Source organism: Pongo abelii, chromosome 21, assembly GCF_028885655.2.
Source record: "Pongo abelii isolate AG06213 chromosome 21, NHGRI_mPonAbe1-v2.0_pri, whole genome shotgun sequence".
NCBI lineage: Eukaryota > Metazoa > Chordata > Mammalia > Primates > Hominidae > Pongo > Pongo abelii.
Genome location: NC_072006.2, coordinates 50811914 through 50935657, shown reverse-complemented (window position 1 = coordinate 50935657; position 123744 = coordinate 50811914). Strand labels below are relative to the sequence as shown.

Genomic DNA, 123744 nt, shown 5'->3' with positions numbered 1-123744 from the left:
AAGCTTTTAGCAGCCTGAAACCATGGTTTTTAGTTTCTGTCTCTAGTGATGAGTGGAAAAGAGGGATGAGGAAGGGGCTTTACTGGCCCAACCAGAAACAGAAACTAAGAACCCATGACTGTATTCTCTCCCTTGGACACCTCTGTGAGAACACAGCAAACTAAACATAGGAGAAACTCTTTGGGATCTAAGGCTATGCAGAGAGCTTAACCCAATAATCCAAAGGAAAAATTTGATAAATTTAACTACATCGAAATTAGAAATGTTTGCTTGGTGATATATAGTTAAGAAGCTGAAAAGACAAGCCACAGACGGGGAGAAATATTTGCAAACAACATAACTGACAAAGGACTGACATCTAGAATTTGCACAGAACTTTCAAAACTCAACTGTAAAAAACCAAATAATACAAGCAGAAAACAGGCAAATGACAGGAAAAGACAGTTCACCAAAGAGGATATAGAGATGGTAAATTGGCATGTGAAAAGATGTTAAACATCACTAGCCATTAGGGAAATATAAATTAAAACCACAATGAGCTATTAGTACATCCCTGTCAGAATGGTTAAAATAAAATAAAGTGACAACACCAAATGTTGGCAAAGATGTGGAGAAACTGGATGATTCATACATTGTTGATGGAAGTGCAAAGGAGTACAATCACTTTGGAAGACAGGTTGACAGTGTCTTAAAAAGCTAAGCATTGCAAATACTGGGCAACCCAGCAGTTGCACTCCTGTATGGTTACCTGAGAATAAACAGAAGTGAATAGAAGTGACTCACCCACCTTAAAAAAAAATAAGAATAACGGCTGGGCGTGGTGACTCACACCTGTAATCCCAGAACTTTGGGAGACCGAGGAGGGCGGATCATGAGGCCAGGAGTTCGAGACCAGCCTGGCCAAAATGGTGAAACCCCATCTCTACTAAAAATACAAAAAAAAAAAAAAAAAAAAATTAGCCGGACATGGTGGCACACACCTGTAATCCCAGCTACTCAGGAGAATTGCTTGAACCCGGGAGGCAGAGATTGCAGTGATCCGAGATCACTCCACTGCTCCCCAGCCCAGCCTGGGTTACAGAGTAAGACTACATCTCAAAAAAAAAAAAAAAAAAAAAAAAAAAAACCCAAAAGAAGAATAACTCATCAGCAGCAATAACTCTCATTGAGCACCTGCTCTGCCAGACACTGAGCTAATCACATGACGTGTGTTATCTCATTTAAACTTCCTAACAACCTTCTTGTCTGGTGTAGACTATTTTTAAAAATTGAACTTTTAAGTTCAGGGGTACACGTGCAGGTTTGTTGTATAGGTAAATTTGTGTCATGGGGATTTGTTGTACAGATTATTTCGTCATCCAGGTATTAAGCCTAGTGCTCATTAGTTATTTTTCCTGATCCTGTCTCCTCCCACCCTCCAGCTTCCCATAGGCTTCCGTGTCAGTTGTTCCCCTCTGTGTGTCCATGTGTTCTCATCATTTAGCTCCCGCTTATAAGTGAAAACATGCAGCATTTGGTTTCCTGTTCCTGTGTTAGTTTGCTAAGGATAATGGCCTCCAGCTCCATCCATGTTCCCGCAAAAAACATGATGTCCTTCTTTTTTGTGACTGCATAGTATTCCATGGTGTAGACTATTATTATCACCACTCCACTTTCAGGCTCAGAGGCTGTTGTTCAAGGCCACGCAGTGAGTAAGTGGCAGTGCCAGGATTTGAACCCGGGTAATAGGAGTACGCGCCTTAATCCTCGCCTCGTCATCCTCAGCCATCTCACAGGCGAGTAAACAGAGGCGAGGAGAGGATAAGCCAGCTGCCCCAGGCCACATTGCTGGGAAGCCAAGATGCTGAGGCCCAAGGCCACACTGCCCTGCGGCTGGGGTCCCGTTTGCTAGTTCTAGTGCCTAACTTTCTCCAATGTTCCCGGGCCTCTTTCACCCGGTTCCAGGGGCGCAGGCACCACCCTTTTCCTCCAGGAGGAGCAGGGAGAGGGCGGGTTCCCCAGCGCAGTCCCCTCCCCGACCCTCCCCCAGGCTTTAAGCCGGCGCCGGGGCCAGGCGGGGCAGTCCCGGGCCGGCCAGTACCGCCGGGCGATCGCGCTGATGGCGGCGCTGGCGGCAGCGGCCAAGAAGGTGTGGAGCGCGCGGCGGCTGCTGGTGCTGCTGTTCACGCCGCTCGCGCTGCTGCCGGTGGTCTTCGCCCTCCCGCCCAAGGTAACGCCTCCTCCGCCTGTGCGCTCGCTCCCGGTCAGCCACAGGCGGGATCCTCTTCTCCCAAGCCTCCAAGTTGGGAGACCGCTGAGGTCCCAGTGTAGACAGGCTCCACCAGACCCCCTCGCCTTCCCTCCCTTGCACCTGCCGCGGACCGCTGTGAACGCTCCTAACGCCTCTTCCCTCTTCCCAGCTGCTCCTTAGAGCTTGAGTCCCACCCTGCCTTCTGGATCTCACTTCCATGGGAATAATTTCGTTTCGTTTCAGTGACAGGTTCTTGCCGGTCACCCAGGCTGGAGTGCGGTGGTGTGATCATAGCTCACTGCAGCCTCCAACTCCTGGACTCAAGCGATCCTCCTTCCGCAGCCTCCCTAGTGGCTAGAACTAGAGGTGCATGCCCAGCTAATTTTTTTTAATAGAGATAGGGTCTCACTATGTTGTCCAGGCTGGTCTCGAACTCCTGGACTCAAGCAATTCTCCCACCTTGGTCTCCCATATACTGGGATTACAGACGTGAACCACTGTGCCTAGCAGAATTCTTTCTTTCCTGAGCTCTAATTCTGTGCTTGGTGCTGTGTTGCACATTTCACTTGACAGTCACAATGAACACTTACTGGGTGCCAAGCTGTGTGACCTGGAGCAAGTCACTTAACCTCTCTGAACTTCAGTTTACTCATGTGTAAAAATGGGAGAAATGATAGTGCCCACCCATAGGGCAGCGATGAACATCAATGAGGCAATATATGTTAATCTCTTATATATAATCTCGTACAGAATAAATGCCCAATAAGCAGTGGCTGGTCTTTTTCTGCACCAGGTCCTTATGTGATGAGGACGGTAAGATTCATGAGTGCTTACTAGGGGTGAGGATTTGCCTTTTGTGTATCACTTTATTTAATCATTTCAACGTGTCTCAGAGGGGAAAGATTATTTGACCCATTTTCCAGGAGAGAAAACCAAGGCTCAGAGAGAGAAAGTGACTTGCTCAGAGTCACACAGCAAGTGACTGTGTGGGTATTCAGTCCCCGGCTTGTCAGAATCCAGAACCCTAGCTGTTTTCAGTCTCCCCAAGGAAGTAACCCCTATAAGATCAAAGGCCGCAGGTGGAGTTCAGGAGTCATAACTGAAATCAACACTAGTGGGGGCTGGAAGGAGATGGTACCACAGGTCCCTTTTGGGTTCTTCACCTGTGCCCAGCCCAGCCAGGGCATCATGAGAGGGCACTGGGTTTGTAAGACAAGGCTTCTACCTCCAGGAAGTTGCTTCACCATCTCTCAGTGAGATATGATATGTTCACAAAAATAAAAGTAAAGAGGAGGTATAATTTAGTCGTGCATTACCCAGCACCGATCAGCTGAGACCAGGGAGGTTCTCCTGGAGGAAGGAGCCCTCCGTGGGCACATGGAGTAAGAAGGTGACACCAGGTGGTTCCAAGGAGACCCAGGGCTAACACACAGCAGTTCATTAGTGTGGAATTATCCAAGCTATTAGACTTTCTCGACGTGGAAGAGAAAAACACAATAAATGATAGAAGAAGGATGAGGTCACCTTTGCAAAACCCAGCCCACCCCAGGCCACTTTCTGACCTGTGGATCTTAAGATCTTGGACCAATCTCCTTTCCTCTTTGGGTTTTGCTTCCCTGTAAACTGGAGCGATTACACCGCTAGCTTCTGGGATTGATGTGAGAGGTTGAGTAAGGCTTTGTGAAACACGTTTGGTGGAAGTGTGGGTGGCTAAGCCTTGACTGATTGCTGTCTGCGAGGCCATAGGCAGAGCTCTCCAGCAAGAAGAGACAAAACACAAGGTCTCTATTCTCAGTAGGGGTCCCAACAGCTTCTCTCTGCTCTGTTCTCTAGCAAGAGCATGAACCCAGGAGCAGATCCAAAGGTTATGGGGCCTGGAGCATATACTATTTGAGGGGGTCTCTTTAAGAAAATGAATACAGATTTACAAATACAAGATTCGGTACAAGGCTTGGGAGAGGCTCTGAAGCTTGAGCTTCACAAAGGATCCTCTTCCTATCTGAACTCCAACATGCACAACTGAATGAAAGGCAGGGAGAGATAACAGGGAGAGCCCCTGGGATGTAACCCCTTATGATGGTGCTAAGCCTAACGAAGAAGGTGTTTTATTGAGTGCTTAGCTCTTACCATGTGCTAGGGGCCATGCTAGGAGCTTGTCAGGCTTGTCCCATGTAACGCCCACAACAACCAGAGAGGTAGCTGTTATTTGCATCCCTATTTGACAGGTGAAGAAACGGAAGCTCAACGGGGTTAAGTGACTTGCCTAAGGTCACACAGCTGCTGCAAAGCCAGAATACAGAGTCTGTACTCCTTTGTGTGCATGTGTGTGTGTGTGTATGTGTGTGTGTGTGTATGTATGTGTCTGTGTGTATGTGTGTGTGTGTGTGTGTGAGAGAGAGAGAGAGAGATAGGGTCTTGCTCTGTCACACAGGCTGGAGTGCAGTGGCATGATCTTGGCTCACTGCAACCTCCACCTCCCAGGCTTAAGCCATCCTCCTGCCTCAGCCTCCCAAGTAGCTGGGACGACCAGCTCCTGTCACCACACCTGGCTAATTTTTATATTTTTAGTAGAGACGGGGTTTCACTATGTCACCCAGGCTGGTCTCAAACTCCTAGACTCAAGTGATCCACCAGCCTCAGCCTCCCAAAGCGCTGGGATTACAGGCAAGAGTCTGTACTTCTTTCTAACTGCTGTGCCTTACATGCTCTTCTTAGTTATAATTCAATACAAACCACTCCTTTGTTCCCTACAGTTCCCTTGTGGGGACCCTTTATATGGCTCTAGATGTCACTGCCTCTTTAAGTGGTTGATGAACCAGGGCCTCCTCCCAGGAGGCAGGTCTGGCCCTTTGGAGGACCTTCGCCTCCCTCAAAATCTCTATTGGCATACCTGAAGCCCCCTCTCCCATATAACAATATTTATATGATTATCATTATTAGATTCTCTGACATTAAGAACAGACGTGTTTCTCAATTTCATATACAATGCGAATAAAAAGTATCCTTAGAAAACATCACCATCTTTATTGATCTAAGACACACATTTAATCCATTTCCCATTTAGAAAAAAAAAAAAGTGCAGCTCACTGCCAGTGCAGTATTCTCGGTGCAAAACGGGACATGGGTTAAAGCAAGCACAGCAGGTTTGTTATGCACACGGAGCTTCAAGACAATTCTGGTCATCTTCACCAGTCACTCCCTGTGAGAGCTTCCCCAAACAGAGGCTGGTGGACTAACTTCAAAACATGCTTGCTGGGCAATTCAAGACAGGCATACTCAGTATCCACTCCAACGTCAGATTGCCCCTTCTTAGCCTCTTCCACATGGATATTCTGGCGCCACGAATGCAGGTTGTATTGTACACACGGGTCACTAACAACTTGCGAAACTGCAGATTTCACATCAGGAAAGAAGTTGGAGATGCTCGGTTATTTGTCATTTACCAGACAGTGTGGAGTAGGAGACAACCCTTCTTTGGGGCCTGGGTTTCCAGCTTGATGACATCTCCTATCCACTGCTGCTTTGCTGTTCTAGGAGTCTGTGCAGTCGAGAGGGTTGGTCCTCATGCACCTGTCCCTGGTGACTGATCAGCTTGTCTTTGGGGAGGCTGGAGTCAATCTGCAGAGCAGAGCTGGAAGGAACAATTCTTACATTATGTCCTCTGGCTCAGAAATGCTGTCAGCAGGGATGAAAAGGAGTGGGATGAGCTCTGGAATGCATGGCTGCCACTTCCAGCACCACTGGAGATCCTAGCTCTTGCTATGAAGAGTGCTGGGGGCTCAGGAAGTTGGGATGCTACCCCAGGGACTACATCAATATTGTCCAAGAATGGCCATCCTGCGAGTTAGAGGTTTGGGGAGTGATTTTAGCTAGCGGGCACAGATGGGACTGTTATTAATAAAACAGGCTTGCAAATAAGCTCCAGCCCCACTTGTTTGCATAGAAGCCTTACCCCGTTTCCTGCCTTATGCCCCCTGAGAGCAAATTAAATGACACTGACCACATATCCAAGAGGAGTTCTTAACACTGGGGACTCACAGGTGCCTCTAAAGATGCTCTGAGAAGGAAGAGTTTGGGGATGCTCTTGGCAAGGCTGCTACAGAGTGTTGTGCAAGCTGTGCACTGCACAAGGTACTTGAGGAGGCAAGTGAGGCTGAACCAGCCTGCATTCCACATGCCAAGCTGTGCACCCTGGTGCAGAGCTGGATCCACCTGAGGAAGGGCCTTTTTTTCTAATTTGCACAAAGTTGTCACATTGTCCAACAGCAGACTTGCTCTGGGGTAGAGATCTTTGGCGGGGGATGGTAGTACACCTGTAAGGTCAGAGGCCCCCTTTCTTGCATTTGCCTAATTGTGGGCAGGTAGATGACCAGGAAGATGGTCCTTTCATTCCCAGTTTTGAGGCTTTGGAATCAGAACTGCATTCGCATTCCACATACTTGCTGGGCAAGTCATTTTGTATTTCTGGCCTTAGTTTCTTCATTTATAACAAAGCCATAATATTATACTCTTCCCCAGTTATTTTCTGGCCTCAGTGAGTTAATACATTGTGTCTGTACTATAAATTCTTAGTTTTTTATTTAATGCTGAAAATATGTTTTAGTTCTCCCATTTTGCAGATGATGAAACTGAGGCTCAGAGAAGTTAAATAATGGAGAGAACATGGGCTTTAGAGTTGAGAAGACCTGGATTTGTGTCTTGGCTCTGAAACCATGAAAGAGGGGAGCTTGGGCTGGAGACCTTGAATTTCTGAGCCTGAGTCTCATTTGTGAAGTGAGGAGGACTCACACCCTCTCGTTCTGTTACGAGAATTAGGGGAAGATACAGGAGGTGTCCAGAGCAGTGCCCAGCATATAGTGGGAGTTTATAATTACAGCAATAGCCACACATTTTCTCACATTTACAAAATGCTGTTTTACATGCATCTCAAATTTCAGCTCATTTACTCTTCACATCAGATGTAGGAAGTTCAAACAATAATTATCCCCATTTTTAGAGATGAGCAAAGTGAGGCACAGAGAGGTTAAATTCCCGAGGTCACACAGCTACTAAACACTACTTCGGTCACTCCTCCTCCTCCTCTCTTGGTCCTGGATTTTGGAAGTGAGAGTGGCCAGGAAGTGAGAGAGGGCCTTGAGTTTTCCCCAACAGAGGTTTTCCAGAAAAAAACTGCAAGTCCAGCTCTGTGGATTGAGCACCTTCTCTGGCCAGACACTGCCTGCTGATTTTACCTTCTATCATCTCATTTGAGCCTCAGGGAGCTCAGACAGGGAGTTTTCCCACATGCAGCCCAGAATGGAGTGAACCTGGTTTGGTTTCCATCATCCAAATACCACTCACATCATTTTTGCCAGAGTCCCTTACCACTCAATATTATTTACTTAATTACATTCCTGTTATTCTTTTTACATTAATGTCTTACTGCCCTCTCCTTTTAAAAAAACTTAAATGCAATGACTTTAAAAGGAGATTTTATGTGGGTATCATGTATGGAAAACCAGGATCATCATTGATGATTAGGAAAAGAAAACTAGCAATAGATAGGTAAATATTTAACGCTGATTAATACTGGGTACATACTGCCTGCTTGAAGCTGTGGGCCTGCGATCTGCCCCCTCTTTGTGGCAAGGGGAGGGATATCATCAAGTGAGGCATTAAAGACAAACTAGTACCAAACTGAGACTTTGTTTTGGAAATAATGAGAAGGAAAGAAGGATTAGAAGGGAGGTAACCTCATTGTTCCACCCAAAGTCTTCTGGAGTTGGCTTTTTATGCTTCAAGAAATATTGGACCCATAGCCTGGAAGCGTGTCTTGTCTGGGGATGCTGAGGTTGACTGACAGCCCCAGATCCTCAATTTCCTCATCTGTACATGGATGGCCTTCTTGCCACCATGAAGCTTTGTGAGCTGTTAAGTAAAGGAAATCTCTGGCATGTGGCTGGCTGAACAGTGACCCACCAAAGATGTTGGTGTCCTAATCCCCTGAACCAGTGAATGTTACTTTCTATGGAAAAAAGGGACTTTGCAGGTGTGATTAGGTAAAGGATTTTGAAACAGGGAGATTATTGTGCAGTATCCAGGTGGACCTGATGTAATCCCCAAGGGGCTTTCTGAGGGGCAGGCAGGAGAAGTTGAAGTCGGAAGGTAATAGGATGATGGAAGCAGAGGGAGAAAAAGCAATGTGATGTGGGGCTGTGAGCTGAGGAATGCAGGTGACCTCCAGAAGCTGGAACAGGCAAGGCATGGATTCTCTCTCCTGGAGCTTCCAGGAGGAACCAGCCTGGCCAACACCTTGACTTTAGCCTAGTGAAAATGATTTCAGAATTCTGGCCTCCAAAACTCTAAAAGAATACATTTGTGTTTCTTAAGGCACTCCATTTGGGGTCATTTGTTACAGCAGCAAGAAAAGATGAATACATGGCAAAACCACCCCACCAGACTGGTTCTCCCAGGAGTGGCTGGGAAGTTTAGCCCCATGTCTCTCTCTGAATTTTGATGCATCAATTGCCCATAATTCCCAGATGGGTCTCATCATGTGGGCCCCGTGTTCCTGGGATGCAAACCCTGGTGTTCAGGAGAGAGCCTGGCTTGGTCAAAAAGGTTCCAGGCTTTGGATTCATTTGGATACGAATTCATCTCTGGCCTCTGCCCTGATGAGCGGTGTGATGCAGGAAGAGTGTCTTCACCTCTCTGAACCCAGTTCCCCAGCTGAAAAATGGAAATGTCCACAGTCCTTTCTTCACAGGATTTTACAATGAATAAATAAGTTCATACATGCAAAATGTGTGTCTCAGAGGACATGTAAATTTTATTTTATTTTTTGGCAATTTAACCTTTACACATGCTTTTCTGGGTGGGATCTTTGAAATTGATTTGGAAAAAAAAATGGGAGATGTTGGTAGCATTTGGTGCAAAGGACTATGTTGAAATGGTCAGTCCCGTGCCTCAGTTTTCTCATCTGGAGATTGGGTCTAATCATAGTTCAACCTCATACTGTTGTGGGGAGGAAATGGGTTCATATGTTTGAGGCACTTACTGGAGTGCTGGCTTATAGTTAGCACTCAGTAACTGTCAGCTATTAATATTACAGTTGCCATCATAACATTTCAGAACTGGTGATCATTCTAGTTTAACCCCCACAAAAAGGAAACTGAGGCCCAGAAAAGGAAGTGAATTTTCCAAAGGCTTCAGTGAGGGACAGGGTGGGGATGAGCACTTCCATCCCCCTCTCCAGGGAGAACCCTGTCTCAGGCATCGGTCATCAGTGTTTTTATTTTAATTAATTAATTATTTTTGAGACAGGGTCTTTCTCTGTTGCCCAGGCTGGTGTGCAGTGGCATGATCCCGGCTCACTACGACTTCTGCCTCCTGGGCTGAAGCGATCCTCTCACATCAGTCTCCCAAGTGGCTGGGACTACAAGCACACATCACCGTGCCTGGCTAATTTTTGTATTTTTTGTAGAGATGGAGTCATGCCACTCAACTGGTCTCAAACTCCTGGGCTCAAGCTACCCGCCCCTCTCAGCCTCCTAAAATTCTGGGATTACAGGCACGAGCAACTGTATCTGGCTTCATCAATGTTTTATGCTAAAGACATTTCATTTAATCTCTTGACGGCTAACTTCTAGATGACAGGTGAGGGGGGTCAGAGGTCAAGTTCACTTATTTCTATTCAGATCATAGCTAGCTCTCAACAAAGGTTAAGGACAGCTCATGTTTACTGCGTGTTTATTAGGAGTTCTGGTCCCCGTTTCCTTGCTGATCCCATCCTCCAACCCCACTCCACCTCTCACACCCTCTGCTCCCACCACTCTGGCTTTCTTACTCTTTAAATATCCCAAGCTTGCTCTCACCCCAGGACCTTTGCACTTGCAGCTCCCTCGTTCTGAACCTCTGTTCTCCCAGATGTCCACAAGTCTTGCTCCTTCCCTTCATTGATCTCCGTTCAGATCTTACCTCCGAAAAGGCCGTCCCTGCCCCTATCTTTAGACCCTATCTAAAATAGAAAATGAAAAATCCTTTACACTCCATTCTGCCTTATTTTTCTTCATGGTCTTTATCACTACCTGGCAATGTACTATGTATTTAATTACGTATCTGCTGGTGCATTATCTACATTAACCCCCTTCCCCCCTCCCCACCCATGGGGTATAAGCTCACAAGGGCAGGGATTTTTTATTTTTTTTGTCCTGCTCACCGTTGTATCTTTGGTGCCAGCCCAGTGCCTGGCACATAGTAGGCGCTCATAAGTATTTGTCGAATAAGTGAAAGAAAGAATGCCAGTTGTGTTGCTAAGTTCTTGGGATGCATTTTCTCATTAATCCTCACCATGACCCCAAGAAGGAGCTACTACGATTCTCTCCATTTGCCCAATGAAGAGTCCACATGCAGACAGGAGGAGCCCCCTGCCCACATTAGGCTGGCGGATGGCGGCAGATGGTTCCCAGGCTGACTTCCAAACTCCTGCTGTCACCTATCTCCCCTGGCGCTTTGCCTTCTGCAGAAAGTTGCTGACCCTGGACACTCTGGGAATAATCAGAGGCTAATTCGAGAGCCAGGTGGGCAATCCAGGGACAGGGACAGGCTGTGACTCACCATAAAGCTCTGGGGTCAGGCTGACAAGCTGGGAAGGCTTCTTGTCTCTGGCTGGCTTTGCGCTTGGACTGGACGTGGTGAGATGAAGAGAGGAAGGAAGGGTGCTCCTGGGGAATGGGAAGCGCAAGGGGCCAGGAGCAGGAAGAGTCCTGAGCAGGCGGAGAGGGCAAGGAGTCATCTTCCCAACTCTAGATGCGGACTTCCAGTGCACAGCGACCCAGGAGGGCAGAAACTGGCAAAAGCAACCATAGACTGAGCACCTACTGAGCGCCAGGTGTTATGCTGGGTATTTCACATGCATTGCAGCCAATGCTTAGAACATCCAGACAAGGGAGGCCTATGAGGAGGCAACCGAGGGTCAGCACAGTGCAGTGTTGTAGCCCAAGGTCCCCAGCTGGTGAGTAGAATTTAAAATGACACCCACGCTCACAGCTGTGGCCCCAGGGCCCTGTGTCATCCAGCTCCTGCCCACCTGTCCCCTTGTGTCTGTTTTAATGGTAATGGAATTTGTTTTATTCGGGTATGATAAACACACAGACACAGAAATCAGCATCATCAAAGAAGTTTTTATACTCACACGGCCCTAGAAGCAGGAGGCATACCATGCCACACAGGGCCACACAGGGGAGCAGCAGGGTCCATTGGGAGGCAGAGGGAATAAGAGGAAACGTGGGCATGAGCCTTTACTGTGGGCAATATGTTCGGGCAAGGCAGGGCGGGCAGGTTTAGGATTGGCTAGTTAGTTTGAATCATTTCAGTGGCTCTGGGGCATAGGGGCTTCCCCTAGTTGTCTTGTACCTGGCTCTGGGATGATTAGGGCAGGTGGATTCATGTGAGATCCCTCAAAAAGAGGTGGTAGGGAGTATGGGGTCTCGATTAGTTGTTTCACATATGAAGGAATGCTTGCAGGCTAGTAGTTTATTCTTTCTAGGAATTTGCTAGCCCTGGGAAGGGGCAGTCCCTCCAGGGTCTCAGAGCCTCAAATACAGAAATTAGAAAATCTGATTTTACAACTTCCCATGCCCTTCTCTTTTCTCACTGTGCCCCAGCCTCATGTGCCTTCTTTTGGTTCTTCAAAGCTGCCAAGCTTGCTCCTGCCTCAGGCCCTTTGCACTTGCTTCCCTGGACCATTCTTGCCCCAGATCTTTCACAGCTGGGTGCTTCTGGTCATTTAGGTCTCGGCTCCAATGGTCCCTCCTCCTAGGAGTCCTCCTTGATTACTGCTTCTCAAGCACACCTGCCCTCTTCATCCCACAAATCATTCTCTAAAACAGCCTTCTGTTTTATTCGTTCATGACATTCATCCTGATCTGAAATGATCATTTCTTTGTCTAGCATCTGCCTCTCCCCCTTGGCTGTGAGTGACCCAAGAGCAGGTTTATGCTTATGGTGTACTCTACGGCAGCCCTGTACCCAGAGTAGTGCCTGACACATAGTAGGTGCTCAGTAAAAAAATTATTCATTCCATGAATTTGGATTTGAACACAAGTTCTGGTTTCAGAATCTGTACAGGGTCTAAAACCCCAGACTGCTTCCCGGTTTGCGTAACGTTTGAGTGGGAATCAGGGTTTCCAGCCCTTTCTATTTTGAGCCGGGAAGACTGAGGCCCAGAAGGGGGCTGGAGAGACTTTGCTAACCTCTCCCAGCCTAGTGGACCCAGATCCCTCATCTGTGCCCCTCCATGCTCTCCCTACCCGGTTTGACCCATTGCCCCATCCCTCAAGTGGGCACGTAGACCCGCTGACCCCAGAACAATTCCTCTGAGGTCCAGCCAACTTTCCACTTTCCCGGAGCTCCTGCCAGGTGTGTAAACAGGCTGGCGTGACTTCCAGTGATGCAGCAGGGAGCAAGATCGTGTTTCCTGACCCAACTCAACAGGACAATGCTCTCTGGACTGATGAGCAGAATTCTCTGACACCGCCAGACCTTGAAGACACGAAGTCAGCACCCTAGCTAGGGGCAGACCTGGCCCGGGCCTGGAACAAGTCAGACACGTGTGTCCAAACTGCTCTCTTCAGCTGAGATGCACCGGGGACTTGGGAAGAGCCACATGAGGTCACACCGCTTCCCGGCAAGTCATTTCCCTCCCCTGAGCCTCAATTTATTCATCTGCAAAGTGGGCATAATGATACTCACCTGCTGGGAAGGCTCAGAGGTGCTGACACACAGTAGGTGCTTAATAAAGGATTGCTGCTGTTGCTATTATCTGAAGAGAGTCCAGGCTCTCTGCTCTTTCTGTTTGTCCTTGAAATTCACATGAAGAGGGACAGCCATGGGAAGGTGCCTGTGGTGCTGGTGGGAGCACCCATAGGCAGAACACAACAGTGAGCCCCGGCTAGAAAAAGACCTTGGAGCAGAGCTGGGGAGGCCAGCAAGCCCCTGCCCTGCCGGCCAACCTGGTGAAGTCCCTTCCCCACCATTTTAGCTCTACTCTCTTGCGGGACCTTACCAGCCCTCTGCGCAGAGAGAGGACTTTGATTTCCACTGTACTCAGCTCCCCTACAGGAAAGTGACGATACCTGGGAGGCTGTAGGATGTGACTTCAGCTTTGCTGATGTCCTGGGCCACATCACTTGCCTTATTCTTGCACTCTCCTCTGTCCCCCGAGGAGACTTCAAAAAAGCCACAGCCAGCACCTCTCTAGCATCTACTAAGTGCCAGGCATGGTTCTAAGCACTCATGATATGCTTGTGAGCTTTTTTATGTTCATTGTGGCTCTGTGGGCTCATGTGTTATTATCCACGTTTGCAGATGAAGAAACTGAGGCACCGAGTGGTTCTGTCACTTGCCCGAGCTCCCACAGCTGGGAAGTGGCCGCGGTAAGATTCAAACCTCACCATTCTGGCTCCAGAGTCTGTGTTCTCAGCCATGCAGTATGACCCAGAGGTGATGGACCCATTTTACAGATGAGAAAGTTGAGGCTCAGAGAGATTAAGCCATTTACCCAGCAGCATCTCATAGCCATTGACAAAGTAGTGGGGTTGGCACTTGAGCCTAGGTCTGCCTTGTTGAAAACCCACAGTCTTTTGTGGTTCAGTGGAGGCCATCAGGGAAGGGGGCGATTGTGCTGGATGGGGAAGGTGGGACATCAAGACAGGCTTCCCAGAGGACAGTGACATCATCCAGACACGGGAGTGGGAGTTTGGAAATCTCAGGGGGCTTTCTGAAGATTGGAGTTTATGGAGACAAGAACTAACACAAGTGATCAGGCAGTGGGGGGAGGAGCTTGGGTTCGGCTGCTTGGTTCTAACCCTGGCTTCTTTTTTTTTTTTTTTTTTTTTTTTGAGACAGAGTCTCGCTCTGTTGCCCAGGCTGGAGAGCAGTGGCACGATCTCAGCTCACTGCAACCTCCGCCTCCCAGATTTAAGCAATTCTCCTGCCTCAGCCTCCCGAGTAGCTGGGATTACAGGCACCCGCCACCACGCCAGGCTAATTTTTGTATTTTTAGTAGACACGGGTTTCATCATGTTGGCCAGGCTGGTCTCGAACTCTTGACCTCAGGTGATCCGCGTCCCCCTCCCCCGCCCTTAACCTCCCAAAGTGCTAGGATTACAGGCGTGGGCCACCATGCCTGGCCCCAGTCCTGGCTTTTTAACCAACTGTGTGACCTTGGGCCAGTTACTTAACCTCTTCGTGCTTCAGTTTCTTCATCTGTGAAATGGGTATGATAATAATAGACGATGCTTGTAGAGAGCTAAAAAAACGTTGACTACCTTCAGGGACAAAGCACCTACTGTGTCTCAGGCCTTAGACGATATGCTTTAAATCAGTGAGTCTTCCAGCAAATTTGCTCCCAGGAGACATGTGGCAATGTCTGGAGGCAATTTTGATTCTCACAGTGAGAGTAGGGTGCTACTGGCAGCTGATGGGTAGAGGCTAGGGATGCTGCTAAACACCCTCCCATGCACAGGACAGCCCCCCACAGAGAATCCTCAGACCCCAAATGTCCGCAGTGCCAAGGCTGAGAACCCCTGCCCCAAATGCATTAGTTCCTTTGATCCCTCTGACACGCGGAGGCAGGCATGGTCCAGAGTCCCATTTTGCTGATGAGGAAACTGAGGCCTAAAGAGGGGCATGCTAGCCTGTGAGCACACAGCCTGGAGGCAGAGGGCCTGGCAGGAAGGAGAGGATTTGGAAATTCAGGGCATTCCAGGCACAAGAAAGGCACTCCTGCCCTCAGGGCCTCTCAGAGGCCAGCTCCAGGCTTCACTGGACAGAGCTGACAGCCCCTCTGTCCGCAGCAGTCAGGACAGCCGCCTTTTCCTTGCTAGGGAAATAACAAAAGAGGCCCTTGTTCGCCGCCGCCCACAGCCCCGCTTCTGCCCTGGGTTTTACCATGCCTCCTGCACCTTTCTCTCTTGACAAGCTGAAAGTGCTGGCTCTGGGGGCCTAGGGGTGAGGGGCAGAGCAAAGGAACATTCTTCCAGCTCCTCTTATTAACCAATACCTGCCCCAGCCTGTGGCCCTGCTCAGACTTCTCTGGAAAGGGCTGGAACCAGTCAGCAAAACTGCTCATGGTGCCTGAGTTGGGCATTTTATACCGTAGAGTGCCCAACCGCAGGTGTGGGCTGCTCACTGGGCAGCCAGTCCTGCTCTGCCAGTGTCTGAGACCAGAATCATGGGACATCCAGGCCTGGGGAGTCCTGCCGAGGCCCGGCTCTCACCTTTCTTTGGGGTTGATAGGGGAGACTGGGGCCTGTTCCGAGAGGACATTCTCACCCCCACTAAACCAGACATCAACCGCTTCCTGCTCCTGACTTTTTTCTTGCTATGGAACCTGTACTTCTCCAGACCCTGGCTTTCCCTTCCTGGAGAAGGAGCCTGCCTCACCTGGGGTGGTATGTCCCCCTGAATCACCTCCTGGGGGATGGAGGAGGAGAGACAGCACCATGAGAGCATGAACCCTAGCACCAGCCTTCCTGGACTCCAGCTTTGCTCTCCCACTTCCTGGCTGTGTGACCTTGGGCAAGTTACTTAGCCTCTCTGTGCCTCAGTCTCCTCCTCTGTAAAATGAAAATACTGACTGGGCCTACTTCATAGGAATGTTGTGATGATAGGTTCATATGCCCAGAGTACTTAGGGGTGTACCTGGCCCAGAACAGATGCTAGGTCAATGTTTGCTATTGTCAGTGGTAGTCGTAGTGGTATTGTTTGCCTTACAAATGAGCTCTTGGCCCTGGGGTCTGGAAGGGCATTATAGGGGATGAGGTTTGTTCTTGAATCCTCTTGACCTCCTCCCTTTACTCACTGTGTGGGTTCTTGGGTTCTCTGAGCCTCCATTTCCTCCCGTATAAAATGGAATAAAGCTCATCTCCCAGGGGCTGCTGGGAAGATTAACTGAGATAATGCTTATTCAGAGAAAAATCTCAGTGAGAGTTCCCTTGTCATTCTTATTCTTGGCCAAAATCCCGAAGTCCCAGATGCCTGAGAAGTGAGGGACTGTGAGCAGTGGAGGCGCATTGTCAAAAGGGGCTTGGAAACAGGCCGGGCCTTTCCAGCAGGGCCGGCTTCCCCCAGGACCAGCTTCCCCTTCACTTACTGGTTTCCCAACTGTGCCTCCTCCCAGGATGCCTGGGGCAGGACCAGCTGGACCCAGGTGGAGCTGGGAAGATGGTAAACAAGAGAATTGAAAATGTCAGGCCGGGCGCAGTGGCTCATGCCTGTAATCCTAGCACTTTGGGAGGCTGAGGTGGGCAGATCACGAGGTCAGGAGGTCAAGACCATCCTGGTCAACATGGTGAAATCTCGTCTCTACTAAAAATACAAAAATTAGCCGGGTGTGGTGGCGGGCGCCTGTAATCCCAGCTACTCAGGAGGCTGAGGCAGGAGAATCACTGGAACCCAGGAGGCGGAGGCTGCAGTGAGCTGAGATCGCGCCAGTGCACTCCAGCCTAGGTGACAGAGTCTGTCTCAAAAAAAAAAAAAGAAAAAACAAAATGTCAAGGGTGGGGCAGAGCCCAGGGCCCAAGAAGCAGTGGGAGCACAGAATGTGGGCTCGGATGATCCAGGACAGAGCCAAGTTTGGCCAAGAACTTCCCTGCAGGTGAAAGCCAGGCACTTCCATTGCCAGCCTCGGTTTTCTCATCTGTCCCACGGGCCCTCGGTTTTCTCATCTGTCCCACAGGCCCACCAGCCTCATGGGGCTGTGATGAGGAGCCAGGGAAACCAGGTGCTTTGTAAACCAAAAAAGTGCCCTCCAAATACTTAGAGGTTAATAGAGACCTTGTCCATCTTGTCCACCAATGCACAACAGGTGCTTAATCCACGTGTCCTGAATGATTATGGAATCAAAAGGGTTATTTCCTCAGTGTTCCCTGTGTGCCAGGTGCTACCCACAAGTGACTAATACAATCAGTCAAAAAAATTTCAATTGAGTACCTGCTAGGTACCAGCTACTGTTCTAGGGGGACATGGCAGACAGTCACAGTGAACCAGTCAAATCCTTTCAGCTATGCAGCTGACATTCTAGCGAGGGATAAATAAGCAAGATCTATAGTATTGTTGGCAGAAAGGGGTCCCAGTGCAGACCCCAAGAGAGGGTCCTCGGATCTTGTGCGAGTAAGGATTCGGGGTGAGTCCACAGAGTAAAGTGAATTTATTAGAGAAGTGAAAAAAGAATGGCTACTCCATAGGCAGAGCAGTGGCATGGGCTGCTCAACTGAGCATACTTGTGGTTATTTCTCAATCATCTACTAAACAAGGGGTGGATTATTCATGAGTTTTCTGGGAAATGGGTGGCAAGTTCCTGGAACTGAGGGTTCCTCCCCTTTGTAGACCATATAGGGTAACTTCTGGATGCTGCCACGGCATTGATAAACGGTCATGGCACTGGTGGGAGTGTCTTTTAGCATGCCATTGCATTAGAATTAGCATATAATGAGCAGTGAGGAAAACTAGAGGTCACTTTCCTTGCCATCTTGGTTTTGGCCAGCTTCTTTGCTGCATCCTGTTTCATGAGTTGGATCTTTGTGACCTGTATCTTGTGAAACCAGTCCTGCTGACCTCCTATCTCATTCTGTGACTTAGGCTGCCTAACCTCCTGGGAATGCAGCCCAGCAGGTCTCAGCCTCATTATCCCCAGCTCGTGTTCAAGATGGAGTCGCTCTGGTTCAAACGCCTCTGACAGTAGGTCCCATGATAACTGTTATGGAGAACAAAAGCAGGGTAGGGAGGGAGTTGGGGATGAGAGTAGTGCGATTGTAGAGTCCGGAAGGTGTCCTGGAAAAGGGAGCATTGAACACATACCGAAAGGAGGTGACATTTGAGCAAAGACCTGAAGAAGGTGAAGGAGCAAGCCCTGAGCATCTATAAAGGAAGAGCGTTCCAGGCATAGGGAACAACAAGTGCAAAAGTCCCTTTGCATGGACCAGGGTGTGCTTCTTGGCCTCGGTAGAGGGTTTCTCTTGGGTTCCCTCTCATCTAACCAGGCTGGGTCCTTTCCCTGGGCCTGCCGTGTGTGCTTCAAATTCCTTTCCCTTTGGGGCCCATATATATGTGGTACCTGGAATCATTACCTTTATCTCCAAATAATAGACCCAAAGTGGTTTACAGATCATTGGGAATAACCTTCTAACATTAAGAAGGGTGGGAGCGTGGCAAGTGTCCAAGAAACAGCAAGTGGTCTTCCTTGGTCCTCATAATAGCCTTTTCCAGGAGACTGATCCTTGGTCCCCTGGTCACAGAAAAACTAAACTGAAGAGCCCAGATGGGATTTAAAGGCTCATCCCACCCCAGTGCCTTCGGGCAGGGTTTCACTTCACCTGGACAAAGGCCTCCCATTAGCACCAGCTGCAAAGGTGTGGGAGAGGATGACAGGGTTTAAAGGGACATAGAGGGGCCCTGAGGGGAGCTTTTGGTGCACCCCACCATGCCGCTCCATGATGGGAGATGAAGGAACCAGCTGAACAGTTGGGAAGACTGAGGCAAAGAGAGAGGACGGAGCTGCCCAAGGTCACACCATGAATCAGCTTATTTTCTCAGAACAACGTGTTCTACCCTCCTCAGGCTGAGTGAGGCCACCAGGAGCTCCTGCGTCCAGGGCACACCCCCACAACCACCCTCCTGTCTGGCTCGTGAATGATTAGTGAGGCCTGGGCAGCCACAGGGTGTGAGCCTCTGCAGGAACGCTTTTAATGAATGGCTCCAAGAACTTGAACTTGTCACAACATCCACTAATGAGTCCAGGGGTCTAACAGAGTCCACTCTAGGGGAGGGGTGGGGGGCGGGGCTCAGGCATCTCCTGGGGCAAGTTGGCTGCCCTTTCTGTTTCCCCCATTGAGTCTTGTGCCCAGATGGACACAGGTGGCCCCTAGCTGCTTTCTCAGAATGTTTTGGGGCATGGGACAAGGTAAGAGGGAGCTTCGGTTGGCAACCAGAAGCAAGACTTCTGGGTGGCCTCAACTACCTCCATCTGCATCACCTCTGGATTAATCCTCCACACCTCAGTCTCTCCCTCTGGAAAGTGGGCACACGAAAATCAGTTCTGCTCACCCTCAAGACTGAATTAGCCCCCAGAGAGGATGTGAAAATGCCTATCAAGTACCTTCTGTTGAGTGCCTGTCCTTTCATTTCCTCTACTAGAACCTACCAGAGCCTGGGAAGAGCTGAAGACACAACTACTGTAAAGGGCTTTAATCAGCACCCACACATAGTAAGTGCTCAGTAAATACTGGCTGCTCCCTTCACTATAATCTTCATCACTGAGCCGTAGGGATAGGGCCCATAAGATCAGGACTAGGGCCCTGGGCTAGACCACCATGCTAGGATCGTGGCTCCATCCCTTGCTAGATGTACACACATGGGCAGAAAAGTTGCCAAACCTCTGTGTGCTTTATCATTTCTAAACAGGGTCATTGGGACACACAGGCGAGCTAATGCACCCCAAAAAGCATGGCTTGGTGCCTAAGCATAGAAAGCCCTCAATCGGTAGTTGCTTTGTTCTTCTTGTCTATGGTTTGCATTGAGGCAGAGGGCCTTGAGCAAGTCACTTGAGCTCTCGGAGCTACAATAAACCAAGCCACCCATAAACAGTAGTTGTTGCTGCCTCTCGGGGCAGTGGGTAGAGTTTAACAAGGGAATTGCAGAACAGTGCCTGGCATGTAGTAAGGGCTCAACACGTAGAGCTATCTCGGATAGCAGTGGTATGGTACTGAGGCCATGAGGGAGAGTAGCCCCAGAGGCTGGGGGAGAAATGCCCGTATTGCAGGGCTGTCAAAGCACAGCCATGTCCACCTGCCTTTTGATCTCCCCTGGGCATTCTCTGAGAATGGCCTAATATGCATCCGAAATTACGGATGGAGACAGGGAGGCTCCAAAAAGCCAATGAGTCAGCCTGAAGCTGGTGGCTTGTAAGTGGTGGAGCTGAGATTGCACCCAAGCTATGTGACTCCTAGTGGCCTTGTTCCCCTGATCCTTCACCTGCCTGATTTAACCTCCTCCTTCCAAGTGGAGGTCTCATGCCAATGTGCTTCTTGGCCTTGGCAGAGAGGGTTTCTCTTGGGTTCTGTCTCTTCTTTCCAGGTTGGGTCCTTTCCCTGGGCCTGCTGTGTGTGCTCCAAATTTCTTTCTCTTTGGGGTCCGTATATATGTGGCAACTGGAGTTGTTACCTTCAGCCCCAAATGGTAGACTTGAAGTGGCTTATGGATCATTGGGATGAACCTTCTAACATAAAGACGGCAAGGAATGTAACAAAATAACAGCTGCCAGTAGTAGGTAACATTAAATATGTAAATCTCCAGATAGATACATAGGTAGATAGATAGATGATAGATAGATAGATAGATAGATAGATAGATAGATAGATAGATAGATCTGGGTGGATAGATAAAGAGCTATCTATCTATCTATCTATCTATCATCTATCTATTGAAAGAGAGAAAGGGAGAGAGGAAGGAAGGGAGAGACAGAGTGAGAGGAAGAAAGAGAGAGAGAGAGACAGAGATTACTCTGGGCTATACGTTGCACCCAGCCTTTTACCTACATGAACTTATTTAATCCTTCCAACAATAACTCTACGAGGTTGAAATTCTTATCATCATTATTATCATCACCCTCATTTTACAGAAAACCAAGGAACAAAGTTAAGTCATCTGCTCTGGAAGCTATAGACGCAGGATTGGAACCCAGGCACTCTGGCACTGGATGCCAAACTCATAACCCATAGGCTTCTCTGCTTCTTGGCAGCAGGTCCGGATTTCAACCCCCAGCTCCCAGCTCCCTGTCCGTGGCTCTTTCCCCTGATCCTGGCAGCTTTTTTTGTTTGTTTGTTTCTTGGGGGCTGGCCTTCTTCCAGGCAATGTCCCACCATGGTGATTCTGTGAGGCCGTCGTTCCCATATTATCCATGAGTGAACTGATGCTCGGAGTGGGGAAGTGACACCAGTCCTGAGTGCCTGAGCCAAGATGCTTCAAACCCTATGTAGCTCCAGAGGGTCTGGCACTTTGCAGGCTCAGTCTTGGGTGACGGGATACCATGAGGTTTAAGGCTTGGCTTCTGCCTTGTTGGAGTGCAAAGTTCAGCACTTCATAGCCCCAGCCCTGGACACTCCTGAGGAGTGGGACCTTCGTAGGCAGCAGGAGGGCACTGCTGTGGGCAGCTGGCCTCAGTCCTGTCCCCAGAGTGTGGGCCAGCCAGCTCTCTGCCTGGCACGGAGCTACCAGTATCTGCCAAGAGCCTGGTCACTGCCCAGTGCCCTGACAAAAATGCCAGCTGCAGCCCAGCAGGGAGCTGGGGCAGGGGGAAGGGGACAGTGGTGGTGGAGACAGTGTCCTGAAAACTCCTGCCCCAAGGTCCTGGAGAACAGACCATTTCTCTTTCTTTCCTTTCCTACACAAAGAGGGCAAGTTGGGGGGCAGTAGGAAAAAAGTTGCCTTGTGCATGCCTGGAAATCATTCCCCAGCTCAAAAATTAACCACCTGACACGGCATTTTTTTCTCTCTCTCTCCCCACCCCGCTCTCACCCCTGCGCGTTTTGCTTGCAGGCTTTAATCCCTGTGGTCATGTATTGGCTAAGCCTGAGAAGCTGGGATTTCTTTGGTAGGGGGATTATAAGGCTTCCTATAAGAAAGCCAGACCTTGGAGAGTATGTCTGGGTTGGATGGGTGTGAGCAGGGCTGAGTTGAGGACCAAGGCTAGGACTAGGGTGGCCACATGAGGCATTTGGAGAGCAAGATTGAAGGAGGAGCTCACTCAGGGTCACACACGTGAGCCTCGCCCACATGGCAGCCCTGCTCCCAACTCCTGCTGCATGATAAAGCCCAGGGCACAATGGTCTTTCAATGAACTAAGAGAAAGCATGGCCTTAACTTGCACAGTCTACCTCTGACTCACTGTGTGACCTCAGAGAAGCCACTTTTCTTCTCGGGACAACCATTTCATCCATTGTATATACTAGAAGTTAGATTAGACCAGGGTTTCTCCACTTTGTCCAGCACTGTGGACATTGACCCTATTGGAACAAATAATTCTTTATTGTAGGGGGCTGTTCTGGACACTGCAGGATGTTTAGCAGCATCCCTGTCCTGTACTCACTACATGCCAGGAGCACCCTCCACCAGTCATGAGAATAAAACATGTCCCCTGGGGGACAAAATCACCCCCTGTCAAGAACCACTGGATTAAATGATCTCAGCTTCATTCTGACTCTCATATTTTAAGTACAATATTTTTGAAGCCCAGCTTTATGAAATTGATCTAATTGTATTATTAATAATAATGTTATTTAATACAACATAACAATATATCATATGTATTGAGCTACTGTACGTACCAATCACTGGGTCAGTGGTTACCTTGTATTAATAACCATCTCTCCAGGGGAGATGCTATGATCATATGTCTGCAGCACACAAGAAAACTGAAGGTGAAGAGAGTTAACAGGCCCAGGATCAACAGCTAGAATGTGGAAGAATTGGGTCTTGAATTCAGGCTCCTTTGATTCCAAATCCCATATTGTTTCAACTGTGCATATTTGTTGTAGAAAGATTAGAAAATACAGATATGCAAAAGAAAACAGCACTTTCTGATCACAGAATTACTAGGTGGGAGGCACTTATGGTTTAAGTTAGTAGAACAAAGACTTTTTTACTCCATTCACCTTTCTGAAGCAGTCTGAAAACAACCACAAAAGCAACAAAAGGAGAAGAAGAGCAACAAAAGGAAAGACCACAATCCCATCTCGCTAGCATACGAAGAAGAGCTGACAATGGCAGGAAACTTTGACCAAACTGCAGAGGGAAATCAAGAGTGGCGCATGCTTCTGCACATCGTGGGCAGGACGAGGAGTTCTCCTGAAGTGTTTTTGAACTCTGACACTTCCTAATACTGGGAAAGCCTGTTTTGAACTCTGACACTTCCTAATACTGGGAAAGCCTGGAGCATGCATGTGGGAGAAGGGAGAGTTCCTGAGATGTATGTGACAGTACAGCATTCAGATGAACTGATTGAGGAGGCTCCAAGACCCTTGTCAAGAAGCGGGATGTTGGAATGGCACGTGGGAGAGAGATTGTGGATAGTGATCATCTGTATGGCTGTAAAGGTTCTAGTTTTCTCTCTCGGTCAGTCAAACAGACATAAATGCTAAAGAGACACCAAAGAACTGTGACCTTCTTGGGTCTTCACATTGAGTAATGGGCTCCCCCTTGCTTAGAGGAGAGGCATGTTCTGGGTCCATGTTGGTGAGAAAGCATTCTGAGATAGTCAACAGAGCCAATGCTTAGATACCTGTGGGCCAGCCCCTTTCCCCACACTTTCCTCCAGCAAAGAACCGGTCTTAAAAGAATGACCACAATTCTGTAATGAGTAGTCAACATGAGATCTGCCAAAAAGAGAGCATGAGAAATAAAAAAGGGAAGAAACATAAAATAGAAAGGGGAAAAACAGAATAAATACTAGAAGATTTGTGTTACAAAGTGGGAGAAACTATCGGATAGATATTTTTCTGTGAAATATATTTTAAAAATTGCCTGCCTAAAACAAATCTCAAAATAAGAAACAAAAGGGCAAAGAAGAGAGATTAAGAAGCAGAAGGGGGTGAAAAATCAGCACTCAGGAAGTAAGTGGAAGAGAAAAATAAAGCTATTCTCTTATAAATGCTGTATCAGAGCAAAATGGGGCAATATTAAAAACATAATCAAAGACATGATATACAGGCTAAAAAAGATTGAACAAAATGAAGTGGAAAAGAAAAGTAAGAAAGGATGGATGAAAAACAATCAGTATGGAAGACAAAGGAAATCCAACATCAGCATAATTGGTGTTCCTGAAGAAGAAAATAAAATGGAAAACAATATTGGAATCTTTAATAGAAGAACATTTCTCCAAAACTAAAACATATGCAGGTTGAAAGAGCTTACTGTCTTCCAGAAAAAGCTTATGGACACTCATCAACACCAAGACAAATTGTGGTAACATTAGTGGACTTGAAGCTTAATTAAAAAACCTTATGGATATCCAGGCAAAAAATTCAAGTGAGCTATAAGGGGTGGGAGAAATCAGGCTGGACTCAAATTTCTGCAATAATTAAATATCTACTAATTCTCAGAGAAAGAACATGTAACCCAATAATTTTACAGATATATCACTTTTGTATTCAAAGGATGCCTTCTTTTTAAAAATATATGCATATTTGTTGTTGAAGTTTGGAAAATACAGCATATAAGAAAGAAATCCAAATTTATTCATAATTTCATCCCTAAGATAGAAATGTCAATCACACACTTCAAAATGCTTTCACAGACATTTGTCCTAATGGAATCCTCTGTGATGTAGACATCCCAATATTATTATTCCCAATTATAAGATGAACAAATTTAGGCTCAGAGTGTTCAGTGATTTGCTGCAAGAATTCAGCAGCAAAACCACCTATGCCCAGGCTTCCTGGCCCTTGGGCCTGAGTTCTCTAGAACAGCTCTGTCCTATAAAACTTTCTGTGATGATGGAGATGTTCCATATCTGCTCTGTCCAGAATGGTAGACCCTAGTCCCATGTGGTTGTTGAGCACTTGAAATGTGGCTAGTGTTACTAAGAAACTGGAATTTTAAATTTCGTTTGATTTTAATGAACTTGATCTTAAATTCCACATGTGGCCCAGGGCTCCACTGTTTAGACAGGCCAGCACTAGCGAGTTCCTTGGCATTCTTTCCCCTTCAAAGGCAGCTGACCACTTTCCATTTCAGCCATGCTCCCAACCTCATCCATATCAAGTTCACCCAGAATCTGGTCTCTGGGGTCAGCCTTGATCATTAGGACTGGGCTTCTTCCCTGTGGCACCTGTCTTCTCCAGGTGCAGACTCCGTTAGGCGTTGTTGTCAGTTCCTTCAGCCCTAGAGATTTTAGCTGAGTCCCACTGGCTTCTGACGGCAGAGGGAGTAGGCTGGGAGCTGAGCAATGTTTTACCCGAAGCTGCTACTCCTTCTTCCCTGGGCCCGCTCAGCAAGATTCTCCCTCCCAAAATGGAGCCTCTGGATGGAAACAAGTGGCAAGAAAGCAAACTGCTCACCCTGGCTTGACCCAGAAAATGAGTCTGCAAAATCAGACACCTCTCCCAACCTCTTAACTCCAGAAGTTAAAATTGAAAGGAGCAGTGCCTCGGGATCATGTGGCCCCCCACCCCTTCCTACCTGAATCTGCCCTTGAAGACCCAAGGGAAGCCTCTATTTTGCAAACACGCAGAATGAACCTCAGTGTGGCCACATGGCTGGTGTGAGTTCATGAAACAGGAGGCCCAGAGGCAGAGGTTGACCAGAGCTGCTGTTGGGTGGAGTAAAATCATGGATCCACCTGGACTCCCCTCTATGGTTCCACTATTTCAAACGGACCAGGGCTGGAAGTGATGAGATCTACTCTTAGGCTCTGCATGGTCCTGAAGACACCACACCTCCTCTCCAGACCTCAGTTTATATCTGTAAAATGGGGATTTTAAAATGGAGCAGGGGTTTTCAGTACAGAGTCCAGTGATCCCTACTAATCCGTCAACATCTTGACATTACATTCAGTATTGCGTATGTGTGGGCACATATACAATATGTGAGTTTTTCATTAATTACTGCAGGGGTCCATCCTTCTACCAATTCAAATCACTTAGATGAGAGGTCATAAACTGGTGACTATGGGTTGAATACCACCTGCAGATGTAGTTTTGTTTTTTTTTAAATTGGCCCACAGTTTCCTTTTAATGAGCCAATCTTTTAAAACTGAGATTTCACATAGAAGCAAAATTTCAAGCTTCTCTTGAAATCAGGAGGGCTGGCATCACGGGACCCACATTCCTGCATCACAACAATCAGAGGAGCTGAGCAGCAGTTGTCCTCGTGGTAGGGGGGGCCCCTGTGTTCCCCACTTCACCACAGTCCCCGCCCCTCCCTATTGCACTCATGACACTGAAGTCCAGTGCCAGCTGTAAGTTACCGTTAAGCTTGGGCACTTTTGTCTCCTGCTAAAATAATAGTTTTCTGTATCCACAGCACTATTGGAAGTGCAAATCAGACTTGAGAAAACGTGACTTTTCTTACACCAGCCCACATTACTCATTAAATTGTCCCCTGCATATGAGTTTGAAATGCCTGACTTTATATCATTTATTCATTCTTTTAACAAATACCTGTCGAGGCACTGAGGATAGAGGCGAACAAAGACAAAAAAGGCCCTGTTTGCATGATGCTCATGGTCTGCAGGGAGGAGAGAGATAATAAGTGAATGAACAAAAAATAAACTTCAACTAGTGATAAGTGGCTCCACAAGAATGGAGCCAGATAATGTGCAGCAGACCACAATGAGCAGTGTGATCAGAGATGGACTCCCTGGAGGGGAGACCTTTGAAGTGAGGGCTGAACCACAAGGAGCCAGCCAGCCAGAGATAGAAGAGGGGGGTGGGGTCAAGAGGGCCAGGCAGAGGGAACAGCAGGTGCAAAGACCTGGATGGGCGAAAAGTCCTGGCCTGCTTGTTCTGACAGCCCACCACTTAGCATTTGACAGGCCTCAGTGCTCTAGTCCCTGCCTCCAAGTCCCCTGGGAGATTTTTGCTCTCTGGAAGTTAGTTTTGTTCTTAAGTCCTGGAAGAGTGGGAAGGTGGGGGGATGAGGGGCAGCAGCACTTCTTACTAATTCTCCACCAGATGTCTGGCATACAGCTGGCAAATCTGAATCCATTTGCCCACAGGAAGCTCAGCTGAGGCAGGGCAGGCATTTGGGGTCACTCTGGCTCTGCTCCAGTCCCTCTCCAGCAAGGTAATAAAACACACTCTAGACCCACTTGCTGCCAAAACCCCAAGTGGGCGGAGGATTGACTTCCCAACTCCCGCCATTTCCCTTGGGTCACCTCTCCAGCTGACATGTGCTGTATCTGGAGTCATTCCTTCACAGAGGGCTGAGTCGACATCCTGACAGGAGCATCCAGAGAGAGAGGAGAAAGAGGGAGGGAGAGAAAGGGAGGGGGAGTGAGAGAGGAAGAAGAGAGAGGGAGGAGGAGAGAGAGAAAGGGATGAGGAGGGAGAGAGAGAAAGGGAGGAGAGAGAGGAAGGAAAGAGAAAAGGAGGGGGAGGGAGAGAGAGGAAGGACAGAGGGAGTGGGAGGAAGGAGGGAGGGAGAGGAGAGAAAAAGAAGGGCGGGGAGAGAGAGAGAGAGAGAGAGAGAATACATCTTTGAAAGCAACCCTTGCAGCCAGAATTTAAACAACAACTTTCCTCCCATTTATGTCAAGTACAGAATGAATACATCGCACAGAAGGACTCACAGGATGTCACCTCCAAAGCAGATGTATTCTAGTGTTCACAACAACTTTTTCCATAATAGCCCCAAACTGGAAATAATCCAAATGTCCACCAGCAGGAAAATGTACAAATAAATTCCCATCTATTCACAGAATGGAATACTACTCAGCAGCAAAAAAGAATAGGCTACTGATAGACACAACTGCATGGAGGAATCTCACAGACATCATGCTGAGCAAAACAGCCAGACACACTTCAAGCTCATTCTTGTTGGTAAAATTAAAATTAAAAAACAGCCAGAGACAGAAGTACATCCTGCATGATTCCATTATATCCCAGAACAGGCAAAAACCAATCTATAGTGATAGAAATCGCAGCACTGTTTTGGAGAGGATGTGGGAATTGACCTGAAAGGGGCATGTAGGAACTTTCTGGGGAGATGTAAATGCCCTATATCTTGATTGGGATGGTGGCTATATGAATATGACTATTTGTCAGAACTTTTATTTTATGTAAATTATAGCTCAATGAGCTATTTTTTTAAAGCCGTGTTTATTTTTCTCTCCAGCTAGTGCTCTAAAATATTTTCAGTGGGGGAAGTTCTTTTCCTATTACTTGGACAAAAACCCCTGCAGACACATGCCTTTTCCTATCACTCTTGAGATGTAATTAAAATCCTCCAATTACTTTAATACACAAACATGGTCTCAATTCAGAAATTAGAATGGTCAGTTCCAGGTGATCATCAAAACGTGGAACTTGATTTGAAGTGAAATCCTTTCCCCTCCCCTTCCTGGGGGCTCTACAGGCTGGAAGCTGGGAGAGAAAGAGGAAAGAGAGATCATTGTCTCCTGAGTTCCCCTTTACGGTTTCACTTCTTCCTTATCTTCTTAAGCAAGGTTTGTGACAGCCACAGTGAAAGAAGCCAGGGGGCAGGAAGAGGCAAGGAGCCTGGCAGGTGCATGACTCCTGCCCCTCAGCTTCCCTTTACAGCAGACACTTCTCTTTTGAGCATTACAGGGTCGGGAGACTAGAGGATCTCCCCCTTCTCAGAACACTTCACAGCCCTTCCCTTGGTTTTTTTTCCCTGGCTGCTCCCCCTCTAGTTCCTGGTTTCCTATATATGGGAACTCCCTCAGGGGTCCTATATCACTTAGAAGCGGACCTCTTAGGCAGGATTTTAAAGAGGACCTGGGCTGAAATTCTCACTTCATAACAACATCTGGTCTTTAGAAATACTTGGGCTTTCCCTCCTCACATCTTTGGAATGTTGGTCCAGCTAGGATTGAGGGATAAAACACAGGGTGCTAAGTTCACTTTGAATTTCAGATGAACAAGGAGTCATTTTTGAACTATAAGTATATCCCAAATAGTGCATGGGATATACTTATGCTAAACAATTATTTGCTGCTATCCATCCTAATACTGATTGGTTATTTGGGAATAGCTTGTCTAGCTCTCCCCATCTCCCCCTTGTGTAATAGCATAATGCTATGAGCAGCTGGCCTTGTGTCTACCCAGCAGGCTGTCCACTACTTTCATCTCTGTGACTCTGGTCAGGTTACTTATTCGCTCTGTGCTTCAGTTGCATTATCTGCTAAATGGAGATAATCATGGAACCTCCTTCATAGGGCTGTTGTGACAATCACAATTAAACTGAGATAATACACAGGTACAGTTTTTTGGGCAGTGTCTGCCACATAGCAAATTCTCAGTAGGTATTGACTGTTATTAGTATTATTATGGTGATAGTGATTATTGTTGCTATTGCATGAAAAGAGGAAGAACTAGAGCCTCCAGATAGGTTATTTTCTGGAGAAAGGAGCCATAACTAAAAGGATGGGGTTCCTGTGAATGAGGAATTGGGAAGGAACAGGATGGTTATTATTAGCATGCCTTGTGGGAGACAGTGAGGCAGAGATGGGGAGTGATGGAGGGGCAGAGATGGCAAGGACAAGCCAGGAAGCTTGAGAGGGGTTCTCTTGGCCTAGGACTGAGAGAGATTTTCAGGCATGCTACAGAATAGAGAGGATGTAGGTATTTGACAAGAACACCCATGGATTGTGCAGAAATACGTAGTGATAAAGAGAAAACTCTGGTCAGACCACCTATGTTCAAATCCTGACTGCCTCAGCAGCTATGGGCAAGTTACCTGACTTTTCCTCTCTGCCTCCGTTGTCCCATCAGTAAAACACAGCTAATAATATCTGCCTCAAAGGATTGTTGTGAAATAAAATGAGTTCATAAATGCAATTACTTGGAAATTAATTGCTTGCTAATTAATTGCCAGCAATCGTTATACTTTGAGTCCCTTAAATGTTTAGAAGAGAAGAGTTTAAAAATTAGAATTCCTGTTCAGACTATGCAGTTTGTAAGCTGCAACACTACCCTGGGACTGAATTACCTGGGACACAGCGTTATATGCATGACCCAAATCGACATCTTTTTATAATTTCCCCCAAAACAGAGGGGGAAAGTAATAGTACCTTCCTGAATCCAGGTGTGTCGGTGTATGCCTGTCATCCCAGCTACTTGGGAGACTGAGATGGGAGGTTCACTTGAGCCCAGGAATTCAAGACCAGCCTGGGCAACATAGTGAGACCTTGGTTCAAAAAAAAAAAAAAAAAAAAAAAAAATAGAAAGAAAGAGAGAAAAGAAAGGAAAAGAAAATATTGTTAGGGGCATTACATGAGTTAATACATAGAAGACGCCTGAAACTTAGAGAATACTCAAAAAATGTTGGTGGTTGTGATTGTCATTATACTGTAGTTATTCTTCTGCATAGAGATGTGGAGCTGCATAGAAAAGGAAACTCTCACCAGAGCTCCTCAGAATTGAAATTTTCCAGGTGACTGCATGTCACTGTTCTCAACCATTATATTCCATTTTTTTTTCTTTTAATGCCCTTGTCAGGATCACCCAGGTAACAGGGTTATCCTGTCCTCATAAAATGAATTGGGAAGTGTTCCCTTTTTCTCTGCTCTCTGAAAGAGTTTGTGCAAGATGGTATTATTTATTCCTTCAATGTTTGGTAGAATTACCATTGAAGCCAGAAGGGCTTGGAGCTTTTTTTGTGGGGAGGTTTTTAATGATTGATTCAGTTTCTTCAATAGACACTGAAATATTCAGCTTTTTAATTTCTTTTTCTGATAGTTGAGAAAGGTATGTTTTTATCAGGAAGTTTCTGTGGTTACTTGAAATCATCAAAGTTATTGGTAAAAAGTTGTTCAAACTATCCCTTTTGTATCCCTTTGATATTGTAAGATCTGAGTCATGTCTTTTTAAAATTCTTGTCATCTATTAAGTTCTGACCTTAGAGTGTCCCTAGCAGGGAAGCTATATTGCCTTCTTAAATTTGTAACTTTGGTGCCATTCATGAGTATCAGACACACACACACACACACACACACACCCCACACCAATTCCTGTTGAGTTAGAGGAGCAAATTTGCAAGGATCCCCTCCTGCTCCAGAAATCTGCCCTCATATTTTAAAGTACAATAGGCAAATAAATGCTCAAGTGCCTGCTGGAAAAAGGCGAGGCTCTGACCTTAGGAATCTGCAAAAGCTTTTATTCTCTGAGATTTAGTTTAAATAGCTCTTCCTAAGAGAAGTGTTCCCTATCTTTCTTTGTCCTCTAAGTTAAGTTAATTACTTTCCCCTAGGTGTCCCTAGCTTACTGAGAACCACATGTTGGTCCCATTGTAGTTATTTGAGCCGGCATCCACCTGCCTGATCCCTAGACTCTGAGATCCTCAAGGGCAGATGTTCACTTACTCATCTCTACCTCCTGAACTTCCAGCATGGTGGCCAGCAAAGAGTCAGGGTCACAATCTATTTATTCTTTCACTCATTCCACACTCCCTGAAACCAACTCCGTCAATGTGTTGGGGACTGTGCCAAGTGCTGGGGACACAGAAGTGAACAAGACAAAAGCAACGGGGTCCCTCTTTTCAGGGAACTTTCTTAGTAGTCGAGGAGACAGAGTTAATAAATCATTTTGAATGGATGAACCTTTGCAGGTTACAATTTGGCAGCATTTACCACCCTATTTTCCATGGAGCATAAGTTGTGGAGGATTTTAAGAAATATTTCACTCTGTGGTCAAATGTATTTTGGAAACTTTGGGCTAGATAAGGTCAAATAAATATGTATACTACATGATTTGTCAGCTCTTTCAGTGTACCAATTATGAATTTTTAGCAGAGTGGTAGGGAGAACAGTTCCTGAAAAACTTATTTGGTTTTAGAACTATTTCTTGGGAAGATATCATGTGACCTTGGATGTGATGTGCTGGGAAGTTCCACATACAGATTGCTTAAGACCTCCTGGGTTGCCCCTAGCAGCTGACTCAGCTGCCAGTTATTCTGTCCATGCAGAATGTACTCAATGCATTTTTCTGGATTTGGAGCCACAACTTTTTTTTATTCCAGAACCATCTATAAGATGAGAGGACTTCAAAGAGTTCATGAAAAAATGGAATTAAAAGACAAAAATAAAAATACAAAGTTTGTTTCTCAACATAAGCTCCATCAAGTTATAGACACTTTTGTAATGATGATACCAGCTATTTAATCCATCCTTAAGGAACTAAGAGTCTGGGGAATTTAATCATGTCAATGTCATCTTTTTTTACATTATTAACTGAAGAAAAATGGGTGCCCTTTAAAGATTTTTTAAAGATTAGGAACAAAAAGAAGTCAGAAGAAGCGAAATCAGGACCATAAGACAGATGCCTAATGATTTCCCATTAAAACTCTCACAAAACTGTCCTTGTTTGATGAGAGGAAGGAGCAGGAGCATTGCTGTGGTGAAGGACTCTCTGGGGAAGCTTTTCCTAGCATTTTTCTGCTAAAGCTTTGGCTAACCCTAATAAAACTCTCATAATGAGCAGATGTTATTGTTCTTTGGCCCTCCAGAAAGTCAACAACGAAAATGCCTTGAGCATCCCCCCAAAAATGTTGCCATGACCTTTGCTCTTGATCAGTTCGCTTTTGCTTTGACCGGACCACTTCCAACTCTTGATGGCCATTGCCTTGATTGTGCTTTGTCTTCAGGATTGTACTGGCAAAGCCATGTTTCATCTCCTGTTACAATTCTTAGAAGAAATACTTCAGGATCTTGATCCTATTTGTTTAAAATTTCCATTGACAGTTCTACTCTTGTCTACAGCTGATCTCGGTGCAGCGGTCTTGGTACCCATCAAGTGGAAAGTTTGCCCAGCTTTAACTTTCCAGTCAGAATTGTGTATGCTGAACCAGTTGAGATGCCTGTGGTGTTGGCTATTGTTTCTGCTGTTAATTGTTGATCCCTTTCAATGAGGGCATGAACAAGATTAATTTTTTTTTCCTTGCAGATCCACGTGGATGCTCTGCCACTGCAGGCCTCATCTTCAACATAGTCTCATCCCTTCTAAAACAAATTATCCATTTGTAAACTAGAATTTCTTTGGGGCATTGTCCCCATAAACTGTTCATAAAGTGTCAATTATTTCATTATTCTTCCATCCAAACTTCGCCGTCAATTTGATATTTGTTTTTGCTTCAATTTTAGCAGAATTCATGTTGCTCTGATAGGGGGTGTTTTCGAACTATCCTTTTTAGTGCCTCAAACTAGATTCTGTTCAGACATGTGATAATAAGTTAGTATGAGTTTATTTTGGTGCAAAAATTTGAAATCCATGCATAGTTTTTAAATAATACATATTTTTCACGAGCTTTTTGAAGATCCCTTGTCTTAATTTCTCTGTGCCTCAATTTTCTCATTTGCTAAATGTAAATGAAAATAATACTAATGTTCCTTTCATAAGGTTGTTTAATGAACAAATAGATATAACATACTTACAACAGTCCCAGGCACATAGTAACATTCAATAAATGTTAGCTCTTATTTTTTCCGTCACTGTGTGACAGAGATATTCTGAATTTTGCAATAGCAAGAATGAAAGCACACACATTAAGTTTTATTAAAATGTCAGATATTATTTATTGTTAGAAGGATGGAGAAGGTGAGTGTTTTAGTCAGGAGTCTGAGTTGCAAATGACAGAAACTTGAATCACAGAGACATTAAGTCACCTATCCAAGGTCACAAAAGTCATGGTGTAGTCAAGCTATAGTTCAAATCCAGGAAGTCTTGCAACAAGCCCATGTTCTTAACCGCTGTGCTGTTCTGCTCTTCTGTGAACTGAGTGCTATGAGAGCATAGATATTGGAACTGACCAGGACTTTAGGGTGGGGGTCACAGGATAAAAATGGCCTTTACAAGATGAGTCAAAATTCACTAGATGAAGAAGCAGAAGAATGTTCCTGGCAAAAGGAAAAGCATGTGCAAAGGCCCAGAGAATGACAAGCAGTGTAGACTGCGAGAGAACTGTGTCCAAGAGAACAGAGAAAGTGGGGAATGTGGGAAGCCTGTACTGGGACACACTGATAAGCTTTGAATGCCATGACTGTGAGTCTGGGGGCCATGGGGAGCCAGAGGAGGTGTTTGAGCAGGGGAGTGACATAATCTGAAGTGCATTTTAGAAGTATTCCTTTGACTGCTTGTGTGGAGGATTCATGAAGACAAGTGCAAAGGTTGAGAAATAGTCTTAGTGAAAGCTGTTGAAGTTTGACCTTAGTCAAGGGCAGTGCAGATGGAGGGGAGAGACCTAAACACTCAGGCTCTAATGACAGAGCTTGGACTGTCTTGTATCAGATCATGCCTGGGACCTCTCTCAACTGGGTTTGGCTCAGATAACCCCAAATCCAGCTGGAGGACATGAACCTTTTTTTGACTTAAATACAAAAGAGGCTTCCAGCATAGGCAAGAAGGCAGTCCCTCTCCTTCTCTGTGCCAAACACCTCTCAAATCCTAGCTCAGAAAGATATCACCCTCTCTGAGAAGCCTTCTGTCTTAGATTGGGTCTTCAGAAGGACCCTGAGACAACAATTTGACTTCAAGGAATTTGGGGGCAGTGGAGAAGGGAAACAGTGAAGAGCATGGAAGAAATACAAGTGTGTCAATGAAGAGGTAACTACCAGCAGCAGGGACTCAGCCTTACTGGGGACTTCTGGGAAATGGTATTCAGCATGCCTCAGTTATCCCACTGAAAGGCAACTGAAGTTCATGGCTAGGAGCTACTCCTGGAGTGTTATTTCTTGGCAGTCTTGGCCAAGTGTGCTTCTAAAGTCAGAGAAATCTGAGGACGTCACTGGTGTGAACAGGAATGGTGGGCACTGAAGGGAGAGACGGAGGACTGTCTTAGTCCATTTGGGCTACTATAACAAAATACCTTAGACTGGGTGATATTTAAACAATAGAAATATGTTGCTTACAGTTCTGGGGGCTGTGAAGTTCAAGATCAAGGCACTGGCAGATTTGGTGCCTGGTGGGGCCTTGCTCTTTGCTTTAAAGACAGTGCCTTATTGCTGTGTCCTCACATGGCAGAAGGAAGGCTCTTACGCCCCTTTTGTGAGGAAACGAATCCTATTAGTGAGGGCAGGGCCCTTATGACCTAATCATCTCCCAAAGTCCCTGCCTCTTATTACCACTACAATGGGGATGAGGATTCCATGTATGAATCTGGGGGGACAGAAACACTGAGACCATAGCAAGGAGGTGCTGAGGTGTCTGCCCTTCTCAGACCCCACTGGCTGACACAGCTCCCTTTCACCTTTGCTCCATAGCTCACTGTCTTAAACTCTGTTTTAGCCCTTGTCTCTCTGGGAGGTGAATGATTTGTCTTCACGTCTGTCTCCTTGAGCAGTGGAAGCAGATGAACCAGGGATGGGCTAGGTGCCAAACCTTGAATGCCAAGTAGAGGGGCGGACTACAGTCTAGGAATCTAGGACCAGGGATGAGCTAGGCACCAAACCTTGAACGCCAAGTAGAGGGATGGACTGCAGTCTAGGAATCTAGGACCAGGGATGGGCTGGGCACCAAACCTTGAACGCCAAGTAGAGTGGTAGACTACAGTCTAGGGGTCTAGGTGTCTCATAATAGACCTAAGATGAAAGTGAAACATCTTATAGTCATATCATTTTCAAAACGCAAAGATGAGGATTGTCTGAAGGAGTCCAAGAGTTCATTTATGGTATGTCTGGACTTCTGTGGGAATTTGAGACTATAATCTCCACCGAGGACTCATATTTACAAATTGGGATACCTGTTGGTCTGGCGAGTGGTACACAGAACAGGATACATGGGGCATTCCTTCTTGGGTCAGCAGGAAGATTTGATAGAAAGTAATTGTATATTTTTAAAAAGCATGAATTCATTGTGGAGCAGGATACCAAGCATGGGTGGCAGAAAGTCAATTTTGCAGCAGACTGTGATGCAGATTTCCTGGCCCGGGGGGTGATACATGGATGTTCTTCTGCCTGGAGGCCCACAGTGGTGTGCTGCAGCCAGCTTATGCTGGCTTGGGAAATGTGATTGTCAAATTTTTAGGAATTCTAATAGCCAGTTATTAAATACAGACCTTAATACATACACACACACACACACACACACACACACACACACACACAAGTTTTTCAGAGAGCCAATTGTTCAACATTTACCAACACACATCCATTGTTTGAGGGATATTTGGCAGAAAGAGCCTGGGAAGGTGATTTGGGTTTGAGAAGCACTGTAGTTTTTTTTTGTTGTTTGGTTTTTAGAGACCAGGTTTCACTATGCTGCCCAGGCTGGACTTGAACTCCTGGCCTCAAGCAATCATCTTTCCTAAGCCTCCCAAGTACCTGGGACTACAGGCACCTGACTAAGAACTGTTTATTGATTGGTGTGGCCAGATTTGCTTGTTAAAAATTTAGAGACTATGTCTTAGTCATTTTGCTTGTACCAGCTTCCAGCCCAGGACATAGCATGTGGTCAGGAATAAAGTTTGCTAAATGGATGGATGAACGAATGATAGCTTGGATCAAGCTTTTTCTCTAAGTTGTAGAAGCATGTATTCATGATTCAACAGATATTTTGAGTGCCTGCAATGTGCCAGGAACTGTTCTTGGCACTGGGAACACAATCTCTGCCCTCCTAGAGCTTGCATTCTAATAGAGGAGAAAACATATAAAGCTATAAAATCTGCTTTCAGGTGGTAACTGGTTACATAAAAGAACATCAAGCTGGATAAGGGGCTGGAGACAGGGTTTCATGCTGCTTTTGTACTGGGAGCCAAGACTCAAGAGGAGAGGTGGCTCCATCTCTCCAAAGTTGTGTGTCTTCAGGAGGGCCCCTTTGGCTCTCTGAGCTATGGAAACCAATTGTTCCCAGCTGATATTCAGGTTCCCAGCCTAAGAAGGCTGAGGTGGCCTTGGCCAAGTCTGAACCTTGGGTACACTGGCTCCCCAGGCGGTTACTAAAGCTCTGTAGGCAGAATGTTGGGATTCCAGGAGCTTCTCTAAACAGGGTGCTGTTTATTGTGCCACTGCTTCCCCACATCCTTGTTTGCTGTGCTGTATACCTGGGACGGGCCTGCCCTCTATCTCTGTGGAATTCTAGGATGATGCCCTTTGGCTCCAAGCACACATTGAGGCTTTTCCAACAAAAGGATCTCAGCTTCTTGTTGGGGGAGCTTTGGGGTTCTGGAAACAGCTCTGACATCCACCTGCTGACTCACTCTTCCCCTCTCTGGTCACAATCTCCGCATCTGTAGAGCCAGGGAAATGATAGGGACTTGGTGATGATCTGATGATCTGCCATTGAATCCCCAAATCGGGGAGGTTTAGGGGCTGCCAGGATAGGTGGAAGGGAGGGAGAGAACAGAGAAGCCCATTGACAGCTGTTTATCTCACTTCTCCAGAAGAGTGCCTTTTTTTCTGATTTTTACATTCAAAGTTTGTCTGTTTTATATATTGAGATTCAACATACAATTTTGCTTGAACAAAGGGCTGGGGGTTATAAGTATTTATGGACTCTGCTCTTGTGATTCTTAAAGATATCTTACCTCTGAGATGCAGGATCTGCCTGATTTGAGAAACTGAAAAGATGATGACAAATCAAAACTTAGAGAATTTTTCGTTGTGGAGTTTGATTATGTATTATTCTTTTTGCTTTCAACCTTTAGTGTGTGTGTTCAATAACCTGGGTTCTTGGGATATTCATTCCAAGTTGAGTTAATTTGTTTTACAGTTGTTCTTCTCTGGCCCCCAGGAAATAAATTTTAGGTATCCTGAAGGATAACTTTGTATTAACTGTGGCAGCTTATTTAATTTTTTCTCTAAAACAATGTATCTTAAGTCAATAGGAAAATAGGATGTGCTGTACAGAAATTCTCCCAGCGGGAGACTTTTTGCACATCTATAAATTTCATGAGTGAATGTGAGCACTGATAGAAAAGCTAAGGGACTTGGGAATCTAGACATTTTCCAATGTAGGGTGTGTTAAGCAGAGTCTCGGGATGTGTTTTTCAAGGTATGGAAACTGGTGACAGTGTGTTTCCCCCATCTCAGTAAATGACAACCCCACCTTCCCACTGCTGAGACCAACAACTTGGAATTGCCCTTGGTTTCTCTCTTTGCCTCACATATCACAACAGATCTATCAGCCAAGCTGTCAGACGTGATCTCGGAAATAGATCCAGAATTCAACTACTTGTCACTACCTACAACTGCCGGCAATGGGCCCTAGTGGCCGGTGTCTTTTGCCTGGATTGTTGTCACAGCTGTCTGATGGGTCTCCGTGGTCCCTCCCTGGCCTCCCTGTAAGATGGATTAACTAATCATAGCATCCCCCACGTAACCTGATACCTGTCCTGTTTCGCTGAAGATATGTTCCACGAGGGTGGCTCTTAGGATGGTGCTCTGTTTGATGTCCTATGGACATGGAATAAAGTTAACAAAACTTACTATAAGTAGGAAGTAAGAGCCATAAGATGGCTCCAGACAGGACCAAATCCAAGAAAAAGTTCATGTTTCCTAGAATATGCAAGATCGTTGCCTTGAAAGGACATAAGAAAGCAAGGGCAGGGCAGGAATAGTTTCATTCCAACAGTGATCATGTGAATAATAGGACATTAAGTATTATGAATCCTGTGGGACACGGATGTATCAGATGTGAAGTCATTGTCATTATCACTCTCATTATGAGAACAGGTGTGTAGTTTGACAGGTTTTGACAAATGTGCACACCAATGTAGCTACCACTCCAATCTAGGTATAGAACATTGCCATCAGCCCAAAAGTTTCCTCTGTGCTCCTCTGCAATCCCTACCTATGCCCCCACAACATAGACCTTCCACCCTAGCCCTGGCAATCACTGATTAGACTTAAATTACTTTGTCTGCCTTTCATTGGTTCTAATATTTACCTGAGAACAGCAGCAGGGCACTTGTATGAAGGTCTGGCTATGGAGGTAGATTGCCTTGGTCTACCCTGGTCTGCACAGCCATTACCTTGCTAACAACCTCCTTGCACCTCTGTTTCCTAATCCATCAAATGAGGATAATAATCATACCTACGTCACTAGGATTTTGTTAGGAATAAATAGCACCTGGTACTTAATAGCCCAACAGATGTCAGCTATTGTTATTGTTTATGGAGTATGCATTATGTGTTGGGCATTGTGCTAAGTACCGTGTAAGGATGTGGCACTTGCTCCCCGTCCCCCCTCCATACCCCAACTGGTGCTCACCATTTCTGCACACACCAGTAGCTTCTTACTGCCTCTGAGATGGTCTGCGGGAGCGTATCCCCTGGCTGCAGGAGCATGCTCAGTCTGCACATAAGGATGCCGGAAGTGCTGAAAGTTAATGCTCCCAGTATCAGCCCTCAACCAATGATGGCCAGGAGTTGGCAGATAAATGCTCCAACTTCCTTGCCTCCAGTTGAGACAACCCTAAGGTATGATTTGCCCTGTCCCCCAGGGTTCCCCTTCATAATTGAGCTTCAGGTGTCCATAGTGGTAACCTTCTCATGGGACATACACTGAAGCATGGTCTGCCCTGTCCCCATCAGAATTGAGATCCAGGTGTCCAAAGTGGTAACCTTCTCATGGGACACTCTCTGGATTGGCTTCCTTCTGTTTCACTTCCCCACTGTCCTTCCAGATCCTCTATCAAGTAAACTATTTTCATTCTCATCTTTATCTCTAAGACAACAATGTATTTCATTTCATTCTCAAACAGTCCTATGAGGTGAACCAGAATAGCTTCCTCATTTTATAACTGAGCAAAATGAGGTTTAGAAAGGTGACGCCACCTGCTTTAAGTCAACGCCTTAGGCACACACCTGCTCCACTGCTGCCCTGAGAACAAGCCAGGGCAGGCCTGCTGCAGGACTCCTTCCCCCTCTGCCCCCAGCCCGGGCCTCCTTCCCCCTCTGCCCTGAGCCCTGGGCCTCCTTCCCCTTCTGCCCCGAGCCCCGCTGACCCTCTGAGCATGCATCTCCTCCTGCAGGAAGGCCGCTGCTTGTTTGTCATCCTGCTCATGGCGGTGTACTGGTGCACGGAGGCCCTGCCGCTCTCAGTGACGGCGCTGCTGCCCATCGTCCTCTTCCCCTTCATGGGCATCTTGCCCTCCAACAAGGTCTGCCCCCAGTACTTCCTCGACACCAACTTCCTCTTCCTCAGTGGCCTGATCATGGCCAGCGCCATTGAGGAGTGGAACCTGCACCGGCGAATCGCCCTCAAGATTCTGATGCTTGTTGGAGTCCAGCCGGCCAGGTAAGAACAGGTAATGGTTCCAGCCCTACAGCGGAGAGGCAGAGGGACCACACCTCTGGAGCCTATACCTGCTCTTCTTGGTTTACTCGTCCAGGCCAAGAAACTCATCGGTTCCCACCATTTATTTATTTATTTATTTATTTATTTTTTTATATTTATTTCTCAACTATTTAGCAAGCACCCGCTGCATGTTAGACACAGCACTAGGCCCATCATGGGCAGCTGTTCTCAAAGGTGCAGAAGAATCACCTGGGAACATGAGATGCTGACCCCCAGGCCCCACCCCCAGAGATTCCAGTCCCATAGTTTTGGAGGGGGCCACACTGACAGTTTGACCCCGACTGCTCAGGGCTGAATCCCAGATGACCTGCTCTGTCTGCCTGTGAAATAGTGATGTAGTGGCACCCACCTCATAGAGTTTAGTGAGGATTAGATGCGTGAATGCAGGTAAATCCCCTAGACCTGAGCAGGCAATGCTGGCTGTTAGCATTCTTGTTTGCTATTTACCTGCCTAGGTGATGAAGATCAGGTGGGAGTTGAAGGTGGGAGGATGCAGAGGATGTGGGAAGATGGGCTTGAAGGGAAAGAGAGGCAGGGTCACAATCCTAGAGAGCCTCAGGCCCTCTGGCTAGGATTTGGACTTTTATTCTTAGAGGATTGGGTGGCCTTTAAAATAGGGGTGTTATTTTCATCTTATTTTTTGTCTATAAACCCCTTTGGCAATTTGGTGAATCTTAAGGATCTTCCCAGAATAATGTTTTTAAATGCATAAAGCACAACAGAGTTTGAAACAACAACTACAGCAAAATGCAATTGTCTAATTTTTTTTTTTTTGAACACAGACACCTGTGCCCTGGTACAGGTAGGTACGGTTTTATTAACACAGCAAATGGCAAGACCGAGTGATAGGCCTAATCACACCCATAATGTTGAGCAGTTTTGAGTGTCGATGATATTTCAAGATGTCTGCAGTGATTCTAATGTCATATAAAAATATCAGGGATCTTGCCGGGCGCAGTGGCTCATGCCTGTAATCCCGCACTTTGGGAGGCTGAGGCAGGTGGATCGCTTGAGGCCAGGAGTTCAAGACCAGCCTGGCTAACATGGTAAAACCCCTGTCTCTACTAAAAATACAAAAAATTCGCTGGGCGTGGTAGTGCATGCCTGTGATCCCAGCTACTCAGAAAGCTGAGGTGGGCGGATCGCTTGACCCCAGGAGGCGGATGTTGCAGTGAGCCAAGATCACGCCACTCACTGTACTCCAACCTCGTAACAGTGAGACCCTGTCTCAAAAAAAAAAAAAAAAAAAAAAAAAAGAAAAGAAAAGAGAGAGAGAAAGAAGGAAAAGAAAAGACAGAAAAAAGAGAGAGAAAGAAAGAAAGAGAAAATGTCAGGGATTTTTTTTGGGTGACAGAGCCTCAGGCACTGCTCATACAGCTGAACTTTGTTGCCTGTTTATCACTGAAGGAAATGCTTAATTTGATTAGATGTTAGCAAAATGAAGATACACATTTTCTCCCAATCCAGTTCTGAATTATATCCATACACTTATAGTTATAAATCTGTGCTTTAAAGGGTTCTAAGCTGAGGAATGACGTGGCCAGATTTGCATTTTATTTCAAATATATCTCATTTCCTTCAGATTTGCATTTTTTAAAGATTCCTCTGAGCTGCCTTGTAGAGATCAGACAGGAGGGTACGGGCACGAAAAGCTGATACATCCCAGTTAGAAGGCCATTTAGAATGTCCCGACAAGAGACAGTAGCAGCTTGGACTAGGAGGTGGCAGTGGAGATGAACAGATTGGATAGATTTGAGAGTAATTTGGGTGATAAAATTGACACAGGGGAGGGCGTAGGAAAAGAAGGTTCTGGATGACTCCTAGGTTTCTAGCATCATCTCTGTGCCAACCGCTCTGCTAGGCTCTGTAGCTGTGCCTCTTCCTGGAGGAGCTGCCAGTCCTGTGGGACAGACTCCATCTATGGAACTGATTCCAATGCCAAGTGGACTTTGATCTCCAAGGGGCACATCATGGTGTGAGAGCCCACATGAGAGGTAGGGAGATAGGGGGAAACTTCCTGGAGGAGGTCACATTTGAGCTTGACTTTGAATAATGAGTAGGGCTGCTCTTAAACATATTCTAAAGTTACAATAATTAAAACAGTAAGATACAAGTCTAGAAACAGATTTTTGAAACAGAATAAATCTAAAGGAAACCCAAATCCAAAGGAAGGACTATCCAATAAATGGTGAGAGTTGGGATAATTGGTTTCTTCTATTAAAAAATTTACATCTTACTTTGTACTATGCATCTAAGTAAATTCCAGGTGGATTCAGAGTTCAATATAAAGAGAAAAAATCCTGATACTTAGATTCTGTTGGTGGGAATGGACCAAGCAAAGGCAGGTAGGCAGGGGAGCAAAGGCGTTGGGTGCGGGTGAGAAGTTCAGCAGAGTCTCAGCAGGGGGTAGCTGGTAAGAGGAGGGGAAAAGGGGGAGGAAGCTGAGAAGGCCATGAGGGAAAGATAGTGGAGTGTCTTGGTGCCCCAGCAACTTTATTCTGAAATGGGTATCATTGAGGATTTGGGGGCAAGAAAGAGAAAACGTCAGGCTTGGGATGTCTTTATAACCTGGGTACCTGTGGACAGTTCACTTAAACAAATTGAACCACAGTTTTCTTAGATCTAAAATAAACCTGGTGAGTGGATTTGGTTTCTGCTTTGAGTCTCAAGTTTCCATCTGTGAAATGGATGGATTGTATTCCTCAGGGATGGCAAACTGGGACCAGAGGATCTCCTGGGCCCTGGGCTCTCGATTTGCCTCTAATGCCATCTGCTCTGCAGGCTCATCCTGGGGATGATGGTGACCACCTCGTTCTTGTCCATGTGGCTGAGCAACACCGCCTCCACCGCCATGATGCTTCCCATTGCCAACGCCATCCTGAAAAGTCTCTTTGGCCAGAAGGAGGTTCGAAAGGACCCCAGCCAGGAGAGTGAAGAGAACACAGGTGAGGCTGTGCTAAGGGATTGGGGCCAAATCCACCAGGATTTGGAAGTGGGAATGGGATGTCCAAAGGATGTTAGGGAAGACCAAGGGCATGCACACTTATTGAGCACCTACTATGTGTCAGGTGTTTTAATTATGACAATGACTGATAATTAGATAAGAAATCATGGTACCTTGGTTGTTTAAAATTTGCATTTATTAAGCACATACTGTATACTGAGCAGTGAGTTGAACTCTTTACATACATTATCTTCCTTAACTCTCAAAACAGCTCTATGAAGTAAGTACTATAATTAAACCTTGTTTTACAGCATTCAAAGAGATGCTCAGCATCACCGGTACTCAGAGAAATGCAAATTGAAACAATAACATTTTAATCAATGAGACAGGCAGAAATAAAGCTGGGGAATCCCCATGTCGACAGGACTAGAGGCCACAGGAACTTTCGTGCACTGCTAGAAAGAGTGTGGACTGGGTCAGAGTTTCTTAAGGATCTTGTGCAAGGATTTAATCACATTAAATGTGTTTATACTCTGTAACCCAGCAGTTTTGCTCCCAGACACCAAAGGAATTCTCCCATAGGTCCAGGAGGGAACACACATAGTGATATTCACTGTAGTGCTCTCTGTGGTGTGGGGAGTTGGTGGCCACGTGGGCTTTATCGCTAGTACAGGCAAAGGCAAATATGGTGGGTACATGCCATTGAGCATTATGCTCCTTTTAAAAGAGAGAAGAATTAGTGAACCACATACTTCTATAAATGGATCTCATAGAGCAGTTATGATTGGGGGTAAAAACCAGAATGAGATCTAGAATACAACCTCAATATGTAAGCTGAAAATACACATGAATGACAAAACATTTTGTAAGAAATGTATGATGAAAAGCTACATGTTAAACATATCAGAATGGTTGCTATGGAAAGGGTGAGAGTGGGAAACGCGGAGAGAAAGGACTAAAAAGACCCAATCAATTATAGAAAAGAGAGGCTTTGTGCAGTAAATAGTGATAACGTATTATGAACAGAGGGATTTGATTCCCTCAATCCTCTGAAATTATGTTCTTAATAAAACAAAACATACACAGCCATTGTATTTTTAGGTGACTACATACAGTCTCCAAGAGGGAAATGATTTTCCCAAATCACATAGTGAAGTTAAAGAAGTCCAGGATCAATTCAGAGGCACAATGACGTCATGACTTTTCACTGGCAACTCTGGTTTCCCTGGTCTTATGGTTGCAAAGTGGCTGCCACATCATGTCACTTTAAAATGTCTTACTTTTAATTTACATAACTGTATTTTAAAAGGAAGATTTGAATTGATACATATGTGGGCAGAAATGGCTAGTTTAACCCCGGCATCGATTCTTCCTTTGTTCTTTTAGGAATAGAACCCAATACTTTCCTCTCTGAGGAAAGGCTGAAACTTCAAGCTCCCCTTGTGATAAGACTTGGTCAGATGACTGAGTCTGGTCAATGGAATATGAGTGGAAATGATGTGTGCAACTTCCGGGTTCTGTCCTTCCTGCCGGGTGGAATGTGAATATGATGGCACCTGGGACCCAAAGACAGGAGCCACATCTTGAGAGATAGATGGCAGATCTGCCCCTGTGGCTTTGGATCATTTACCTCAGTGAACACAACAAGCATTATCCATGAAACCATAGGTTTTGTGTGCTAGTTCTAGTTTTTAAAATATGAATTAAGTTAAATATGTATCTGTTAAAACTTAAATGTTAATCCATGTACCATCTAAGTTAATCTCACTGACAGTCACATGAGTATTTCCCCGTCATACACTAAGGGAGTCCTGCTTATTTTATTTTCCCGGCAGCCCTGAACACTAGAAATGATTATATGTACTTTACAGATGAAGTTTGGAGAGGTGAGATGATGTGTTGAGGATCATAGCATTGGCAAAGTGGCAGAGTCAGCTCTACGCAAGGGCAGAGTCTTCCATGAGGAAGGGAAGAGAAGCTTTATAGCATGGATTAACAAACTTTGTCTATAAATGACCAAATAGTAAATACTGCAGGCTTTGTGGGCCACTCTGTTGCAACTACTCAACGCTGCCCTTGCAGTGAGAAAGCAGCCACAGATAAAACAAACGAGCAGGCATGGCAGTGTGCCAAAAAAATTGTATTTATGGGTGCTGAAATTAAAATTTCATATAATTTTCGTATCAGAAAATATTCTTCTATAGATGTTTTTCAACCATTTCAAAATGTAAAAGCCATTCCTAGTTGGCAGGCCACACAAAACCAGGCGGCGGGCTGGATTGGGGCTGCATATTGTAGGTCGCTGACCCCTGCTGTACAATATTGGCTTTCTTGATTTTCAAACTGTTTCCCTTAAGAGAACTGCCTGATGGTCACCCTGGGGTGGCAGCAAGCACCTGGGACTCTGCCCTTTTCCCCATTTCAACCCTAGTTAGACTCACTTTTTCATTTTGTACACTGGGCTTCTAAGCAATAATAACCAATGTTTACTGTGCACTTAGTTTATGCACAGACTCTTAGGTGGACCTCGTATCTGAATGAGACGGAGCAAGCATCGACCTCATTTAGAGAAATGGAAATTAAAAAGAGTCCTCCCACCCCCCGTTACGCAGTTTCCAAACCGTAGCTCTGGTATTTTGAATCTAGGCTGGCTGACTTCAGAGCCTACATTCTCAGGCTCCATTATTCTGCCTCCCACATGAGACTTTTTCCAAAGTGGCCAAGCAAATGATTGAAAGCCAAGTCCCTCATTGTGAGAATGAAAAATCTGAGACTCAGGAAGCGGAAGGGACTTGCCCAAGGCCACACACAGTGGTGGCCATGCATTGAAGTCCAGAGTCTTTTCCTATGCTGCAGGATGTCAAGAGGGAGGGGACCCTGGGGGTTGGGATAGATACCTACCTTTACAGGCTGTGGGATCAGGGAGGAGCAGGAATTGGTTAATGATCAGCTTCTAAGACCTAAAACAAGGCTAATTCCAGTACAAAGAGAGCTATTCCCTTTCATCCAGTTCTGAGCTTCGACCAGGTGGCAGGAGGCGAGGACAGGGGTGGAGGGAGTAGAGATTCTGCCAGTGGGCTAGGAGAGGCACAAGGAAGTTCCTAGGAGCTATAGGTTCATGAGGGACATCTGTAGCACCAGCAGCAACCATAATCATAATGTGAGCTGAGCTCTCATTTTCTGAGTAACCACCACATGCCGGATCCCATGCTAATTTTTTTATACTCATTAGCTCATCTGATCTTCATAATTGTACTAGGAGGTAATGATGCCCATTTTATAGATGAGGAAACTGAGGCTCAGAGAAGCAAAATGATTTGCCCAAAGTAACACGGTGATTTGCTGAGCTCTGTCTGAATCCAGAATCTGTGCTTATGAGCACCTTGCCATGGTGCCTGGTACAGAGGAGGCAGAACCTAGGGCAGGGTGGGGCTATCTGGATAAGACCCCAGAGGTCCTCAGACTTGGAGGGCAGCGCTGTTGTCTTTCTCCAGTTCCTTTACCCAGTTCTGTGCCCTGCACTGGCTGGGGGACCCAGGGGCCACGTGAGCGATGGCTTCGCCAGTGTCCCTCTGCATGCACGTTCTCATTAGGTCCTCCACCACAGCCCTGTGGGGGGCACTATTAGCATGCCTGATTTACAGGTGAGGAAACTGAAGCTCGCAGCCATGATGGGCCCAATGTTCCTTGGCCAGTAAGGGGCCCACCTGCATTTTGTTTTTGTTTTTTAGAGACAGAGTCTTCCTCTGTCTCCTAGGCTGGAGTGCAGTGGTGCAATCAGCTTGCTGCAGCCTCAAACTCCCGGGCCCAAGCGATCCTCTAGCCTCGGCCTCCCAAAGCACTGGGCTTACAGGTGTGAGCCACCACGTCTGGCCCTCCACCTGGCTTTTGAATCTAAACTCTTTCCCCTCCTTTTCTCTGTCCATAGAAAGCTAGCTTGCTGTCTACATCTTTATTTTATAGGAAGGCCCAGGATGCCACCCTTCACAACACAAGGGTCTTTAATGTTGAGCGAAGAGTTGTGCTCATCCATATGCTAACCAACCTTCTGCAACTTTCCTCATCTATAAAACAAGGACACTGCCTCTTACGTGAGAAACGAGAGCTAGGTACATAGGAAGTGGTTAATATATGGCAGTTGTATTAAAAACTACCTATGAGACTTCCAGGCATTGGAGGCACAGGTAATAAGACCTTCTATCTCGATCCACCTTGGTGTTTCCCCTCCTACTTGAGTGGGATTGATTTGCTTCCTGGTTTATAATCTGTCTCCTTCATAGACTCCAAGCTCCGTGAAGGGCCTGTCAGTCTTTCTCATTGTTGTGAATCTTCAGTGGTGCAGTCTTGTGCACCTAAGACACTGTTGGTACATAGTAGATGTTCAATAAATGTGTGGAATTAATGAATACACAAATAGACCATTGAACTAACTGTTCTATGCCTCAGTTTCCTCAAACCTAAAATGGGGATAATAATCCTTACTACCTAGGCTGACATGAGTGCTAAATGAGTAAATGGACATAAACCTGCTTAACTTAGGGGCTTTTGACCTTCCCTGGAGTGCTGTTTACCTAATTTGACACAAGAACTCTTTCCTGAGGGCCCTCTTCGTGTCAAATTTTAAGAACATCTTAGTCATACCAGGGAGGCTAGACTAGAGTTATCAGTTTCACGTCAGACCTGCTAAAGTGCCAGGTGGGTGCCTTGGAGATGGACCGAGGTTCAGGGGATGGGAGATCCAAAGTTCTGGGTATAATCCTGACTCTGCCACTGACCCATTGGGTCCCCTTGATCCCAACTTTAGCCCACCTCTGTGGGCCTCAGTTTCCCCAGTTGTAAAGAGGAAGGTAATAAACTTTGCATAGCTCTCTAAGGCTGCTTGGAGACAGCTGTAAGATTATAGATGTGAAAGTTCTCAGTCCCCTAGCCTGACACAAACTCAAGGATTGGTATGATGTGAATAAGACCTTACAGAAGCATCAAGCTTCTAATCAACTGGCAATTTCTGGACCCAGAGAAGTCTCTCTGGGGACTTTGCCCCGCTGGTCTGTTTCTATGTGGTCTCTTGGGACACTGAGGTCACAGGAAGCACAGGGGTGGATCCTGTGTAAATGCCTAAGAGCTCCGCTCAGCACCAGGTTTTCCAGTTTCATCTTCATGACTTCATCATCATCATCATCATCAGAAAATAATGTCTGGTATTAACTTTTCTTAATTACCAATCTCCATAAGGAAAAAGCAAAACTCCCTCCTTCCTGATCTTATATGATAAAGCTAATTACTGTTTAGAGTTCTGTGTGTACGAATACCCTTCACTGCCTTATTTATAGCACATACACTCTCTTATCAGAGCTCTTCAACTCAGATGCAGAGCAAACGGGGCCAGCCGAGGGCTGTGGCAAACTGGTGAGCTCAGTTTCCCTATCTGTAACCTCAGACAAGTTGCTGTCCACCCTGGCTGCATAAAGGAATCACCTGCACAGCGCCCAGGTGGGAAGAGGGTAGAGTGAGCTAGCGATGGTGGGGACTGGGGGTCACCAAGTCAGAGTTCTTACTGTCTGGCCATCCCCTGGGGAGCAACTTTGCCCCCAACCTTAGTGTGCTATTAATAGTCCCTCGCTTCCTACTTCAGTGCCCTGGACCCTGGCCTCGTGCATGGCATGTGGACCTGTTCCCAGCACTCGTGCTCAGGGGCCCTCATCCCTATGGCCCAGGGCAGCTGGTTCAACTTTCACCTTCAGGTCCCTGCAGGGAGTCAACAGGGCCAGCTCCAGGCACGGGAAAAATGACACAGCCAGCCACCATGGAATCCTGTTCCCTCATGGTACCAACGGTGTACCACGAGAGCAGCCCGTGGTGGGGAAGGGACTTCCCCAAACCACGGGGCGAGACAAGGAATGTCCATATGGCTGTGTATGTGGCCTGACTTCCATGGGAAGGAAAATCCCATGTAAAAAAGAAAAAAAATCAAACTTTTTTTTGTGTCTTGCTTGGGTTCCTTGAAGAGTGTCAATGGCCTTCACCAAAGACCCCAGGAATACACTAGTAATGAAACAAGCTGAGTTATCATTTACTGCAACAGTGAGGGGGCGGGGCCCACATGACGTGAGCTACCCTGATTATTTCAGGAAGGGGGTGTTAAAAGGAACCCAGGACAGGATCTGGGCTGGAGGTTGGGCACTGAGAGAGACCAGAGGCAATTCTGAGCTGGGTAAGGAAGGAGCAGTCACTCATTTAGCAAGACAGGGGGATGCTGGGATTTTGAGGGTGACACAGCCACATTGCCCTTAGACAAGGTTATGGAGAACGAAGTGACCTGGCTCTGAGTGTCAGAATCATTCCCTACGCTCTGTTTTCTTCTTTCTCTATGGTAACCCATATTTACTGAACATTTGCTAGTACTCAGCTTCCTGTTAAATTCTTTCTGTCTTTTTTTTTTTTTTTTTTTGAGATGGCGTCTTGCTCTGTCACCCAGGATGGAGTGCAGTGACATGATCACGGCTCACTGCAGCCTTGACCTCCCTAGCTCAAGCAATCCTCCCACCTCAGCCTCTCAAGAGCTGGGACTACCCGGCTCTGTTGAAGTCTTTGTATCAAGATTGACAAACCATGGCCCTCCACATCCAGCCTACTGCTTGTTTTTCATACAGCCTGGGAGCTAAGAATAGTTTTCATATTTTTAAGTGGTTGAAATAAATCAAAAGAAGAAAAATATTTTGTGACATGAAAAATTACATGATATTCAAATTTCAGCCCAGGCGTGGTAGTTCACTTCTGTAATCCCAGCACTTTGGGAGGCCAAGGTGAGAGGATCGCTTGAGCCCCAGAGTTAGAGACCAGTCTGGGCAACATAGCAAGACCTCCTTTTTTACAAAACAAAACAAAACAAAAACAACAATTAGCTGGGCATGGTGGCACATGCTTGTGGTCCCAGCTACTTGAGAGGCTGAGGTGGGAGGATCACTTGAGCCCGGGATGTTGAGGCCGTTGTGAGCTGTGATCGTGCCACTGCCCTCCAGCCTGGGCAACAGAGTGAGACCCTGTCTCAAAAAAAAAATTTTTTTTGATGTCCCCCAAATAAAAGTTTAGCCACACTCAAGCATTGATGTGTTGTCTGTGGCTGATTTTCTGCTCCTATGGCAGAGATGTTGTTATAATAGAGACCTCATGGCCCCCCAAAACCTAAAATGTTTACTATCTGGCTTTTTTTTTTTCTAAAGCATGTATCAGTACTTTATTTTTATTACAAATAATCCTCCATTGTGTGAATATATCACATTTTATTCATCTATTCATTTTTTGATGGACATTTGAGTTGTTTCCACTTTTTGGCTTTTACAGAAGTTTGCTGATCCCTTCTTTTAATAGGTTAACTCTTTTTTTTTTTTTTTTTTTTTTTGTTGAGACGGAGTTTTGCTCTTGTTGCCCAGGCTGGAGTGGTGTGCAATGGTGCTATCTCGGCTCACCGTAACCTCCACCTTGCGAGTTCAAGCAATTCTCCTGCCTCAGCCTCCCGAGTAGCTGGGATTATGGGCATCCTAGTAGAGACAGGGTTTCTCCATGTTGGTCAGGCTGGTCTCAAACTCCCGACCTCAGGTGATCCGCCCACCTCGGCTTCCCAAACTGCTGGGATTACAGGCGTGAGTCACCACACCCAGCAGTAGATTAACTCTTTAATCCTCTTGACAATCCTAGAATGGTTACTTCCATTTTATGAATTAAAGAACTGAGGTATAGGGAGATTAAGGGATATGCCCTAACCAGGGTTTCTCAACTTCATTACCAATGACATTTGGGTGGGATAATTCTTTGCTGGGGTGGGCTGACCTGTGTATTGCAGGATGTTTAGCAGCATTTCTGGTCTCTAACTAATAGACGCCAGTAGTACTTTGCCCTTCCACCCAAGCTGTGATAACCGAAAATGCCCCCAGACATTGCCCAACATCCCTTGAGTACAGAATTGGCCCTTGCTGGGAACCACTGACCTAAAGTCACATAGTAAGTGATGGAGCTAGGATTTGAACCCGAGGCTGATGTGTTTGGCCACCAGCCACACACCCAACTTTCAGAGGTGAGTTATTTTACTCTTGGTGGTGGTTCCAGCTGCAGGAACATTTTATTCATTCTAATTTTCTTTTATCCAAAACACTGTCAAAGGCTGCTGGGGAGTCTGGTCTATCAAGCAGAGGAATAACTTGATTATTTTTGTGTGTTTGTTTTAAGAGACAAGGTCTTTCTCTGTTGCCCAAGGTGGAGTGCAGTGGCATGATCATACCTCACTGCAGCCTCCAACTCCTGGGCACAACTGATCCTCCACCTCAGCCTCTGGAGTGGTTGGGACTACAGGCATGCACCACCACACCCAGCTAATTTTTTGGAGAATGTTTTTTAGAGATGGGGTCTCACTATCTGGCTCAGGCTGGTTTCAAACTCTGGGCTCAAGCAATCCTCCTGCCTCAGCCTCCTGTGTAGCTGGGATTATAGGCATGAACCACCACACTCGACCAGAGAAATAACTTTAAAAACAAAGTTAGCTCCTGTCCTGAGCCTACTCTGCTCAAATGCTACCCTAGTTCCTACCTGACTCAGAGGAGAAGCCACAATCCTTCCTGTGAGCTCTGAGATCCCTGCATGATCCCACCCACTTCCTACCACCTCCACCCCCTGCCACTTCTCTTACTTTGCCTCCTCTTACTCTTCTCCTCCCTCTGGCCCCTGCAGCTCCACTGGCCTCCCCTCTGCTTCCTGCGTGTGCTCCCACCCCAGGGCCTTTGCACCTGCTCTTTCTTGCCCCAGATGTTTGCATGGCTTACCCCCTCACCTTCAGGTCTTGGTTCAAAGTCAAATTTTCCTTCCCTATCAGACTTTCTTTGAGCCTTGAAGAAGGTGTCTCACCCTAGGATGCCTGGTTCCTTCCCTGCCTTGTTCTTTTGCATGGCATGCATCTTCATTTGACATACTGCGTATGTTACTTAGTCGTGTATGGTCTGTCTCCCCCACCAGAAGATCAGCTCCACGAGGACATGGACTTTCATCTTTTGTCACTCAGCACCAGGTACATGACAGGTGCTCCATACTAATTTGCTGATGGATCAATTGGCTAGGGTTCATGTGCCCCAGTTTTGGCTCTGGGTTCCAAGTTGCACCAAGCTCTTATCTCAAAAGAACTGAAACACATCCACCACTTATTACTCTCAGAGTCTGTATGGTTACCAGCCAAATCCAGCCACCATCATCTTAGCTGGAAAATGCAACAGATCCAGAACTGGACTCTCAGTTTCCATTTTCGCCCCTTCCCCTACGTCCATTCTCTCAGACCAGGCCCAGAGTTGTTTGCAAAATGTAAATCATATCGTCTTGGGCATTAAATCCTGCAGGGGGTCCCCATCCCTGATTTAGTTCCCATTGGCCTTTGCACACTCCGTCCCCACCCCCCATCTCCCCTAGGCCTTTCCTATACACCTCTTTCCCAGGACATGGGCTTCCCCAGTTCTTCATCTCAGCCAAGCACCTCCTTACTGCCGGGCCTTTGCACTTGCTGTTCTTGTTTCCTTGCACCCTCTTCCCAGGGCTCTTCATAGGATGGATTCCATTTTATCGTTGAGGTCTCAGATCCGAGGCCATCAGCACACAGTGTCTTCTCTGTTGAACAGAGAGCCCACCTACTCCCCTCTCCGCTTTCCAGTCACATTGCCCAGTTCTATTTCCTCCATACATTTGTCCCTACCTAAAATTTTCTTTATTCATTTATTTCCTGTCTCCCCTTCTAGAGTATGACCTCCATGGAAGCCAGGGGCCTTGTTCTATATTGTTCACAGAGTACCCTGAGAACATAGTCAATAGCACATAGTAGGTGCTCAATAAATACTTTTTGGATGAATGAATGAATGGACAATTGGGGTCGTCCAACCCATTGATGACTCATTACCATTCATAGCTGGCCTTTCACAGCTTTGGCAATGGCTGCTCAGGTAAGCCTAGGCTTGAGTTATGGGTTGTCAAGCAGCCCTGCAGCTAAACCCCTGCCAACAGGCCTGGGCACGTCTTCACATATGGATGGTAGGACAGGAGGATAGAATGCTGAATGACTTTTCTTTTTCCTTTCCTTTCCTTTCCTTTCCTTTCGTCCTTCCTTCCTTCCTTTCCTTCCTTTCCTTCCTTTCTCTTTCTCTTTCTTCCTTTCTTTCTTTCTTTCTTTCTTTTTCTTTCCCTCCTTTCCTTTTCCTTTCCTTTCCTTCCTTCCTCCGTCTCTCTCTCCCTCCCTCCCTCCCCCCTCTCCCTCCCTCCCTCCCACTCTTTCCCTTCCTTTCTCTCCCTCCCTCCCTCTCTTCCTCTCTCTCTCTGTCTTTGTCTTTTGATTCAGTGAATAGTATAGGATCCTTGGCAAAGAAAGCATTCTTGACTGACTTCACGAGATTTGGGACACTCCTGTTCCATTCGCTACATTACACTAAAGACATCATGCTCTTTCCTCCTAGCTGCTGTGCGGAGAAACGGCCTACACACTGTGCCCACGGAGATGCAGTTTCTCGCCAGCACAGAAGCGTAAGTTATTGGTGAAATTCATAGAGGAGCCAGTGCTTGATTCAAGGAGACGATGAACAAGAATTCAATGCTGCAAACCATTTTCCTCCCATCCCTGAATTTTTCTCCAAACGACCTAACGCCTAAGTTTCCACCATTCATCTCTGTGGCTTAAACATTAACCTCAACAGCCTCCTTTTAAAAAAATGCAGACATGGAAAGGGTAGGGCAGTACTTTAAATCCCTAAAGATCTGGTGAGGTTGAGGATCACAGGTACTTTCCTCTTGAAAGAAGAGACCCAGAAGAGCAAGACAGCACAAACTGCATGACAGTCAAGGAGGAGAGGGGTGCAGGCAGGGTTAACAGTCCACACAGACAAAAAAAATACCTTATAAAACAATAACAGCCCTTCACCCTACATGACTTTCAAAGTGTCTTCACATCGATGTTGAAATCGCATTTAGTCTAGAGTATCCTTTGCATTATGGCAGTGTAGTTAAGATCATGGGATTTGGAGTCACAAACACCTGACTTGGAACTCTGGCTCTGCTCCATACTGGCTGTGTGAGATAATGAGATAATGTAGATAGAGCAGGTTGGCTGGACCTTACACGTCCAGATGTTAGCACTTGTTATTATGGCATTGTGATCTGAATTTAACAGTGATGACACAACAGGGAGCCAAGCAATCTGCTCAAGGCAGTGCTGGGTATTGATCCGGTCTATTTCATTCATTTGCTAATATTTATTGGGAGCTTACGATGAGCCAGGCACTATTCTAGGGATGGAGATACAGCAAGGAACAGACAGAAAGCCCAGCCCTTATGGGCTTACATTCTATTGGCAAGAAGCAGATAAGTGAATGTAATCCATGGTGTGTTGGGTGGTTGGTAAGCTTCAGAGGGAGATCAAAGCAGGAAAGAGGGTGGGGGAGGCAAGCCGGTAAGTGGGAAGGGGCAGTTTGAATATGGGTGGTCAAGGAAGTCCTCACAAGAAGATCCTGCTTGCACAAATCTCTGCAAGAGGTGGGGAGTGGTGGGGGTATCCATGGGAAGAGTGTTCTCAGCATGTGGACCAGCATGTGCAAAGCTCCTGAGAGGTCAAAGAGCAGCCAGGAAGCCAGTGTGGCTGGAGCCGAGTGAATGAGTGGGCACATGGTAGGAGGTGGGGTCTGAGAGCTGGCTTGGGTGGGGAGAGAGTGATGGTGGAGGACAAAGCACATGGGACCTCACGAGCCATGGATATAACCTTGACTTTGAATGAGATGGGAGCTGATGGAGGTTTTAGCAGGAGAGGGGCATGACCTTATGCCTGTGTCATCCCACAGCCTGTGCTCCCTCTTGGCACCATGTTTGGGGGCTTTGAGTCCAACTTTGAGATGTGAGTTCTGTGATTGGTCCAGCCACTCACGACTGTGTGGCCTGGAAATATGCTTTAAACATCTGCCTGTGCAGTGCTTGCACTGGGTCTGTTGCAAAACCCAGTCCTCACCCTCTAGAAGCCTACATCTGTTGGATGCAAACCCCTTCCCTACTCTGGGCCTCAGTTTCCTCACCTGAACAAAAAAGTGGTTGCTCTAGATAAACTCTAGGGCCCTTTCTGCTTTTTCTCTTTTTGATACTCGGGATGGTTGGGGTCCCCAGGTCTGAGGGAGGCCACAGTTCTGGACCAGGCCTGCCACTCCTAAGAAGTCAGACCATGATGGTAGTTTCCATCTGCTTCTGGTCTTTGCCTTCCTGTCATACTGGAAATCAGCTACTCAGACCCCAGCTCATGTCCACATTGCCCTCTGGGGAAGGAGTCTCTTATGTAGTGATTCAGGCCAGAGGGTATTTGAATTATCTTTCCTTCTTTAAGTAAATATTTTTTCATTTTAATTTCCACTTTAATTTAAAAAAATTGATTTGTTACAAAGAACACTTTTTTTAAAATCTTAATTTATCTTTTTTTCAGATTCATTGAAGTATAATTGACAAATAAAAATTATATATATTTAAGATATACAATGTAATGTTTTGATATATGGGCATATTGTGAAATGACTACCACAATCAAGCTCATTAACATATCTATCAGTGCTACAGCAATTCTCAATTTCATTCACTTAGGAACAATTTACAATTGCATATGTCAAAAAATACTCTTAAAATAAAAGATAAATGCATTTAGCATCTCACTTCCAGAGGCAGATTATAACAGTTAAATGAATACCATTCTAGACTATTTCTTGACAGACAGCTGTATACATAAATGCATTTTTACCGCGATGGCTCATGCCTGTAATCCCAGTACTTTGGGAGGCCAAGGCGGGCAGATTACCTGAGGTCAGGAGTACAAGACCAGCCAGGCCAACATGGTAAAACCCTGTCTCTACTAAAAATACAAAAATTAGATGGGCATGGTGGTGGGCACCTATAATCTCAGTTACTCGGGAGGCTGAGGCAGGAGAATCACTTGAACCCGGGAGGCAGAGGTAGCAGTGAGCTGAGATCATGCCATTGCACTCTAGCCTGGGTGACAAGAGTGAAGCTCTGTCTCAAAAAAAAAAAAAAAATAAATAAATAATAAACAAAATAAAATAAAAATTGATAATGCTATATACGCTGTTTTGTAACCTGCTATTTTACTTTTTTTTCTTCATTTCAGTCTGTTTCTAAATACCTATTTTATTTAATGGAGAACAGCGGACATCATTTCATCTCAAAAATGCCAACATTATGATCTTTTAATTATGTACTTAATAATTCTTAATTTCATTATTTCCCAAAACTCTTTAACTGTATAAGGAAAACAACCCAGAAAATAAAAAAGAAAAAAAATATGTAATTCCACTCCTGGGAAAGGTGTCAAAACAACTTGCATATATTTCTAGACTTTAAATATTCTTATACTCATGAAACATAGCTATTTATTTTTATTAATTACTTATTAATTTTTTTTAGAGACAGGGTCTCACTCTGTCACCCAGGCTGGAGGGCAGTGGGGCAATCATAGCTCACTACAGCCTCAAACTTTTGGGCTCAATCAACCCTCCTGTCTCAGCCTCCCAAGTAGCTGGGACTATAGGTGCATGCCACCATGCCCAGCTGATTTTTAGATTTTTTCATAGAGATGGGATCTCACTATATTGCCCAGGCTGGTCTCAAACTCCTGTCCTCAAGCAATCCTTTTGCCTTGGTCTCCCAAAGAGTTGGAGTTATAGGAGTGAGCCACCATGCCCAGCTGCAACATGAGTATTTATAAAATAAAAAACTAAATAGTACTGTGACAAGCCTTTTCACTGTAGTTTATGAATGCACAGCTTTCATCTTAGTAAGCATCCATTTAATAGCTGCATTGGTGTTCCATCCAGGAAGAGAGTCATCTTTATTATCAGCCCCTTTTTGATGGGCATTTAGACTGTTCTTCATTTTAATTATATTTAATGGCATGGTGAATTCCCTTGTACCCACACCTGAGACACTTGTCTATTTCTTTAGGGTACATTCTTAGAGTAGAACATCTGAGCTGAAGAGTTGCACCTTGTTACGGGTTTTTGATACCTGTGCCAAATTACCTTCTAGAAAGATCACTTAGCTCCCCAACTCCTGGGCAGTCTGTGGCCTGTTCTCCATGTATTCTGAATGGCTTCTCTTTGGATTTGTTTAAAGCAAAGACCACCCTGGGGAGACGGAGGTTCCACTGGATCTGCCGGCTGACTCCAGGAAGGAGGATGAATATCGTGGGAACATCTGGAAGGGCTTCCTCATCTCCATCCCCTACTCAGCCAGCATTGGGGGCACAGCCACACTCACGGGCACAGCCCCTAACCTCATCCTGCTTGGCCAGCTCAAGAGGTGAAAGCAAGAATCCCCACCGGCAGGGAGGGTTCTGCTCCTCCCCTCCTCTTCCCTCCTTCATTCAACATCCAGGGAATGTGTATTGAGGGCCTTCTCTGGGCCAGGCTCTGGGAACACAGCAATACACAAAACCCAGTGAAATCCCTGCCCTTGGGGAACTTCCATTCTGGCGGGAGAGACAGGCAATAAGTGAAAAAGCAAATGCATATAAAATATATCTGTGTGATAAGTTAGGAAAAAAATACAGCAGGGAAAGAGGGTAGAAGTGAGGAGAGTGGGGTGCTAGTTTATGTAGGTTGGTCAAGGACACCGGTTCTCTCTGATGAGCTGACATTTGAGCAGAGACCTATAAAGGAATGAGCCATGTGAACACAGGAGGGAAAGGCATACAGTAGCTCCTACAGGGCTTGGAGGTGGAGCTGTTCCTGGGGAGGTTCAGGGACCAGCAAGAATACCAGGGAGACGAAGAGCCTGGGGCAAAGGGAGGGTGAGAAGACAAAAGGTTATAGCGGTAACTGTTGTCTAAGGACTCCAGCTTTTCCTCCAAGTGAGATGGGGGTCATTGGAAAGGTGACAGTAGAGGAGTGACCCAGCGGGAGGCATGGGTCTGTGGCTGTCATGGCCTGAGAGAAGGCTTCCAACCATAAGCAGGGTCCCCCATTGGAGTGGGCTCTGCTGGGAGCTAAAGTCTCCCCACCCCTGGAAGTGGTCAGCAGTGACTGGGTGGCCGGTCAGGGCATGAGGATAAGAGAAAGATTCTCCAACTGCACAACTTGCCGCTCCCATTATTCTAAACCTCTGGTTTCTAAGATTTTAAAACTTTGGTATTTCAAGATCCTGTCTCTAAGACTTTTAGGTTCCAGGATTCCGAGGCAGGGTTTCTAAGATTCCTTGCAGTGGAGATGTAGCATAGGTTCATTTAATTTACATAAATGCAAATGTAAGCATTTGGCTAACAAAGGACACCAAAAAGTATTTGATATTCAACATGGCTGCAAATACTAGCTGACTTCTTAATCTGTTGCCCAACCAAAGAATTAAAAACCTGTGGGGATAAAGGGAGGCCCTGCTGATCTCCCCGAGAGAGGTTTACTATGTGTGCAACCCTCAGTAACATACGTGTGAGTAATTACAGGTATTTTCACAAGAGATTTTAGTACACCCGTGTTTGGCCACATGTGCTGACTTTAAAATCTTAACCCCTGAGTGAGATGAATTGCCAATACATTCTCAGATTCCAAAATGCTTTGATTTTAAGATTTGATGACGGAAACCAGTGATTGTCAACCATGCACTGGGAGAGGTGAAAAAAAAAAAAGAAGTCGTAGGTGTATTTCACCAATTGATGTAAGCCCACTGAGTTTTACTGCAAACCTTAGATGTCTTTTTATCTCTATCCTTTAAACAAGGCTGGCTGTGCCTTCTGGTTTTAGCTCAGTGTCAGAAAAACCAGAAGCAAAGATGGTCCTGCTTCAGGTGTGGGGAGGATCTAGGCTCAGCCCTTTAGTGTTCTGCCGAGGGGGAAGGTAGGCATTCGGTATTAGGGTTTGCCAGGACCCATCCCCAGGGCTGGACAGGAAGATGTGGGCTCTGGGGGTGGAGAGCAGAGCCTAGGTTGGGGATGGGGAGAATTGGAGGGGAGCAGTTGTTGTCAAAGCGTTTTCAGGCTGCCTGCCTGCCCTGATGTGAGTAGGACTTTGTTCCAACCTGAAATGAAATTGGGGAAATTATATTTTTTATATGTCTATTTCATATTTATATTTTCTAAAATATATCTTATGTATATTTAAGTATGTAATATATATTAACATATAATATATAAAATATATAATATTAACATATATACAGTAAAAATAAATATCAAATGTAGGCTTTCAAGTAAATTACATGCAAATCTTATGCAACACAAGGGCTCAAATGTAGACTCTCTGGTGTAGGAAGAGCGGATTTAAAAGGAATGCCAGGTAATACGTGATTTTGACTCTCCGGCTGAGAACAGGAGAAGCCTGGGGAGACAGGAGAAGTGATTGCCCTGAGTGGTCCTTTGGCCCTTGTTGCCAAAATACATTTTATTGGTTTATTCTGATTATAAAATGATATTGGCACACTAAAGAACATTTGGAAAATGTAGAAAAAGAAGTTTGAAATACCTTCAATCCCACTGTCGATATTTTAACAGACTTTCTTCTAGACTTTTCTATGTCCATATATTAAATGTGTATATATTTAACGTTTTTGCAACTATGCTCTTAATACAGTTTTATAGTCTGATTTTATTATTAAAATTTTTTAGAAAACATAATTTTTAGTGACTATGTATTATCTTATTTTGGGTGTACATACTTTAATCATAAGCATTGATTGTTTTCATTTTATAATAATTATTATTTTGCTATTACAAATTATGTAACTGACCACACACTCGCTGATATTTTAATATTTTTAAAACAATATTTTTACTTTGTCTAATTATAGAGGTATACTTATTCATTATAGAAAATACAGGCAGAGAAAAAGGAGGAAATAAAAACCTCTTAGAATCCCACTATATAGAGTTTATTAATATTTTTGTTTGCTTATTTATTATATAATAACTGTTAATGTTTTCATTTATTTACTTATTTACCTAGAAATGTCCATGAGTGTCCACATACTTTTGTATACATCATTCTATAACTTACTTTTCCTCTTTTCAATCTAGCACTTATATTCCTGATCACATTTCTGGTTGTTTTTTTAAAGTTTATTTCTAGTAGTAGAATTTCTGGGTAAAAGGGTATGCACATTTTTAAGACTCTTACTGCATTTTACCAAATTCCTCTCCAGAAAAGAATATTCTGATGAACAAACATCAAGAATCTGCCTGTTTTTCCACAACTTCACCAGCACTGAGTGTTATTGCCCTTCATCCTTTCAGGCTTGATGATGTCTTAATAAAACTGAGATTGGACACCGTTCAGCAGAGAAAGAACTCATCGACATCACCATTGCCTGGACAAAATGCCCAGGGTCTTTGAGCATATGTAATAAGGAGGGCAAAGGTTTCAGCCTGCAGATGTGTTATGTTTCACTTCCACATTCATTAAAAACATTTTCATGAATTGCCAATATTTAAACATCACATAATTTCAAGTAAAACCCAAACCTGGGCTTACTGGCCCTGCACTCTTGCATGGAACCATGGGGGAGCAAATAGCAGCTGAGCCCTTTAATGAGCAGGGCTCTCTTCAATTCACCACGGCTCGGCCTGGCCTGTTTCACTCACCTGTCTGGCCTCCAGGGGGCAGAGATTTTGACTGTAGGGCACCCATTGGTCCCACTAGGTCAGAAGCCAGCAGCCTCCAAAGAAGAGGAAAAAAGGGTGTTATTAGAGTAGGTGGAAAACACTTTTCCCAAGACTTCCATGGGACCCTCTCATTCCTCCTCCCCGCTATTACTAGTACTGCCTGGTCCCCTCTCCCACTCCCAAAATGGGCATGGCTGCCCTTGGCCTGTTCTCATCTCCCGCTATTCTCCAGTTTCTTTCCGCAGTGTGACGTGGTGAATTTCGGCTCCTGGTTCATTTTCGCCTTCCCTCTTATGCTGTTGTTCCTGTTGGCAGGCTGGCTCTGGATCTCCTTTCTGTACGGGGGACTGAGCTTCAGGTACCTCTCATTTTCTTCTTGGCAGATAGAGTGGGGAAGCGGGGAATGGCCTTTCTAACCTCGGTATCTGCCTATGAAAACTGAAGATGATTGTTATTTCATGTCATATTCTCATTTCTTTCTTTTATGTATGTATGTATGTAGGTATGTATATATGTATGTATGTATGTATGCATTTAGTTTTACAGACAGGGTCTTGCTCTGTTGCCCAGGCTGGAGTGCAGTGGCGCGATCATAGCACATTGCAGCCTCAATCTCCCAGGTTCAAGTGTTCCTCTGGCCTCAGCCTCCCAAGTAGCTGGGACTACAGGCGAGTGCCACTGTGCCTGGTTAATTTTTTTTTTTTAATTTTTTGTAGAGACAGGGTCTCACTATATTGCCCAGGCTTGTCTCAAACTTCTGGCCTCAAGCGATCCTTCTTGTCTTGGCCTCTCAAAGCTCTGGGATTATAGGTGTGAGCCACCGTGCTAGCCATATTCTCATTTCTTGACCTCCCAGGGATGTGAGGTGTGACCTGCCTGCCACACCCAGACCCTCTGTTGATGTCACATATTATTAATAATTATTAATAGTATTGTCTCTAAATAAGGTAAACACTCTTGACCAGAGAAGAGGGGAGTGCACGATTTCCCATTTTATGGGGCCCTGATACAGTAGATAATTTGGGGTGGCATGAGGACAAAATACTAAATAACACCAAATCATATTATGGGAAATATGTCTTTATCAACTCTCATCACTCAGTCTACTTACGTTGAGGAGAAAGTCTCAGTTGGGCGCTAAAGAAACCTTAATATCTAACATTTCCAAATCAACCTCTAAATGAAGAAAGAGCAAGCTTCAGACCCAGAGACTTGAGCCAGAAATGATATCTAGCCAAAATATAATACTGGCACTTTGTTTTCCTATATTTATTTTGGTTACTTCGATTACTTTTTAATATGGCTACGTTAATTTGGATAGGCAACACATACATATGCTTCTCAAAAATCAAAACAACGCTAAGAGATATGCAGTGAGAACCCCTCTTCCCAACCATGGGCCTCTTCTGCCACGATATCCTCCCAAACAAGCATCCACTTTTATTGGTTTCTTGTGTAACCTTCCAGAGTTTTCTTAAGCAAATATGAGCAGACATAGATATCTTTTTCTGGTGACTGGCCTCCCTGACAGATTTTTGTTTTTTGTTTTATTTATTTACTTATTTATTTATTTATTTATTTAGACAAAGTCTCATTCTGTCACCCAGGCTGGAGTGCAGTGGCGCCATCTCGGAGTGCAACCTCCACCTCCGAGGTTCAGGCCATTCTCCTGCCTCAGCCTCCAGAGTAGCTGGGACTACAGGCTCTTGCCACCTTGCCCGACTAATTTTTTGTGCCTTTTTTTTTTTTTTTTTTTTGGTAGAGAGAGGGGTTTACTCTGTTGGCCAGGCTGGTCTCAAACCTCAAGTGATCCACCCACCTCGGCCCCCCAAACAGCTGGGATTACAGGCATGAGCCACACATGCCCAGCTGTTTTTTTGTTTTTATTTTATTATTTTTTTCTCTTTTACCTTGCAGCTCTAGCTCAAAGGAAGCAAGCATTTTTATAAGATACATTTCCAGAAGTTGGATTTCTGGATCAGAGAATAAACACATTTTTATTTTAATAGATATTGTCAAATCATTCTTCATAAAAATTTTATGTTTCCTCTCCCATGCACAGTGTATGAGAGTGTCTGCTTCCTTACAGCAAAGTGGATTTTTGCCAATCTGATAAGAGAAAAATAACTTGTGTTTATTTTATGAAGAGTAATTTTGGTCAACTTTTCATAGATTTGGAAGCATATGAAAAGTTTGTTCATAGGTATTTTCTTTCCTGTGAATTGTGAAACTGTGTGTTCATATTTTTATACATTTTTTTTCAAATGGGTTTTTGGTCTTGTTCTTACTAGTTTCTGGTACGCTTTATATTTTAGAAAGATGAGTGCTTATTCTACAATAGAAGCTACATTTTTTTCCTGATTTGTCTTTTGGCTTTGCTTATGGTGCTTTTCTCCCTGCAGAATTGTTTTAATTTTTTTTTCAATCTTTTTTCATATGGTTTCTGAAATTTCAATTACAGCTTAGAAAGGTTTTCCTAATACAGGACTTATAAAAGAATAATCATATGTTTTCTTCTAGTATTTTTTTTTTTTACATTTAAACCTCTGATCTATTTGGAGTTCATCCTTATGGTACAGTGTGAAGTTTGGATTCAACTTCACTTTTTTTTGTCCCAAATGGTCACCCAGTGTCCTAACACCATTTATGGACACATGACATTTTACTATTTTGATGAAGTCAAATTTATCTATCTTTGGTGGCTTGTGTTTTTGACATCATATTGAAGAAACTGTTGCCTATTCCAAGGGCATGAAAATTTACCACTGCCCTTTCTTCTGAGAGTTTTATGGTTTTAACTCTAATCATATTATTCCAAGGCACATGAAAATTTACCCCTGCCTTTTCTTCTGAGAGTGTTATGGCTTTAGCTCTAACATTTAGGTCTTCAGTCCATTTTGGGTTTAATTTTGTATTTGGTGTGAGGTAGGGGTCCAGATTCATTCTTTTCCACATGGCTGTCCAGTTTTCCTAGCACCATTTGTTGAAAGGCTATTCCTTCACCCACTATTCAGTCTTGGTACCCTGTCAAAAACCAACTGGCCATAGATGGATGGGTTTATTTCTGGGCTGTCAATTCTGTTCCATTGATCTATATGTCTGATACCATGTACTGAATAGCCCATCTTTTCCACACCAATCTGTGACAGCAACTTTATCACAGAGTAAATTCCCATTTGTGATTGAGTCTGTGTCTAGACGTTCTGTTTTGTTCCATTGATTCCTGTGTTTATTCATGTGCCTGTTTGACCCACTCATGGATTTTAAGCCTGGGAGTCATATGATCAGATTCACATTTTTAAAGATCAACCAGGCTATACGTGGGGAGAACAACTGTAGCAAAGGAAGACAGTTGCAGGGAGACCAGCCATCAGGCAGTTGCAGCCTCCCAGACAGAGAGGCTGTGGCTTGGTCAAGTGGTGGTGCTGGTTGTAGGTGAGAAGTTAGTTATACCTGCAGTGGCCACTCCTAACCTCCCACTTTCTGTTTCAGGGGCTGGAGGAAGAATAAATCTGAGATAAGAACCAATGCAGAAGATAGGGCTCGAGCTGTAATTCGGGAAGAATACCAGAACCTGGGGCCCATCAAGTATGTGGGGGTCCTTGGGTTGAGGAAAGAGCTAAGTATTAAACGCTCAGGAGAGCTTCCTCCTGGCCTGGCCTTGGGCCCATGGGGGCTGAGCTCCAGGAGAATTCCAGGACCCATGGCCTGGGAGCCTAGAGATAGAGGATGGGAGGTGGTTTACACAGTCAACCTCTTGCCGTGGTGCTGGGGTAGAAACCTGAGGACCAAAAAGCCCCTCAGAGTGTACTTACAGTGGGATCTGCTACCTTCCACCAAAGGCACCGTTTCCCTCCCGGTACACAGAATACCTGACACTATCTCAGGTGACTTCCAGGACCTTGTTTAATGCACATTTCCATGTGGTGAAAATAACAGGTTCAGTAGGCCTGTGTTCAAGGACCAGCTGTGCCACTCATGTCCCGTGTGGCTTTGATCATGGCACTAACCCTCTCTGGGCCCTGCTCTCCAGTCTGTGAAATGGGTACATTGGGTAACTGTCTCCTCCAACTCTTGGGGATCCTCTCTTTCTACCTCCATCCACCCTCTCTCCAGGTCTGTCCCCTCTCTGTGTCTTCTCCTTTCAGTGTAGACAGACTGTGTGTTTTTCTGTCTCTCTCTCTCTCTCTCTCTCTGTATGAATGCTCCTCTTTCTCTTTGCCTACTGCATTTCTGTCTGTTTCTCTTCCTCTCTGCTTTTCGGACTCTGTCTGTTTCTCACTTTCTTGATTTTCCATAGGACCCTGGTAAACTCCTGGTGATAATGAAACATGCAATTTCGGGGAGGGGGTGGCTTGAGGCTCAGGAAGGATCCTGAGGGAGCGTGGAAGTCCTAGGACAGGAATCATTTACAGTTCATTGGCACCCCTCCCCTCCCTCTGGGCACTCCCTGGGGAGTGGATGACTTCAGCTTTCTCAGAGGCAGAGCCCGGGCCCACTCACTCCCAGTGGGCAGCTGCCTGAGCCTGTGCCTGCTGCAGTCTGCCTGAAACCCAGGGTCACCATCATGCCTGCATGTCTGTGCCACAGGTTTGCCGAACAGGCCGTTTTCATCCTTTTCTGCATGTTTGCCATCCTCCTCTTCACCCGGGACCCGAAGTTCATCCCTGGCTGGGCCAGCCTCTTCAATCCTGGGTGAGACTCTGGGGACCCACAGGGAGGAGTCCAACAGGGGGGATTCTGCGCTGGGCCACCTGGAGCTGGAGAGGCGGCAGTGCAGCTGGGGAGACACGCATGCAAGTTTCCATCTTTTGTCCCATGTGATTATTAATAGCTCCCTCTTTCACTCTCAAAAGAGTTTAGGTTTGGGTGATAAAATATGACTTCTCATGTGTTGGGAGCTCTGGATTTGGAGTCAGACTAAACTGGGTTAGAATTCTAGCTCTACCACTTACGAGCTGCGTGACTGAGCAAATCGTTCATTCATTCAATCAACATTGATTGAGAACCTATTATGTGCTAAGCTGGATGCTGGGTGCTGGGACACAGACAAAAGCAAGTAGTTAGACAACAAAATAACTGCATTGCAATGAGTGCTATGAAGGAAAGACTGAGAGGGTTATCCTATAAAATAATAGAGCAGGGGCATTGACTTTGGACAGTTCTGGGAAGAGCCAAAGCTTAGGAAGACTGCAGGTGAAAGCAGTGGAGATGCACTGGGAATGTCTACTGAAGCCTGAGTCAGAACAAACATAGCATGTTTGAGAAAATGAGAAAAGCCCAGTGGGAGCGAGGCCTGGTGGGAAGGAGGGAAAGCGGGTGAGGAAGGGTAGGGGAGGGCCAGATCAGAGTGTCTTTTCGGGCATGTTATGCATTTTGATTTTTTTTTTTTTTTTTCTCTGAGCAGTGGGCAGCCATTGGAGGATTGTAAGGCACTCAGCCTCTCTGTGCCTTAGTTTCCTATTCTGTAAAATGATATTATAATAGCACATTTTTCACTGGCTTGTTGTAAAGATGAATGAGTTAATACATGTCAAGTGATTAAAATGGCTCATAAAAAGAACTCAATAGTTGTTAGCTATATTCATTAGGAAACGGGTAATGGGGGCAAAAATATAGATGAGGAGAATAGTTAGGAGCTATAACATCATCTAGATGGCCCCTGTCTTTTCGGGCCAAATCTCGCCTGCCATTTGATTTTGAATGATTTTTACATTTTTTAAATGGCTGCAGAAAAATCAAAAGACAACGTCTTGTAATGCACGAAAATTATATGAAATTCAAATTTCAGTGTCTGCAAATAAAGTTTTATTGACACACAGCCACACCTATTCAATTACATATTGTCTATGGCTGCTTTCATACTCCAATGTCAAATGTGAGTCCAGACAAACACCATGTGGCCTGCAAAGCCAAAATACTTACTGTGTGGCTTTTTACAGGAGACATTTGCTGACCCCTGGTCTGGGGGATGGCTTGAGTGAGGGTGGTAGCAATGGCGATGCAGCAGTCAAGATATCACTCAAAGTTAAATGTGGGACTCGTGCTGGGTTAGATTGGGGGGTGTTAATGAAAGGAGTGCCTGCATGGATGGTGGTTAATTGGAGAAGAATATTTTTTAGGGGGCTGGGAATGGCTTATTCATAATTCTATTCTGGACTTGGTTTAGACTTGTCAAGCTCAATAGGCAGTTAGATATGCAAGACTGGAGCTTAGAGGAGATGTTTAGGTTGCAGACATAAATCTGGGAGTCATTGTATAAATTTGGGAGTTAAATCCATAGGAATCAATGGGCTCAGCTATGGAAAGTGTTTAAGGAGAGTATAGACCACGAGGAACCCCAGCACTTGGGAGCTGGGGAAAGGAAAATGAATTTACTAGAGAAACAGAGAGATGGTGAGTGAGGTAGAAGGAAAACTTAGAGCTATGGACCAGCAAAAGCCAAGAGAGGGGAGTGTTTTAAGAAGCGTGAGTGGGCACTGTGTCAAATTCTGGTGTGAGTGGGAACATGATTAAATAGAGATGTATCTGCTGGATTTGGTGAAATCTGATTATTTCGATTAGCCCCATCCAAGAGAGATATAATGTGAGCCACATATGTATTTTAAATTTTTTGGTAGCTATATTAAAAAAGTGAAAAATAGATGAAACTAACATGAATAATATATTTTATGTATAAATTATTAGTGAGATACTTTGCATTCTTTTTTTCATGTGAAATCTTCAAAATCTGGTGTGTGCTTTACGTTTAAAGCACATGTCAGTTTGGTCTTGCCACATTTGAAGTGCCCACTAGCCCACATATGGCTTATGGCTACCATACTGGACAGTGCACAATCCAGATATCTCACCCTCTGGGCCTCAACCTCTTCCCTGGTAAAATGGGTGACATAAATTCTGATCTCCTGAAGGTTGTTATAAGCAAGAAACAATATAATTTCATGAAGCCATGAAGCTCTCGTTGCTCTTGCCATTTTTTTATTTTTCCGAAATGTAGATGCTTTATTTTTTTCAGATGCAAAATGGGCATATAAGCATTTCAACAACACAGCAAATGTGAAAATCAGCTAAATCTCAGTCTCTAATTCTGATATGCATCTTTCCTGACTTTTAAAAAATGGCTATCTGAGAACTGATCTACATTGTGATCATGCTGTTATTGGACTGTATACATTTGTCAAGACTTGTTAAACTATACCCTTAAAATGGGTGCATTTTATTGCATGTTAATTACACCTTAACGAAACATATGCCCACTGGCTTTTAGAACCCTATTAAAAGAAGATTTTTTTTAACAGAAATGTGATCACGTCAACATATTATTTGTAATCTGCTTTCTAATTTTGTATTGAATTTCAAAAGTTATGCATACTCATAAAAATTCAAACAATGCTGAATTGAAAAAGGAAAAGTTAGTGGCTCTTTATCCACTTTATGTCCCACTGTCCAGAGATGATTGCCATGAGCAATTTGGTGTATGACATTCCAGATATGCACACATATCTTCATACATACACACATACAAATATGTATACATATAACAAAAGACTGTAAAATATAATAATATGATCATGGACAACTTGCCATTTTGGACTTACTTCATTCTTTTTTGTAAATTTTATTTTCTTGGACTCAGATCACAAATTCATTCTTTTAAAACACTGCATAGTACTCTACAGAATGGGAGCACTTTGATTTATTTAACCAATTCCTTATTGGATTGTGTTCAATGCTTCAAATCAAAACTTTTGAAATAAAATTTGCAGGGTATCTTGGTTGTATTTCTATGTCAACACATAGAGATTGACATTATCTTTTATCTTTTTTTAAACAGATGCAGTGTACTTCATAATATGAATGGAACACAATTTCTTTAAACATGTGTCTATCAAAAATCTTCTAATTTTTTTTTACTCTTATCAGTAATGAACATCGTTGCACATAATCTGTGTACAAAAGTACGACTGTTTCTCAAGGTTAAATTCCTAGAAGGAGGATAACTGGATCAAAGGGTATTTACATGTAAAATTGGAAACGTGTTGTCAAATGCCCCAGGAGGTTAAACTGGTTTATTCTTTCACTAAGGGCATATGTTCCCAACACCCTCACCAGTTTTACTGTCCTTTTCAAGTCTTGCCTGTTAGCAAATGAATGGTATACCATTAGTGTTTTGATCTGCATTTCTCTGATGATAGTGATATTGACCATCTCTTCCAACTTCTTGTCTGTTTGAATACTCTCCTTTCCAAATGTGTGAGTGGAAAGAGCTTTGGTTAGCAATGAGCTCTAGACTTTGTTGAACTTGGAGCCAGAACAATCTGAGTTTCAGGCCAGGGTCTACAGAATGGGAGCACTTCAATTTATTTAACCAATTCCTTATTGAATTGTGTCCAAAGCTGCAAATAAAAACTTTAAAAATAAAATTTACAGGATATCTTGGTTGTATTTGTATGTTAATTTAACAAAATGACTTGCTCGGGGTCTGCCCTTGAACAAGTTGTTTCTGCCCTTTGACCCTCTGATTCTCCACCTGAAATGGAAAGTGCCTGCCCCGAGGGCTTAATGTGTACAAAGCTCCCCTAAAGGACACATTGTGGATGCTTGAAACGTGACAGTTAGGTTTTGAGGGGCCATGAGGCTGGGTCAATCTGGGTTCCACTGGTGTGAGTAGGCTGTATCTCAATGCAGTGAGCTGCCCATCCCAGGAGGGATTCAAGCACAAGCTGAACAAAGACAGGGCTCTTACAGGAGTCCCGGTGAGGGTGATTAATAGGGGTTCCAAGGACTCCAATATTCTGCGGCCTTCAGATTCTCCCCTCTTTGGTCGAGTCCCTCTTCATAGGGTCCTTGAGTTGGGAAGATAAGCATTTGCTTGAGCCTAAGCAGCATCTAAATGCCCCCAGGGAGCTGTGAACGAAGAGCTTTGCACCATGCTGAGTGCATTGCGGGACAGAATCCAGTGGCCCAGCCTCCAACAATGGCCCCTTCACAGCAGGCCTAATTCCCTTCCACAAATCCTCCTTTACAAATCTGCCAAACCTCAGCCCGCTGAGATGCCCAGGGTCACATGCTTTGGGGCCTTCTCATTGTAGGTTTCTTTCTGATGCCGTCACCGGCGTGGCTATTGTCACCATCTTGTTCTTCTTCCCGTCCCAAAGGCCCTCTCTCAAGTGGTGGTTTGACTTCAAAGGTAAGGTGGTCAAGGCTGGGGTCTCGGTGGGCTCAGTGAGGACTGCAGCATGGAGTGTGGTCATCAAGGGCCTGGAGCCCCCCCCACTGCACTAACCACGTGTTCCTTCCTGCTTCTCCTTTCACTGTCTGAGCCGTTGCCGTGTCTGGGGACTGAGGGCTGCCCCAGGTGGTAGTCCAGGACAGGGGTTAGCAACTACAGTCTTCAGACCAAATCTAGCCTGCTGTCTGTTTTTGAACAGCCTGTGAGCTAAGCACAGTTTTCAGATTTTTAAATGGTTGAAAAAAAATCGAAAGAAAAACATTTTACGACATGTGAAAGTTACATGAAATCTAAATTTCAGTGTCCATGTATCAAATTTTGCTTTCCCCTAAGGAATTTGTGGAAATTTATTTTCTTTAGTTATTTAAGTACCTACACAATAGCCTCAATTTTGCCTCTTGGCCCACAAAACAAAAAATGTTTATTTTTCTTGTCCTTTGCAGAAAAATGACCCCTTGGTCCAAAGCAGGAGTTGCACCTTGGTTGCCCAAGGAGCCACACATAGAAAACACAAGCTAGGTTTCAACTGTATAGGAAGTGTTGGAGACTGAGGAAAAACTGCCTAAAGGCATTCAGATTCCATTTTTTAAAAATCACTGAGTACCTCTAACCAAAATGTCGTAGACTGTGGCCTTCAGATTGCCAGCTTGCGACTCGCTCCAGTGTCCAGCAGATGTCTACCAGAAGGTGACGCCAACACCTGAGGCTGCCACCTGGGGCAGTTGGATGAGCTCCTCCGGAGTCAGGAAGTAGGGACCATAATCAAACTGTTTTCTATTGTTGAGAAAAATAGTGTCACTCAGGATAGCCCCAGCCATGGAAGAGTCAACTATTTGAGTGTGGGGAGTATAGTGTATGTGTCCTGTAGGAAGATGAGGATTTTATAAGCTCCATAAACGTTCTTTCTTTCTTCTTTTTTTTAATGGGGTCTCACTCTGTCACCCAGGCTGGGGTGCAGTAGCACCATCACAGCTCAGGGCAGTCTCAAACTCTTGGGCTCCAGTGAACCTCCCACCTCAGACTCCCAAGAAGCTGGGATTACAGGTGTGAGCCACCTTGCTTGGCTAATTAAAAAAAAAAAAAATTGTAGCAGGCTGGGCATGGTAGCTCACACCTGTAATCCCAGCACTTTGGGAGGCTGAGGCGGGTGGATTGCTTGAGTCCAGGAGTTTGAGACCAGCCTGGCAACATGGAGAAACCCCATCTCTACAAAAAATAAGAAAATAAAAAAAATAGCTGGGCGTGGTGAGGTGTTCCTGGTAGTCCCAGCTACTTGGAAGGCTGAGGTGGGTGAATTGATTGAGCCTGGCAGGTCAAAGCTGCAGTTAGCTGTGATGGCACCCACTGCACTCCAGCCTGGGTGATGGTGTGAAACTCTATCTCAAAAAAAATTTTTTTTTGTAGTAACAGGGGTCTCACTACATTACCCAGGCTCGTCTTGAACTCCTAGCCTCAAGTGACCCTCCCATCTCTGCCTTCTGAAATGTTGGGACTACAGGCATGAGCTACCATGTGTGACCCATGAACAGTTCCTGTAGCATAGCTGGACCTCAGGGAGGCTGGAACTGGGTCTAAGGAGGCTTAGCTGTGGGCCTGTGTACTCTGCCGTTGAACAGGATTCAGCTTTTCTCCATCTCTGCTTCTCTTCCAGTCAGTCTTCCAACTGGCTGTTCTCATCATTCCCTCTGTACACAATTTCTTAAACTTTTCCTGGTTTCTGCTGCTTATTAGGTTTTGCACCTTTATAGTTTCTGCTTCATTTTAGTCTCTACTTTTGTTCTCTTGTAGTGTCTGAGCCCTGTGGCTTCTGCTAGCTCCACTTCCTCCCTCATGTTTTCTATTCCCTGTGGCATCAGCTCTCATACTTTCTGCTCCTTCCTAGCTTCTTCCCCCTGGTGGCAGCCACTTCCTCATGGTGTCCATCTGATGCCTTGAGCCTCTGCTTCCCCGGAGCCTCTGTGTCCTCACAGTATCTGTTTCCTCCTGGCTGCTGCTTCCTCACTCAACTTCAGCCCAGTCATGACCCCTGTGTGTCATACGGCCTCTCTGTGCATTCTTTCACCTTCAGGTGTCATTTCTCTTCACCCAGTGGGTCTCTGTTTCCTATTGCTGCATCTCAGAGTAAGAGTCGGGTTGGCCCAGCTTGTTCTTCTTGGGCAGATCTCCTCCCACAAGGCTACTTCACAGCCTCATAGATCCCTGGCCAGCCTATGGATCAGCTGCCCTTGGTCAGGTGCCCATCCATGGTTCTGGCACCTGGGGGTGAACTCACAACGCCCAGGGCTTTCTCTCAGCTAGGGCCATGGGGAAGGCGCTATTGTTGCAGGGCAGGCGAGCCCCCAAATTGGGGCTTAGTCTGGGAGGGTTCTTGGCTTCTTCACCCAGGAAGGAATTCCAGGGCAAGCCAGTGGTGTTAGACAGCAACTTTTATTGAAGCGGCAGTGCACAGCAGCAGCAGAGGTTCTGCTCCTTATGGAGTGGAGCTACCCTGTAGGCAGTGTGCCCACAGTAGTAGCTCAGAGGCAGTGCTGCAGTCATATTTACATGCACTTTTAATTATATGCAAATTAAGGGGCAGTTTATGCAGAAGTTTCTAGGATAAGGGTGTTCACTTTTAGGTTGTTGAGTCATTGCCATGAAAACGGATGGTAACTTCTGGGTGTTGCCATGGCAATGGTAGACTGACATGGTATACTGGTGGGCGTGTCTTATGGAAAGCTGCTTCCGCCCAGGACTGGTTTTAGCTGGTCCTCAATTTGGTCTGGTTCCCAAGCCCCACCCCTGGAGTAAGTCCCGCCTCCTACCTCACTATGACATAGATGACTGGCATCCCAGCTCTGCTACTAATTTTCTGGGTGACCTCAGGGAAGCTCCTATATTCTCTGAGCCTTGCTTTCTCACTTAGAAAATGAGGGAGTCCCTTAGATGCCTTCCACCTCTGGCTTTTACTGGCTTTATAGATCAGAGGTTACAAACTCAACTGCCTACAAGGAGGTAACACTTATTTTATATATAATATATATTTATATGTTTTATAAATATATAATCTATTTTTTTATATATATATACATATTTGACCTATATTTTTCTCCAGATGGAAGGTAACATTTTTATACAGCAGATTGGGTACAGGAATATGTGTCTCAAGAAACACATGGCCCTCCTTGTCAATCTTTCCTTTCCCATTTTTGAAACAGAGAGCAGTTTCCTTATTATACAAAGGGAGACAACAGCTGAGATCAGTAAGAAGTGGTGAGAGGCTGGGCACGGTGGCTCACTCCTGTAATCCCAGCACTCTGGGAGGCTGAGGTGGGTGGATCACCTGAGGTCACGAGTCTGAGAGCAGCCTGGCCAACATGGCGAAACCCTGTCTCTACTAAAAATACAAAAATTATCTGGGTGTGGTGGCACAGACCTGTAACCCTAGCTACTTGGGAGGCTGAGGCAGAAGAATTGCTTGAACCCAGGAGGTGGAGGTTGCAGTGAGCCGAGATCACGCCACCGCGCTCCAGCCTGGGTGAAAGGGTAAGACTCTGTCTCAAAACAAAAAAAAAGTAGTGATGAGCACCTCAGTCTTGTGGCAAGGCAGGGTCTGTGGAAAAGTGGTGAGCCAATCCCCACTTAAATTAAAGGGGGCAGATATTACTTAGCTTCCACTGATTGTACCCATGCAGGAGAACAGAACTAGTTTAGTCAGATTTGCTGATTTTTCAAAAGAAGCCAAAAATCTAGATTTTTATGTGGAATCTCCCTGGTTTTAAATATTGGCAACACATTCAAGTTGAAAAACAAATACTATGTGGGCCAACAACAGTAGCACTAAAACACGTGTGTTGAGTCTGGTCCATGGAATGCCAATGTGTGCCCTTAGCCCAGGGGTCTTTGAACTGGAATTTCCAGCATTGCCCAGTGGGTGGGGAGGGAACTCCATGAGCACTGCCTGTCCTTTGGCCACCAGTGACCCTGTGCAGACTTGGCTGCTGTGATACTTTCTGGTATTTAACACTGAAGACTTTTGTGGAGTCTTATATTTTGGTCAGTAAGTTTCCATAGAGAGAAAGTGACTTGTTCAAGGTCACACTGCTCATTAAAAAGAGTCAGGGCCAGGTGTGGTGGCTCACACCTCTAGTCCCAGTACTTTGGAAGGCTGAGGCGGGAGGATTGCTTGAGGTCAGGAGTTCAAGAAGAGCCTGGGCCACATAACAAGAGCCTGTATACAAAAATTTAAGAAATTAGCCTGTGTGGTGGCACACACCTGTAGTTCCAGCTACTCGGGAGGCTGAGGCAGGAAGATTGAGAAGTTCAAGGTTGCAGTGAGCTGTGATGGTGCCACTGCACTCCAGCCTGGGCAACAGAGTGAGACCCTGTCTCAAGAAAAAAAAGAAAAAGAGAGGGGGAGAGAGAGACAAAGAGACAAAGAGAAAGAGAGAGACAGGACATAGAACCCAGGCATTCAAGCCAGCCTTGATTTTCTTCTTATACTCACCCCACTATTCTTTTGTGGGTCTGAGTTGTGCTTGCATTTCTCACCCTTTGTGGTCATTCAAATATTGATTGAGTACCTACTGTGTGCTAGGCACTGTGCTTGTTGTGGAAAAGTAGTTGATGATGATGATGACGAATTCTCTTTCCTCTTTGCCAACTAGCTGTTCCTCTAGGGATCTTCGTGACTTACTCCATCACTTCATTCAGGGCTCTGTCCAAATTCCATCTCCTGAGAAACCTTCCCTCACTACACCATCTAGAAAAGCGTCTTCCTGTGTTACTCGTTATTCCTTTACCTTATTTTATTTTTCTTCATAGCACAAGAAATTTCTTGGCATTATTTGTTTACTTTTTAAGACAGGGTCTTGCTCTGTTGCCCAGGCTGGAGTGCAGCCACACGATCTCGGCTCACTGCAACTTCCGCCTCCTGGGTTCAAGCGATTCTCATGCCTCAACCTCCCAAGTAGCTGGGATTATAGGCATCCGCCACCATGCCCGGCTAATTTTTGTATTTTTAGTAGAGATGGGGTTTCACCATGTTGGCCAGGCTGGTCTTGAACTCCTGACCTCAGGTGACCCGCCCACCTTGTCCTCCCAAAGTGCTGGGATTACAGGCATGAACCACCATGCCCGGCCAATATATTTATTTGTTTATCACCTGACTTCCCCCTGGAATATAAGTTCTCCAAGGAGACAAATTTTCTCTGTTTTGGCCGTTTCTGTATCCTGAGAGCCCAGAAGAGTGTTTGACACATGGCAGTTACTCAATATATATTTGCTAAATAAATAGCCAAGGACTGGCTGGGCATGGTGGCTCACGCCTGTAATCCCAGCACTTTGGGAGGCCGAGGCGGGCGGATCACGAGGTCAGGAGATCGAGACCATCCTGGAGAACACGGTGAAACCTCGTCTCTACTAAAAAAAAATACAAAAAATTAGGCGGAGCTTGCAGTGAGCCGAGATCACGCCACTGCGCTCCAGCCTGGGCGACAGAGACGAGACTCCATTTCAAAAAAAATAAATAAATAAAAATAAAAAATAAATAGCCAAGGACTTGCTCTGGGCAAGGCCCTGGGATGAGTCCTTTGCACAGAGGGACCATTTCTTCTTTCCAGTAAGTCTCCGAGGGAAGTGCTGTTACCCCATTTTGCAGAAGAGGAAATCAAGGCTCAGAAAAGTAGTGACACTGGCCCAAATCACACAGTTGGGGCACAGCAGAGCCAGGATTCAAGTCTAGTTCAAAGCTTGTGCCTTTAGCTACTGCTGTAGACAGTCAGCTGGTATCAGATTGAGCTGCAGTGGGAAATCCACATAGTCAGAGATTGTGCTTATGAGAAATAGCAGCAAAGGCATGGTTGGATGGGAAAACAATAAAAACCATGGTAGCTAATGTTAACTGAGCGCTTGACATGTGACAGACAGTCTGATATGCACTCGCCATTTAATCTGCATTACATGGGACCCTGCTCAACGCCTTCTTTCTTCCCCCGTCCCATCCACCCTTACCTGCTGCATGGGGCGAGTCGCTTCATTTTTTCAGACTTCTTGTACTTCTTTAATGAAATGATATTTTATCATCTGAAGGCAGAAGGCTGGGCCACCTGCCATGTTTGGTTGCCTCATCCAGTTCTGGGCTTAAATGTATGTTGGATTTGGCCCAAGAATCCCCTCAAAGTATATGACACCTGCACTGCATGTAGATACCATGGGCTGCATGCACCTATGGGCTGCATACACCTGTGGGCTGCATACACCTGTGGACTGATACATCTGTGGGCTGCATACACCTGTGGGCTTCATACATCTGTAGACTGCATACACCTGTGGGCTTCATACACCTGTGGGCTGCATACACCTGTGGGCTGCATGCACCTGTGGACTGTATACACCTGTGGGCGGTATGCAACTGTGGACTGCATACACCTGTGGGCAGTATGCACCTGTGGACTGCATATACCTGTGGGCAGTATGCACCTGTGGACTGCATACACCTGCGGGCTGCATACACTTGTGGGCTGCATACACTTGTGGACTGCATGCTTGCTGGTAGAAGGATTGTATTAAGTAGCTTTTATTATCTTTATCTCTTGACTATAAAATCTTGTTTTAGGTAAACCATTGTGTAACGTTTGGAAAAAGCTCAAAAGGAGAAGCAAAATGTCCATAACTGCTTGACCAGGAAGTGTCCTGGGAGATGGTAAACTGCCTTAAAGGAGTCAGACCCATCCTCCCTGCTTCCCTGGTCACAGCCTGCCAAGAAAAGTCCTATTTCAGGAGTGATTACCCCACACCAGGCATGGGTCTAAGTGTGTCATATACATTATTTGACAAATATTTACGGAGTAACCATCAGGTGTCAGGCACTGTTCTAGACCCTGTGGATGCAACTATCAGCTAACTGGAAATGCCTCATCTCCCTGCAGATCCATCATTGTCCTGGTTCGTGTTCACAGGGACCCCCCCAGTTCTGTAACTGTGCCATGTGCCGGCTGAGGAAATGGGGCTCAGGGAGGCAAAGTCACTTGTCAAGGGCGTGCAGTAAGCCAAGACTGAGGAGGGTCTGTCTCCAAGCCTATGCCCCCAACCCAGGGATGTCACACTACCAGCCACGTGCCAGGTCCAACCCACCACCTGCTTTTGTAAATAGAGGTTTATTTACAACCATGCCAACATGTTTAGGTATGGTTTCTGGCTGTTTTCATGCTACAATGACGGAGTAGTGACAACAGAGACTGTGTGGCCTGCAAAGCCTCAGTGATTCACTCGCTAACCCCCTACAGAAAGTTTGTTGACTCCCCCGCCCACTGTCCTCACCACTGCAGCGCTGCCACTTTCGAGGAAATAAAATCATCCCATAATTTCAGGGCTCAAAAATACCCTTTGTTTCTATTTTTCTCAATTTCCTTCCTCTTTTTCTTTCCTCTCTGTACATGTTCCAGTACAAAGAAAGCCTTTTCTTTTATAAATGAGGGTAAAAATAGCACTTGTGCCTAAGGGCTGTTAAGAGAGTTAAGTGATGTCCTGCATGTGGAGTTTCCAAAAACTCCCAAGCTGTGGGAACCATGAAAATTATTATCACTGGGAATAGAGCAGCTCCACCTATCACGATGCCTGTGCACTCTCTCCCTAAAGCTCCAAGTCAAATGCTGGATCCACACCTTGGCTCCCTGGGAACCCCTGAGTGTCCCCAGTAAGATGGGGCTGCAGGGCTGGTGGCCTCTGCCTCAGGCTGAGGGGCCCTGAGTGTGTGCTGAATCCCTCTCTCTGCCCAGCTCCCAACACAGAGACAGAGCCCTTGCTGACCTGGAAGAAGGCCCAGGAGACAGTGCCCTGGAACATCATCCTTCTCCTGGGAGGGGGCTTCGCCATGGCCAAAGGCTGTGAGGTAAGACCCCCTGGCTCCCCTAACCAGCAGGAACAGCGGGAGGCAGGTGTGGGCGGGTCCCAGTGCTGGCTGCAGCACCAGGATCAGAGCAGGTGAGCTGCACGGGCCCTGGGGGCACAGCCAGTTTCCTCACTTGCCAAACTGAGATGATCATAGTTCATTCCTGGTGCTACAGAGAAAGAGAGGAATGAGTTATGACCTGGATCCTTAAGGAGCTCATGATGGGCGAAATATTAATATAATACGAATACTAATAATACTAGGACTCGAGGGCTCTGTGACTTCAGAGGGATAACAACATATTGTGCTCACCCAATGCCAGACACTGTTCAACATGCTTGTGGAGGCGGAAGGATGACTTGAGGCCAGGAGTCCAAGATCAGCCTGGGCGATATAGTGAGACCCTCTCTCTTTTTCTCTCTCTCTCTTTTTTTGAGACAGAGTTTCACTCTGTCACCCAGGTTGGAGTGCAGTGGTGCCAACACAGCTCACTGCAGCCTCAACCTGCCGGGCTTAATCAATTATCTCACCTCAGCCTCCCAAGTAGCTGGGACTACAGGGATGCCTCACCATGCCCAGCTAATTTTCTTTTGTACTTTTTTTGTAGAGATGGGGTTAAAAAAAATCAGCCAGGTGTGGTGGTCCTAGGCTGGAGTACAGTGGAGTCATGATCATAATACTCTACTCCAGCCTGGGTGACAGAGCAAGACTGTCTCAAAAAAAACAAAGAAAAAGAAAAAAACATGCTTTACACATTAACTCATTTAAACCTCCCAACAAAGCTATAAGGTAGATACCATTATTATGCCCATTCTCTAGATAAAGATCTTGGAGACACAGAGAGATAAAGTACCTTACCTAATGTCACACAGCTGTGGAGTCAGGATTAGAATCCCGGCAGTTTGGCTCTAGAGTCTATGCTCTAAACCAGTCTCATATAAGTCCTAGATAGTAATATTAATTACTTCATGGATGTTATTATTAATGTTATTCCAGAGGGCTTTGTGAGCTCAGAAATCAGGGCTGGGACCAGGGTGGAGCAAATGAGGCACACGGAGTGCAGTATTGCAGGGAGTGCTCACTCTCCGGGCTGTGCAAGTGCGGGTCAGCCAGCCCAGCTCAGAGGCAGTGCAATGTCAGCATCCAGCATCTGTCACCACAGATTATCTCACTGAATCGCCGCACCAGCCCTAAGAGCTGGGTAATGTTTTTATGCCTCTTTTACAGATAGGAAAACTGAGACATGAAAAATTAAGCAACTCCCTTAAATTCTTACAATTGCACTCTGCTTGGGAGCTGGGGTTCAAACTCTCCCTGATTTCAGAGTCCAGGCTGCAAATTGTTCACTCTAGAATTTTGCACATGCCAGCCATTGTTTGAAGTGCTTCGTGAATCGAATATGACTCAGTCGATCTTTATAAACACCACTGAATCAGATACTATCACTGTCTTCATTTTAAAGATGAGAAATCGGAGGCAAAAGGAGGCTAAATAGCTCGCCTACGTTTGCACAGCCAGGAGATGGTAGAGCCAGGATCTGAAGCCAAAGCTCAAGTGACTGAGCTCTGTCCCACCCCTGAACACCTTGTAAACCGAGGCATTAAAAACCACAGCCAATTAAGAGTCAATCTGAAATTAAGGTTAAGGGAAGCTGAAATTACTTCTTTTACTGCTTCTCTTATTAATTCAATTTTAATTTTCAGTTTCAAATGAAGTTACAATGTTGGACACCTGTTAACCGTGCACACTGGGCAGAAGCCCAGGCTTGGGAATCTCAGTACCTGGTCAATCTAGGCTCTACCACTCCTTGCTGGGACACGTCAGGCAGGTTTCTTAACCTCTCTGGGTTCCTATTTTTCTCATCCATAGATTGAGGCTCAAAGTTCTTACTCTACAGGGTTGTTGGAAAAAATTAAAGAATAACTGCCCAATACATATAGCCGATAAGAAGCGCTAAAAACTGCATGCACACCAGCTCATAAATCCTCATGTCATGCTTTCAGGAAGCAGACTCTGGGATGGAGATTCACAAGCAGGGGCTTCATTAGGTTGTGCCCTTGGGGTCACTGTGGAAGGGAGAGGAAGGAAGCAGGAGAGTGCAGAGGGAGAAATGCAGCTGGAGGCAGACCCAACCCCACAGGAGCACTGGAGCTGAGATGGTCTTCAGAAGCAGTCTGAGTAATCAGAGATAGCCAGGCCCTTGTATCCCAGCATCCATCTGTCTGGGAACACAAGCTGCCCCGGGTGCAGGTATGACCTCAAGTGAGGCCGCTTTTGGGGTCTGAGACAGCCGACTGCACTCCCTTAGCTGGGGCAACAAGACCTCCACTGATGGGGATCTGGGTGGCACATTCAGGCTCTCTACATAGATGCTCATTTTTAAATAAAATGTTTTACTTTATTTATTAAAAAACACATAAATAACGATACAGACTTCAAAGGGAACAAAGGAATAGATGAGCAAAAGTACTGTTATTTGTCTCCATTTTAGGAATCCTGAGACCCAGAGAGGTTAAGTAACTGGTTCTGGGTAACACAGCTCATTAGTAGCAGAGCTAAAATTTGAACTCATGTCTGTCTGACTCATGCTATTGCCTCCTGCTGGGAGTGTCTTAGGGAAGGCTTCCTGAAGGAAGTGGCATGTTATCCAGATCTTGAAGAAGCTTGCAGTACGATGGAACCAGACCATCTGGATTGGAATCACAGATTTCCCACTTCTTAGGTGTATGATCTTTGTCAAGTTACTAAACCTCTCTGGGCCTCAGTTTGCTCATCTGTAAAATTGGAATCACAATGGCATCCACCTGGTAAAGTTGCCATGATTATTCAGTGAGTCAATATATGCAGAGAAATGAGAACACAGCCCAACACGGTTGGTTGTTATGGTTAGATACTGAGGAAAAGGAAAATCAAAATCAAGAATCATGTGGAGGTTCGTGGCTTGAGCATCTTGGTGGAAATGGTGCCATTTACCTCAGTGATCTGAGCCCAGCCTGGCCTAGAGGAAGGAGGCTGGATGAGATGACCCTGATCCAGAGGTTTCCCTAAGCTCCAGGGAGTGGTGTGGGAGCACTGGCGCTCAGCGGAGGCTGGGCTGCAGGACGCTGGGCATGCTGAGAGGCCACCCTGGCTCTGAGCCCAGCCCTGGGCAGCTGGCCGGAGTTTCTCTTCAACAGGGGCTTTGTGTAGTAGCTGTTCCTTTCCCCAGCCTCTGCCGTACCATCCCCTCCCCAGGCAGCCGCAGCCTGGCCCAGGAGCGACCAGAATGCTTATGGCACATCTTGGTTCCTGGCCCCTGCCCCACGGTCTCATCAGAGCACAGCCTGGCAGCCTCCTGAGGATCGGAGGTCCCTGGATGCAATCCAGGGTGAGCCTGGGTGTGTGGGCTCCCAGCGCTGGTTCTGAAGGGCAGGAAGCCTATCCTAGTGCTTACTCTGAGCCTCGGCAACTCGCTTAAGCCCACTTAGGGTCCTCACTACAGTTTTCTCCTGCCACAAAACTGTATAGTCATGACTCTGCACAGACTTAAATTCAAGTCCAAGGTTTCCCTTGGCCAACACAGAAAGCTGTATGGGACAATGTAGGTCTCAACATTGGCACCTACCTCTCTTCCCTCCTGACAGCCCTCCAGTCTCCTTGGCCCCTTCCTCAGCCACATCAGGCTCACATGCACCCCACAGCCTTTGCATCTTCCCTTTCTCTGTTGAATTTACATCCTGAGAGCTCTGAGTCCTCACTGTTCAGGTCTCAGCCCCTCAGAAATGCCCTCCCAAGCCCCCACATCTGGAATAGCCTCCCATCCCAGTCCCTCTTCCTCTCATGACCCTGCCTATTCCTATATACCACATCTACCCCGCAAATGATCCCGTGGGCATGTTTATTGATTGTGTCTCTTACTAGAATGGAAGCTCCATGAGGGCAGGCAGAGACCATGTCTGTCTTACCCACCACTGTTCTAGGCACCTAGAAGACACCGGGTGCATAATGGTGCTTAACACATCATTGTTGCTATGACCTACAAGATGGGCTGCTTTGAGAATTGCTAACATAAAGTATGGAAAGTACCCAGAAGAGTGATGATATACCCCGGGTGCTCAAACCAGGAGCCACACTCATCTTCACTATTATTATTACTGTTATTATTGCATTAACTCATTGAGGAAAGGTTGACTTACTCTGTTGCCACAACAAACTTACTTACAAATATATTGCGGTGATAGAGGTAAGGAGAAAATGTGTATTCTCCCCATTCCTCATTTTCTGCCGGAAATCTGTCATCTTTATTATTGATATAGTTTGGCTGTGTCCCCACCCAAATCTCATCCTGAATTGTGTAGTTCCCATAATCCCCACATGTCATGGGACCTGGTGGGAAGTAATTTAATCGTGGGGGCGGTTACCCTCATGCTGTTCTTGTGACAATGAGTGAGTTCTCAAGAGATCTGATGATTTTTTGTAAGGGGCTTTTCCCCCTTTTGCTCGGCACTTCTTGCTGCCGCCATGTGAAGAAGGACATGTTTGCTTCTACTTCCACCATGATTGTAAGTTTCCTAAGGCCTCCCCAGCCATGCTGAATTGTGAGTCAATTAAGCCTCTTTCCTTTATAAATTACCCACACTCGGATATGTCTTTATTAGCAGAGTGAGAATGGACTAATACAATTATTATTACCCTCATTTTATCGGACAGACAAGCTTAATGACGTGACTAAGATCCAGAGTCTGAATCTTACTAGGGTATGTCATATTATTTATTTGGGCAAATCACTGAGCTTTTTTGTGCTTCAGTTTCTTCCACCATAAAATGGAGATAATTGTACAGATAGTTCCTGACTTCACAATGATTCGACATATGATTTTTCAACTTTGCAATGGTGAAAGAGTGATATGCATTCAGTAGAAAGGGTACTTAGATTCTTGAATTTTGATCTTTTCCCAGGCTGTGATATGTGGTAGGATACTCTCTTGTAGATGCTGAACAATTATAAGGGTAAATAACAGATATTCTACAGCATATAGCATTGCCAGATGATTTTGCCCCAATGTAGGCTAACGTCAGTGTTCTGAGCACATTTAAGGTAGGCTGGGCTAAGTTATGATGTGAACAGGTAACTTAGGTATATTACATGCATTTTCCACTTCAATATTCTCAATTTGTGATGGGCTTATTGAGACATAACTCCACTGTAAGTCAAGGAGCATCTGTAGTCTGTATTCCATGAGGTTGCTATGAAGATTAAGTAATATTTACAAATTACTTAGAAGAGTGCCCAGCACAGAGTAAGCACTATATCGTGTTTGTTAAATTAAATGATAAATCATATTCAGTGCTTACTATGTAAGAGACTGTTTTGTGTGCACTTATTTAATCCTTACTGCAATCACTTAAAGAAATCAAGGAACAGAGATGTTAATTAATTTGCCCAAGTTCACACAGCTTGTAAATGGTGCAGTGGTTTGAATGTTTATACATGTGCATAAAGCCTTTTCTTTTTTCCTTCCTTTAATCAAATTCGCTGGTCTCTTTACCTAGGAATTATTATACAAAGTTGTATGCACACAGCTGAGCCCGTTATGTTTTATAAAGCCTTTTAAAAGATTTTCAAGGATATTTTGGCCACAGGAGATTTTGACTTCAAATATTGAACTTATGCCATAACAAACCTCCTTATAAGATGCTCCTCTACTGTATATCAAAGACACCAAGAAGAGAGGACCTGGTTGAAATAAGAAAACAGGAGGAAGAGGGAAACATCACTGTACCAACTCCATCTCCCCACCTCCCATCTTTGCAAGGTGGCCTTGGGTACTTCTGGTCATCTTCAAGGCCACTAAGGAACATAATTTGACAACCACTGTGCTGGGTAATTTCTGAGTTCCACCACTTCAGGCATCTTGTGACTTCACGCTACTGGTTATGGCAGGCACTAATCAAGTGCCCAGCCACTTTCCTAGGCCCTTTATAGATTCACTCCTTTTCTCCCAACAACAGGAGTCCCAGAGTGCCTGTCCCTCTGGGACAGGCACTATCATTATCCCTCGTTTACAGATAAGGAAATTTTAGCACAGAGAGGTTAAGTGACTTGCCTAGGAAGTTAAGTGACAGCTAGAAAGGATTAAGCTGGGAAGCAAACTCAGTCTGACTCCAGAGCCCCTTCTCTTCACCTTCTGGCCATGCCACCTCTGACCTTGGCTGTTGTGGGTCCCTGGAGTCCCTGGGAATACTGTGGGGCTGTGTGTTTCCAAGGAAACAAAGCTTCCAATTCCTAAGAATATGGGAAAGAGGCTGGGGCATGGTGGCTCATGCCTGTAATCCCAGCACTTTGGGAGGCCTAGGCAGGAGGATCGCTTAAGCCCAGAGGTTCAAAACCAGCCTGGGTAACGTAGTAAGACCCTGTCTCTATAAAAAAAAATCACTTAAAAAATTTTAGCCAAACATGGTGGTGTGTGCCTATAGCCTCAGCTACTCAGAACACCAAGGTGGGAGGCTTGCTTGAGCCCAGGAGATAGAGGCTGCAGTGAGCTATAATTGTGTCACTGCACTCCAGCCTGGGTGACAATGTGAGGCTCTGTCTCAAAAAAATAAATAAAATAAAATGGGAAAGGGCAGGTGAAGTCCCTTTAGAGTCCCCAGTAGAACCCTACGCAACAGGGGTTTTCCTCTCTTAGGAAGCTGCCAGACCTCCCTCCAGCGCTGGAGCTGTGCCAAGGCCTGTGTGGCTGCGGGGACGCTGGCTGGAAGCCCGGTCACTCAGAGGCCCAGCTACGGGGCAGCTCCTGGCTTCTTACTTGCCCGAGTCATTAATATTCTCTCTCTCTAGCCCCTCTCCGTTTAATTGTGCACAGAGCTGTCAGGTCAGACTCTTTGCTAGAGCTGTGGCCTATGGGAAAAACCAGAGGTCCCATTTTCTCCCTGCAGCACTCCTTGCAGCCAGGGGAGGGGCTGTGGCCTCCACGCTGCCACTTACCGTATTCCCCAGGCTAGCAGACAAACTGCAGATGTACCAGAAACGCCTTAGTTTCACGAGGACTCTTCTGGGGAAAAATATTTTTAAGCATTTATTATTCTTACATTGAAGGTAACTTTTAAGTCAAATTGTAGGGGCAAGTGTACTATTTTGTTTATGTAAAAACTGTATGCTGTATTCTATTTTTTTTTTTTTTTTTGAGATGGAGTCTCGCTCACTCTGTCACCCAGGCTGGAGTGCAGTGGTGTGATCTCAGCTCACTGCAACCTCCGCTTCCCTGGTTTAAGTGATTATCCTGCTTCAGCCTCCTGGGTAGCTAGGATTACAGGCGTGCACCACCAAGCCTGGCTAATTTTTGTATTTTTTTTTAGTAGAGATGGGGTTTCACCATGTTAGCCAGGCTGATCTCACACTTCTGACCTCAAGCGACCTGCCCGCCTTGGCCTCTAAAAGTGCTGGGTTACAGGCGTGAGCCACCACGCCTGGCCCTGTATGCTGTCTTCTAGAATTGATTATGAAATTTTTAAGTTCTGAGTAAGCAGGGACTTTTCTATTAAAAGTAAAAATATATATATAAAGTGTCTTTGGTATACTGGGTTGATAAAAGGGCTATGGTAGCAATACATTGGATTCTGAATGTTAACGGACTAACCCAGCTCTGCCCTAGATCAGCTCCAAAACCTACAGCTTTGTTCTAGGTCAAAGCAAACGGTAGCTTTATTGTGAGCTTGCTGCATCACAGTTGCACCAGGGGGCAGCACTGAGCATATTTTGACATCCTCAGCTTTGCCGCTTTGTGGTTATAATGATGTGTTGAGTCAGTTATTTAAGGATGCATTTGATGGTGAGAGGACAGAGGTGCGGAAGAGTATTCTAGATGTTATACACTGGTAAATAGGGTAACTATTTACCAGTCAGCAGAGAGAGCACCCAAATAATTCTGCAGCACTGACAGGCGAGTGGAGTCTCGGTGAACTTCTCTACCCGTCTCTGCCCTGGAGGACTGGAGTCAGCACCGGGCATTGCTCTTAATTTAGAGACAAGGTGACAGACTGGTGGGTCCTTTGCAGAATCACATCATCTTATGGAGGTAGATGGGTGTCTCAGGCACTACTTTTAGGGATCCTGGGCAACTCACAAAAACTTTTTCAGGCTGAAGTTCCTCCTCAGTAAAACAGGAACCAATATTTATCTTTTGGGATGGTTGGGAGGAGTCAAGGAGCTAATGCCTGCAGGTGCCTGGTCCCCTGTAAAGCCTCAATAATGGTGATTCTTATGACAATGAATAATAATGCAATGTTAATATTTGTATAATTATCATTGTAATAATTACCCTTATTACTGTATGTGTGTGTATATATATAGCTTTTGAGACAGAGTTTCTGTCGCCCAGGCTGGAGTGCAGTGGCGTGATGTTGGCTCGTTGAAACCTCTCCCTCCCAGGTTCAAGCGATTCTCGTGCCTTAGTCTCCCCAGTAGCTGGGATTACAGGCACACATGTAATTTTTGCATTTTTAGTAGAGGCGGAGTTTCGCCAGGTTGGCTGGCCTGGTCTCAAACTCCTGACCTCAAGTGATCCGCCTACCTCAGCCTCCCAAAGTGCTGGGATTACAGGCGTATAAATACCATTATTATTGATAATTACGTTGATTGTGTTGTAGTTGATGTATATCTGATACATGTTTTATATATGATATATAGTAAGTCTTGTATATATATTTCATACGTATTAATATATTATTAAATAATAATTATAAAATGAATATTTTATATAAGTAACTATTACTATTAGGGTAATTAATAACCTTCACTGGAGGGATGAGAAGTTTTACTACTGAGGGTCTGGTTTGATTTCCCTTTCCCACTTAAATCGGCGCTTAGGGGTGCTAGAACCAAATGGATTATTGGAGACCCAGGGGTTTGGGTCCCTGGCCTGTACGAGATAGAGTGGAGAGCAGTTCAAGAAGTAGAGAGGCTGCTGGCTCAGATGTGTGACCTTGGCTCGAATGTGTGACATTGGACACGTCACCTCCCCTCTGTGCACCTCAGTCTCCCCATCTGGGAAGGGGTATGGTTGTCATTGTTGTGATCTATCCTAACCCTCTCTGGGGGGTGGCAGCTGGGGATGGGCTGGGGTATGAAGGAATGCCTTTCTCTCTGCAGGAATCGGGGCTGTCTGTATGGATTGGTGGGCAGCTGCACCCCCTGGAGAGTGTGCCCCCCGCCCTGGCTGTGCTGCTTATCACTGTGGTCATTGCCTTCTTCACTGAGTTTGCCAGCAACACGGCCACCATCATCATCTTCCTGCCGGTCCTGGCAGAGCTGGTGAGGGTCCTTCTGGGGAAGAGGGGAGCACCCCTCCCCCAACACACATTTGGAAATCTTCCCCCTACCAAGGGAGCTTCACTGGGGGCTACAGTTGCTATTACTGTCTTCCAAAATACATGAAAGTGTCAGAACCACAGTACAATTTTTTTAAATACTGGATGTTTTCCTTCAAAAAATGCATACATAGAGTAAATATTTTCAAAGTGCTCCCAATTCTCTCTTTTGGGAAAATTAACCCATGGTGACATAGAGAGTTTTCTAGAACAGGTAAATTACCAATTTTGGATTAAGAAAAGGTAAAAAATCTGAGTAAACAAATGGCCATAGGAGAAATTCTAATGGTAAGCAAAGCAGTAGCCTCCCTCTAAAGCAGGGGTTTCAACACTGTTGATAGTTGGGGCTGATCATTCTCTGTACGGGGCTGTCCCATGTACTACAGGGTGTGTAGCGGTGTCCCTGGGCTCTGCTCACTAGAGACAAGTGGCTCCTCCCTAAATCGTGACAATCCAAATGTCTCCTAGCATTCCCAAATATCCCCTGTCAGGGGAACAAATCCTTCCCCCTACCCAGCTGATAACTACTGGGCTAAAAATCACCAGCCCCAGGCCAGGCTCTGCCGCTCATGCCTGTAATCCCAGCACTTTTGGAGGCTGAAGCAGGCAGCTTGCTTGAGCTCAGGAGTTCCAGACTAGGCTGGGCAACATGGTGAGACCCCATCTCTGCAAAAAATACAAAAAGTAGCCAGGCTTAGTGGCAGGTGCCTGGGCAACAGAGCAAGATCCTGTCTTAAAACAAAAACAAAATCACCAGCCCCAGGTGGTTTGGTGGGTGAGAGCTAGCAGATTTGCAAGGAACAGAGAGTTCCCAACTCACCCGAACTGTTCACCAGCATAGAAAAATAGACATGGCCACTCAATTTATAGCTAGCAAAACCCTGGCCCCAAAACCAGATAAGGAGAGCAAGGGAAGAGAAAGCTATAATTCAATCTCCTGTAAAAAGAAATGCAAATAGCAAAATGAAACCATGATTGAATGAAAAGAACAATATATACATGATCAGGTAGCTTTTATACTAGGAGTTTTAAAAAGGAAACTATCAATATAGTTTTATATTTAAACAGATTAAAGACCAGACCATATAATTATATTAATGTAACCCACGCTGATAAAATTAAATCAATGATGCAAGTAAATGCTTTGTATGCAAACAGTGATGCCCCAGCACACATACCTGCAGCACCTTGTCTTTGGTTTCCGTTTGCTTATTTTATGCATCAATTTATCTGTGTTAGCACACAGATATACACTGTGTTATTTTTCAGTGACTGGAGAATATTCCGTTATAAATGGACATTGTTGGTTTATTTAAGCAATCTCTCTGCCCAGTGGAAATATAGGTATTTCCAGACTTTGCTGTTACTCAACAATGATGCGTCACCTGAGCCTTGTCTATGTATCATTGATTACATCTAGAGAAATGCCTATAACTGAGATTCGTGGGTCAAAGAGCATGTGCGTTTAAAATGTTGTTAGAGATGAGGAAATTGCCCTCCAAAGTGGCTAATCATTTTACAGCAGCATGGGTTGCAAGTCCTCAGGGAGACCTGGTGACTGAGAGAAATGGGAGTATTATAGGGGGTATGGGGAAGGAGAGGGAGTATAGAACCCAGCCAGGTCTGTAAGGGGCAGCTTTTGCTGGAAAAGACACTTGCAAATGACACATTCTTGTAAACTTTGCTTATCATCAAAATCAAAAAACATTTTACATGCAAGGGGGTGATTTTAGAGCTTTTTGAGAAAATAAATATGCTTTGGGTTGCAAAAATTCCCCAGAAGGCCCAAAAACATCCTATTTAAGTAAAATGCCATAAAAGTGATCAGTATGAATTGCAGGCAGGAGAGGTGACAAACTGGTGGCCCACTAGCTGAGGCCAGCTCACAGGGGGGTTTGATACACACAGTCTTGGAAATTTCAAGAGCTGCCAACAGATGCTCTCATGGGCTCTCTTTCTCACTGAAATCCAGGGATGCCCCCAACAAGAGGTATCCAGAGGCCAACTCTGGGTTGAGATTGTTTGGCTGAGGGAAGGAGCAGGCAGAGGAAGTGTTTTAAAGCCCTGGTTCTCAGCGTACAGTCCTTAGACCAGCAGCACCAGGGGAACATGTCAGGAATGCAGATTCTTAGGTCCCACCCCAGACTTGCTGAATCAGCAATTCTGGGTGAGGTGGGGCCAGCCATGTGGGCTTTAACCAGCCCTCCAAGTGCTTTTCTGCACTCTCACATTGGAGAAGGAGTGTTCTAGGTACATCACCCCAGCCCATCCCTGATCAAACCACAATGTGGCCCTTGAATGTCACTAACCCTGGGAATGTTCTCTCCACCTCTCTCTCGATCTGGTTCTCTTCTTACCTGCTTGTGTCTGCTTCTGCCTGTGCATGTGTCTTTCTGACTGCCTTTCTCTCTCTGTCTCTCTAACTCTCTCTTCTCACTTGTCCCTGTTGTTCTCTGCCACTGTCTATGGACGTCTTTGTCTCTCTGTCTCTACGTCTTTGTGTCCCTCTTTCCAACTGCCTCTCTCTCTCTCTCTTGCTGTGGTCGCTCTGCGTTGGTCCCTCTCCGGGTCTGTCCCACCTTTTCCTGGCCCAGGCCATCCGCCTGAGAGTGAACCCGCTGTATCTGATGATTCCGGGCACAGTCGGCTGCTCCTTTGCCTTCATGCTCCCGGTCTCTACGCCCCCCAACTCCATCGCCTTCGCCTCTGGACACTTGCTGGTTAAAGACATGGTGAGTCTGGGCATTTCCCAGCAGAGGCCCCGGGATGTGGGTGGGCAGCAAGGGGGCGGGCAAGGCCTCTGTGCAGGACTCCTGCACCCTGACCCCACTCCCCAGTCTCTGAATAGGTCTTTCTGAGTGGGACCAGGAACATACATTTAGCAGAGACTCTGGGATGATTCTTGCACTTAGACAATCTCAGGAAACACTGCCTTAGTGACTGCTTTCCAAAATTTGCTCTAGAGGCAAGGAACTTCCCCCTCCCTCTGGACCCCTCTTCGTGCCCGGAATCTTTAGGGGAGAGAAGCAGCAGACACATCCTAGGACTCAGGGGTGGGCCTCAGTGCTCAGCCAGCTGGGAAGGAGACAGAAGCTGAGGACTGTAGCAGTGGGAGGACCCCACCAGCTTTCAGCAGGGCCCAGCCATTGGCAATATGTTCCCTCCCCCGGAAGGTCCCTGCTGAACCAGCTCCTCCCTTCCCGCTCCTGACTCCTGCAGCCTTTTCCCTCTCCACTGGCTTTGCAAATAACCCTTCCAAAGCTGTCAAAGCCAAGAAGGGCGATCTGCTTAACCAATCGCGATGCAGGCCCTCCAGGCACAAGACCCCTGCAGTACACACGGGGAGAGAGAGCGAGGCAGAAAGGGAGACACAGCAAACAGAGAAGAGAGGAGACAAAGAGACGCTCGTTAGTTTGCTCATTCATTGCAGCACTATTTACTGAGTGCATTCTATGTTCCAGCCACTGGGGGCACTGCAGAGTGGGAGAGACATCGATCTGCCTCCAAGGAGGGTGCTTTCTATTGGAGACAGACGTCAGCACGTTCAGCAGATTTTCTTAAATTATGTAAATTTCAATATTGCTAGGTGCTCAGAAGGAAATAAAACATAAGGAAGTGTAAGAGGACGGGGGAGAGGGGTGGCAGGGAAGCCCTCTCCAGGAAGGTGACATGGGAGCTGATCATGGGAAGCAGCCAGCCTCGCAAAGAAAAAGGGGAAGAGCAGTCCCAATGGAGGGCGCAGCAGGTGCAAAGGCCTGGAAGTGAGGAATAGCAGCGAGTGCTCCAGAAATTCAGGGCCAGGAGGCTGGGGTGGCTGCAGTGGAGTTGGAGAAGGATGAGGTTGGAGACACGAGGTCAGGGAACAGCAGGGACAAGACAGACTTCTATCTTATTCGAACCACAGTGGGCGCCCTCAGTAAGCAGGGCAATGATGTGATTTCACTTCTCTCTGTAGAAGATCATTTTGGCTGCTGGCTGGAGTGAATCGTTAGGGTGGGAGGGACAAGTGTGGAAGAAGGGAGGCTACTTAGAGAAAAAGACTGAGAGGGCAGCAATGCAAACAGCACAGATTTGGAGAATAAGGACAGCCAGAGAAATGGAGAGTCCCCAAGAGGTAGAGACTTGCAAGAGATGTGGAGGGGTACAAGGGGCACCCCCGGTCAGCCAGTCCCAGGCAGGGATGGGCCACCTGCAGGTTCGCTCCTGAGAGTAATGAGTTAGGTGTTAATGAAGTAGCTAACATGGGACCAGCAGGAATTTTGAGCCCTGGCAAAGGGAGACCCAATCCTCCCCCAGTTTCCCCAATGTGTCGTCCCGGCTCCCTCTAATCCTCCGAAGGTGCCGGGGCTTCCACCTCTGTGCCCTTAGAAGAGAGGCAGGACAGCACACACAGTATATCCCCCACCCGTCCATGGTAATATTTATTTAACACCTTTACTAAATCAGCTTGACATTAAAAAAAAAAAAAAAAACTTAAATAAGAATATTCCAGAAGAAATATTTCCAGAGCATCCATCAATGGAAAACCGGTATTATTAATATATGCCATGGCCAGTAAACCTAAAAATAAATGCAAAGTGGCAAAAACAAAAGAATTAAGCTCTCCCTGATAGCAGCTGCCTGGAGAAGGTTCTGGGCCTCTCCTTGTTAAAAGGGCAACTGACAGGAGCAGAGAAGTGCTGAAGCCATGGTGGCCCCTGTGAACCCCAAAAATCTGAGACAGGGCTCAGTAAATTTAGGAAGTTTATTTTGCCTAAGTTAAGGACACACGCCCGTGGCACAGCTTCAGGAGGTCCTGACGACATGCACCCCAGGTGGTGGAGCACAGCTTGATTTTATACATTTTAGGGAGGCATGAGACATCAATCAACATATGTAAGATGAACATGGGTTTGGTCCAGAAAGGCGGGACAACTCAAAGAGGGTAGGGGGCTACCAGGTCATAGGTATATAAGAGACAAATGGTTGCATTATTTTGAGTCTCTGATGAGCCTTTCCGAAGAAGACAATCAGATATGCATTCATCTCAGTGAGCAGAGGGATGACTGAATAAAATGGGAGGCAGGTTGGCCCTAAGTAGTTCCCAGTTTGACTTTTCTCTTTAGCTTAGTGATTTGGGGGCCCCAAGATTTATTTTCCTATCACACCCCTAAGGGAGACTTTCTCTGGGAGGAATAAACAGAAAGAGAATTAGAAAGGAAGTAACTGTCTCACCATGTGATTCAGGCTGGGCTATGTGAAGGCGGGGCAGCCGGGAGACCCAGGTGGGAAAACAGGGATTTTCAGCCCAAGGTGGACTGAATGGTCCAAGAGGCCAGCCAGGGTGGGGAGCAGATGGCACATTCTCCACCGACAGAAGAAAAATGCTTCCCAATGGACAAGGGTAGTCTTGACTAGGACTACCTAACTGGACTGGACCTGAAGTGTGTGTGTGTCTCTATATATGTGTACATATGTGTGTACATGCATGTGTGTGTGTGTGCATGCATGTGTGTATATGGGTAGGAGTTGGGGGTGTTTAGTGATCAGACAAGATTCTTTTCAAATTAGGTGACCTTGGACAAGTCAACTTCTCTAGGTCTCATTTTTCTCTAAAATGGGGATTAATAAGAATAACCTTTGTAAGGTTGCTTTCTGGGTTAAACGGCATAGCCCTGTGACAACTGCATAGCACACAATGCCTGGAACCTAGAGGCCATCAATGAATGGGGACACTTGTAGCTCTTTGAGTGACAGCCTAGGGTAGTGTAAAGATTGAAGGATCCCAGGCATTGACCGACCTGGGTCTGTGTCCTGGCTCCATCACTTCCTGGCTGTGCGATCTTGGGTGAGTGACTTCCTGTCTCTGAGTCTGGATGTTTCCATCTGTATGGTGGGTCAGGTGCTGACCTCTCCCTCTGTCTGGGCTCTATTTCAGGTGCGGACAGGCCTCCTGATGAACCTGATGGGTGTCCTGCTGCTCAGTTTGGCTATGAATACCTGGGCACAGACCGTCTTCCAGCTGGGCACCTTCCCCGACTGGGCTGATATGTACTCGGTCAACGACACAGCATTGCCACCCACCTTGGCCAATGACACATTTCGGACCCTCTGAGTCCCCCTGGAGGACTCCCTTGAGGCTGAACCCTCTCAAAGGGCTGTCACCATCACCTGCTGCTAGGACACTACAAAACAATCAAATAATTCTTTTCTGTAATCCTATATGCAGCAAGCAAGGGTGACCTCCAGTGGCCCACTCAAGTCCATGAGCCATTATCTAGGATACTTTCTCTCTCTTTCATGCAGTTCAAAGCCCAGGTATCTCTCAGATCTGCTGCCTGAGAAATAAGCTCCTTTATCAGTGAGCTGTTTTATCGTTAGGATGCAAGGGAGCCCAGTTTCATCAACAGTGAGCAAATCTGGCATGGTGTTTGTCTCGTACAGTTGGGATAGGAGGCCACTCATTCCCACGGGCACAGCTAACATTATCCCCCAGTGATTACTTTCGATTACACTGAAGAGACCACCTTGTCTTTAAAGATCACTTTCCTGGGCTGCAATGTTCCAACACAGTTGTTCCAGCTGTTCACAACCAGTGTGTGATTTTGCTTAGTTGGTGCCCATTCTGCACCAATTGTTTTACCCCTGCCGATAACCAGCAGTCAGAGATTCTTTTTTAATCCTTGGAGACAGGGAAAGGGACAGATAGCTTTCCAAGGACATGAGACTGTACAAAGCCTCTTTGCTGTTTCTCTGGGCTCCTGAGCCTACCAGGGGAAGTTCTAGAAACCGCAGCTGACATCTCGACCCAAGAGATTTAGGATTCTCCTGTTTCATCTGGGTCAGTTTGGCCATAATTCTGGGGTCAGACCAGGCCTGGGTCCTGCCCTCCCATGGGGTGACTCATGACCCCTCCGGCCAGGACCCTCCTACATGTGGCCCCCAGAGGCCTCTGTGGCTGCAAGGCGGTCAGTTGCTGCTTGTCCCAGCAGGTGGCCTTGATCTCTCCACGCCCCACCTTAAGTGGTAAGCATGTTTAATGATCAAAGGCCCCATTTGTCAGGGGTGAGAGAAAAGTCAAAAGATAAATTGGGGCCTTGTAAAAGGCCACGGTAAAATGTCTCAGGCAAGCAAAAGATTGTCCCCTTCTACATATGGGTAAAACTGAGACGTCCCCATGACCCCGAGGCTGGAAGTGGTGTCTGCCCTCAAGGGTTAATCCCTCTTTTTTCCAAGCAGAAGCATTCTGGCATCCCAGTGAAGAGCGCAGGCCCTCAGGAAGTGTCTGCTGAATGGAATGGCCCAGTGTTAGCCCAGTATTGGAAAAGACACCAGCCCAGGGGCCCTGAATCGTCACACTTCCCCTTCCTAAGCCTCTGAGGGTGGAGATTTCCCTAGGAGCTCTTGGCCAGCTGGGAAGGCAGCACCCAGCTGCACTCGTTGTTGATACAGCATAAGTGAATCATGGGCATTTCCCTGAGAGCAGTGGGAAAGGCCCTCTGAGTTGGAGGTTGAGCTCCACCTCCTTTCCAAGCAAGCACTCAGTGTTGAATCACAGTTACAACCCACTGGGGCTGGTGGGAGGTGCGTTGTATGGGACTGGAAGCAAGAGGTTCATTCAAAGAGAAACTCATGGGATTTGTAACCAGATGAATCATGATTTCAAAGACTTCTGATCAAAAATACTGTGAAATAAAGAATGTTAATCAACATTGGACCTGGAGATGATTTGCCTTTCTGAACATAAGAGAGCTTCAAAGCCCCAAATTCCTGGGCTGGGGATTCCACAGAGTTGACCTCTCTGATTTTATACTGCTCTTCCCTCCCGTCTCCAGCTACATACTCAAACTCTCCTGCCTCAGGGCCTTTGCATGTGCTGTTCCCTCTGCCTAGAACACTCTGCTCGCAAATATATGTCTGGTTCGCTGACTCACTTTATTCAAGTCCCTGCTCAGGTGTCACCTTCCCTGAGAGGCTTCCCTGACCTCCTGTCTAAAATATCACCCTCATTACTCTCCACCCCCTTACTCTGCTATATTTTCTCCTTAATAGTTAGGACACTGTATAACTTATTTTCTTATTATCTTCTTCTCCCTCTAGAATATAAATTTATGAAAATACAAATGGTATTTTTTTTTTACTGCTGTAACTCCAGTTCCTAGAGCAATTTCCAGCACATAGCAAGTGTTCAGTAAATATTTGCTGCTTGAATCTGCACCAGAATTAACAAGAAAGCCATCTCTCCCTCTGATCTGGGGTCTGTTTTGTTCATTACTTTGTTCACTCCTTCTTCCATTTATTCATTCAATAAACATTTATTGGGAACCTGTCATGTTCTAGTTCATTGTCCTGCCCACATGGAACTTACACGCTGGCAGGGGAGATAGGCAATAGGAAGATAAACAAATAAATCATGTGTCATGATGCCGGCTAAGAAGAAAATGACCAAGATGTTAAACTGACTCAGAGGCTACTTTAGCCAGGGTGGACGGGGAGGACTTCTCTGAGGAGGTGGCATTAGATTGAGACCTGAAGGAGTCAGTCAGATGCTCATGGCAATGTGGGAGGAAGGGAGAAAGTGGGAGTGATGGGGAGTCTCTGGGGAGAACATTCCAGGCAGGGGGACTGCAAGCGCAGAGGTTCAGATGAGCAGATTGCTTCACTTAGCTGGGTGCTCTGAGATGGAACTTTGTGGCATTTGGAAATCTAGAGTCTGCCTCTTCTGGCTGGTTACCAGCTCTCTCTGCAGCTTTCCTGAGAAGGCATCCTAGCTTGCTCTGACCGGCTGTTACTCAGTCCTTGAAGCCTGAAGGGCTTTGCCATTCTTAGTGAAAAAGATCTGCAGGCAGAAGGCGGCAGCACCATTACGGTATGCTCATGGCAGCATGGGAACAAGGAGATGGCAGGGCTGGTACAGAGTCATTGGAATACACCAAGGGCTCATGTCCAGAAGATATGAGGAGCACCCCAACTCAGAAAAGACAAGACAAACAAACAAAGAAAACCTTGTTTTTGTTATCTGTGGTTGCATAACAAACCATCCTCAAACTTAGAACTTTGAAACAGCAATTTCTCAGCTCACGTTTCTGCGTTTGGACAGAGCTCTGCAGGGATGGCATTGTCTCTGCCCCATGAGCTGGGAGTTTTGCTAGGGCTGGAAGGTCTGCAATGGCCGCTAACACTTCAGGGTCTCTCTTCACGTGGCTTCTCCAGGAGTCTATCCTGGACCTCTTTACATGATAGTGGCCTTCAAGAGTGACAAAAACCGAAGCTAAAAGACCTCTAAGGGCAGGATGTGGAAGTCTAAGAATGTCAATTCTGCCGAATTCTATTGGTCAAAGCAGCCCACAGGACTGGCCTGGTTCAAGGGGAAGGAAATAGACTCCAGCCCTTGATGGTAGGGGCAGCATCCACCAGGGAGGGGAGGGACAGTGGGCTGCCATGTTTGGAAGCCATTTACCATAGCCCGCAAGAGAAAAGTGGACAAAAGGTGCGAAATGTCATCCTGAAAAGAGGTATCTACATGGCCAACAGGATTATGAAGAGATACCCAAACCTACCTGTTTATAATTTGCAGGGAAATGCAAATTAAAATAAATTCAACAACATGCCAATCAGACTGGGAAAAATAAGAAAAGTGGACAATAAGTCCTGGTAGGATATAAGGAAACAGAAATCCTGTCAGCCCGGCCAGCAACTTGGCAGTAATTAGGGGTATTCATTATCTGTATTTCCTATGACTCAGAAAACTACCTCATGGGTCCTAAGGAGACAGTGTCAAAGGATATTTGTGCCACTGTTGTTTGAGGCCACCTAGGTGACCATCACCGGAGGAGTATTGAAATAAAATATAAGGGAAATACACTAAGGAAAACACAGGAACACATAGAAGTGATGAACTACAGGTACATAGGGTGACAAATTACACACAGACATATTCCAATATGAGTGTCAAACAGATATAGAGTCAAGTAGGTGGAGAAATGGAGGTGGTGATGGTAGTTGTAAAAAGGAGATGAAATAAAAGTCACTAAACAAGGAGTTCAATAAGCCACATTGGAATCCTGGCTCTATCTCTAACATGCTGTGTGACCTTGAGCAGATCTCTTTACTATTTTTTTTTTCTTGAGACTGGATCTTGCTCTGTAGCCCAGGCTGGAGTGTGGGGTGCAATTATAGCTCACTGTAACCTTGAACTCCTGGGCTCATGTGATCCTCCCACCTTAGCCTACTGAGTAAAAAGGACTACAGGTGTGCACCACCATACCTGGCTTATTTTCTTATTTTTTTTGCGCAGACAGGGTCTTGCTATGTTGCCTAGGCTGGTCTCAAACTCGTGGCCTCAAGCAGTCCTCCTGCTTTGCCTTCCAAAGCACTGGGATTATAGGCACGAGCCACCGCACCTGGCCTACTATTTTGGATTTCGATTTTTTCATCTGAGAAATGAAAGCACATAGGTGGGGTCTCAAGAGGAAATAGAAAGCGTGCAAACTAGCTAATTTGTAGAGAGTTTAGTAAAAGGTCAAGTTACAAGGTGAGCAGAGAGTAGGGGGACCACAGGAAAAGTGTGGGACCCCAGTGCTGAGAAATCAGCGAGCAAGGAGTGGAGGAGCACCTCCCAGCCCAAGGCCTCAAGGGAGCAAGCTTCCTGATGGGATCTGGGTCCAGGGACACAGATGACTCTTGGTGACTGCAGGAAGGGGTGGGCTCTTCCTCTCCTCCATCCCTCAGCTCTCCTGCTGGGGAGTCAGGGCTCCCTAGAGAAACCAACAAACAGGGTGTGCATGTGTGTGTGTGTGTGTGTGTGTGTGTGTGTGTGTCTTATCAAGACAGAAGGAGAAAGATTTCTTTTAGGAATTGGCTCACACCATTGTGGAGGCTTAGCGAGTCCAAAATCTGATGGGGAGACCAGTAGGCTGGAGAGCCAAGAAAGTGCTGCAGTTGGAACCTGAAGGCTGTCTGCTGCAGAGCGTCCTCTTGCTCAGGGAGGGTCAGTCTGTTGCAATATTCAGGCCTCCCACTGACGGATGAGACCCATTCACATTCTGGAGGGTGATCCACCCTACTCAAAACCCACTTATTCAAATGTTAATCTCATCTCAAAACATACTCACAGAAACATCAAGAGTGAGGCATAACTAAATCTCTGGGCACCGTGGCCCAGCCAGGTTGACACATGAAACTTTATGTGTTGCACCAACAGGAGCCAGAATGCAAGGGGGGCTTTGATGCAGCCCGTCCAGGTCCACCTCCCGGGTGCAGGGCAGGGAGGAGGAGCATGGGGAGGGGTCTGGAGAAACAAGCTTTGAGAAGAGTAAGGCACAAAAGGTTGACACATCAGAGCTTGCAATCTGGTGCCAGCCCTCAGCCAGGTTTTGTTTGTCCTCTCCCCAATGAGTTTGTTTTTTTATGTTTTTTTTTTTGTTTTTTTTTTTGAGACAGGGTCTCACTTTGTGGCCCAGGCTGGAGTGCACGGGCCTGGTGTGATCTCAGCTCACTGCAACCTCCATGTCCGAGGCTCAGGTGATCCTCCCACCTCAGCCTCTGGAGTAGCTGGAAGTGCACAACATCACCATCAGGCCCACTTAATTTTTCTATTTTTAGTAGAGTCGGGGTTTCTCCATGTTGCCCAGGCTGATCTTAGACTCCTGAGCCTCAAGTGACCCACCTTCCTCGGCCTCCCAAAGTGCTGAGATTACAAGCGTGAGCCACTGTGCCCGACCCCTGATGAATTTTAAATTATTATTTGCTAGTCATTAAAGTTCAGGAGATTTCACATAAAAATCTGGATTTCTGCTTCTCTTGGAAAGGAAAATACCAGATCTAGCAATATGAGACCCTCACTGGCATCTGGCAACAATTGTTTGGAGCTGAGTAGTTTGTGGAGGAAATCATAAGTTGGAACATGAACATTCATTAGCCTCAGTCCCCACCACTCTTTGATGTCTTACACTGGCTCTCCTCTGTCAACTCTGTCACTTTCCTGGCTTGTGAAAGCATTTGAATCTATGACCCTTGAATTGCAGGATCTGGGAGGTCCATTTCAGCATTAGCGGTCACGGGTTCTAATGGCCTAGAGCAGCACTACCCACTGACCTTTCTGTAATGATGGAAATGGTCTATAGCTGCCCTGTGCAACACAGTAGCCACTTGCTATGTGTGGCTACTGAACATTTGTAATGTGGCTAGTTCAAATTGAGATTTGTCATAAGTAGAAAATTGTAATACGAGAAAATAAATGTAAAACATCCTGTCAATTTTTTATATTATTTACATGTTAAAAGGATATTTGTGATATGTTACACTGACTAAAATATTTTATTAAAATTGATTTCCATTTTTAAAAATTCAATTTTTTAAATTTAAAAAATGTTATATATCAACTTGACTGGGCCATAGTGCCCAGATATTTGGTCAAGCATTATTCTGGATATTTCTGTGAGGGTGTTTTTAGATGAGACTAACATTTGAATCAGTGGACTTTGAGTAAGGCCACCGGAAAACTTTAAATTATGCATACGGTTCGAGTTGGTGGCTCACATACTGTTGCTATTGGATAGCACCAGCAATATAGGAAGATTTTGGCTGCTTCTCTGTATTCTCAAACTATCTGGACAGTGGCAACATTGAAGATGGCTGAAGAATTCAGTGACTCTAATATTCTATGCAGCTGGGTACAGTAGCTCACACCTGTAATCCCAGCACTTTGGGAGGCTGAGGTGGGCAGATTATTTGAGCCCAGGAGTTTGAGACCAGCCTGGGCAATATGGCAAAAGTCCATCTCTACTGAAAATAATACTCTATGGATCTCTGATTCTGATCCAAGACCAGGCTCTCCAGGAAGATCTGAAGGCTTACTTCTTCCTCTTCCTCTTCTGTCTTATGGCTCTGAATCCTCCACCCACAAATTCCCCTCAACAAAGCTGATTCTATTTTTGATGATTCAGAAGCCCCTTCCGGATGTTGTGGGCCTTGAGGTCAGGCCAGCCTTATATAGACAGAGGTAACTGCCTACATGTACCGAGAAAAGCCAAAAATATATTTTGCCTGTTCACTCCCTATGCCCCCATGCTCCCAAATCTTACATATCCCCCCAAGGCCTTCTGGAAACAAACTGCCTGGTCCTTATCCAACCAGCTCCCTAGTGCCTGTACAGAAACTGGGCAAATGCTGGTGGCTGGCTTCTAGGACTCTTTCTGTCTGACCAGCACAATGCCCTGAAGTTTGCTATGTGATGGGTTCCAGGCCAGGGTGGCCTGGAGAGCATCAGAAGTCTCAACAATCAGATGTGAGCAGACAGGTGCTCGCTGGGCAGAACTGTCATCCCAGGTAGGAGGGAACGGGGCATGAGCATTTACCTATTGCTTACTGAACACTCTATATGCATTATCTCATTGAATCCTCAAACAGTCCTTAAAATAGGTACTGTATTACCCTCATTATAGCAGAGGATGCACAACTTCAGAGAGGGACAGTGTCTTGCCCAAGGTCACACAGCACAGTAAGTGGTAAAGCTGGCATTTGAGTTCAGGTCTGCTGCCTCCAGTCCTGCACCCCTGCAGTTTGGGGGGAATAGCTAGACATCTCCTTGCAGCCAGACAGCTAACAGCAGGCCTAACTAAGGCCTCCTGCGGAAGGTGAAAATTGATGGTCCTCATGCTGGCTTTGGCCCACAGACCTGTTAAGATTGGTCTGCATGGTAGTCTTTCATTTAAAAAAAAAAAAAAAAAGCTGACATTTACATTAAAAAGAGAATGACTGGCGTCTTTAGAAAAGCTGGAAAATCTGGTCATGGTGGGCCTCATTTTCAAGGGGCTTTGACCCTCAATTGGAGATGAATAACAGCTGACCAGGCAGGAGGAAGTTGGGGGGTGCTACACTTTGCAGCTCACTGCTATTTGCATTCATCCTGCTTTGTTCATGACCTGAGCAGAGTGGCCCCTGTGGGTACACAAGTTTGCTGCTGCTAGTCTGCCTCATGTACTTAGTTCTTTGCAGACCTGGTAGCTGGCCTAACATCCTGGAGGGGTGCACGGTCTGGGAAGTGTGTTAGGCCCTCTGAGGGTTCTGGCCACAGGTATTCCATTCAATCGCTGTGTGACTATAAGAATGTCACTTCCCCTATCCAGGCCGCAGGACATTCCCCTTCAGGCCTGGGAGTGACCCAGGCAACATGTCCTTATAAGGGAAAGTGGTTGTGCCCCTACTGGTCTATCCCACAGAGGGGGAGCCTGGGGGGCTCAGGGGATGCCTGCTGGGAGTGATGGGGTACAGAGATGCTGGAGAGGTGTCTGCATTCCAGGTAGGAACTGGCTTTCAGAACAGCCTGAAAACAGACCTGCATGGCACTAACTGCAGAGGGTGTGCATGGGGAATTTACATTATTGAGTACCTACTATTTGCAGTACCAGCTGTACTATGAAGTAATCACGAGGTCTGTGAATTATCCCCTCCACAGCAGCAGAGCCCAGTGGCTAACTGGTATACCCTGAAGCCAGCCTGCAGGTTAGAAATCATGGCAGTACCATTAACAGCTGAGTGGCGTGATTGGCGACGTAGCTCTCTGAGTCTCAGTTTTCTGAGCTGAAGAATGAAAATAACATCCTTACCATAAAGGGATGTTCAAAGTAAGGGTTCAGTGAATTTGAAGAGAAATTGTTTAGAAGAATGCCTGATACATAGTAAGTGCTCAATAAATGTCAACTGTTATTTTCATTAATGATTTTTTTTTTTTTTTGAGAGGGAGTCTTGCTCCGTGCCCAGGCTGGAGTGCAGTGACGTGATCTCAGCTCACTGCAACCTTGCCTCCTAGGTTCAAGTGATTCTCCTGCCTCAGCCTCCCAAGTATCTGGAACTACAGGTATGCACCACCACAAACCAGATAATTTTTGTATTTTTAGTAGAGACAGGGTTTCACCATGTTAGTCAGGCTGATCTCAAACTCCTGACCTCAGGTGATCCACCCCCCTCAGCCTCCCAAAGTGATGGGATTACAGATGTGAGCCACTGTGCCCAGCCTCATTAAACTTTTTTTAAGGGGAGAAAACAAGCACAGAGATATGAGGTCACCTGCCCAAGGTCTCATATTTAGGGAGGGACAGAGCTGAGATTTGAAGCGAGGTCCAAGTCAGGCTAAAGACAGGAAGGGGACTGGGGAAGGAGACCAGAGCCACTGCTCCCAGCACTTGGCAGGGGTCTGATTATCACCTGTGAGTCCCAAGAGCAGGGATCAGGCTCCCCTTGGGGCACACAACCATGGAGTGGGAGGGAAAGGGAAGCTGTATGGTTTCCCTGTGCCTCAGTTTCCTTCTCTGTAAAATGGGGCTAGTTCTATCTTCCTGCAGATTAGAGACATTGCTTGGAAAAGGCAGAGTCTTTTCCTCTTCCCACACCTTCCACCCGCTCTTGCTTGTGGGAAGAGGATGAGGCAGCTTGCCCAACCCTCTGGGAGGTGGGCCCCAAGAAGGGCGGGACAAGGCAGCCAGGAGAGCTTCATTAAAGAGTGGAAAAGCAGAAGTGACAGAGATTCCCAAGTCCCAGCGATTCCCCCACTTCCTCTCCACCTGCCACGGCTGCCAGCGACTGCCCGCCTGAAACCACTGCCATTCGGACAGCATGCCCGGCCACCCAAGAGCAGCTGAGCACCTTGTCAAGACCGGGTAGGTCTGGGGACTTTGGACACTGAGGGCTACAGGTGAGAAAACAGTCAGCCATTGGGGGTGATGGATATGAACCCAAATCTTCAGCTCTGCCATTCCTTGGCTATGTGACCTTAGGCAAATCCTCACTTCTCTGAGCCTCAGTTCCCCATCTGTGAAATGGAAGTAATAATGACATCTACGAGACTGTTGCCAGAATTGAACGAGAAAACACATGCTTAGTACTTGGCACATGCTTGGCTCAGAGTAAGCACTCACTAAACAGCAGCTAGTTTCCTTGCCGTTTTCAATACCCTGTGCAGGAATTGTCATCCAATATGACTTAGGACTGGCTTTCAATCCTTAAAATTGTTTTTATTATTAGCTATTATTCCAAAAGCTACTGTGTTCCAAATATTAATTATATAGTAGAAGGGGGTGTTTAGTTCCAAATTCAAATGACTTCGGGAGCTGGGAAGGGGATGCGCCCCTGGAAGGCCACCTGGATGTGCAGACAGACCCGTTCATTGATCAGCAGGATGCAGTCTGCAGGGCTGCTCCCCTGTCGAAGGCAGGTAGTGGACACTCAGCTCCAGCTACCTGTTGCAAAGGTGGGAGCTCTAACCCAGATCTTCTTATCTCTCAAGAAAAGCTGGAAACTCAGATTTTAATGTGAAACTTTCTTATTTCCAAATGGGGGCAGCTTACATACACACACACACACACACACACACACACACACACACACGCACACAGTGGGCCACAATAAATCACATCTGCATTTGATTCAGCCTTTAGGGCTTCAAGGCTGTGACCGTCACTCCAGCCCCACAGGCCTCACTGCATCTCAACTTCCCACTGTTCTGGTTCTCCCAACTCCCTATTTCCCAATGGTCAGAGCACAGGACCTTTGCACACGCTGTTCCTTCCATCAGGGATGTCCAACTCCCTTCTTCACCCACAAACTGACACTTGTCCTTCCACCCCCAGCTGGAATGTCACCTCTTCCAGGGAGCCTTCCTGACTCCCAGGTAAAACTGGGTCACTCTCCATCTATCCCACCCCAGTCCAGGCCCAGGCGTACTATGTCCAGAATTCTTTGTTAATGAACTTAAACTCTAATGGTCTATTTAAGTCTCCTCAATTAGACTGTGAACTCCTTTAGTGGGACCAAGACTTAATTCATCTTTGTGTCCACAGGGGTCAGCACAGAGCCTGGCACAGAGGAGAATCCAGTGAAACATTTACATCGTTGACATAAGTATCGTCAGAGTAACAAGTGGTGCAGTTTTATAGGATCCTTCTTCTGTGCCAGACCCTGTGTAAAGTGCTTTATGTGCATTATTTCATTTTATTGTCCCGGAAGCCCTGTGACAAAGGTTTCTGTATTAGTCAGGACTCACTGAGTTGCAAGTGACAGATTGATCTTACACTGCCTATAGAAAAACAGACATTTCCTAGTGTGTGGTCCGGCATAGATTTTTGGCTTCAGGCATGTCTGGATCCAGGTCCTCCAGCAAGGCCACTGGGACTCTGTCTGTTTCCTAACACTGTTTTCCTTGTGTTGCCTTCATCCCAGGCCGACTCACACTACGTGGTGGTCCCCAAGGCTTGAGGCATCCTCCTACCAGCTTAGCTCTCAAGGTGACAAAGAGCAGGGTTTTTTTGTTGTTGCAGCAAAGCCCTAGGAAAAGCTCTCTTGGTCCATCTTCGGTCAGGTGCAATCCCTGAACCAGTCACCGTGGCCAGGGGATCAGAGGTACTTGGATCAACTAGACCCAGTCACGTGCTTATCCTTCAAGCTGATGATGGTGGAGCAAGTCAGCAGCTTTGCCTGTAACCAACACAGTGATAGCCTCCCCACCACCCTCCCTGCCCTTTATAACCATATTCCCATATAACCTTTCTGCCTGCTGTCACTTAAGATAATGTATGATCTCCAACCTCAAGTGGGCCTCAGTGTTGCCCAGCACATATGTTATTGCCCTAGTTTGTTTGTTCTTCCACTTTCCCGGGCAACCATTTTGTACTTTCTTCTTCCTCTTCAAGCATCCATCACCTCCTCCAGTATCTTACCTTCTCTGCTGACCTTGCTTCCTGCCAGCCTGAGCAAACAGAAGCAATCGGTCGTGCTACTCTTAATGAATAGTTTTGGACACTCACAACATGGCAGACACTATTGTAGGCACTTGGGACATACCAGTGATCAAAAGGGACAAAGTCCCTGCTCCAGTGGAGTTGACTCTAGTGGTAGGTAATAGCTGATGTGATGCTTACCATGTGCCAGAAACAAAGTGACCCCAGGAGGTGCGTGCTTTTATTGCACCATTTTACAGATGAGACGGCTGAGACACAGAGAGGTTGTGATATGTACCCAAGGTCACATAGCTGGCAAGTGATGGAGCAGGAATTTGAGCCCAGGCAGTCCAGAGGTCATGCCCTTAACATTACTCTGTTCTGCGTATATCAGAGGATACTTTTCACAGGTGCACGCACGTTGCCTGTTCATTCACCATCATCTATACCTATTTCCTCTGCTTTCCCACCTGCTATTAAGGATGAACGAACCCTGCTCCATTCTAAGACCAGCCCCACCTTGCGTGTTCTCAGTCTCACTCTCTGCCTCCACCCCTACCGGTGTCACTCCAGGGAGTCTCCCCCTTGTAAATGTCTCCCCTTTCGATGACCTCTCCCACCTGCAAACATGCTATGGATTTCCTCCCTTCACATGAATTCTCTTGGTCCAATTTCCCGTAGCTACCAGCCACTGCTTCATTTCTCTGCTGTTTTAGTGCAGAAATTACTGGAAAGAGTTGTCTATACCTGTGTTTCCTATTCTTCTCCTTCTCGTCTCTCCTAGACCCAGTCTGGTTGGGTTTTGGCCCAAAAAGCCACCGAACTGTCCCTGCCAAGGTCAACAGTGGACCTCTAAGCGGCTAATAGGAATTGCTCAGTCCTCATCGTTCTTGACCTGTTGGCCACATTTGACATACTTGATCACTCCCTTCTCCTTGAAACATTTTGTTTATTTGGCTTCCTAAGCAGCACATTGGTTTCTCAGTCTCCTTTGCTGGTTCCTCTTCATCTAAGAGCCCCTAACCTTGGAGCACCTTGAGGCATGTCCTTGGATGTCTTTCCTCCCCAGTGACACACTCTCTTGAGGAATCTCATGGTGCACATGGCTTTAGGTAGGGATATAAATTTGGGAGACATCTAATAATCAAGGACTCCCAATGTTATAACTCCAGCCTGACCTCCCCTCTGAATTCCTGACTTCTATTTCCAATCACATCGTCAAAAGCTCCACGGAATGGCTCAACTGAATCTCAAATTTAAGAGTTCTGAACTGAATTCCTCCTCTCTCCCCCTGTTTTGACCACAGAGTTCTCATCTCAGGAAATGACACCTCAGTGCTTCCAGTTGCTCAGACACAAAAGCTCCTCATCATCCTTGACTCCCCTCTTTCTCTCACACCCCACAACCAATCAACCTCTGCAAATCTTGTTGACTCTGCCAACAAAATGTGTTCAGAATCCAAGCTTTCCTTACTACTCCTCTACCATCGTTCTTAACATAGTACAAGCCCCATGGGGGTAGGGACTTCTGTTTTTTACATTCCTGTTTCTCCAATGGTTAGCACAAAGTCATTGCTTGATAAACGCTTGTTGAATTAATAAATATAAAGATGATATAATATAAAAGTCCCTCACAGGCCAACTAGTTCACCCTCCTCACCCCTAAATTATAGAGGAGACCCTGAAGTTCAGAAAGAATAGAAGGTCCAGAATCATACAGCAAGCCACCAAGACTATTAATTCAAGTGAAATTGTTTCTCTTCTTCTCTCTCGTCTTACTCATTCTCTCTCTTTCACCTGTGCTTCTCGCTCCATGACTCTTTCATTCTCTTGGACTAGTTGCCTTCACAAAACTGTAATGATGGACTCAAACAGGGCAGACTTTCATCCTCACATCCTCACATCCTCAGGTACTACATGGGAGTTGGGCTCTTCCCTGACAGTTCCAGCGAGAGTAATCCTGGGGAAGGCTCTGATTAGTTCAGCTTGTGTCACGTGGGTATACAGTGTCTTACTCTGATGGATCCACCTGGGTAACTATAAGGGTGGAGTCTGTTAGCAGAGCCTGGTGATGGGTCTGTGGGGCAGGGGCAGTGGACAGACACCCACCCATCTACCTCCTGATAGAGATTCCCTTCAATTTCCTCATGTGCAGGTGGAGGTCCTGGCACTTGGGGTTCTGGAAGGCCCTTGCCCCACTTCAGGCTGCCTGGGACGCCTTCTCCCAGCCTGTTCCAGCCAGCTGTGGCCAGCTGCTGACCCAGCTCCTCCTGTGTGCCTCCCTGGCCGCTGCTGCTGCAGGTCTGGTTTATCACTGGCTGGCATCCTTGCTGCTTTATCCTCCTGGACCTTCAGCCATGGTGGCCACTGTCTGTGGCCTCCTGGTCTTCCTGAGCCTGGGTCTGGTACCCCCAGTCCGCTGCCTGTTTGCACTCAGCGTGCCCACCCTGGGTACGGAGCAGGGCCGCCGGCTGCTCCTGTCCTACAGCACTGCCACCCTGGCCATTGCTGTGGTGCCCAACGTCCTGGACAATGTGGGTGCGGCCGGGCAGGTGCTGAGGTGTGTCACCGAGGGCTCCCTGGAGAGTCTGCTCAATACCACTCACCAGCTGCATGCAGCATCCAGGGCTCTGGGCCCCACAGGCCAGGCAGGCAGCCGGGGCCTGACATTCGAGGCCCAGGACAATGGCTCTGCCTTCTACCTTCACATGCTCAGGGTCACTCAGCAGGTCCTGGAGGATTTCTCTGGCCTGGAGTCCCTGGCCCGGGCAGCAGTGCTAAGGACCCAGCGAGTGGTCACAGGGCTGTTTATGCTGGGCCTCCTGGTGGAGTCGGCATGGTACCTCCATTGCTACCTGACGGACCTGCGGTTTGACAATATCTATGCCACACAACAGCTGACCCAGCGGTTGGCACAGGCCCAGGCCACACACCTTGTGGTCCCTCCACCCACCTGGCTGCTCCAGGCGGCTCGGCTGAGGCTGTCACAGGAGGAGCTGTTGAGTTGTCTTCTAAGGCTGGGGCTGCTTGCCCTGCTCCTGGTGGCCACGGCTGTGGCGGTGGCCGCAGACCATGTAGCCTTCCTCCTGGCACAGGCAACCGTGGACTGGGCTCAGAAGTTGCCAGCTGTGCCCATCACGCTCACGGTCAAGTATGATGTAAGTGTGATGATGGGAAAAGGGAAGGGAGTCATTGTTTTGAGGGCAGGGGGAGGGTCTGTTAAACCTTTGACTTGAGATTAAATTTGACTTGCCTCCAAGAAACAGCCCTTGAATCATCTATAGGGCCCCATACCATGGGCAGAGGGACTCATCGGATACCCACAACAGCTCTAGGAAGTGGTCTCTAGTCTCACTTCCTATTGCAGTTGAGGATGCTGAAACCCAGACACCTTAAAATAACTTGCATCCAAGGTCACCCTTCACAAGCGGCAGCTTGTCCTAGCCTCATTTTCCACATTTGTACAAATTGAATCAATCCTCCTAATCCTACGAGGCTATTGTGTCTCACAATGTGGTATTGTCTTGAAGTACCTAGTAAGCTCCATGGCACATAAGAGATTATTTAATAAAGAGTGGCTGTTATTAATAGCTCACATCTGTCTATGTCGGACTGGAGGAGGACTTTGGAATGGCCTTTATCAGGAGGCATCCAACTATAGCCTTCAGGACAAATCCAATGGCTTCTTGGTTTTGTAAATAAAGCTTTTTTAGAACACAGCCATACCATTTGTCAATATATTGTCTGTGGCTGCCCTACAAAGGCAAAGTTGAGTAATTGCAACAGACACTGTATGGCCTGCAAAGCCTGAAATATTTGCTATAGTGATAGAAAATATTTACTATCGACTTATAATCGGATATATTACTGTCAGATCAAGAGTTGTGTTTTTCGATCCTTTCTTTTGCCACAGATCTTTTTATTTTTAATTTTTAGTAGTGAGGTCTCACACAAAAGTCCATTGCATAAAACATATCAAAGTGTCAAACTTTGAGCTAATAATATTAACAGCTTACATTTATCAAGTACTTATTACATATTAAGAAAGTGTTTTTCAGACTGCACAAAATCAATTTAATCAATTTAAGGAGTCATAGACAGTTTTTTTAATGAAATAGAATCAACTGGAAAATTATAAGTTTACATCTTAGGCAATAAGGGAGTGTATGGTTTTGTGAATATTTTCTTCAATTACAATACAATCTCTGCTTTGAAGGTGCTGTAAAATGCATTTCTTTTCTTTCCTTTTTTGAGACAGGGTTTCACTCTGTTGCCCAGGCCAGAATGCAGTGGTGCAGTGGTGCAATCACAGCTCACTGTAACCTTGACCTCCTGGCTCAAACGAGCCTCCCACTTCACCTACCTCTGCCTTCCAAGTAGCTGAGACTACAGGCATGCACCACCACCACCCAGTTAATTTTTAATATATTTTTTTTAGAGATGGTGTCTCACTATGTGGCCCAGGCTGGTCTCAGACTCCTGGGCTCAAGCATTCCTCTCACCTCAGCCTCCCAAAGTGTTGGGATTACAGGCATAAGCCACCATGCCTGGCCTATAAAATGCATTTCTTACCATAGGTCACAGTAAATAAAGGTGTCAGGCAATGTTCTAAGCATGTTCCCTGATTTACTCTTTGTCACCAAATCTCAGATAGTCATCAATTGCAAGTCACACCATTACTTTATGTATCCTTAGGGCAGAAAATGCTGCCAATTCAACCTTGACACAATGCTTTCTTATCATTTAGAATTTTAATTGTATTTGTATAAAATAGTTCACTTATTATTTAACATAGGTTTATTTTGCCATATCTTTCTCGTGTATACATAAAAAGAAAAACAGGGGGCTGGGCATGGTGGCTTACGCCTGTAATCCCAGCACTTTGGGAGGCCGAGGTGGGTGGATCACCTGAGGTCAGGAGTTCAAGACCAGCCTAGCCAACAACATGGTGAAACCCCATCTCTACTGAAAATACAAAAATTAGCCAGGCGTGGTGGTGTGTGCCTATAATCCCAGCTACTCAGGAGGCTGAGATGAGAGAATCACTTGAACCTTGGAGGCAAATTTTGCAGTGAATTGAGATTGCTCCACTTCGCTCCAACCTGAGCCAGCAAGACTCCAAAAAAAAAAAAAAGAAGGAAGAAAGGAGGAAAGGAAGAAAGAAAGAAAGACAGAGAGAGAAAGAAAGAAAGGAAAGAAAGAGAGAGAAAGAAAGAAAAGAAAGAAAGAAAGGAAAGAGAGAGAAAGAAAGAAAAGAAAGAAAGAAAAAGAAAGAAAGAGAAAGAAAGAAAAGAAGAAGGAAGGAAATAGAGAGGGAGGGATGAAAGAAGGAAGGAAGGAAAGAAAGAAGAAAGAAAGGGAGAAAGAAAGAAGGAAGGAAGGGAAGAAAGGAAGGAAGGAAGAAAAAGGAAGGAAGGAGAGAGAAAGAGGGAGGGACGAAAGAAGGAAGGAAGGAAGGAAGGAAGGGAGGGAGGGGAAGTAATCTGATGGTTTTCCTAAAACATTCAGTCCGACTTTTCTGAATGACTCTGGCCGAGGAGTCAGTCTCTGAGGCTTTTCCTCCAGTATCATTCTCTGTGCCTTCCAGAGCCCCGGTGATGCCTCACCATTGTTTCCAGCATTTTCTTGCAAGCTGCGGGCCCTCACTCTGCAAGTTTTGAGGCTGGCACTCTCTGATCCTCTGGGAAAGCATAAATTGTCCAGGCCCACTCATTGCTTTCACATTATTTCATGTTTTCTGAAAGCTTTGGGAGTTTCTCCTACATTCATTTGAACCATTTGGGGTGTGGCAAGCTATCCTTCTGCACCTGGGTTAGTGCAGAATCCAACCCAGGTTGGTTCCAAAGTTCAAATGGTGAACTTCTTTATTCCCTGCCTCTCTAGATACCATTCTTCCTCACCTGGACGTACCTATGGAAACTGCAGGGCCCAATGCTTATAAGCAAGACACAGGGACCCACCTTGGCTGAGACTGACCCCTGGGTTGGCAACATGTAACCCATGTGTGGCTTTGGGCTTCCCATCTTTTTTTTTTTTTTTTTTTTTTTTTTTTTTTTTTTTTTTTTTTTTGAGACAGAGTCTTGCTGTGTTGCCCAGTCTGGAGTGCAGCGGTGTGATCTCACTGCACCCTCCCCTCTCGGGCTTAAGCTATTCTCCTGCCTCAGCCTCCTGAGTAGCTGGGATTACAGGCACGTACCAACACACCCAGCTAATTTTTTGTATTTTTAGTAGAGACGGGATTTCACCATGTTAGCCAAGCTGGTCTCGAACTCCTGACTTCAAGTGATCCACCTGCCTCAGCCTCCCAAAATGCTGGGATTACAGGCGTGATCCACCGCGCCTGGCCACTTCCCATCTTTTAAATTAGGCTCCTCCTGGGCTCGACCCATAGAATTGTGTATATTGGTTGGAATGGGACATCTAAAGTATTCACTAACGACTCAGCAAGGAGCAAACATCCATAGACAATTTGTTTTCTCTAAAATATTCTGCTCAAAGATACTAACGTTAGTAACATTTGTATGGTGATTTTTATTTGGCAAAAGAACCTGTTTCAGACTCCTAGTCTCATTGGGTCCTCCTCAAACCCTGGGAAACGGGTTATTTCTATAACCATTTTGCGGATGAAGGCAGGGAAAGCTGGACAAGCCTCTTCTAGAGGTGGGGAGTGGCCAGAGAGGCCCTCAGTTGACGCTGCCTTTTTCTCCTCTCCCAAGGTGGCGTACACTGTCCTAGGCTTCATCCCTTTCCTTTTCAACCAGCTGGCCCCGGAGAGCCCCTTCCTCTCGGTCCACAGCTCCTACCACTGGGAGCTCCGCCTCACCTCCGCGCGCTGCCCACTGCTACCTGCCCGGCGTCCCCGCGCAGCTGCCCCGCTGGCCGCGGGGGCCCTGCAGCTCCTGGCGGGCTCCACGGTGCTCCTGGAGGCCTACGCCCGCCGCCTGCGGCACGCCATCGCCGCTTCCTTCTTCACAGCCCAGGAGGCGAGGAGGGTCCGCCACCTGCACACCCGGCTCCAGCGAAGACACGACAGGCACCAAGGCCAGCAGCTGCCCCTGGGGGCTCCTTCCTGCGCCCCACACCCAGACTTGCCTGCAAGCCTCCGGCATGGATAGACTGCAGGCTGGATACCTTGAAGAACCGAGAGCAGTGAGGGAGAGGGAAAGAGCTTTGGAGTTGCGGAGACCTGAGTTGTAACCTTGGTCCTGTGCCGCCTCCCTGTGTGACCTTGGGTAGGTCACTTCGCCTCTCTTAGCCTCGGTTTCTACATCTGCATAACGACCGCATATTTACCATTGATGTGACCTACTTCCCACGCAGGGATGTGGTCAGCATGGAAGGAAATACTGGGCATGATAGGCCTGGATAACCGGTAAAGAACCATGCAAAGGCCAAGACAAGGAGTGCAGAAACAGCTCATGGTTCCTCCAGGCTTGTTGGCGATCAGGCTCATCTCATCTGCACCAGCTGCTCTACCTGTTAGATGGAGACTTTGCATCATGAATTTCTCGAAATGCTCCTGGAACTTTTTTATATGCCTTGAAATCCTCTAAACTCATTTATAGTAACCCACAGTTTTAATTTTATAAATAAACGTATTTATTAAATCTTAGATTATGTTATTCCTCTGCCTCAAATTCCTTCAGGGTCTTTCCATTGCCAGGATTAGATTGTCAAATTAAAATACAGGACACTCAGTTCAACTTGAATTTCAGATAAACAACAAATACTTGCTTAATTAAAAACTTAAATGAAATTTAACAGAGTTTAACTGAGCAAAGAACGTAGCCCCCAGAGGGCAGAATGGGTTCAGAGCAACTCTGCGGGGTACAACATGGTCAGATAATATTTATGGACAGAAAAAGGAAAGAGATGTACAGAAAACACACGTGAGGTACAGAAACAGCTGGATTGGTTACAGCTTGGCATTTGCCTTATTTGCACACAGTTTGAACAGTTGGCTACCTTTGGTTGAAACGCAGTGATTGGTACAGGAGTAGGTTACACTCTGTTTACACATCCGGGTAGGTTATAGTTCACTATGTATGGAGAAACCTTTAGGAAAAACTTAAAATATGTAAGGAGGTAGCCTTAGGCTAAAATTAATTTAACAATGGTGTTATTATCATCCTTCTTCTAGAGGAGAAGAAACAGATTCAGAGAGGTTAAGTATTTTGCCCAAAGTCACTCAGCCAATAAGCCGCAGAGCCAGGATTTAGACCGAAGTAGTCTAGCTGCCATGGTTTATGAACTTAACTGGTCTCTCAAATAAAAGTAAATTCCCCTTTGACAACCACACTCAAGTCAGTTTGCCTTCTTTGGCTCCACAATCATAACCAGGATTGTCAGTTGGTAAGTACTCTTCAACTATTTTTCTGTACATACGTGTGTGTAAATAGAGTACAGAAATATACAATATTGTTTGTTGAGTTTTAAATAACCTGATCCTATACATTTAGCTCTGCAAATTGTTTTTTTCATTCAACAATATGCCATGGCCCTACTTTTTATTGTTAAAGAGAATTGATATGTCATTAGTTATTTAGCAGTTACCCCATTAGTAGATGGTTAGGTGGTGTCTAGTTTTTGCTATTATAAAAAATGTTGTAATGAACATCTTTGTGCATGGCTTCTTGTTTACATCAGAAGCTTTCCTTAGAACAGATATAGAACTCCTAAATTACATGGGCTACTTTCAAGATTTTAGTTTTCAGATGTCTGTTAGTTGGTATAGTGGACAGACATCTAAAATTGCCGCCAATGATCCCCACCTCCTGGTATTCATGCCCTTGTGTGATCCCTTCTCCTTGAACGGAGCAGGACCTTGACTTTCTTCTAGCTAATCAAATGTGGCAAAGGTGATGGGATGTCATTTCTGTGATTAAGTGACATGCAATCATAATTTCCATCTTGCTAGCAAACTTTCTCTGTTGCTTTCTGCTTGGCTTGCATGCTTTGATAAATCAAAATACTATGTTGGTGAGGCCCATATAGAAGAAACGGCAGGCCCCAGAAATGTTTCCTGCCAGCAGCCTTCTAAGTGAGCTTGGAAGTGGATCCTTCCCCAGTTAGGTCTTCACTTAGGACTCGAGACTTACCTGGCTGACACCTTGATTGTAATCAGTCAGAAACCCTAAAGCAGAAGACTCAGCTAAACCATATCTGGGCTCCTGACCCACAGAAAATGAGATAAGAAATGTATGTTGTTTTAAACCACTACATTTGTGGTCATTTGCTATGCATAGGTAACAATAGAGCTGAGACTCCCCAGAAGTCAACCCTGAGACAAGAATTTATGCGCAGGTAATTTAATTGGGAGGTGATTCCAGGAAGCACCAGTAGGGGAGTAGGGAAATGAGAGAAGACAGGAAGAAAAGCCTATACAGGTTGCATTATCAAACAGGTTGCTGCTGTGGGTGACTGAAGCTCAGTCTCTCTGGGCACCTCTGCAAATTAATGTAGAATCTGTACCAGAGTTGTCCCCCAAGAGTGAGACAGGAAACCCGGGTGTTTATTCCCCAACACTCAGCACAGAACACTTCTGTGACCAAAACATATGGGGTGTTCCCCAACTCCAAACCATTCTCCAGCAGACACCAACTGCATATCCTGTAATTCAATTCAATTCTGACACTATCGACCTGAAGTTAGAGTCCAATCCCATAGGTTAAGGGATCAGTCCCACAAGACTGCCCCCCTTCAAGTGCTAATCGCAAGTAGTAGGTTGTCACCTACACTTCTAACTGACCAACTATAAATTTGGGTTCCTATGACTACCTCCTCGGGTTTGATAGTTTTCTGTAACAGTACAGAGAACTCAGGGGCATGCTTATTTACACTTACCCACTTATTATAAAGGATATTACAAAGACTACCAATGAACTGCCAGATGGATGAGATGCACAAAGCAAGGTATGGGGGAAGGAGAGTGGTGGTTCTATGTGCTCTAGGAGCATGCCATCCTCCAGGAAACCCTGTGTTCAGCAACTCAAGCTCCCCAATCCCCGTAGTTCAGGGATTTTTATGGAGGCTTCATCACACAGGCATGATCAATTATTAACTCAATCCCCAGCCCCTCTATCAGCCCAGGAGGATGAGGGTTGCTGAAAGTTCAAAGGTCTTTCCAGTGATACTTCCATTACCCAGGACATTTCAAGGGATTGAGAAGCTCTGTGTCAGACTCTCCTATCACCCCAGAAATTACAAAGGTCTCAGGAGCTTTGTGTCAGGATCCATGGTCAAAGACCAAATATTAGAACAAAAGGTTCTCCTAGCACCCATATCTACAAGAGTTATAGAAGCTCTATGTTAGGAGCAGGGGGTATAAACCAATATGTATCTTATTATTTCACACACTGGCTGCAGGCTGCTCCTGGAGCTATAACTCCCTTGGCACTTCCAGTCTGCCCTGTGTTTGGGACAGAGAGAAAATGCTTTCAGGTGCAGAGTCACACGGGCTTACAGGAGAGTACCTGCTGCCTGTACGAGAACTGAAATTGCCAAGAGGATGTGAGTGGGGCTCCAACAGCATCTTCTCCCCACTATATGCTGGAAAGAATATAAGACTGGGAGTAGGAAAGATCTGTGTTCCACTAAGTCCAGGTCCTACCACTTAGTAACTGTGTGACATTGAAGAAGTCACCAGGTCTTCCTGAGCCTCAGGTTCCCTTCCCCGTCGGTGAGGATAGCAGAACCTTCCTCATCCATGCTGGGTAATCATGAGAAGCATATCTTGACCAATCCTTACTTGGTTTCCACTAACATTTGATTCATTTCTTCAGCAAATATTCATTGAGCATCTACTTCGTGTCAATCCCCTTGCTAAGCTCTTCCAATACCATCTATGCAAGCTCTGTAGAGAGCTGTGTAGAGAGCTTGCATGCTAGATGAGAGACTGGCAGCAAACAAGCTAAAAAATAAGTAAACAAGATCATTTCGTGTCAAGATAGGTAATAGGAAGAGGATGAGGAGCAATCTTAGATGGGGTGGCCAGGAAAGGCCTCTCTGGGGAGATGTCCTGTGAACTGAGACCTGAAGAACGAGAGGAGCCAACCATGCAACGGAAGAGGCACAAACATTCCAGGCAGAAGAAACTGCACAAATGTGGTGTTTTTAAAGGACAGAAAAGAGCGCATAGAAGTTGCTAGACTGCTTGTCTGAGGCCCCGACTCCTTTCAGGAGCCTCTCACCAAACTACCTGTTGGCTGCCATGCCTAACGAAAGAGAAAAAGTGAAGGTTGATTCCAGTCCTGCTGACAACCCCACACTCAGTCTCAGGATCTTACTCTCTGGACAGGGAGAGAAGAACGTAGGGCTGGGACCCCTGGAGGGTGGCTCTTCCTTCCCCCTTCAATCCTAATAACCCTCTGGGGTGGGCAAAGGAGTATCAACATGCCCATTTCACAGATGAGAATGATTCAGAGAGGATTGCGGTTTTTGCCTAGAGTCATAGTGGTAAATACAACCTTTCTCCTATTCAAGGAAGAGTCCTAGGCTTCCAAACAAGTGAGATGGGGAAGGAGCCCTAATTTTCCTTGTCTGGGGCAGAGGAGTCAGCCCTGGGGTCTCCCAGTTGGAGATCTTGAGTTGTCTAAGAACTTGGAAACTTGGCAATGTTAGGTGCCCGCTGCTGGCTGCCACGGGACCATCCTAGGGAGGAAGGCCAAGGGGGAAAGGAACCAGGTGAATGAAGTCCCCTGTTGCCCCACCTCACTCCTCACCTAGAAATGAGTTCCAAGTCTGGATTCCAATCCCCACGCCAGCACTTGCTGGCTATGGCAACAATGTCAGCACGTTCCTCAGCTGCTCTGCATCTAAGCTTTTCCAAGTGTGAACTGGAGGTCCTGATGCCTATGTCTGAGGGCGGCTGAGTCAAGTCCCAGAAGAGTGGGGGTAGTGGGCATTGGAAAGGATCAGAGAAGAATGACCCTTGTTTATTGGTACACTTTATAAGTATTCTTAAAACAGCTTTATTGAGCTATAATTAACATATAATAAAATCCCCCCATTGTAATTACACAGTTTGATAATTTTTAGTGAATTTTAGTGTGGTGCAACCATCACTATATTCCATTTTAAGGACATTTATATGATCTTAAAAAGTTCTTTTATACCTATTTCCATTTCACCTCTTCTATTACTCCCAACCCAAGGCAACCACTGATCTCTTTCTGTAGCTACAGTTTTGCTTTTTCTGGACATTTCGTATAAATGGAATCCTACAATAGGCAGTCTTTTGTGTCAGGATTCTTTCACTTATCACAATGTTTTTGAGGTTTCTTCATGTTATAGCATGTGCCAGTAGATTGTCCCTTTTTAGTGCTGAGTAGTATTCCATTGTATGGATATCCTACAATTTATCTATTCACCAGTTGTTGGACATTTGGAGCTATTATCAATAATGCTGCTGTGGACATTCACATACAAGTCTTTGTGTGGACGTATGCTTTCATTTCTCTCGGATAGATATCTAGGTGTGAAATCTCTGAGTAGTGAGGAAAGTGTATGTTTAATTTTTTAAGAAATTGTGAGACTGTTTTCCGAAGCGGCTATTCCATTTTTCATGTCCACCAGCAGTGTGTGAGGGTTCCAGTTTTTCCATATCCTTGCTAACATTTGATGTGATCATTCTTTTAAATTATAGCAATTCTAGTGGATGTTTTCATATGCATTTCCCTAATGACTAATAATATGAACAACTTTTATGTGCTTAATATCTATTCTTTGGTGAAATATCTACCCAAATACTTACCCAATTTTCAGTTAGGTTGTTTGCCTTATTTTTGAGTTTTAAGTGTTCTTTATAGATTCTGGATATACATCCTTCAACAAATACATTATTTGCAAATATTTTCTCCTAGTCTGTGGCTTGTCATTTGGTTTTCTTGGTGGTGTCTTTCAAAGAACAGAAGTGTTAATTTTGATAAACTCTAATTTTTTATTTTTTTCTCTTGTAGATTGTTCTGTTGCTGTTCTATCTAAGAAATCTTTGCCTAACCTAAGGTCTTGAAGATTTTTCTTTTATAAGTTTTTTTTTTAAAGACGGTCTCACCATGTTGCACAGGCTGGAGTTCAATGGCTATTCACAGGCATGATCATAGGACACTACAGCCTTGAACTCCCAGCCTCAAGTGATTCTCCTGACTCAGCCTCCCAAGTAGCTGGGACTACAGACATGTGGCACCACACCCAGCTATTTAAGTTTCACAGTTTTAGCTCTTAATTTTCTGTCCATGCTCCATTTTGAGTTAATTGTTGTGTATGATATAAATAAGAATCTAAGTTTTTGTTTGTTTTTTATATATGGATATCTGATTCACCAAGCACAGTTTGTTGAGAAAAACCTCATTAAATTGCCTTTACACATTTGTCACAAATAAAGTAACCATAAATGTAGAGATTTATTTCTGGAATCTCTAGTCTGTTCCATTGATCAAATTCTCTATCCTTAAGTCAATATCACACTGTGATGATTGCTATAGCTTTATTTTAAGCATCTTATTAGCTACGTGAACATAAGTTGCTATGCTTCTCTGAGTCTCACTTCCTTGTTTTAAGAATGGAAATAATAACAGATTCTACCACTTAGATTTATTATGTGGTAGAACATTAATTCGTTTATGTTCAACCTCACAATAAAAACAAAGTCATTATGTTATGGGGTCTTTGGGGTGTTGCTTTTCTGGCCGGAAACCTCTGTGGCCCATGGTGCCTTTGCCCAAGTTCTTGTCTTGCATCCAGGAAGAGTGAGGTATGCAGACAAGTGGAGGGTGACCAAGATGAAGAAGAGCTTTATTGAGTGTTAGAACAGCTCAGAGGAGACCTACAGTGTATAGCTCCTCTCTGTAGGCAGTTCGTTCCCATGTCCGCAGCTCTCAGCAGAGAAGAGGCCCTGGAGAAGGTAGCTCCTCTCTGCAGTGGTCATCCCTTCCTCTCAGTCCTCTCCTTGCTCTGGCTGAGCCCAGGGCTTTTATGAACCTCAGAAGGATGGAAGTGCCTGTGGATTGGTCCATCAGTGTCCATGCCAGGGCCAGAAAAGGCACCACAAGTCCCCACTCTGGTCCACAGGACTGGCAGCCTGGCCCCCAGACTCCAGGCCCTGCCTGGCCTGAAGGTGGAGCATTACCAGGGACCTGACCCCTCCTCCCAGGAATCCATCTGCCTCCTGCTGTCTTCATGGTACCAGGCAGACTTTGCTCTGAGATCTGAGTGGGCGCCAACAGCAGAGAGAAGCCAGGCAGCAGGAGCAGGCACTTCTGAGCCTGTGAGGGCAGGGGGCCTTACCAGGCCCCCAAAAATGCATGGATGCCTGAGTCTTCAGTCATAGTTTGGATGGCCGCAGCTGCCCCCAGGAGGGCAGGGATATCTCTGCCCATGGAGCAGGAGGCCCGGGTCTGCAGTGGCAAGTTGGGTGTCTGCAGCTGTGCCTGGGGAGCTCCTGCCCCAACTTGGAAGGGGCAGGGCTCCTGTTTGTCCCCAGCTCCGGCAGGCTCCTCTGAGCCTATGGCACCGGGAGCGTCTGCCTGCTGCAGCCAGCATGATAGCAATGGCAGGCCATCCGGAGCAGCTGCTGCCGTCAATTATTTCTTCCATTTTGCAGATTAAAAAAATTGAGATCCATGGAGAATGAAGCCAACTGGGCCAAGTTCAGTGAAGTGAAGTGGCCTTTGGCCTTTCTTTTTCGCTACCCACAGCAATCCCTCTCTTTATGAGGTTGGGACCACCTCCCACAAGAAAAGCTAAGAATGCCAATTTCTCACTTTCCCAGACCTTCTTGCAGCTAGGCAGAGAGGCCTCACATAGGCTCCAGGGATTGCATCACTCAATCCAACTTCCAAGTTCATGGGAACTAATGTCTAGCATTTCTAACATTCATTCCATAGACATCTGCTGAGCCCCTTCTATAGCCAGGCTCTGTGCTAAGTTCTTTGCAAGCATGACATGCACATAACAACTCTAAATGGTAGAATCTGTTATTATTCCAATTCTTAAGATAAGGAAGTAAGGCTCAGAGAAACAAAGCAACTTGTGTTCACACAGCTAGTAAGTTAAAATTAAGATTTAACCCAGAACTCCAGACCCATGTATTTCTCATTATACCACACCTCAGTGACTCATTACATAGGAGGAAAATATCAAGATCATTCTTACTCTCTCACTTGTTCTTTTGAAAATTTTCAAAAATATACAAAAAAAGAGAGAACTATAATGAATCTGATGTAATCATTGCTGGCTTACATGGCTATTTCAAGATGCTTAAAAGAAATATTTATTTTTAAACTGCCAATACCCAACAACAGCATAGGCTTAAAATCGGTTATTTTCAACTCAATGGAATGAAAATATACAGCAGAAAAACTATTAATGAGCTAGAGCTACATGTAACAACATGGATGAATTTCACAAATATGTTTTTGAAGCAAGTTTTAGAAAAATAGAGTGTGATTCCATTTACAAAAAGTTTAAAATAATTTTTAACAATACCATATATGTATGTATAGTTATATAATCCAGAGGCATGTATACATGTAGTGAAAGTATAAAGAAATGCTTGGAAATAATAAGCACCAAACTTAGTTTAGTGATTATCTTTTGTCGAGAAAGAAAGGGTGAGACCAGGAATGAGGGATGAGTTTCAAGCCTTCATTAGCACCGTGTTATTTAAGAAGTTATGGGGTAGGTATGTGGGTGTCTGTTTTACTATACTTTATATATTTTTGTCTACCATATTTATTGCATGATTTTTAGGTAATGCATGACAAACTAAGTAGCCAATCATAGGAGAATGGATAATCAAATTATCATTTATTTCATTTGTTCTCAGCCTTGACTACACCTTGGAATCACCTGAAGAGTCAAAAACAAAAGCAAAACAACAACAACACTGAAACTCAGTACCACCCATCTGGGACTTTGATGTACATGGTTCGGGGTGCAGCCTGGGCATCAGGATGTTTTAAATCATGTGATTATAACCTGCAGCCAAGATTGAGAACTACCACTGCAGAACAGCTGAAATGATATAATCTGGGTTACATATACCAATATAGATAAAGCTTTAAAAAATACCTGCTGAGGCCAGGCGTGGTGACTCATGCCTGTAATCCCAGCACTATGGGAGGCCAAGAAGGGTGGATCACGAGGTCAGGAGATCGAGCCCATCCTGGCTAACACAGTGAAACCCCGTCTCTACTAAAAACACAAAAAATTTAGCCGGGTGTGGTAGTGGGCACCTGCAGTCCCAGCTACTTGGGAGGCTGAGGCAGGAGAATGGCGTGAACCCAGGAGGTGGAGCTTGCAGTGAGCTGAGATCGTGCCACTGCACTCCAGCCTGGGTGACTGAGTGAGACTTTGTCTCAAAAAAAAAAAAAAAAATACCATGCTGAAAGAAAAGTCAGTTGCCAAAGGATATATACAGTATGATGGCTTTTATAGAAAATGTAAGAGCATGAAATATAATATGATATATATACATATTATGGATACACATAAAATTTTTTGTTAAAAAGCATGAGAATTAAAAACCCCAAGTTCAGAGTGCTGTTTAGCTCTGGGGAGGGAAGATGATGGCTAGGGCTGGGATGAGACTGGGAATTGAGATTGGAGACTCAGCTCCAGGTGATGGCTATCTGAGTTCCTTCTAGGATGTTGATTCCCCCAAACAGTGCAATAACAGATGCTCTGCAGCAAACACAGATCTAATGTAGGACAGCTCTTTTTCTTGACAGCAGCTGAAGTTCCCTCCCCACCCCACCCCACCCCATCCCAGCCATCATGCGCAGTTTCCCTCTGGCCCCAGTCCTGTGTCAGGCTGCAAGCACTGTGCTTCCCCGGGAAGATGGATGTTTCCCCTCCTGAGAGGAAACTGGCTTGGAGCCTAGATCGGGGCCAAGTTTGGGACAAGCCGTTGGGAATCACAACTTCTCAGCAAGGCCAAACGACTTTTCTTGTATAGTGTCCTCTTTCCACAGAGTAGTTGCTCCCCAGGTGGAAGGAGCAACTGTTTGAGATCAAGGAGACCTGATATTACCTGGCTGTGTGATATTAAGTAAACCCCTCTCCTCTCTGAGCCTCAGTTTCCCTATCTATATCATGAGGCGGTTGGTATGTAGGAAATGTAAGTCCCTCTCTAGCTTCAAGAGCTGAATCATGATTGGTTTAAAATAGTGCTTCTCAATCCTAGTACTTACTAGAATAATCTGGGGTATTTTTAAAAAAAATAGTGACACCTGGGCCTATTCCTGGTAATTCTGATTTAGTTAATCCAGAGTAGGGCCCAGGCATCTATATCATTGTAAAGCTCTTCATGGCTGGGTATGGTGGATCACGCTTGTAATCCCAGCACTTTGGGAAGATGAGGTGGGAGGATTGCTTGAGACCAGGAGTTCAAGACGAGCCTGGGCAACATAGTGAGACCTGATATCTATTTTTTAAAAAGGAAAAATTAGCCACATGTAGTGGCGCATGCCTATAGTCCCAGTGACTCAGGAGGCTGAGGCTGAGGCAGAAGGATCGCTTGAGCCCAGGAGTTTGAGGATGCAGTGAGCTATGATTGCACAACTGCATTCTGGCCTGGATGACAGAGAGAGACCCTGTCTCTAAGAGAAAAATTAAAAATAAGATAGAAGCCCCTCCGGTGATTGTAATGTACAGCCAGGGCTGAGGGCCAGTGGTCTAGGACAATCAAGGCGTCCCAATGGCCTTTGCAGAAAACTGTTTTTCCCAGCCTCTTCTGCATCTGGGAGTAATCATGTGATGCAATTCTAACCAATGCGGTGCAAGGATGTCTCCTGGGGGCTGCTGGGACGTCTTCTGCTACCTGACAATGAGGTAGACATGGAAGGTGCTCTTTCTAGCATCGACCTCTTGCCCCTTCATCCTGTCTTGAGCATGGTTGAGCACACGGACATTACCTTTGGAGCTGTGGCAACTGTCTTGGCATGAGCCTAAGAATGAAAAGCCAACACACTGAGGATGACAGAGCAGAAAGACAGGGAAGTCCTGGGTGCTTGATGAAGATATTCACTGCTGCTTTCCTCTCAGAATCACCTACCTCCTGGCCTCTTTCTATGTGAGAAAATGAAGTAACTTTATGCCAAAGCAACTTTCAGTCACTTAATTTACTTGCTTGCCTTGATGATAAAGTCAGACAATTCTTTGCTCCCATAGAAAGCATATTCCAGAGAGAAGAGCAATGTTTGAATTCAGGAAAATGCTGACACCTCCTACTCTGCCTGAAATTTTCTGCCAAAAAACGCCCATACTAGGGCATCAAAGAGCAATCCTGACCCATGAGGCCTCGTCAGGCTTTCTAAACCCTATTGATGTCTTCCTTTCTCCACATCTGACTTGTCCTAGGCTCCATTAAAAAGAAGGAAAACAAAACCAAAATACCCATAAACTGGGGGCAGGTGTGGGGAGCAAGCTATTTCTAATCTTTTCTCTATTACAGGCTCACCTTGTTGCAGGATGAATGTGCTTGGTTATCTCTTGCTGGGTAGCACACTGCCCCAAAGCACAGAGACTCAAGGCAATGATTTATTATTATCTTTCACAGTTCTGTGGGTTGACTGGGCTTGGCTGGGTGATTCTCACTTGGGGTTTCTCATATGGGAACAAACAGAGAATGTCAGGGACTGGAGCCCTTTAAAGGCATGACTGGGCTGGTCACCCCGATAGCTTCTATACTCACAGTGTCTGGGCCCCAGAACTCTTTCACATGGCCCGAACACAGTAGACTGAACATCTTGCAAGGCAACTTGGGACTCTGAGAGTG

At 45.8% G+C, this 123744-nt stretch overlaps 2 protein-coding genes across 2 annotated transcripts; both read left to right on the top strand.

Annotated features, from left to right (window-relative positions):
- The first annotated feature begins 2060 nt into the window (after positions 1-2060).
- Positions 2061-95581, top strand: SLC13A3 (solute carrier family 13 member 3). The gene is made up of 13 exons (XM_024238854.2): positions 2061-2209; positions 39908-40173; positions 43015-43178; positions 53656-53722; positions 57353-57538; positions 61060-61185; positions 64320-64415; positions 65418-65522; positions 69920-70017; positions 77817-77929; positions 87060-87221; positions 89872-90009; positions 93195-95581. The coding sequence occupies exons 1-13, from the start codon at positions 2099-2101 to the stop codon at positions 93369-93371; spliced, it is 1809 nt and encodes a 602-aa protein (XP_024094622.1). The 5' UTR covers positions 2061-2098; the 3' UTR covers positions 93372-95581.
- A 7290-nt stretch (positions 95582-102871) lies between these two features.
- OCSTAMP (osteoclast stimulatory transmembrane protein) lies at positions 102872-112609 on the top strand. Its single transcript, XM_003780655.4, is given in 4 exon segments — positions 102872-102915; positions 107125-108127; positions 111686-112040; positions 112043-112609. Coding segments are annotated over 4 exon segments (1698 nt in total). The 3' UTR covers positions 112339-112609.
- Positions 112610-123744: the final 11135 nt, after the last annotated feature.

Coding starts and splice junctions, on each gene's coding strand:
- SLC13A3 (XM_024238854.2), top strand. CDS start 2,099: ATGGCGGCGCTGGCGGCAGCGGCCAAGAAGGTGTGGAGCGCGCGGCGG. Junction 57,539..61,059: donor CTGCTTGGCCAGCTCAAGAG/GTGAAAGCAAGA, acceptor GCTATTCTCCAG/TTTCTTTCCGCAGTGTGACG. Junction 77,930..87,059: donor CCATGGCCAAAGGCTGTGAG/GTAAGACCCCCT, acceptor TTCTCTCTGCAG/GAATCGGGGCTGTCTGTATG.